Below are 144,179 nucleotides of genomic sequence, written 5' to 3'. Positions count from 1 at the left end.
TGATACAGATGTATCTGTCTGGGCTGGGAGCATCACGGCACCTGGCAGAGAGCACACACCTCTGGCAAGCAGGAAGCTCTGGTGTGCTGGCACAGTACAGGACTCTGAGGCAGGAGGGCCAGCCTGGGCTACAGACCCTGTCTTTAAAAGAAAAAAATCAGCTTGGTAACTTTTTATTGGGGAAATTATTTAAAATAAATAGTTTGGTGAATGCAAGCTTTGTTTATGGATTTTTAAAAATTGAAGTAATTATGGTGTACTGTGCTGTGGAATATTATTTTAACTGGGCAAAGATGTGTTACACTGTTTATACTGCAATTACTGTAAATGTGTAAAGGCTGCTTACGCTGCATTTGTGTGAGGATGGAAGGTTTGCATTTAATTACGTAAAGGTGTATTGCATTTGTTTCACCTTGCCTGCCTAAGGCACCCAACTGGCCTAATAAAATAAAAAGCTGAATGGCCAATAGCTAGATGGTAGAGGGATAGGCTGGGCTGGAGAGTAGAGAGAATACATAGGAGGAGAAATGTAGGCTTGGGAGAGGAACAAGAGAAGGGAAGGGAAGGGAAGGGAAGAAAAGGGATGGGAAGGGAGGGGAAGAAAAGGGAAGGGAAGGGAATGGAAGAGAAGAGAGAACGAGGAAGAAAGAGAGAGAGACTCCAGGTGCCAGGTAGGTAGGCCGCCGCCAGCCAGTCAGATATCAGAAGCAGTGAAAATAACATATACAGAAGGAAGAAAGGAAGAAGAGTTAAAAAAAAAGGCAAAAGGTAGATAAAGAGAAACAGGTTAATTTAAGTTAAAAGAGCTAGCCAGAAATGAGCCTAAGCGAGGCTGAGCATTCATAACTAATATTAAGCCTCCATGTCACAATTTGGGAGTTGATTGGTAGCCCAAAAGATAAAGCCTCGTACAGAATAGTGCATATAAGGAGATGATCAAGAATGACTGCCCTGAGGGGAATGTTTTTTATGGTTTCAATATTTAAAGTTAGGAAGGAAAACTGAATAAGCCTCGCCAGAAACACACTCCAGAGATGAAGCGCACTAACCACATAACTAGTTACAATGACCAGCTGGCCAGGGTCACCTCTGTTCCACTAGGGTGATGGGATGTTCATATTATGTGCAGAGGAAAAAGTTATGCTACAGCAGTAAGGGAACTTCAAAATCATTAAAGTCTCACTACTCAGCCAGGATGGAAGCCGACACCTGCAGAAAGTAAAGTCTAACTTTGAAGGCACCCATGGTTCTCAGAAGACCCTAAATGGGATCAGAAAGAGGGCTGACCTCGCTGTGCAAGCCTAAATACCGTAGTTCAGTATCTGGAACCCACACATAGGTACGAGGAGCTACTCCACAAAGTTGTCCTCGGCCTCCTACATAACCTTGGCATACATGTGCTCTGCACCCTCATGATATGGACAAATGCACATGTGCACACACACCAGGGAACATGGGAAAGGATAGGAGCTCTCCACTCCAGTGGGAATAGAAGTTCCCAGAAAAGGTCAATGAAAGTGAGGAGGATTCTAAAAGGTTGATGCTTGTGGAGAACTGGAATGTTGTACATCCACAGCCCAAGGCATTTGGTGCTCTCTAGAGTCCCCCTCATAGCCTCATGCTGCCCATCTCTGTGCTAAACTAACATGCTTTTGACTCCCACAAAGCCTTTGGGGTGTGTTATTAGTAGACCACTTGCTTCCAATGGGAAAGTCAAATCATTAGACTGAATCTGTAACAGCACAGTCTTCTCCACTAAGGCGACTGTTTCTATGGCTGTCTCTGCCACATAGTTGGTAAATGCCTCGGTTTATGTTTTTGTCCTGAGACATTTCTCTGTGTATCCCTGGCTGCCCTGGAACTTGATCTGTGAACCAGGCTGGCCTTGGACTCAGAGATCCACCTGCCTTTGCCTCCTGAGTGCTGGGATTAAAGGTGTGTTCCACCACTGTCCACCCGACTGATTGAATAGTTTCTTCTGCTTTTCTATAAAAAGTTCATATTGTTGACTGCACTTTGGAATGTGTCATTTGAGGGAACCCAGTGTGCTTTTGTGAGACATGGTCACTCATAGTTAGCTCAGAATAAAGTTTCTTTTACTCTCTTTGAGGTGAGAATCTGACTGAAGACTCTCAACTGGTGAGACAATATTCTTGTTTTGTTTACATGTATTTATTTGTGGTGTGTGTGCATGTATGCACACATGTGTAGGCATTCATGTGAAGGTTGGTGGACAAGCTGTAAAATCAGCTGTATGCAATGTGAGTCCAGGGGACTAAACACAGGCCTTTGGACTCTACACTGAAATACCTCATCAGCCCCTGTGATGGCTATTCTTAGTTGTCAACTTAACTACACCTGGAATTAAGTAAAACCAAAAAAAATGGAGGGCACGCCTGTGAGGGGTTTCTGCTAAATTTGGAGTGGGAAGATACACTTCTAATCCAGATCTTTTTTTAAAAAAATATTTTATTTATTTATTATGTATACAATATTCTGTCTGTGTATGCCTGGAGGCCAGAAGAGGGCACCAGACCTCATTACAGATGGTTGTGAGCCACCATGTGGTTGCTGGGAATTGAACTCAGGACCTTTGGAAGAGCAGGCAATGCTCTTAACCTCTGTGGGAAAATCCACCTGTAATCTGGGCCACATTCTCTGTTAGAGGCCTCTACAAGAACATGGAAGAAGGAAGCCTCTCTCTTTGCATGTTTGCTCTTGCCTCACTAGCGAGTCCATTCCTTCACTGGCATTTGAGTCTACTTCTCTAGGCAAAAGAGAGAGAGAGAAATTCATTCTATAAGTTCTGTTACTCTAGAGAATCCTAACTAAGACAACACCTCTATTCCTTTTTAACAAAATTTACTTATTCTATGTTTCTTTCAATCGTGTATCTCGATCCCATTCATTCCCCATCCCTTCGCAACTGCACTCCACTCCTGTACCCCAATAAAACAAAATTCAAGAGAAAGAAATGAAGAAAATAAAATGAGAAAAATAACAAAAAGGGAAGGAATTAAAAATCGTATCGTGGAAGCTGCAGCGTGACCCAACAAGTCAGGCTGTATACCCCTTTGTCCATACATCTCTACTTGCAAGTGTTTGTTGTAAAGAGTCATTGCTGGTTCAAGGTCCCTGATCTCCACTACACATTGGATGCTAGGCCCCCACTAGGACTCCTCCTGGACATCCCACTGGCACCCTGTATTGTGGAGATCCTGCAGCTTTGGGTCTGTGGGTCAGGTTCCTTCACATGCTCTGGTAAATCAAAGATGTGGTGGCTGTTGGGGCAGACCAAGTCATAACCCTAGGTCTGGGCCTGAGCATCTGGAGGGTTGATCTGCCAAGTGGAAAGTGGGGACAGCTCTCCATGGTCACAATTTCAGGGATGGCTCACCTACACCTATTGTGCTCTCCTGGCAAGGTCCACGGCCTGCTCTTTGAGTGTTGCGGCCGGTGGGGATCGGAGACGGTTCTCCTGCTCTTATGACCATAGGGTCATCTCTCCCACCTGCCTCTGGTGTTGATGGGCAGAGGCAAAAGACATCATTCCCCTGCCCATGCCACCTCAAGACAGATGAGAAGTGGGGACATCTCTGCCATGCTCACAACGTTGAAGCTGGCTCATCCACACCTCTGCTAACAGGGTTGGTTCTATTGTGGTCCCCTGATTAGGTACAGGACCTGCTCTCCAAAGTGTTGCTTGCATCTGTTGGGGGTCAGGGAAGGCTCTTCCACCTGCCCCAGGCATTGTTGTGGTGGGGAAGGGCAACCCTCTCCTGCCCATGCCATCTCATAACAGATGAGTAATGGGGACAGCTCTCCCTTGTTCACAACTTTGGGACTCTCTCACCCACACCTCCGTTGGCAGGCGTTTTAATTTTTTACCCACCAATGTGGTGATATTTTGTTTATACTTTAAACAAATAAAGCTTACCTGTAAATTATTGAACCTACTTTTTTTAATCCTATTTCTACATCATTTCCCAAATAACCTACATGGAGTCTTAATATTAGTTATAAAAACTCAGCTGATAGCTCAGACTTATTACTAACTGACTCTTACACTTTAAATTAGCCCATTTTTCTTATCCACCCTCTTGTATGTGGCTCATGGCTTGTTACCTCAGTCCTTACACATCCTGTTTCTTCTTCTTCTGCTGGTGGCTACACCTCTGAATCCACCCTTCTCCTTCCCATCATCCTTAGTTTGTCCCCACCTATACTTCCTGTCTGGCTACCGGCCTGTCAATTTTTTTTAAAGTACACAAAATATTCATTTTAATAAAGTTTGTTTTTAAAAAAAATAGCCATTTAATTATTACTACGACCCCACAAGACTCACATGAAAATAACACAAAGTAGAAAAGGAGAAAAGCCAAATGAGTATGCAGAAAAGTTGATTCCTGGCAGCTCGCTTACTTCTGGGCTTTCTTTCTGGTTCTTGAACGAGTCTGTATGGCCTCTTCCACCTGTGTATTCGAGCACTCCATGTCTTCCACACTACACACCGTGCTTTCTTCTACTTCTTTCTTCCGCTTTGAAGCTGGCTTTGTCTTCATACTTCCATTCTCCACAGCACTAAAATCCAGTTTACCGTCATCTTTACTTCCTATAGCTTTTAGTCCTTGTGAAAGAATGTCACGTAAATTTTGATAAAGAGGTTTTTCAGTGTAGTCCAGTAATTTCACAGTTTCCATGTACTTAGCAATTTCACCTGGCTTGTTCTTCTCAGGAAAGCACTTCTCCATCAAAGCTGTGACATTGTCCCTGTATCTAATTTTAGAATCTCTAACGTAGTTGGGATCTTTCAAGTTATCCTCCCAAGGAAGACAGCCACTGAGCCACTGGATCATGCAATAACCAAGTATTTCCAAATCGCCACGTCGTGATGGGGCCACGCCATTGTGCGCATCGATGCTGGTGAACTCCAGTGTGCCATCATGGCATCTTTTGGGGTCTTCTTTGTACTCTTTATGAACTCCATCTGGGCAGTACCGATAAGCAAGTCCATAGTCTACCAAGTACACCTGGTCAGGGTTCTTGTAGCTCAGAAGAAGGTTGGAGGCTTTGATGTCCCCGTGCACATACTCATGCTCGTGGATGTATTCCAGGATATCCAGAATTCTTAAGCTTAGCTGCAAAACAGTTTTCCGAGAAAACCTTTTGGCATTTGCTTCATATATTTTCTGAAGGTCACTCCCAAAGCGGTCCATTATCATAAACCTGTAACTCTTTCCATTTTTATCATGTAGACCAGATCCCCAATACTTAGGAACACCAAGGTACTTCAATTTATGTGTACGAATCCATTTCTGAATTTGCTCTGGTTTAGCAGCCCGCTGGTAAAACTTCAATTCAGTGAAAAGAGGTCCATTGTCACTGGGTTCCACTTTCACAACACAGGGTGCGTCACTGCCAACCGGTTTGGAAGAATTTGTGTCCGCAAGATATATGCAGCCAAAGCCACCCTGGCCAATGGGCAGTCCTAGTTTCCATTCTTTTTTAGACATGTCGGTTATGCTCTCCCCAGCAGCAAACTGCTCTGCAAGGCGCCTCTTTGCAGGACCCTGTCTTCCAGCCTGAGCTGCTTTTGCACGTGGCATTTTCTCCAGAGTTGCCAATCAGTCGTCCACAGCGTAGTACGAACTTCCCGCTGCCCGGCCTGTCAATTTTTTATTCAACCAATTCAAGTGACAAATCTTTACAGTGTACAAAATGATTGTTATTATTCCACAGCAACCTCTACCAACAGGGTTGGCTCTATTGTGTTGCCTGGGGAAGGTGCAGGGCCTGCTCTCTCACCTGCCTCTGGAATTGATGGGCAGTGTGTGTGGGGGCATCTTCCCCTTGCCCATACTGCCATAAAACGGATGAAAAATGAGGACAGCTGTCCCTTGGTCACATCTTCGGAGCTGGCTCACCCACACCTGCACTAACAGGGTAGGCCTCTATTGTGCTGCCCTGGAGAGGTCCTGGGCCTGCTCTCCTGAGTGCTGCAGCTGGTGGGGGTCAGGGACAGCTGTCCTGCTCTTATGACCACAGGACTTGGTTTCCCACCTGCCCCCAGGCATTAATGGGTGGGTGGGGGCATCTCTTCCCAGCCCATGCTGCCATGTGGCAAATTAGAGGCGGGACTAGGTCTCCTACTCCCATCCTCCGGATTGGCTCACTGTGCTCTCATCATCATGGCAATCTCCGCTGTACTGCCCAAAGTGCAGAGCTTGCTCTCCCATGGTTGCCAAGGGTGAAGGTGTGAGCCCTCACCACCTCAGCCCAGCACTCCCTTCCTCTCTAGTCTCTGTCCACAGGACCTGAGCCTGCCCCCCCCCGCCTCTGTCATAAGGCATCATACCACACATCTGCTCATTCTAATAACAACCTCTGGCTGGTGTTGCAAGGTGTAAGGTGGGCCCATGTCTTCTCTTCAGAGCCCAGGGTGGGCATCTCCAGGCCTGTGTGTGGGTCTTCCTGTCTCATGCCATGTCATGCAGAGCTGGGCCATGGGTCCTCATCACAAGGAGATCCTTATAGAGCCTGACTGCCTGGTGCCTATGGTGGGCAGACTCCTGGTTGCTGCATCTGGCTGCTTTTGGTCAACACCAGCTACAGAGTATGGGGTGGGGGCTTGGTTGGAGTTACACTGCTGGCCAGGTTTAGACTCCCATACCTGTTTGGCTGTGTTGCCACCCTCAGTGATTCAGGCCCGGGTAGAGCTAGCAGCTCCTGCTTGAGTGTGCCCTCCCAGAGCTGAGAGCCTGGGGAGGGCAGCCTCTGTGTTTGACGCCAATTCACCCCCCCATATTCTTTCTAATACAAACATTTCAAATAAGAAAAAAAACACAAGAGCAACAAAACAAGCTTTAGACCTTAACTGTGGGCCCTTTGAGCTTAACCTTTGTAGGGATAAGTCCCGCAAGGGGGCATGTTCGCCTCGGGCTAATGTTTGCCTATAAATTTGGCGAGCATGCTCCCAGCCGCTGCTTCTGCTTTCCTGGTCTCCGCGGGAATGATGGTTCTGTAAGTCTATTTCTCCATTAAAGCTGTGTGTGTGTATATATATATATATATATACATATATATATATGTATGTATATATATGCATACAGATTGTAAATATATATATATACAATATAAAATATATATATATATTTACAATCTGTCTGCATTCGTTTATGCCTTTACACTTTGGCGGCCAACGTTGGGCTATTTTGCCCCCGACTCAAGCGCGTTGCCCGCGAGCTAACACAGCATGCCCCTAGATGCTGTTTTTTAGTTCGTGACTCGGGCCCCAGTGCCAAGTCCAAGACACACTCGGCCACACAGGCCCATTCTGCCTGCACTTGGGAAGCAGAGGCAGGCGGATCTCTGTGAGTTCAAGGCCGGCCAGGCGGTGGTAGTGCACGCCTTTAATCCCAGCACTCTGGGAGGCAGAGACAGGCGGATCTCTGTGAGTTCGAGGCCAGCCTGGTCTACAAGAGCTAGTTCTAGGACAGGCTCCAAAAACACAGAGACCACCACTGGCAGGAACCGATCATTGCAGGTAAAAAATTTTTCTTCCTTTGCTTCTATGGCCTGCCTGCACCAAGCAGGGTAGGCGCTTTGTTTGCGAGCTGCTCCATCAGCACGGAGGCCTGAGCTCTCGGCGCCAGGAGAGACAGCGTTGGGGTGAGCTTCTGGCCCCGCCCGGCGCCAGCCTGGGACAGGGAGCTCAGAGGTTCCTTGGCCCCCTATCCTTCTTGGGCTCTCTGCAGGGCCTCTGCTCCCGGCATACCGCCTCTTTCTTCCTAGCCCACCCAGCTTCCAACCAGAACCCTCCCCACTTTGGCCCCACCGCCCTCTTTCGGCACATAACATCACCCAGCCCAGCCTGTCTGGGTACTGGGTCCGAATCCTCGGGGCACCCAAGCGGGTGGGACTTCCTTTGCTTCTATGACCTGCCTGCACCAAGCAGGGTAGGCGCTTTGTTTGCGAGCTGCCCCATCAGCACGGAGGCCTGATCTCTCGGCGCCAGGAGAGACAGCATTGGGGCGCCAGGAGAGCCAATGTTGGGGAGAGCCAACACTGGGGAGAGCCAGCGGTGGGTAGGCAAGGAGACCTGATCCAGTAAAAGAAGATCCATAAGGGAGCATTTGGAAGAAGACATGGGCAGACGCCAAGGCAAGAATTCGCCCAACAAGCTGAAAAGCAACATGAAGCCACCAGAAACCAGTGACCTCACAACGGGAGGACGTGAACACCTTAATCAAGAATAAGTAGAAAAGATTGACTTCATGAAAGTGATTGACGCCCTTAAACAGCATGTAAAAAAAGTGCTTATAGAAATAGATGAGAAATATAACAGAAAGTTTGAAGAATTGAATAAATCAGTGAATGATACCATAGAAAACCAAGGAAAAACAATCAAACAGATAATGGAAACAGTTCAAGACTTGAAAACTGAAATGGAGGCAAAGAAGAAAACACAAACAGAGGGCCGGCTGGACATGGAAAATTTAAGTAAACAAACAGAGTCTACAGAAAAAGCATAACCAACAGAATACAAGAGATAGAAGAAAGAATCTCAGATTCTGAAGATACCATAGAGAAAATAAACACACTGATCAAAGAAAACAGCAAGTCCAACAAACTTTCATCACAAAACATTCAGGAAATATGGGACACAATAAAAAGACCAAACCTAAGAATAATAGGAGTAGAAGAAGGAGAAGTGCAGCTCAATGGTCCAGAAAATATATTTAATAAAATTATAGAAGAAAACTTTCCCAACCTAAAGAAAGATATACCTATGAAGGATCAAGAAGCATACAGAACACCGAATAGGCTGGATCAATAAAAAACATCCCCTCGCCATATAATTATCAAAACACAAAGCATACAGAATAAGGAAAGAATATTAAGAGCTGCAAAGGAAAAAGGCCAAATTACTTATAAAGGTAAACCTATCAGACTTACACCTGACTTCTCCATGGAAACCATGAAAGCCAGAAGGTCCTGGATAGATGTACTGCAGAAACTGAGAGACCATGGATGCAAGCCCAGATTATTATACCCAGCCAAGCTTTCGTTCACTATAAATGGAGAAAATAAAATTTTCCAGGATAAAAACAAATTTAAACAATATGCAGCCACAAATCCAGCCTTACAGAAAGTAATTGAAGGAAAATCACTAACCAAGGAGTCCAACAATGACCACAATAACTCAGACATCTAGAGACCCTTCACCAACACAAATCAAAGAAGGGAAACACACAAACTCTACGACTAAAAAAAATGACCGGAGTTAACAACCACTGGTCATTAATATCACTTAATGTCAATGGACTCAACTCACCTTTAAAAAGGCACAGGCTAAGAGATTGGATAAAAAAACAGGATCCAACATTCTGCTGTTTACAAGAAACACACCTCAATCACAAAGACAGGCACCTACTCAGAGTAAAGGGCTGGGAAAAGGCTTATCAAGCAAATGGACCTAAGAAACAAGCAGGTGTGGCCATACTAATCTCTAACAAAGTTGACTTCAAACTTAAATCAATCAGAAGAGATGGAGAGGGGCATTTTATACTCATAACAGGAACAGTTCATCAGGATGAAGTCTCAATCCTGAACATCTATGCCCCTAATATAAAAGCACCCACGTACATAAAAGAAACATTGCTAAAACCCAAGGCAGCCATCAAACCGCACACACTAATAGTAGGAGACTTCAACAATCCTCTCTCACCAATGGACAGGTCAATCAGACAGAAACCTAACAGAGAAATAAGAGAATTAATGGAGGTAATGAATCAAATGGATTTAACAGACATCTATAGAACATTCCACCCAAATAGGAAAGAATATACCTTCTTCTCTGCAGCTCATAGAACTTTCTCAAAAATCGATCACATAGTCGGTAACAAAGCAAACATCCACAGTTACAAAAATATATTAGTAACCACCTGTGTCTTATCAGATCACCATGGATTAAAGTTAGAATTCAACAACAATGCTACCCCCAGAAAGCCTACAAATTCATGGAAACTGAACAGTCAACTACTGAACCATACCTGGATTAAGGAAGAAATAAAGAAAGAAATTAAAGTCTTCCTGGAATTCAATGAAAATAAAGAAACAACATACTCAAACTTATGGGACACTATGAAAGCAGTCCTAAGAGGAAAGTTCATAGCACTAAGTGCCCACTTAAAGAAAACAGAGAAAGCTCACATTGGAGACTAAACAGCCCACCTGAAAGCTCTAGAAAAAAAAGAAGCAGACTCACCTAGGAGGAGTAGAAGACTGGAAATAATCAAACTGAGGGCTGAAATCAACAAAATAGAAACACAGAAAACAATACAAAGGATCAAGGAAACAAAAAGCTGGTTCCTGGAGAAAAGCAACAAGATTGACAAACCTCTATCCAAACTAATCAAACGGCAGAGAGCGAATTTGCAAATTAATAAGATCAGAAATGAAAAGGGGGACATAACCACAGACACAGAGGAAATTCAGAGAATCATTAGAGCTTACTACAAAAGCCGATATGCCACAAGACTGGAAAATGTAAAGGAAATGGATACTTTTTTAGATAAATACCATATACCAAAGTTAAACCAGGACCAGGTGAACAATCTAAATAGACCTGTTAGTCGCGAAGAATTAGAAGAGTTTATCAAAAACCTCCCTACCAAAAAAAAGCCCAGGACCAGATGGTTTCAATGTGGAATTCTACCAGAACTTCCAAGAAGACCTAATACCTATACTCCTTAATGTATTTCACAATATAGAAACAGAAGAGGCATTGCCAATTTCCTTTTATGAAGCTACAGTTACTCTGATACCAAAACCGCACAAAGACTCAACCAAGAAAGAGAATTACAGACCAATCTCACTCATGAACATCGATGCAAAAATCCTCAACAAAATACTGGCAAACCGAATCCAAGAACACATCAGAAAAATTATCCATTATGATCAAGTAGGCTTCATCCCAGGGATGCAGGGCTGGTTCAACATACGAAAATCTATCAATGTAATCCATCATATAAATAAACTGAAAGAAAAAGACCATATGATCATTTCATTAGATGCTGAAAAAGCATTTGACAAAATTCAACATCCATTTATGATAAAAGTATTGGAGAGATTAGGGATACAAGGGTCAACCTAAATATAATAAAAGCTATATACAGCAAGCCGACAGCTAACATCAAATTGAATGGAGATAAACTCAAAACCATCCCACTAAACTCAGGAACACGACAAGGCTGTCCACTCTCGCCATACCTCTTCAATATAGTGCTTGAAGTTCTAGCAATAGCAATAAGACAACATAAGGGGATCAAGGGGATTCAAATTGGAAAGGAAGAAGTGAAACTTTCGTTATTTGCAGATGATATGATAGTGTACATAAGCGACCCCCAAAACTCCACCAAAGAACTTTTACAGCTGATAAACACCTTTAGTAATGTGGCAGGATACAAGATCAACTCCAAAAAATCAGTCGCCCTCTTATACACAAAGGATATGGAAGCAGAGAGGGAAATCAGAGAAGCTTCACCTTTCACGATAGCCACAAACAGCATAAAATATCTTGGGGTAAATCTAACCAAGGAAGTGAAAGATCTATTTGACAAGAACTTTAAGACATTGAAGAAAGAAATTGAGGAGTATACCAGAAAATGGAAGGACCTCCCTTGCTCTTGGATTGGGAGGATCAACATAGTAAAAATGGCAATTCTACCAAAGGCAATTTATAGATTTAATGCAATCCCCATCAAGGTCCCATAAAAATTCCTCACAGATCTTGAGAAGACAATAATCAACTTTATATGGAAAAACAAAAAACCCAGGATAGCCAAAACAATCCTATACAATAAAGGATTGTCTGGAGGCATTACCATCCCTGACTTCAAACTCTATTACAGAGCTACAGTGATGAAAACAGTGTGGTACTGGCATAAAAACAGAGATGTCAACCAATGGAATCGTATAGAAGACCCGAATTTTAACCCACAAACCTATGAACACGTCATTTTTGATAAAGGAGCCAAAAGTATACAATGGAAGAAAGAAAGCATCTTCAACAAATGGTGCTGGCATAACTTGATGTCAACCTGTAGAAGAATGAAAATAGACTGATATCTATCACCATGCACAAAACTCAAGTCCAAATGGATTAAAGACCTCACTATCAGTCAGAACACATTGAACCTAATTGAAGAGAAAGTGGGAAGTACCCTACAACAGATGGGCACAGGAGATCGCTTCCTATGTGTAACCCCAACAGCACAGACATTAAGGGCAACATTGAATAAATGGGACCTACTAAAACTGAGAAGCTTCTGTAAAGCATGGACACTGTCACCAAGACAAAAAGGCAACCTACTGACTGGGAGAAGATCTTCACCAACCCCACAACAGACAAAGGTCTGATCTCCAAAATATATAGAGAACTCAGGAAACTAGACTTTAAAATGCTAATTAACCCAATTGAAAAATGGGGCACTGAACTGAACAGAGAATTCTCAGCAGAGGAACTTCAAATGGCCAAAAGACACTTAAGGTCATGCTCAACCTCCTTAGCGATCAGGGAAATGCAAATCAAAACAACTTTGAGATATCATCTTACATCTGTCAGAATGGCTAAAATAAAAAACTCCAATGATAGCCTCTGCTGGAGAGGCTGTGGAGGAAGAGGAACCCTCATCCATTGCTGGTGGGAATGCAATCTTGTGCAACCACTCTGGAAATCAGTGTTTCGGTTTCTCAGGAAATTCGGGATCAACCTACCCCTGGACCCAGCAATACCACTCCTGGGAATATACCCAAGAGATGCCCTATCATATGACAAGAGCATTTGTTCAACCATGTTCATAGCAGTATTATTTGTAATAGCCAGAACCTGGAAACAACCTAGATGCCCCTCAATAGAAGAATGGATGAAGAAAGTATGGAATATCTACACATTAGAGTACTACGCTGCGGTAAAAAACAATGACTTCTCGAATTTTGCATGCAAATGGATGGAAATAGAAAACACTATCCTGAGTGAGGTAACCCAGACCAAACAAGATGAATATGGGATGTACTCACTCATAATTGGTTTCTAGCCATAAGTAGGGGTCACGGAGTCTACAATTGGTGATCATAAAGAAGCTAAGTAAGAAGGTGAACCAAAGGAAAAACATATAGTTACCCTCTTGGCTATGGGAAGTAGACAAAATTGCCGGGGAGAAAATTGGGATCTTGGGGGTGGGGCGGGATGGGGGTAAAGGGAGATGGGGAGAGAAAAGGGAGAAGGGGAGGATGGGGGAACTTGGGGAAAAAGGAGGATTGTGATAAAGGAAGGTTGGATAGGGGAGCACGGAAGCACAATTCTTAGTTAAGGGAGCCACCTTAGGGTTGGCAAGAGACTTGAACCTAGAGTGGCTCCCAGGAGCCCAAGCCGAGGTCCCCAGTTAGTTCCTTGGGCAGCTGAGGATAGGGAACCTGAAATGACCCTAGCCTATAGCAATACTGACAAATATCTTGCATATCATCATAAAACCTTCATCTGGTGATGGATGGAGATAGAGACAGAGACCCACACTGGAGCACTGGACTGAGCTCCCAAGGTCCCAATGAGGAGCAGAAGGAGGGAGAACATGAGCAACGAAGTCGGGACCACGAGGGGTGCACCCACCCACTGAGACAGTGGAGCTGATCTACTGGAAGCTCACCAAGGCCAGCTGGACTGTGACAGAAAAAGCATGGGTTAAAACTGGACTCTCTGAACATGGCGAACAATGAGGGCTGATGAGAAGACAAGGACAATGGCACGGGGTTTTGATCATACGCAATTTGCTGGCTTTGTGGGAGCCTAGCCAGTTTGGATGTTCACCTTCCTAGATACGGACAGAGGGGGGAGGACCTAGGACTTACCACAGGGCAGAGAACCCTGACTGCTCTTTGGACTGGAGAGGGAGGGAGAGAGGAGTGGGAGGAGGGGGAGAAGGGTGGGAGGAGGGGGAGAAGGGAAATGGGAGGCTGGGAGGAGGTGGAAACTTGTTTTGTTCCTTTCTTTTCTCAATGATAAAATAAATTAATTAATTAAAAAATTTTTCTTTTATAAATAAAATGTCTGAGCACGTTACTATTCAAGAATTTAACCGTTTTTTTAATTGTACCATGTGGGAGATTTTACAAGAGGTGTCTATTACCCCACATCTATATATCCTTCGGGAATTCGTAGTTTTCATTGGCACTAAATGGTTTGATAATAGAAATATAATAAAGTCTTTAAGAGACAAATCCAGGATTCTTAAGGCAGAGATTGAATGCTTAAAAACAATTCAGAATGAAAACAATCTTCTAAGAATCAGTTTGAAGTTCTCCAGTCTGATGTTAAGGAGAAATCCATTACTATGGAAGAGGGAACAGCTTTTGGATCATTAGCTTCAGTCCCTTTCTGTAGGAACTGAAACATTAGTGGCTGATATTAAGGAGAAATTCATTACTATGGAAGAGGGAACAACTGATTTGGTTCATAAGCTTCAGTCCCTTTCTGTAGGAACTGAAACATTAGTGGCTGATATTAAGGAGAATTTCATTACTATGGAAGAGGGAACAGCTGATTTGGATAGTAACCTTCAGTCCCTTTCTGTAAAAAATGAAACATTAACTGAGAGAATCAAAACTGCTGAATGTGACAGTCGGATTTTGTCTAAAGCTAATGACAGGTTGGCGGAAAGATTGTCAATACAAGAAGGCATGGTTTATGCCATAAAAATTATGTCCAAAGATGAGATGTTATCTCTAATGGACAAACTTCATACTTTAGAGGCTTAGGAACATAATTCTGGACAGGAGATTAAGACATTGCAGAAGGCAATGGTGAATAGAATTGAAAAGATTGAGGAATTTCTAAATTTTGATGAAGAAGAGCAAAGGGTAGAAAGGCAAATTTTAACTACATCTGTGGGTAAATCTCTCCGGGAAATTCCACAAAGCTCTACTTACAGCTCTACCTGCCTTTCCAGTAATAACAACAGAGAAGGTGATTGGTTCCAGAAACCCTAGGGTCATCAAGGAGGATACATGGGAGCCTGTCCATATGAATGACCTCAAGGAAATTAAACAGGCTGTCATGACTTTTGGGATGCAAGCCTCTTTTGTTAAAGAGATGCTAAGATCTTGGGCCATGACAAGCAGAGCAACCCCCTCGGACTGGCTCCAGCTGAGCTCTGCGGTACTTGAGAGTGGACCGCAATTGAAATGGCAATGCTTATTCAGGCAAGAGGCTAGACTTTTAGAACAGCAGGAAAAAGCGAAGGGAATTGACATTTCCCTAGATAAAATTCTAGGTGAAGGGCTCTTTTCTGACCCTCAGGAACAAGCTAATTTGGATGAAAACACACTCTCCATGTATACTACAGCAGCCTTAAGGGCTTGGGACAGGGTACAAGACCCAGGACAAAGAATGGAATCATTTGTCAGAGTTAAACAGGGTCAGAGAGAACCCTTTAGTGACTTTTTACAAAGATTAACTAAAGCTGTACAAATAGGGATATCTGACCCAGAAGCAAGACGTATAATGATTGAGTCTTTGGCTTATGAAAATGCAAATGTGGAATGTAAAAGGATTTTAGGGCCTTTAAAGCTCAGATCAGTGCCCTTGGAAGAATGGGTCTCGCATACACTCAATGTTGATACATTTGAGTATGGCACTGAAGCATGGGTAGAAGAAGCAATTTCCAATGGTAAAAGGAGACACCAGAATACCAAATGTTTTAATTGTGGCAAAATGAGTCATATGAAAAGGAATTGTAGACAACGGATTTTCAGAAATAATAATAATAATAATAATGCATCTTTCAGAAATAATAATAATAATGCATCTTCTAGAAATAACAGAAATGGGAGGACTCAGCTTTCAGGTTTATGTAGAAGATGTGGAAAAGGCAGACATTGGACGAATGAATGCAGGTCTACAAGAGATAGACAAGGCAACCTGATACAGTTGGGAAACGTGAGAGGGGGGGCCTCACAGGCCCCCATGGCAAACATGGTTCAGTCATTTCCAGTTTCTGCAGAGAACGTGCCTCATCAGGACAATTAGGAAGCCCCATGCCTACCGTTACAAGCAATAATGATCAGAAAGATAAGTTACATGTGTTTTGGCAAACTTCTATAAATGATCAAAGACCTAAACTGAGAGTGTGTGTAAATGGCATTTTTATTACTGGCCTGCTGGACACAGGTGTTGATGTAAGTATCATTACCCCAGAATCTTGGCATCCGTATTGGCCTCTTCAGAATGTAAATGTTCAGCTCCTGGGAATTGGAACCCTATCTCGAGTAAGGCAGAGTACGAGATGGGTTGAATGTATAGGGCCAGAGGGACAAATAGGAAAATTAAAGCCATATGTAGCCAATATTGCAATGAATTTATGGGGTCGTGACCTATTGCAACAACGGAATACCGAAATTAACATTCATGCTACTTCTAGAGCCTATATTTCTGAGAATAATATTAAAAGATATTACAAACGGAGAAAACCAGCCATTTGGGCTGTACAAGAACAAGCAATTGATGTCCCTTCAGAGATACCAACAGCCTTGCCTCTAAAATGGTTGACTGAGAAACCAATATGGACAAAGCAATGGCCTTTAGCTGAGGAAAAGTTACAGGCTTTAGAACAGCTGGTACAAGAACAATTAGATGCTGGACATATAGAAGAATCTACCAGCCCTTGGAATTCTCCTGTATTTGTGGTTAAGAAAAAATCAGGTAAATGGAGAATGGTGACAGATCTCAGGGCCATCAACAAGGTTATTCAACCTATGGGCCCTCTGCAATCTAGAATTCCTTTGCCCTCTTTATTACCAAAAGGATGGCCTCTTATAGTTATTGATTTAAAGGATTGTTTTTTTCACTATACCTTTGCAAAAAGAAGATAGAGAAAAATTTGCCTTCACAGTGCCTACTTATAACAATTCTCAACCTTCGAGGAGGTACCAGTGGTCCGTCCTCCCCCAGGGTATGTTAAATAGCCCCTCCCTGTGCCAATAATTTGTGAACCAACCATTGCAAATAATATGCAAGAAATTTCCCAAATCTATGGTATACTATTACATGGACGACATTTTGTTATCCGATTCAAACATGGATACCTTGAACAGACTGTTTGAAGAAATAAAGATACTTTTATCTAAATGGGGATTGCAAATAACTCCTGAAAAGATTCAGAAGGGAGATTATGTTAATTATTTAGGTTATAAAATAGGTTTGCAAAAAATTAAGGCACAAAAAGCACAAATTAGGAAAGATCACCTACAGACTCTTAATGACTTTCAAAGACTGTTAGGAGACATTTCCAGTCTACAACCAGCTATTGGAATAACACCTGATCTTATAATTCATTTGAACAAAACCTTGGATGGTGATAAAGATTTAAACAGTCCCAGAGAATTAACAGCTGAAGCAGAAAAGGAACTGACAATGATTGAGGAAAAATTACAACAGGCACATGTGGACAGGGTGAATCCAGAGCTCAATTGTATTCTCGTTATACTACCATCAAAAATTTCTCCTACAGGAATTTTAATGCAGAGAGATGATATTATTTTGGAATGGATCTTTTTACCACATAGACCAAGTAAGAAACTCAAAACTTATGTGGAAAAAGTCTCTGAGTTAATTATAAAAGGCAAGCTGAGACTTTGTCAACTAGCAGACATAGACCCAGCAGAAATTATAGTGCCTTTCACTGCTGATGAACTAAAGAAATTATGGGAAGATAATGAACCATGGCAAAGAGCTTGTGCTAATTTTATGGGAGACATTAATAACAACTATCCAAAAAGCAAGAGGCTTAACTTCATAAAGAGAACTTCTTGGATTCTTCCTCGAATCGTCTGTGATGCTCCAATAACTGGAGCCCATACATTCTATACGTATGCCAATAAATCAGGGAAGGCAGGTTACAAATCAGAAGACTTGGGTAAGGCGGAACAAAGTCCTTATAATTCTGTCCAGAAGGCAGAATTATATGCCATTCTTATGGTGCTAAGGGATTTTAAAGAACCAATTAATATAGTCACTAATTCACAATAAGCAGAAAGAGTTATTTTCCATATTGAAAGTGCTGAATTTATACCTGATGATACAGAACTAACCTCATTGTTTCTCCAGGTTCAAGATTTGATCAGGAACAGGCTTTTCCCTATGTACATAACACACATCCGATCCCATACGGGTCTGTGAGGTCCTCTAGCACAAGGTAATGCAGAAATTGATCAATTATTGATTAGTAGTGTGCTACAAGCCTCTGGATTTCATAAAAAACATCATGTTAATAGCAAAGGTTTGAAGAAAGAATTTTCAATTACATGGCAACAAGCTAAGGAGATTGTAAAGAAATGCCCTACTTGCTCTTTCTATAACCAAACGCCACTGCCTGCAGGGGCTAATCCAAAGGGCACCCAAAGGAATGAAATCTGGCAGATGGATGTGTTCCACTTTGCAGAATTTGGCAAATTAAAATATGTTCATCACACCATTGACACTTATTCAGGCTTTCAGTGGGCAACTGCTTTAAATTCAGAAAAAGCTGATTCAGTAATCACTCATTTATTAGAAGTCATGGCTATCATGGGTATACCTACACAAATAAAGACGGATAATGGTCCTGCTTATTTCTCTAGGAAAATGAAACAGTTTTTTGATTATTACAATATCAAGCATGTTACAGATATACCATACAATCCTACAGGTCAAGCAGTCATAGAAAGATCAAATCGAACTATAAAGGATGTGTTGAACAAACAGAAAGGGGTGGAAAACACCCCCAGAAATAGGTTACAGAATGCTTTGTTAACCTTGAATTTTCTCAACGCTAATGAGAAGGGAACAACGGCTGCAGAAAGACATTGGATAATGGAAAAGTCTACTGAACTAAATCAACCAGTTTATTTCAAGGATGTGCTGACCTCACAATGGAAGCCAGGAGATGTGCTGCGTTGGGGAAGGGGTTTTGCTCTTGTCTCCACAGGTGAGGAAAAATTGTGGATACCGTCAAAATTAATAAAGGTTCGGTTTGAAGAAGAGAAGCCACTTGGAAAAGTTAAATAACAATTCTTTCATAAGGATGGCGAGCATACTGATGGTAAGAAATACAGATAGGTTGGAGGCAGGGATCTTTTCTTATCTCCACAGGAAAATACTCATCTTCAAAGAAATTAAGGGACCCTGAATATTTAATTACTGATGGATGGACACATTTTGTAAGTATTAATTTATATATATATACATATATGTCTTATTAAACATTTCTTTATAAATATGTAGAGCTGGTTTTGAAGTTGGACTCTGGCTCAGTCCCTCTCCAATTCCAAGCCTGTTAGTAAGAGAAAAACCCAGAGTTTCTGGACTTTCTGTCTCATGTCAAGAGCCATGATATGGGACAGAAAGAAATATGAGTTTAGAAAACATCTTTGCTTTTCTTCATATCTATCATACTTTTCATTGAATATATCTATCATGCCTTTCATTGAATATATATATATATATATATATATATATATATGATCAATGTTTAAGTTTTTCACAATGAACAATGAGTTTTTCCTGAAGTGACATTTGAAGTTTCCAGGAAGAAGATGGGGCCCCACAACATCAACTCTACCTGGTTGATATGACGTCATGATGCTGATAGCGCTACTACAAGACCTGTTTTGGGTACCAGCTGCACAAGACGATCCCCACTTGGTTAGCTGAAATGGAGCACATCTTGTACAACATTCTGGCCAGACCTCCACAAAATACTCAGAGACTATTTGCAATTTTAAAAGACATTGATTTTACTATCACTGAATCCCCCAGAAAGAACGTCGCCCCCATGACAGCTGGAAGTAGTTCTAGAGGACGATGTCCCTTCTCCCAGTAAAGTTTGCCCCTGGGTTTAGGGACATCATTTAGGAGTTTGGAGGTTGGGGGAGGAATTTTATAAGCTCAGGGATCATTTTGAAAAAAAAAGGGAATGATGGGATAATAGATTTATAATTGTGAGTTACTGCTTTTAGACAAATATATTGGTATCGATTCTTGTATATTGATACAAAGCTAAATTATATTGACTATTGTATGCATGCATGTTTCTATCTCTGTTTAAAACATTTTTTATGTATTGACATATATTGTATTGATATATATATAGTATATATTTACCATATTGCAGTGTACATTTCTACCTCTGATTAAGATACTTATATAATGTTTGTGTATTGATATATATATATATATATATTTACCATATTGCAATGTATATTTGTACAGTGTTTATATTTGGAGGTCATTATCCTCATTTGTTACACAGTTGTTTATTGTCTTAGTCTTTAAGTTAGATAGATATTGAGAATTATATAGATAAATAGTCATCTAAGTTTGTCATTTATAATTAGACTAATCAGATTCTCTAGATATATAGAGATTATACTTAGTATAGATAGATAATCTTCAACCTCTTCAAAGAGCTGTAGAAAATGGCCTTTAATCTAACTCAGAGTTTCATGATAGTGAGACACAATTGCTCCTGGCAGCATTGCTCTATTCCCGAGAGAATGTTGAGCACCAAAGACACTCCACCTGGAGCTTTTCTATTTGGCAGAACTGGCCTTTGGGCAAAGAAATGCCCATGCTTCAACCACTGACAGAGATACAGAGCATGCATCAATGGATAAAACAGGACTGTCATATCCTGCCAAGACAGGGTAAGATAGTTTTGAAAAGTTCCTTGCCTTTAATAATGGTATGTCAGTTATGTTAGGCCTTAGCCAAAGTTGGTTGACTCAACATTGCATATGAGACTTTGGGTGATTGCCCAGGTAGTCAGTTGTCTCTGTCAATTGTTGCACATTTTGGATATATCTTGTTTGTTAAGTAATATTTATTCCCTTCTCAGATCTTTGATGGAGTTGAAGATTATATAATTGTAGTTACTCTCTACATTATTTAGATTCCTTGAGATAGAATGTTTAGCAAAACTTTTGTTCTCAATATTGTTTGTTATATTTATTATTTGTTATTATTGTATATAGTTGTATTTGGTTTAGTTCTGTCTTATTTAGACAAAAAGGGGAGATGTAGGGATAAGTCCCGCCCCTTAGGGAGCGTGTTCGCCTTGGGCTAATGTTTGCCTATAAATTTGTCGAGCGTGCTCCCAGCTGCTGCTTCTACTTTCCTGGTCTCCACGGGAACGGTAGTTCTGTAAGTCTATTTCTCCATTAAAGCTGTATATATATTTTTACAATCTGTCTGCATTTGTTTACGCCATTACAATTTTTCAGTACGATCAGTAATTATAGAAAACACAAGGACCTGATGATCAAGTCCCTGTTTTCCTTATTCCTTTGGGTCCAGAAGAAATCATTGTATATCTCCTGCTGTTGGATTTATTCCCATGTGTTGTATATAACCACATATAGGCGTATAGGAATTTTTCTTCAGAATGTGTAGATTTGCTATGACTCAACACTAGAATGAGAGCCCAGTGTCACAGAGAGCAATGGATCTCAAGAGACATTTTGTTAGTATTTATGCACACCCTGTCACAGCACCTCATGCCCTATGCCTGGCTGTACAGCAAATGGTACCCTGTCCCATTAAGAGATGCTCTGGCTACTTCTAGTCTCTCTAGTGCTCTCTCTTCCTCCCTCCTTCCCTCCCTCCCTCCTTTCCCCTTCTGTCTTTTTCTCTTTTTTCCCCACTGAGGCAAGCAGGTCTCAGCCTCTTTCCTTTCTCCCTCCTCACTCTCTCTCTCCCTTCCTCATGTCCTTTTCTCTTCTTTACACTCCCCTTCCATCTGCATGTCATATTTGTCTTTCCCTTATGATCTGTGGTTTGAACCTCACCCACGTGCTATGGGACTGGGAAAGATTTCCAAATGTCCTATTGGCACACTGGGAGTTCTTTAACAACATCAACCCTCAAGTACTGCAAATCAAAGCTCAATGAGTTGATACTTGATATCATTATGATGGTGAAAATACAAAAGATAAGTCAGTCATGGTGGCACAGCTCTGCAATCCCAGCACTTGGTAGAGGAAAGCGTGTGTGTGTGTGTGTGTGTGTGTGTGTGTGTGTGTGTGTGTGTGAGTCACATATATGAGGTTGAAGCTGGACAACAAAATCTGGTATTAAATTAAATAGTACATGTTGCATGCTGAGGTCACAGGTAGAGCACTTGTCTAGCATGCACAGATGCTGGGACACATGTGAAAGTGTAAAGATACTGGAGAACAGGAACCTGCTATGTTATTGCTGAAATTGTAGATGAAGATAGTGCAGCCACTAGCGCCTGATCATTTACAAAAGAAAGAAGGGTGAAACCCTAATTACCTACTGCTTGATGAGTGGGTAAACAAAGGGTGGTATGTTAATACAATGGTCTAGTTTCTAGCCATGAAAAGAGGTAGAGAGCTGATACATCCTATAACATGAATAAATATCACAAACATTAAGCTCAGTCGAAAGTAGCCAAAGGACTGGAGAATGGGACACTTCTTTATTAGATGATTTGATATCTATTAAATACCCATGATGAGACACTTGAAGCAAAAAGTTATATTGGTAACTGATAGGGGGTGGTGTCTGGGTGAACAAAGAGTAACCACTCACAAATAAAGGGTTTTTGTCTCGAACGATGAAAATATTTTTAAAATAAATAGGGTGATGGTTACATAATTTTAAGAACATACTAAAACAAACTACTAGGTTGTATACTTTTAAAGAGTGAACTTACTACATGATTATGTCTCAATATTTATAGATCACATTTCTTCCATGTCTATGTATGTTTTGTCTGCATGTATGTATGTCTGCATGCATGTATGTGTGCATGTCTGGTGCCTGCAAAGACACAAAAGGGTGCTAGATTCCCTAGAAATAAATTTACAGATGTCTGTGAGCTTCCTTCCATGTAGGTGTGGTTTTAGATTGAAGGGTTTGTGCTGAGAGCTATTGAGGACTGTCTTTCTCCTCCAGGAGAACACAGAGTACCTTCCAGTACCCTGAACTCTGGTTAGTAGGTGAATAATCTAGTTAGACAGCAGCTCAACTTCTCCATATTCAGTGACAGAAGTGTCACCTTTAGAAACAAGACCCTAACATCAGGTTTTGTGAGCAACCAAGAGCCTTGGCAATAGCTGTGCTGTTTGCTGGTTTCCATGGGTCTCTTTGGTTAATGACTCAACAGGCGGTAACCTGTTCCTGGCACTGGAGGTTTCATTTGGTGGCACAAATGTCTAGCGGAAGCCTTTTCTCCCCTGTTGTTTTTTGTCTCAATGTGGGTTCCTTTCACATATGTATAGGAAGCTTTTAGGGTACTCGGTTTCCATACAGTTTTTCGAAGAACCTTTAGTATTGGTTGTCCCTCTCTATTTTCCCTTCTTTACCTTTCTGTCCCATCCCCCTTTTATTAAACCATCCAATTCTAGTTTTCCTTTTAGCTTCCAAACACTATAGACTACTTCCTTTCCTTAAGAGATACTCTCCTCCCTCCTGGTCCCTTTGTAGGTTCCAAACCTCTGTGTATTATGATTGTAGTTGCCATATCAGAACCTTAAAAGGGAACATCCTTAAAAGAGAAAACATACAATATTTGTCTACATGTGCTGAGTACTGTATGCTTTTGTTGGTGGAGTCTGAAATGCGCATGCGCAGAATACACATGGTGCACTACTGCTGAGCACCATTGTGTGCTCACAGCGCATCACTATGCCCAGGAAACTCTGTTGCTAAGGAGGAAGCAGAGTTCAGCTCACACTGAACCAAGGATCTGCCCTAGCAGGACGCTTATTTGGTTCAGTGGGGAAACTTACCAGGATTTTGAATATTTCTTATTGGGTTTGGGAGGGTACGGGTGGCTAAAGGGGAAGGAAGGGTGGGTCGGGAGGGCCCGGAGGGCCCGGAGGGCCGGGAGGGCCTGCAGAGCCTTGAGGCTCAACATGCAGGACAACTTCAAATATGATGCCCTGAGTTTTAGAGCCCCTCAGCGGACTCACTGGTACACCCGCCTGTGGCCCGCATGCCTGGGTCATGGGCGCTTTGGTCGGAAACGGCCGCAATTTCAACTGTATCTAGTTGGGTACAACCCTGTGGGGCAGCTACAAAGGGCGGCCAGCGTGGGTGATGTGGCATTAGTTCAAAAATTCATCAATGGCAACGAACACCACGTAAACGAATTCGACAAGAGAGGAAGGTAATGGGGCCCAGGGATGGTGAGGGGCAGGAGGGGTGGAAAATGTTGGGGACAGTCAGGGTCTGCCAGGGAGAAACATACTTTCTAGATCTGCAGCCTGAGGGAGGGCAGAGGTCATACTGCTTAAGGCTCTTCTTTCATGGAGACCACTGGGCTTTGTGCCTGCTTTAGGCTCGTAGGCACCTGCTCACCTTGGAAGGGCAGCTTTGAGGCCTTCTTTAAGAAAGCAAAACAAAAATCTTCAATTAGTTTACAAATCCTTTTACATTGTCTCTTTTAGAGCACTTTATTGGGTGCTTTAAAGGGATTTAGCTAAGAAAACCACATACATTGTTTTATGTGTGCACTTAAAATTTTATAGGTTTGAGTGTTTTGCCTGCATGTATTTTCAACATAACACACACACATAAGAAGAGGGTGTTGGCTCTCCTGGAAGTGGAGTTATGGACAGTTGTGATCTGCTATATGGGTGATAGGAATCAAACCCAGGTCCTCTACAGAAAAACTAGAGCTTGTAAATGCCAAGCCATCTCTCCAGCCCTTAATGTATATGTTTTTAATGCTGTTATATGCAACACAGAAAATTGTATCATGAGATAAATTTTCACATAAGATGTCCACTGGAAGCCAAAAAAAGAAAAAAGAAAGAAAAGAAAACATATGTCAGTTTCATGCTCGCTGAGGAATCTCATAAGGAAATTTTCAACTTGAACTATAACTCTGTCTCCCTGCCCCTTATATACCTGTTGTGTGTGCTTTGATTTTGGTACATACGTGAAGGCTAGTGGTTGAAATTCTCTTCAAAAATTTCTTTTCACCACATTACAAAAATCATAAGTGTGTGGGGCTCATGTGCCCCAAACATGCCAAGTAAGTGTGTGAAGTTCAGGAGAGACAGTATTTGACAGTTGTGTTCTGCCATGTTGTGGGCTCTGGGAATTGAACTCAGGCCATTGGGTCTGTCAGTGGGTGCCCTCACCTGATGAACTACCCTGTGGTTTCTACATCTCAGCTTTTGATACAGATTCTCTCACCCAAATCCCCACTGTGTTTGACTGATTGTCTTGGAGTATACTGACTCACCTAGACTTGCAGGCAAGCAAGCTTTGGGGATCCTCCTGGATCCACATCTCTAGCACCAGATTCTCAAGGTGCTTGGGGTTCTGAAGTCGGTGTCTCAGGCTTGCAGGGTGAGTGCTTAGCAACTGAGTTTAAACAATCACTGCAGCCCTCTTTCCTAGTCCTTGTTTCTTATTTCTCACTAGATCATAGGCAGGAAATAATGACCCTCAACAGTAGATTCTCCAGAGCTCACATGCTTCTTGATCATGTCTGGAGTTGTGAGGTTATTTAGTCTATAGTTATTCAGTCTTCCAAATTAGAGTGTCATACAAATAATAGTAAATCATTGTTTCAAAGTATTATTTTGCTTAATAAATGTATCCATTCAGAACTCTGAATTCTCCAGCTATACTTATCCATTCTGCCAATCCATTTACTCCCCACGTGTAACTTAGATATCTACTGTACAGCATACACATCTACTAGCTCTCAAGATCCTCTCATTCTGAAAATATTCATGTTTCTCTGTCCAGTCAACTTTCCTTACATTCTATATATTTAAATATTGAATAAAATGAAAGATGCCCAATTGCATCCCTAGTATATTTTGGCCAGAAGCTTTTTGGAAATCAAAGCAAGGGAGCTATGAAGCCATGGATTATCTCCTTCTCGAGAGATTTGCTCAATTATGGTGCTAGATCATGGACACATTGAGAGGTTTCAGACAAAGGCATTTGCTACCTTCTGGTGTCTGTATTAACATGGATAGTCTGTCTATTGTCTGAGGACTATGCTGTGTTTCTGTTGGTAGCAAACATAGAAACATTACATCTGGGCACTGAGAAATGAAAACGTCAAAGTATTGATGACTGAGGATTTAGATTTTTGTTTGTTGTTATTTCTATTCTAAATCTGTTTACATTTCATAGTCTTAAGAGCTGAAATTTACATAGATACATGTGACCTTTAGAATTATCATGGGCCTGTGGATTGTGTCGTTTCATTTGATGTAAGGCACAATGGATAACATGATGACCTTTTATTTTGTATGGCAGAAAAGTAGAAAGCATTGCTGATTATAGTCATCAAATATCATGAATTATAAGTGGCAGATGTCAGTGATGCTAAAGTGTGAAATAAAGAGTAAGGTAGGTGCAGTGGAACTGCCTGCATTCCTACCTACTGGGAGGATTGCCAAGTTCAAGGCCAGCTTAGGAAATAGAGTTTTAAGATATTGTAAAGTTATTTGAATAAAAAATTTTGCATCTGCTGTAGTATAACATGAGTTGTGCGCTCATTGGGGCTTCTGTCCTACCCGGTCCCCCAGCCATTTAGTCCCAGAGAAAATAACACAGAGATCACCCACCGTAAGTTATAAAACTGAGAGGCCCATTAGCTCAGTCTTCTTATTAGCTCTTGTAGCTCATATTAACCCATTATTCCTATCTGTGCTAGCCACATGGCTCAGTACCTTTTACAAGGGGGCAGGTCACATGTTACTTGTTTGGTGGTCTGGGCTGGACTGGGGAAGAATAGGCTTCCTTCTTCCCAGAATACTCCTGTTCTCATCTTCCCCACCTCTGTTTCCTGTCTGGTTGACCGGCCTATACTTCCTGCCTGGCCAATCAGCATTTATTTAAAACATGATTGACAGGGGCTGGAGAGATGGCTCAGAGGTTAACAGCATTGCCTGCTCTTCCAAAGGTCCTGAGTTCAATTCCCAGCAACCACATGGTGGCTCACAGCCATCTGTGATGAGGTCTGGTGCACTCTTCTGGCCTTCACGCATACACACAGACAGAATATTGTATACATAATAAATCAGTAAATATTTGAAAAAAAATTTAAAATATGATAGAAAGAATACAGACAATTCTCCTGCACCACTATAGGTATAATTCTGTTATTTCTCTTCATTGAAATACTGTGTTTGTTACCATTAGGAAGACCAATCATAATTATATCCAGCAAACACTGAGGTGTCAGTGTCAGATGCTGGAAGCATTTGTATGTGCTCTTGAAGATGTGAGTTTTAAAACCACAGCAGCACTGTGTAAGACAGCTACAGTGTTGAATCCCCATTCTACAGATGGAGAGATTGAGTCATGGAGCTCATAGGAAGTGTAAGTGGTAACTAATAACCAACAGTGATTAGGGTAGGATTCAAATCCAAGCTTAGTTCATTCTAAGAGGTGTTCTCCTGTAATCCAGAGAGGCTGCTCTGAGGAAGGATGAAGCTTGTGATAGAGCACTTTCCTTGACTGGGACTATATGCACTATATATATAGTGCACTAAATGCACTATATGCCTAGCACAGCAAATGAACACCTAAGTAGAGAAATAAGTAAATAAGAAAATTTTAGTTTCTTCTTTTACATCAGAAGGAACTTCACTTTGCCATATAGTATTTACACTTGAATGTACCTTTACATAGTAATCTTTCATTTCCTAAAATGTCCTCTCAATTTGTAGGACTTCACTGCACTATGCATGTGCCCATAATCATCCCAACGTGGTAGCATGGTTACTATCCAACGACTGTACAGACATCAATATCCAGGACGACAAAGGCTGTACACCCTTAATTAAGGTAGCTATCGGGCAAGAGTTTTCGTATAAAATTGATTAGATATTATCCTTGTTTGGTTTTTATTACTGTGATGAAACACTGGCCAAAACCAGCTTGAGAAAAGAAATATTTATTCAGCCTACAATTCCACATCACAGTCAGGCATTAAAGGAAACCAGGGCAGAAGCTCAATCAAGACTAGAGGCAGGAAATGAAGCAGAGGTCATGGGGGGATGCTGCTTTCCCATGCCTTTTTCCAAGGCTTGCTCGGATTTCTTATACTACTCAGGACCACCTGCCTAGTCATGCCACCTCCCCTAGGAAGCTGTGCCCTCCCATATCAACCTCAATCAAAAAAATGCTCTACAGACTTCCCCGAGTCCAGTCTGGTAGAGGCGATCCTTCAAGTGAGGTTCCTTCTTTCCCAGTGTCTTCAGCCTGTGTCAAATTATCAAAACAAGCAAATGAACAAGCAACCTCCCCCACTGCAACAATGGCCAAACAGTGCTGGTGAAATGCTTTAATATCTAGGTGTGGTGGCATACCCCTGAAATTCTACCACTTGGAAAACTTTGGTGGGGAGGTCATGAATTTAGGCAAGCCTGGGGTACTTGAGAGGCCCTAGTCTCAAAAAAGAGATAATATGCATAACCTAAACAATTGGTCTGATCCAAGGGTAACTATTCAATGCAATTGTTGGAATGCTTATCCTGACTTTCTTGAATTCAGTATCTCTTTCTTTCTACAATATCCACAGGCGACCCAGATGGACAACGTGGAGTGTGTCTCCATGCTACTCACGCAGGGTGCAGATCCCCACATCATAGATTTCGGTGGGGATGCAGCTCTACACCATGCAGTTGTCCGAGGAAATATCACAATTGCTGCAAAACTGCTTAAATATAAGGCAAATATTGACGCGAAAACAAAGGTAAAAATCACTCAACTTCATTCGCAATGTACTTCCAGCAATGACACTCAGATCACTTTCCACATTCTGAAGCTCAAGCAGACTCACTAAATCTGTTCAGAGTCAAACATTTTTCCCAATCTGTTTTTTACAGTTTTGCAGGTAACTTAAAGGAACTCAGCACAGCACATTTTGTTTCAGACTTGGGCTTTACTTTAAAATTGAACAAGTAAAGTACTCGGGCCCACACGTACTTCACATACATACAAACAATAAAAAATAATGTTAAGGTAAATGTCTGTAGAAAACACCAGAAATCTGTTACAGTTAAGAAGCTACTGATGTGGTTTGTCTCCCAGAGATGAGGCTAGAGTGAAAAGGTCACATGCACACAGGCAAATGTGGAAATTGGACCATTGAAGAAAACATACTGAGAAGACATCTTTATTTAACTTTTTCAAATTTTCTATGTTCATAATGAAGGGGCCAAAATGTGACTCCTTCTTAGACAAGTAGTGACTCCATTTTAATTAATGACCTAAGCCTGAATCCAGGAAGTTCCCCAGCCAAGTTTAGCCAATTGGCTAAACAGTTCCAAACCTAGCCTTATAAGGCTGGGAGACCCAGAGTTGCAGGATCTGGCTACTACTGACCATATGTGACAGAAAAATCCAACAACGGATGAAACTGTTACTAGTCTTGTATAATCAATGCACACCTCATGTAACTACTCCCTGACTGCCCAATTATAAAAAAGATACTTAGAATTCCCCATTTCCCTTTTAAAAGGGCATGCATGTCTTTGTCCTAGGTCCTCATTAACATTTTATATGGGTGATGGACTGCATGCTGGCTATTTCTGAAGAATAAGCACTCTTTGTGTTTACATACCATTTGAGTCTGGGATCGTCCTCCAGTATTTTTTGGACCACTATAATAGGGAATGATGTGTGGTTTGTGAGATAATTTTTAGTTTAGGGAAAAACATAGTTTTGAAAGACAGATTGAGAAACTGCTCCAGAGATGCCACTTGAGTCCACTCATTCAACAGAGGCACACCAAATCTAACTCAATGTTTTAGGGTTGGGAAATGGAGGCACATCTCCATGGAGCTAAGAAGCTTGGAACCAGCGAGCATTTGTGGGAAGTTCTGGAGATGAGGGGTGTTCACGGGCAGTGTTGGACAGGGGAAGGTGTGTCAAAGGGAAGGGAGCCCGTGTGTATGAATCTGCAGCAAGGGCTGAAGGAAAATCTATCCTTTTGTGACTTTTTGTTTACAAAATCAGTGATACTTTTTCAGTTGAGAAGCATGTAATTTCTAAAATGAATTTTTTTTTTTACAGTATGGGATGACCCCATATAAACTCGCGCTATACGAAAGGCAACACCAAATGGCCGAGTTTTTAATAAAAAACGGGGCAGAGGCACATTCGGTGATGAAGCCAAATAGGTACAGTTTCTTCTTTTTACAATCTTAGGGCTGTTCTTGAGGGTGACATTGCTTAAATAATGAACACTAAAGTAGTAGAGGGAATATGGCTTCAACTCAGAAGCACATACTGAGAAAGCCTAGCTCATAGAGAATGTGAACAGGAAAAGAGACTCTTCCAACATAAACAAAGGAACAGTGTGTACGAGGGCTCAACTTCCCATTTAAAAACAAGTTTGTCATTTCTAATCTGATTTGATTGGCAAATTTCTACTAGTTAAAGAAACTTCACATTAATGTTGTTTACATTGAAAAGTGTCAACTTTATTGTCAACACTGAAATTTATAATTTTAATGGTTTTCATTCTGTGTGTGTTTGTACTTTACATATTTTTTTGCATATTTCTCTGTGCAGACATGAAGGAAAGAGGAGGATATTGGTGTCTTGTATCACTCTCTAACTTATCCACTTGACATAAGATCTCTGATTGACCCTGAAGCTGGTCTGCAGCCAATAAGCCCAAATGCTAGCCTGTCTCTTCCACACACAGGACTGGGGTGACATGTGCATGTATGTGTCTATGCCCAGTTTTTTATGTGGATGCTGAGGATTTAAACTCGGGTTGTTGTGTATGGGCAGCAAACATCTTATTGACTGAGCCATCTCCAAAACCACTGGCTTTTTAAATTTTTATTTTTAAATAAAACTATGACTGAGTCTTCACTGAATGTTACATAGATTGCAATAAGTTGAAACTACAAAAGCAACAAAAAACTTTAAGACAGGGATCAATGTTGAATTACAAAAATGCAAAAATGTTACTTAGTATGCAGGTAAGAAATCTTTCAACAGAGTTTCTCTAAGGACCAAACCCACTCACCACTACATGTTTGTATTCTAAAGGATCTCTGAAAATCCTGATGTGCCTGAATCTAGAACAGAGGACAAAGGCAGTACCTCTGCTATTAAGGTAAAATTCTCCTTTGTGAAATTCGTTGTCTTATGAATTTTGTTAAAATGCTGCAGCAGTCCACCTATCACAGTTTTATATGGAGATTTGGTCAGAGAAAAGCGTTTGGTATTTGTGAACCATCCTTTCTATAAATTCCAGTGAGCAGTAAGTCCTTGCAGGTAGCAGTGGCCCAAGAGGACAATGAGCTGGAAACACAGGAAGGTGCCTGATGTTTGACCAAGGATGGTTTGCAGAAATAAATACACATTAGACTGATTTTTAAAACGACCGAGGTAATGCACCTGAATACATTTTAACGGGTCCAGTTATTGCAGTGGTCCAGGCATCACCCAGGTGCCTTTTCCTTCAGCATAATTGCAGGTAGGTTTTCTCTTCCCTTTGATATTCCTATTTCAGGATCACAGATAAGAGCATCTCCTCTGTTTATCTCTTTGTTTCTGTGTTTACACTAGCAAGAAATTGTGGAAATTTAGCTATTTGTAATGTGTTCAACCAAGGTTTCATTATGAAGAGATTACAGCGTGTTTTCTATTTGATTCCACTAGGAGGATAACGAAATCTCTTCCTCCAGTCACACAGTAAGTATTTTCCCCAATTAGCCAGCAGTTGTGGATGTTAAGATTCAATCACCATATAGTAACACTTTGATTTCTGGATATTTGTTCTGTATTTGACACTAATATACACTCTGATTCTTTGTATCATGTTCACACATTTACAATATTGTAGGGTTGTAATTAGACATTTACCTATTCATATTAAAGTGACCTCATCACCATGCACTGCTGGAGGTTCGGAAACCCTCCCTAAAGTAAGGGTTTGTGTGAATCAGAAGTTGAATATTAATGACTTTTGAATGTGACTCAGTGGACCAATGGGTTTCTCTAAAGCAGTTTCACAGATACTATCATATAGAGAACACTAGTAAGCGAGAGTTTATTTACAAATGGAAAATAACATGCATTTTGCAGCCCAAACATAGAAGAGAAACTCTGATGAAAGGGGCCTATTAAAATTACATGAGATTCAGAAATTTTAAAATATAGTGAGTTCAGTTCAGTCTCAGTCACAAGGAAAAACCCAGTTTCTCAGTTCATGATTTTCTCAATCTAGTTAGCAGAAATATTTTTTTGCTTCTTGATGATATCATAGTAATTTGTAAATAGGTAAGCATATTAGCAGAGTAATAGTTTCTACTTTCCATCTTTCAATACTCTGTCCTGGTAAGGAATAAAGTAGTTTTGAAATTGTGCACCCCAAATCAAAAGAGTTCATTTCCTAATCAAACCAGGAGAGTCGATCCTCTGTCTTTTCATTGCAGAACATCCAGAAACAATTTCTATATTTTAACAAGATCACCACAATAAAGAAGAGGGAACAAGCAGTTCTGAGAAAATCAGTGATGAACCAAAGTTCTCTAGGAGAGGCAATGCCTGAATACTCTAGAAAAAAAACATGAATGTTTGTAATTCCCAATAACTTGAAAAGTAACATAATTGCTTATGAGGGGAGTGATGCCTTTGTGTATCTATGTCTGCATAGTTGCAAATAGTGTCAGAAATGAGGAACCTAGCCTCAAATATATCCTTCACCTCCTTCATACCCTCACTCCTGGGAATACCCATGCTAGCTAGTCACCTTCTTAGGCAGTAGATCTCAATCTTTCTAATGCTGTGACCATTTAATACAGTTTCTCATGTTGGGGTGACCCTAACTGTAAAATGATTTTTGCTGCTAATTCATAACTTCATAACTAATTTTACATGCAGTCATGTACACACATATGCACACACACATGCATGCACACAGGCACATACACACACACACACACACCACCACCACCACCACCAAGCAAGAGAAAGAGAGAGACAGAGAAAGAAGGGATAGCACATGTTTCAATGTTTGAATACTTTGTTAGCATTTAGGAGACTGGTTAACCTTTGGGATATGGTCTAGCTAGCAGAATGTTGTCTGTGGTGGGTCGTAATGGTCATCCCTATTTTTGGAACTAGTTCTGGGTTGTATGCTTCCCTGTATACCAGCATGTGAGAAGCAATAGACCATTGCCACAGACAAAGCCTCCCTGTTTGCTTTCCCTACTTCAACTGCTGGAGGGAAAGTCATTCAGTTATAGCAGGGAAGGCAAACAGGAGTTTCCTGTAGCCATTAGTCTTCCTTCCTACATTCCCTCCTTCCTTCCTTCCTTTCTTAAATAATCTCTGTCAGACATTTTGTCACAGCAAGTATAAAAGAAATAACCTTCATTAGTGTTTTTATTTATTTTATTCATTTTTTCTTTTATTATTTTAAGACAATCTTTTATTTTACATACCAATCCAAGATTCATCTCCTTCCCTTCCTCTTACTTGCCCTATCCTCTCCCACCCTCTCCCCATCCATTTTGCAGAGAGAATGAGGTCTCCCATGTGGAGTCAACAAAGTCTGTCATATCCTTTGAGGCAGGACCAAGGCCATCCTCCCTGTATCTAGACTGAGCAAAGTATCCCTCCATAGGGAATGGGCTCCAAAAAAGCCAGTTCACATACTAGGGATAAATAAAACCTGGTCCCACTTCCTGTGGCCCAACAAAGCTGTCCAAGCCATATAACTGTCATCCATATTCAGCGGGCCTAGTTTGGTCGTATTCAGGTTACCCAGTTGTCAGTCAAGAGCCAGTGAGCTCCCACTTTCTTGGGACAGCTATTTCTGTGGGTTTCTCTACATTAAACCACATACCTGGTAACAAAGCAAATCTCAACAGATAAAAAAAAATGAAATAACCACATCTTATCAGATCACCTTTGGGTTAAAGTTGGAATTCAACAACACTAACTACAAAAATCCCACAAACTCATGGAAACTGAACAATTCTCAATAGAAATAAAGGAAGACTTCTTAGAATTTAGTGAAAATGAATGCACAACACACCCAATTCTTTGAGATACTTTGAAAGCAGTACTAACAGAAAAATTCTTAGCAATAAGTACCTACATAAAGAATCTGAAAAAATCTCACACTACAGTCCAACAGCACTCTAGAAAACTGTAGAATAAAAACAGCAAACTCACCCAGGAGGAGGAGATAGCAGGGAATAATCAAATTGAGGACTGAAATCAATAAAGTAGAAACAAAGAAAACAATACAAAGAGTTAGTGGGACAAAGAGCTGCTTTTTTGTAGAATATCAACAATATAGACAAACCCTTATCTAAAGAACCCAAAAGAAAAGTAGAGAATATCCAAATTAACAAAATCAGAAATGAGAAGGGGGCCATAATATCAGACACTGAGGAAATCCAGAGAATCATCAGATCATACTTGAAACCTGTACTCCACAAAACTGGAAAATGTAAAAGAAATGGTCAATTTTCTTTTGTGTTTCTTTATTGATTTTTATTGAGCTCTACATTTTCCTCTGCTGCCCTCCCTGCCTCTCCCCTTCCCCTTCAACTCTCCCCCAAGGGCCCCATGCTCCCAATTTAGTCAGGAGAGCTTGTCTCTTTCTACTTCCCATGAAGATTAGATCTATACAAGTCTCTCTTAGTGTCCTCATTGTTGTCTAAGTTCTCTGGGATCGTGGTTTGTAGGCTGGCTTTCTTTGCTTTATGTTTAAAAACCACCTATGAGTGAATACATGTGATAATTGTCTTTCTGTGTCTGGGTTACCTCACTCAAAATAATGTTTTCTAGCTCCATCAATTTTCATGCAAAATTCAAGATAAGATATAAGGCAAGTAAAAGAGCTAGTTCTGTCTGTAGACCTTACTTACACCACTTACCAATCTCCAATACAAATGGTTAAGAGCTAGCTCATTACCTTGGAGCATCTCAGTTCAACATTAGGAGAGACGGGCAGATTCGACATAACTCTTACACCTAATGAAACCATTGGTAACTGTAATTTTAATATTTTCAAAACCAAACTCAAATGTTCTGTCTTTTAGGCCTAATCCAATTTGGCTTCTAAATTATTATTAGCTATTATGTATGATCAAATTGAGTAATAGATCAAAGGAGGTCTTAGCAGGGAGATAGATCTCAAGAGATTTTAATGAGCAGACATTCACATGCCAGACATCTTCCAAGATTTCAGTAAAAATTCATTAGCATACAAAGTAACATGATTAACACAAATAGAATTATTAGACTAATGCAGAGGTTTTTGGCGGATACAGAAAGTCAATGGTAATGTGATGAGTGTGGCAACCATGGAGAGTTTCCCGAGCATAAAGAAAACAACATCTTGGATAAGCAAAGGATTAGACTACAAAACAAAATACCACTAACATATTAAGACATTAGCATATTCTTGAGGCAACTAAAGCAAAACATCAGTGGTTTCTATCCTTCACAAATGCGAATGAAATAAAAGCAGACATCACTTTTCTGACGTTAGAATTGCATAAAACTATATTAACACATGAGTTCTTCAGAATCCATTATCTGGTAATTGCAGTATAATGAGTATAAAATCACCAAACTTAGCGAGATAATGTCGGTACCCCATACTAACAGAATATTAAGTAGGAGACTTCATGAAGAGGTCAGCCAGACATGCTGAGAAAGGACACAGGTCCCAAAGGCACAAAGATGATGCTATGCCTAGGAAAAAGAAAACCTAACATCTCAATGAGTTTATTCCATACTCATTGTGAACTGCTAAAAACCAAACTCTATTTCTATCTTCAACTCTCTCCCCTCTCAAACAGAGTAATCGTTGCATTGAAAAGCTAGAACACACACACATACGTACAGAAACACATACACACATGCCAGGAGACAGAGCACTAACTTTGTAACTCTATGACGTGAGTTCCATCTCAGAACACAACAAGCATCAAGTGTCTGACATACATAATGCCAAAACGCTGATATCTAGGTTAGAGGCCAAGAGTAGAACAGCCATGAAACCTACAAACCATCCAGAATGAAAAACGAAGAGCAGCGGAAGCACTGTAAGATCATCTCACAACAGAAAATGGAGAGAGCCATTCCTAAAGGTTCTACACAGCCCTTCTCAAACAAAAACAAACATACACATGTACACACACACACAAACATGAATAAACATGAACCAGAGCAGTTCCAGTCTTAAGATTCTCAAACTCTCGGCTTTGAATCAAACAGAAAGGAAGCAGAGGTCATAGCAGTGGAAATAGTGATAAAATTTCCGTGAGCAAAGAAATATTTGGGGACTATAAATCAAGACCCTGGCATGAACAGATAAGTTCTTCTAAAGTGGATAAAAATCAGTGACATTTTTAATGAAAACTAAGATCTCAAAATTTCCTTAAAGGTTGAAGAGACCAAGCCGGAAGGATTTCTTCCTGCAAATTATGACAATGGCGTTGTGCCTCAGCCTACCTCCGACACTGAATTACCTTCATTTCAAGGTACAAGTCACAGAGGTGACAGTCTTCACGATTCTGAGAAAATTGCACTTCACGACACCACAATGGATCACACACGTTCTTTAGGACTTACACTGGGCATGCAAGGGGGAGACCGCATTCTGACCCTAAGCTTGCTCTTGGTAGCCACACTGGTGACACCATGGACCCTCTGCAACATTAGTTTTGACAGTTATTAAACATTTGGAATGTATTTGAAAACAATCACAACTATGAACTTTGTTGCAATTAGAGGCCCTCTAGGTTCTCCACAATGATACTGAGTATGCTCACAAGGGGTTCCCATTGTCAAGTCTTCAAACAAGCAACTTGAAAGGGAAAAAAAACCCCAGCAAACTACCATTTAATTGTTTTAATGTTTCTTCACAAATGGTGAAAATACTAGAGTACAGACAGTAATATTCATGATGTTGTGGCCAACATCATAAATATGGGATTATGAATGTAAAACATGTTCTGGGTTCAGAGAATAAATCTGGTCATCCATGCAGCTCTGCAAGTATCTCTAGTAGGGCCGGGCTCTAAGTTCCTGACTGTTTTCGTCTTTATCGTTTTATGCAGATCCTTCAGGGCCTTCAGGACCACCTCTTTCTCATTCCATCTGTTCCATCAATGGTCCAGGAGGAGCCCGAGGACCACGTCGTATTCCTCCACCAAAGCCACCTCGGTCCAAGCTACGGATATCTCTGAAGCCACCTCTGCCTCCTCGGGACATTTCTGCAGGAACAACAGGGTCCATAAGTCTGCCTCAACCTCACTGCATGCCACCAGGGCAGCCTCACCAGGTGAAAACAGAGAGCAACCTTGTGAAGGTTATTCTCTGTCCACCTCCCACCCCCCACGCACACACACACACATATAAAGCTGAGCAGGTCCCCTTTTAAGATCCTCAAACTCTCGGCTTTGAATGAAACAAAAAGGAAGCAGAGGTTAACCGATAGCAGTGGATATAGTGATAAAATTTCCCTGAGCAAAGAAATATTTGGGGACTATAAATCAAGACCCTGGCATGAACAGATAAGTTCTTCTAAAGTGGATAAAAATCAGTGACATTTTTAATGAAAACTAAGATCTCAAAATTTCCTTAAAGGTTGAAGAGACCAAGCCGGAAGGATTTTTTCCTGCAAATTATGACAATGGCGTTGTGCCTCAGCCTACCTCCGACACTGAATTACCTTCATTTCAAGGTACAAGTCACAGAGGTGACAGTCTTCACGATTCTGAGAAAATTGCACTTCACGACACCACAATGGATCACACACGTTCTTTAGGACTTACACTGGGCATGCAAGGGGGAGACCACATGCTGACACTAAGCTTGCTCTTGGTAGCCACACTGGTGACACCATGGACCCTCTGCAACATTAGTTTTGACAGTTATTAAACATTTGGAATGTATTTGAAAACAATCACAACTATGAACTTTGTTGCAATTAGAGGCCCTCTAGGTTCTCCACAATGATACTGAGTATGCTCACAAGAGGTTCCCATTGTCAAGTCTTCAAACAAGCAACTTGAAAGGGAAAAAAAACCACCAAAGTACCATTTAATTGTTTTAATGTTTCTTCACAAATGGTGAAAATACTAGAGTACAGACAGTAATATTCATGATGTTGTGGCCAACATCATAAATATGGGATTATGAATGTAAAACATGTTCTGGGTTCAGAGAATAAATCTGGTCATCCATGCAGCTCTGCAAGTATCTCTAGTAGGGCCGGGCTCTAAGTTCCTGACTGTTTTCGTCTTTATCGTTTTATGCAGATCCTTTAGGGCCTCCAGGACCACCTCTTTCTCATTCCATCTGTTCCATCAATGGTCCTGGAGGAGCCCGAGGACCACGTCGTATTCCTCCACCAAAGCCACCTCGATCCAAGCTAAGGATATCTCTGAAGCCACCTCTGCCTCCTCGGGACATTTCTGCAGGAACAACAGGGTCCATAAGTCTGCCTCAACCTCACTGCATGCCACCAGGGCAGCCTCACCAGGTGAAAACAGAAAGCCACCTTTTGAAGGTTATTCTCTGTCCACCACCACCCCCCCCACACACACACATATAAAGCTGAGCAGGTCCCCTTTTAAGATTCTCAAACTCTTGGCTTTGAATGAAACAAAAAGGAAGCAGAGGTTAACCGATAGCAGTGGATATAGTGATAAAATTACCCTGAGCAAAGAAATATTTGGGGACTATAAATCAAGACCCTGGCATGAACAGATAAGTTCTTCTAAAGTGAATAAAAATCAGTGACATTTTTAATGAAAACTAAGATCTCAAAATTTCCTTAAAGGTTGAAGAGACCAAGCCGGAAGGATTTCTTCCTGCAAATTATGACAATGGCGTTGTGCCTCAGCCTACCGCCGACACTGAATTACCTTCATTTCAAGGTACAAGTCACAGAGGTGACAGTCTTCACGATTCTGAGAAAATTGCACTTCATGACACCACAATGGATCACACACGTTCTTTAGGACTTACACTGGGCATGCAAGGGGGAGACCGCATTCTGACCCTAAGCTTGCTCTTGGTAGCCACACTGGTGACACCATGGACCCTCTGCAACATTAGTTTTGACAGTTATTAAACATTTGGAATGTATTTGAAAACAATCACAACTATGAACTTTGTTGCAATTAGAGGCCCTCTAGGTTCTCCACAATGATACTGAGTATGCTCACAAGGGGTTCCCATTGTCAAGTCTTCAAACAAGCAACTTGAAAGGAAAAAAATAAACTCAGCAAACTACCATTTAATTGTTTTAATGTTTCTTCACAAATGGTGAAAATACTAGAGTACAGACAGTAATCCTCATGAGGTTGTGGCCAACATCATAAATATGGAATTATGAATGTAAAACATTTTCTGGGTTCAGAGAATAAATCTGGTCATCCATGCAGCTCTGCAGGTATCTCTAGTAGGGCCGGTCTCTAAGATCCTGACTGTTTTCGTCTTTATCCTTTTACGCATATCCTTCAGGGCCTCCAGGACCACCTCTTTCTCATTCCATCTGTTCCATCAATGGTCCTGGAGGAGCCCCAGGACCACGTCGTATTCCTCCACCAAAGCCACCTCGGTCCAAACTACGGATATCTCAGAAGCCACCTCTGCCTCCACCTCTGCCTCCGAGGGACATTTCTGCAGGACCAGCAGGGTCCACAAGTCTGCCTCAACATCGCTGCATGCCACCAGGGCAGCCTCACCAGGTGAAAACAGAGAGCCACCTTGTGAAGGTTATTCTCTGTCCACCTCCCACCCCCCACGCACACACACACACACATATAAAGCTGAGCAGTTCCCCTTTTAAGATTCTCAAACTCTCGGCTTTGAATCAAACAGAAAGGAAGCACAGGTTAACCGATAGCAGTGGATATAGTGATAAAATTTCCCTGGGCAAAGAAATATTTGGGGACTATAAATCAAGACCCTGGCATGAACAGATAAGTTCTTCTAAAGTGGATAAAAATCAGTGACATTTTAAATGAAAACTAAGATCTCAAAATTTCCTTAAAGGTTGAAGAGACCAAGCCGGAAGGATTTCTTCCTGCAAATTATGACAATGGCGTTGTGCCTCAGCCTACCTCCGACACTGAATTACCTTCATTTCAAGGTACAAGTCACAGAGGTGACAGTCTTCACGATTCTGAGAAAATTGCACTTCATGACACCACAATGGATCACACACGTTCTTTAGGACTTACCCTGGGCATGCAAGGGGGAGACCACATGCTGACACTAAGCTTGCTCTTGGTAGCCACACTGGTGACACCATGGACCCTCTGCAACATTAGTTTTGACAGTTATTAAACATTTGGAATGTATTTGAAAACAATCACAACTATGAACTTTGTTGCAATTAGAGGCCCTCTAGGTTCTCCACAATGATACTGAGTATGCTCACAAGGGGTTCCCATTGTCAAGTCTTCAAACAAGCAACTTGAAAGGGAAAAAAAACCACCAAAGTACCATTTAATTGTTTTAATGTTTCTTCACAAATGGTGAAAATACTAGAGTACAGACAGTAATATTCATGATGTTGTGGCCAACATCATAAATATGGGATTATGAATGTAAAACATGTTCTGGGTTCAGAGAATAAATCTGGTCATCCATGCAGCTCTGCAAGTATCTCTAGTAGGGCCAGGCTCTAAGTTCCTGACTGTTTTCGTCTTTATCGTTTTACGCAGATCCTTCAGGGCCTCCAGGACCACCTCTTTCTCATTCCATCTGTTCCATCAATGGTCCTGGAGGAGCCCCAGGACCACGTCGTATTCTTCCACCAAAGCCACCTCGATCCAAGCTAAGGATATCTCTGAAGCCACCTCTGCCTCCTCGGGACATTTCTGCAGGAACAACAGGGTCCATAAGTCTGCCTCAACCTCACTGCATGCCACCAGGGCAGCCTCACCAGGTGAAAACAGAGAGCCACCTTGTGAAGGTTATTCTCTGTCCACCACCACCCCCCCCACACACACACATATAAAGCTGAGCAGGTCCCCTTTTAAGATTCTCAAACTCTTGGCTTTGAATGAAACAAAAAGGAAGCAGAGGTTAACCGATAGCAGTGGATATAGTGATAAAATTACCCTGAGCAAAGAAATATTTGGGGACTATAAATCAAGACCCTGGCATGAACAGATAAGTTCTTCTAAAGTGAATAAAAATCAGTGACATTTTTAATGAAAACTAAGATCTCAAAATTTCCTTAAAGGTTGAAGAGACCAAGCCGGAAGGATTTCTTCCTGCAAATTATGACAATGGCGTTGTGCCTCAGCCTACCGCCGACACTGAATTACCTTCATTTCAAGGTACAAGTCACAGAGGTGACAGTCTTCACGATTCTGAGAAAATTGCACTTCATGACACCACAATGGATCACACACGTTCTTTAGGACTTACACTGGGCATGCAAGGGGGAGACCGCATTCTGACCCTAAGCTTGCTCTTGGTAGCCACACTGGTGACACCATGGACCCTCTGCAACATTAGTTTTGACAGTTATTAAACATTTGGAATGTATTTGAAAACAATCACAACTATGAACTTTGTTGCAATTAGAGGCCCTCTAGGTTCTCCACAATGATACTGAGTATGCTCACAAGGGGTTCCCATTGTCAAGTCTTCAAACAAGCAACTTGAAAGGAAAAAAATAAACTCAGCAAACTACCATTTAATTGTTTTAATGTTTCTTCACAAATGGTGAAAATACTAGAGTACAGACAGTAATCCTCATGAGGTTGTGGCCAACATCATAAATATGGAATTATGAATGTAAAACATTTTCTGGGTTCAGAGAATAAATCTGGTCATCCATGCAGCTCTGCAGGTATCTCTAGTAGGGCCGGTCTCTAAGATCCTGACTGTTTTCGTCTTTATCCTTTTACGCATATCCTTCAGGGCCTCCAGGACCACCTCTTTCTCATTCCATCTGTTCCATCAATGGTCCTGGAGGAGCCCCAGGACCACGTCGTATTCCTCCACCAAAGCCACCTCGGTCCAAACTACGGATATCTCAGAAGCCACCTCTGCCTCCACCTCTGCCTCCGTGGGACATTTCTGCAGGACCAGCAGGGTCCACAAGTCTGCCTCAACATCGCTGCATGCCACCAGGGCAGCCTCACCAGGTGAAAACAGAGAGCCACCTTGTGAAGGTTATTCTCTGTCCACCTCCCACCCCCCACGCACACACACACACACATATAAAGCTGAGCAGTTCCCCTTTTAAGATTCTCAAACTCTCGGCTTTGAATCAAACAGAAAGGAAGCACAGGTTAACCGATAGCAGTGGATATAGTGATAAAATTTCCCTGAGCAAAGAAATATTTGGGGACTATAAATCAAGACCCTGGCATGAACAGATAAGTTCTTCTAAAGTGGATAAAAATCAGTGACATTTTAAATGAAAACTAAGATCTCAAAATTTCCTTAAAGGTTGAAGAGACCAAGCCGGAAGGATTTCTTCCTGCAAATTATGACAATGGCGTTGTGCCTCAGCCTACCTCCGACACGGAATTACCTTCATTTCAAGGTACAAGTCACAGAGGTGACAGTCTTCACGATTCTGAGAAAATTGCACTTCATGACACCACAATGGATCACACACGTTCTTTAGGACTTACCCTGGGCATGCAAGGGGGAGACCACATGCTGACACTAAGCTTGCTCTTGGTAGCCACACTGGTGACACCATGGACCCTCTGCAACATTAGTTTTGACAGTTATTAAACATTTGGAATGTATTTGAAAACAATCACAACTATGAACTTTGTTGCAATTAGAGGCCCTCTAGGTTCTCCACAATGATACTGAGTATGCTCACAAGGGGTTCCCATTGTCAAGTCTTCAAACAAGCAACTTGAAAGGGAAAAAAAACCACCAAAGTACCATTTAATTGTTTTAATGTTTCTTCACAAATGGTGAAAATACTAGAGTACAGACAGTAATATTCATGATGTTGTGGCCAACATCATAAATATGGGATTATGAATGTAAAACAGGTTCTGGGTTCAGAGAATAAATCTGGTCATCCATGCAGCTCTGCAAGTATCTCTAGTAGGGCCAGGCTCTAAGTTCCTGACTGTTTTCGTCTTTATCGTTTTACGCAGATCCTTCAGGGCCTCCAGGACCACCTCTTTCTCATTCCATCTGTTCCATCAATGGTCCTGGAGGAGCCCCAGGACCACGTCGTATTCCTCCACCAAAGCCACCTCGATCCAAGCTAAGGATATCTCTGAAGCCACCTCTGCCTCCTCGGGACATTTCTGCAGGAACAACAGGGTCCATAAGTCTGCCTCAACCTCACTGCATGCCACCAGGGCAGCCTCACCAGGTGAAAACAGAGAGCCACCTTGTGAAGATTATTCTCTGTCCACCACCACCCCCCCACACACACACATATAAAGCTGAGCAGGTCCCCTTTTAAGATTCTCAAACTCTTGGCTTTGAATGAAACAAAAAGGAAGCAGAGGTTAACCGATAGCAGTGGATATAGTGATAAAATTACCCTGAGCAAAGAAATATTTGGGGACTATAAATCAAGACCCTGGCATGAACAGATAAGTTCTTCTAAAGTGAATAAAAATCAGTGACATTTTTAATGAAAACTAAGATCTCAAAATTTCCTTAAAGGTTGAAGAGACCAAGCCGGAAGGATTTCTTCCTGCAAATTATGACAATGGCGTTGTGCCTCAGCCTACCGCCGACACTGAATTACCTTCATTTCAAGGTACAAGTCACAGAGGTGACAGTCTTCACGATTCTGAGAAAATTGCACTTCATGACACCACAATGGATCACACACGTTCTTTAGGACTTACACTGGGCATGCAAGGGGGAGACCGCATTCTGACCCTAAGCTTGCTCTTGGTAGCCACACTGGTGACACCATGGACCCTCTGCAACATTAGTTTTGACAGTTATTAAACATTTGGAATGTATTTGAAAACAATCACAACTATGAACTTTGTTGCAATTAGAGGCCCTCTAGGTTCTCCACAATGATACTGAGTATGCTCACAAGGGGTTCCCATTGTCAAGTCTTCAAACAAGCAACTTGAAAGGAAAAAAATAAACTCAGCAAACTACCATTTAATTGTTTTAATGTTTCTTCACAAATGGTGAAAATACTAGAGTACAGACAGTAATCCTCATGAGGTTGTGGCCAACATCATAAATATGGAATTATGAATGTAAAACATTTTCTGGGTTCAGAGAATAAATCTGGTCATCCATGCAGCTCTGCAGGTATCTCTAGTAGGGCCGGTCTCTAAGATCCTGACTGTTTTCGTCTTTATCCTTTTACGCATATCCTTCAGGGCCTCCAGGACCACCTCTTTCTCATTCCATCTGTTCCATCAATGGTCCTGGAGGAGCCCCAGGACCACGTCGTATTCCTCCACCAAAGCCACCTCGGTCCAAACTACGGATATCTCAGAAGCCACCTCTGCCTCCACCTCTGCCTCCGTGGGACATTTCTGCAGGACCAGCAGGGTCCACAAGTCTGCCTCAACATCGCTGCATGCCACCAGGGCAGCCTCACCAGGTGAAAACAGAGAGCCACCTTGTGAAGGTTATTCTCTGTCCACCTCCCACCCCCCACGCACACACACACACACATATAAAGCTGAGCAGTTCCCCTTTTAAGATTCTCAAACTCTCGGCTTTGAATCAAACAGAAAGGAAGCACAGGTTAACCGATAGCAGTGGATATAGTGATAAAATTTCCCTGAGCAAAGAAATATTTGGGGACTATAAATCAAGACCCTGGCATGAACAGATAAGTTCTTCTAAAGTGGATAAAAATCAGTGACATTTTAAATGAAAACTAAGATCTCAAAATTTCCTTAAAGGTTGAAGAGACCAAGCCGGAAGGATTTCTTCCTGCAAATTATGACAATGGCGTTGTGCCTCAGCCTACCTCCGACACTGAATTACCTTCATTTCAAGGTACAAGTCACAGAGGTGACAGTCTTCACGATTCTGAGAAAATTGCACTTCATGACACCACAATGGATCACACACGTTCTTTAGGACTTACCCTGGGCATGCAAGGGGGAGACCACATGCTGACACTAAGCTTGCTCTTGGTAGCCACACTGGTGACACCATGGACCCTCTGCAACATTAGTTTTGACAGTTATTAAACATTTGGAATGTATTTGAAAACAATCACAACTATGAACTTTGTTGCAATTAGAGGCCCTCTAGGTTCTCCATAATGATACTGAGTATGCTCACAAGGGGTTCCCATTGTCAAGTCTTCAAACAAGCAACTTGAAAGGGAAAAAAAACCACCAAAGTACCATTTAATTGTTTTAATGTTTCTTCACAAATGGTGAAAATACTAGAGTACAGACAGTAATATTCATGATGTTGTGGCCAACATCATAAATATGGGATTATGAATGTAAAACAGGTTCTGGGTTCAGAGAATAAATCTGGTCATCCATGCAGCTCTGCAAGTATCTCTAGTAGGGCCAGGCTCTAAGTTCCTGACTGTTTTCGTCTTTATCGTTTTACGCAGATCCTTCAGGGCCTCCAGGACCACCTCTTTCTCATTCCATCTGTTCCATCAATGGTCCTGGAGGAGCCCCAGGACCACGTCGTATTCCTCCACCAAAGCCACCTCGATCCAAGCTAAGGATATCTCTGAAGCCACCTCTGCCTCCTCGGGACATTTCTGCAGGAACAACAGGGTCCATAAGTCTGCCTCAACCTCACTGCATGCCACCAGGGCAGCCTCACCAGGTGAAAACAGAGAGCCACCTTGTGAAGATTATTCTCTGTCCACCACCACCCCCCCACACACACACATATAAAGCTGAGCAGGTCCCCTTTTAAGATTCTCAAACTCTTGGCTTTGAATGAAACAAAAAGGAAGCAGAGGTTAACCGATAGCAGTGGATATAGTGATAAAATTACCCTGAGCAAAGAAATATTTGGGGACTATAAATCAAGACCCTGGCATGAACAGATAAGTTCTTCTAAAGTGAATAAAAATCAGTGACATTTTTAATGAAAACTAAGATCTCAAAATTTCCTTAAAGGTTGAAGAGACCAAGCCGGAAGGATTTCTTCCTGCAAATTATGACAATGGCGTTGTGCCTCAGCCTACCGCCGACACTGAATTACCTTCATTTCAAGGTACAAGTCACAGAGGTGACAGTCTTCACGATTCTGAGAAAATTGCACTTCATGACACCACAATGGATCACACACGTTCTTTAGGACTTACACTGGGCATGCAAGGGGGAGACCGCATTCTGACCCTAAGCTTGCTCTTGGTAGCCACACTGGTGACACCATGGACCCTCTGCAACATTAGTTTTGACAGTTATTAAACATTTGGAATGTATTTGAAAACAATCACAACTATGAACTTTGTTGCAATTAGAGGCCCTCTAGGTTCTCCACAATGATACTGAGTATGCTCACAAGGGGTTCCCATTGTCAAGTCTTCAAACAAGCAACTTGAAAGGAAAAAAATAAACTCAGCAAACTACCATTTAATTGTTTTAATGTTTCTTCACAAATGGTGAAAATACTAGAGTACAGACAGTAATCCTCATGAGGTTGTGGCCAACATCATAAATATGGAATTATGAATGTAAAACATTTTCTGGGTTCAGAGAATAAATCTGGTCATCCATGCAGCTCTGCAGGTATCTCTAGTAGGGCCGGTCTCTAAGATCCTGACTGTTTTCGTCTTTATCCTTTTACGCATATCCTTCAGGGCCTCCAGGACCACCTCTTTCTCATTCCATCTGTTCCATCAATGGTCCTGGAGGAGCCCCAGGACCACGTCGTATTCCTCCACCAAAGCCACCTCGGTCCAAACTACGGATATCTCAGAAGCCACCTCTGCCTCCACCTCTGCCTCCGTGGGACATTTCTGCAGGACCAGCAGGGTCCACAAGTCTGCCTCAACATCGCTGCATGCCACCAGGGCAGCCTCACCAGGTGAAAACAGAGAGCCACCTTGTGAAGGTTATTCTCTGTCCACCTCCCACCCCCCACGCACACACACACACACATATAAAGCTGAGCAGTTCCCCTTTTAAGATTCTCAAACTCTCGGCTTTGAATCAAACAGAAAGGAAGCACAGGTTAACCGATAGCAGTGGATATAGTGATAAAATTTCCCTGAGCAAAGAAATATTTGGGGACTATAAATCAAGACCCTGGCATGAACAGATAAGTTCTTCTAAAGTGGATAAAAATCAGTGACATTTTAAATGAAAACTAAGATCTCAAAATTTCCTTAAAGGTTGAAGAGACCAAGCCGGAAGGATTTCTTCCTGCAAATTATGACAATGGCGTTGTGCCTCAGCCTACCTCCGACACTGAATTACCTTCATTTCAAGGTACAAGTCACAGAGGTGACAGTCTTCACGATTCTGAGAAAATTGCACTTCATGACACCACAATGGATCACACACGTTCTTTAGGACTTACCCTGGGCATGCAAGGGGGAGACCACATGCTGACACTAAGCTTGCTCTTGGTAGCCACACTGGTGACACCATGGACCCTCTGCAACATTAGTTTTGACAGTTATTAAACATTTGGAATGTATTTGAAAACAATCACAACTATGAACTTTGTTGCAATTAGAGGCCCTCTAGGTTCTCCATAATGATACTGAGTATGCTCACAAGGGGTTCCCATTGTCAAGTCTTCAAACAAGCAACTTGAAAGGGAAAAAAAACCACCAAAGTACCATTTAATTGTTTTAATGTTTCTTCACAAATGGTGAAAATACTAGAGTACAGACAGTAATATTCATGATGTTGTGGCCAACATCATAAATATGGGATTATGAATGTAAAACAGGTTCTGGGTTCAGAGAATAAATCTGGTCATCCATGCAGCTCTGCAAGTATCTCTAGTAGGGCCAGGCTCTAAGTTCCTGACTGTTTTCGTCTTTATCGTTTTACGCAGATCCTTCAGGGCCTCCAGGACCACCTCTTTCTCATTCCATCTGTTCCATCAATGGTCCTGGAGGAGCCCCAGGACCACGTCGTATTCCTCCACCAAAGCCACCTCGATCCAAGCTAAGGATATCTCTGAAGCCACCTCTGCCTCCTCGGGACATTTCTGCAGGAACAACAGGGTCCATAAGTCTGCCTCAACCTCACTGCATGCCACCAGGGCAGCCTCACCAGGTGAAAACAGAGAGCCACCTTGTGAAGGTTATTCTCTGTCCACCACCACCCCCCCACACACACACATATAAAGCTGAGCAGGTCCCCTTTTAAGATTCTCAAACTCTCGGCTTTGAATGAAACAAAAAGGAAGCAGAGGTTAACCGATAGCAGTGGATATAGTGATAAAATTACCCTGAGCAAAGAAATATTTGGGGACTATAAATCAAGACCCTGGCATGAACAGATAAGTTCTTCTAAAGTGAATAAAAATCAGTGACATTTTTAATGAAAACTAAGATCTCAAAATTTCCTTAAAGGTTGAAGAGACCAAGCCGGAAGGATTTCTTCCTGCAAATTATGACAATGGCGTTGTGCCTCAGCCTACCGCCGACACTGAATTACCTTCATTTCAAGGTACAAGTCACAGAGGTGACAGTCTTCACGATTCTGAGAAAATTGCACTTCACGACACCACAATGGATCACACACGTTCTTTAGGACTTACACTGGGCATGCAAGGGGGAGACCGCATTCTGACCCTAAGCTTGCTCTTGGTAGCCACACTGGTGACACCATGGACCCTCTGCAACATTAGTTTTGACAGTTATTAAACATTTGGAATGTATTTGAAAACAATCACAACTATGAACTTTGTTGCAATTAGAGGCCCTCTAGGTTCTCCACAATGATACTGAGTATGCTCACAAGGGGTTCCCATTGTCAAGTCTTCAAACAAGCAACTTGAAAGGAAAAAAATAAACTCAGCAAACTACCATTTAATTGTTTTAATGTTTCTTCACAAATGGTGAAAATACTAGAGTACAGACAGTAATCCTCATGAGGTTGTGGCCAACATCATAAATATGGAATTATGAATGTAAAACATTTTCTGGGTTCAGAGAATAAATCTGGTCATCCATGCAGCTCTGCAGGTATCTCTAGTAGGGCCGGGCTCTAAGTTCCTGACTGTTTTCGTCTTTATCGTTTTACGCAGATCCTTCAGGGCCTCCAGGACCACCTCTTTCTCATTCCATCTGTTCCATCAATGGTCCTGGAGGAGCCCCAGGACCACGTCGTATTCCTCCACCAAAGCCACCTCGATCCAAGCTAAGGATATCTCTGAAGCCACCTCTGCCTCCTCGGGACATTTCTGCAGGAACAACAGGGTCCATAAGTCTGCCTCAACCTCACTGCATGCCACCAGGGCAGCCTCACCAGGTGAAAACAGAGAGCCACCTTGTGAAAGTTATTCTCTGTCCACCACCACCCCCCCACACACACACATATAAAGCTGAGCAGTTCCCCTTTTAAGATTCTCAAACTCTCGACTTTGAATCAAACAGAAAGGAAGCACAGGTTAACCGATAGCAGTGGATATAGTGATAAAATTTCCCTGAGCAAAGAAATATTTGGGGACTATAAATCAAGACCCTGGCATGAACAGATAAGTTCTTCTAAAGTGGATAAAAATCAGTGACATTTTAAATGAAAACTAAGATCTCAAAATTTCCTTAAAGGTTGAAGAGACCAAGCCGGAAGGATTTCTTCCTGCAAATTATGACAATGGCGTTGTGCCTCAGCCTACCTCCGACACTGAATTACCTTCATTTCAAGGTACAAGTCACAGAGGTGACAGTCTTCACGATTCTGAGAAAATTGCACTTCATGACACCACAATGGATCACACACGTTCTTTAGGACTTACACTGGGCATGCAAGGGGGAGACCACATGCTGACACTAAGCTTGCTCTTGGTAGCCACACTGGTGACACCATGGACCCTCTGCAACATTAGTTTTGACAGTTATTAAACATTTGGAATGTATTTGAAAACAATCACAACTATGAACTTTGTTGCAATTAGAGGCCCTCTAGGTTCTCCACAATGATACTGAGTATGCTCACAAGGGGTTCCCATTGTCAAGTCTTCAAACAAGCAACTTGAAAGGAAAAAAATAAACTCAGCAAACTACCATTTAATTGTTTTAATGTTTCTTCACAAATGGTGAAAATACTAGAGTACAGACAGTAATCCTCATGAGGTTGTGGCCAACATCATAAATATGGAATTATGAATGTAAAACATTTTCTGGGTTCAGAGAATAAATCTGGTCATCCATGCAGCTCTGCAGGTATCTCTAGTAGGGCCGGGCTCTAAGTTCCTGACTGTTTTCGTCTTTATCGTTTTACGCAGATCCTTCAGGGCCTCCAGGACCACCTCTTTCTCATTCCATCTGTTCCATCAATGGTCCTGGAGGAGCCCCAGGACCACGTCGTATTCCTCCACCAAAGCCACCTCGATCCAAGCTAAGGATATCTCTGAAGCCACCTCTGCCTCCTCGGGACATTTCTGCAGGAACAACAGGGTCCATAAGTCTGCCTCAACCTCACTGCATGCCACCAGGGCAGCCTCACCAGGTGAAAACAGAGAGCCACCTTGTGAAGGTTATTCTCTGTCCACCACCACCCCCCCCACACACACATATAAAGCTGAGCAGTTCCCCTTTTAAGATTCTCAAACTCTCGACTTTGAATCAAACAGAAAGGAAGCACAGGTTAACCGATAGCAGTGGATATAGTGATAAAATTTCCCTGAGCAAAGAAATATTTGGGGACTATAAATCAAGACCCTGGCATGAACAGATAAGTTCTTCTAAAGTGGATAAAAATCAGTGACATTTTAAATGAAAACTAAGATCTCAAAATTTCCTTAAAGGTTGAAGAGACCAAGCCGGAAGGATTTCTTCCTGCAAATTATGACAATGGCGTTGTGCCTCAGCCTACCTCCGACACTGAATTACCTTCATTTCAAGGTACAAGTCACAGAGGTGACAGTCTTCACGATTCTGAGAAAATTGCACTTCATGACACCACAATGGATCACACACGTTCTTTAGGACTTACACTGGGCATGCAAGGGGGAGACCACATGCTGACACTAAGCTTGCTCTTGGTAGCCACACTGGTGACACCATGGACCCTCTGCTACATTAGTTTTGACAGTTATTAAACATTTGGAATGTATTTGAAAACAATCACAACTATGAACTTTGTTGCAATTAGAGGCCCTCTAGGTTCTCCACAATGATACTGAGTATGCTCACAAGGGGTTCCCATTGTCAAGTCTTCAAACAAGCAACTTGAAAGGGAAAAAAAACCACCAAAGTACCATTTAATTGTTTTAATGTTCCTTCACAAATGGTGAAAATACTAGAGTACAGACAGTAATATTCATGATGTTGTGGCCAACATCATAAATATGGGATTATGAATATAAAACAGGTTCTGGGTTCAGAGAATAAATCTGGTCATCCATGCAGCTCTGCAAGTATCTCTAGTAGGGCCGGGCTCTAAGTTCCTGACTGTTTTCGTCTTTATCGTTTTACGCAGATCCTTCAGGGCCTCCAGGACCACCTCTTTCTCATTCCATCTGTTCCATCAATGGTCCTGGAGGAGCCCCAGGACCACGTCGTATTCCTCCACCAAAGCCACCTCGATCCAAGCTAAGGATATCTCTGAAGCCACCTCTGCCTCCTCGGGACATTTCTGCAGGAACAACAGGGTCCATAAGTCTGCCTCAACCTCACTGCATGCCACCAGGGCAGCCTCACCAGGTGAAAACAGAGAGCCACCTTGTGAAGGTTATTCTCTGTCCACCACCACCCCCCCCACACACACACATATAAAGCTGAGCAGTTCCCCTTTTAAGATTCTCAAACTCTCGGCTTTGAATCAAACAGAAAGGAAGCAGAGGTTAACCGATAGCAGTGGATATAGTGATAAAATTTCCCTGAGCAAAGAAATATTTGGGGATTATAAATCAAGACCCTGGCATGAACAGATAAGTTCTTCTAAAGTGGATAAAAATCAGTGACATTTTTAATGAAAACTAAGATCTCAAAATTTCCTTAAAGGTTGAAGAGACCAAGCCGGAAGGATTTCTTCCTGCAAATTATGACAATGGCGTTGTGCCTCAGCCTACCGCCGACCCTGAATTACCTTCATTTCAAGGTACAAGTCACAGAGGTGACAGTCTTCACGATTCTGAGAAAATTGCACTTCACGACACCACAATGGATCACACACGTTCTTTAGGACTTACACTGGGCATGCAAGGGGGAGACCGCATTCTGACCCTAAGCTTGCTCTTGGTAGCCACACTGGTGACACCATGGACCCTCTGCAACATTAGTTTTGACAGTTATTAAACATTTGGAATGTATTTGAAAACAATCACAACTATGAACTTTGTTGCAATTAGAGGCCCTCTAGGTTCTCCACAATGATACTGAGTATGCTCACAAGGGGTTCCCATTGTCAAGTCTTCAAACAAGCAACTTGAAAGGGAAAAAAAAACCACCAAAGTACCATTTAATTGTTTTAATGTTCCTTCACAAATGGTGAAAATACTAGAGTACAGACAGTAATATTCATGATGTTGTGGCCAACATCATAAATATGGGATTATGAATGTAAAACAGGTTCTGGGTTCAGAGAATAAATCTGGTCATCCATGCAGCTCTGCAGGTATCTCTAGTAGGGCCGGTCTCTAAGTTCCTGACTGTTTTCGTCTTTATCCTTTTACGCAGATCCTTCAGGGCCTCCAGGACCACCTCTTTCTCATTCCATCTGTTCCATCAATGGTCCTGGAGGAGCCCCAGGACCACGTCGTATTCCTCCACCAAAGCCACCTCGATCCAAGCTAAGGATATCTCTGAAGCCACCTCTGCCTCCTCGGGACATTTCTGCAGGAACAACAGGGTCCATAAGTCTGCCTCAACCTCACTGCATGCCACCAGGGCAGCCTCACCAGGTGAAAACAGAGAGCCACCTTGTGAAGGTTATTCTCTGTCCACCACCACCCCCCCCACACACACATATAAAGCTGAGCAGTTCCCCTTTTAAGATTCTCAAACTCTCGGCTTTGAATCAAACAGAAAGGAAGCAGAGGTTAACCGATAGCAGTGGATATAGTGATAAAATTTCCCTGAGCAAAGAAATATTTGGGGATTATAAATCAAGACCCTGGCATGAACAGATAAGTTCTTCTAAAGTGGATAAAAATCAGTGACATTTTTAATGAAAACTAAGATCTCAAAATTTCCTTAAAGGTTGAAGAGACCAAGCCGGAAGGATTTCTTCCTGCAAATTATGACAATGGCGTTGTGCCTCAGCCTACCGCCGACCCTGAATTACCTTCATTTCAAGGTACAAGTCACAGAGGTGACAGTCTTCACGATTCTGAGAAAATTGCACTTCACGACACCACAATGGATCACACACGTTCTTTAGGACTTACACTGGGCATGCAAGGGGGAGACCGCATTCTGACCCTAAGCTTGCTCTTGGTAGCCACACTGGTGACACCATGGACCCTCTGCAACATTAGTTTTGACAGTTATTAAACATTTGGAATGTATTTGAAAACAATCACAACTATGAACTTTGTTGCAATTAGAGGCCCTCTAGGTTCTCCACAATGATACTGAGTATGCTCACAAGGGGTTCCCATTGTCAAGTCTTCAAACAAGCAACTTGAAAGGGAAAAAAAACCACCAAAGTACCATTTAATTGTTTTAATGTTCCTTCACAAATGGTGAAAATACTAGAGTACAGACAGTAATATTCATGATGTTGTGGCCAACATCATAAATATGGGATTATGAATGTAAAACAGGTTCTGGGTTCAGAGAATAAATCTGGTCATCCATGCAGCTCTGCAGGTATCTCTAGTAGGGCCGGTCTCTAAGTTCCTGACTGTTTTCGTCTTTATCCTTTTACGCAGATCCTTCAGGGCCTCCAGGACCACCTCTTTCTCATTCCATCTGTTCCATCAATGGTCCTGGAGGAGCCCCAGGACCACGTCGTATTCCTCCACCAAAGCCACCTCGGTCCAAACTACGGATATCTCAGAAGCCAACTCTGCCTCCACCTCTGCCTCTTCGGGACATTTCTGCAGGACCAACAGGGTCCATAAGTCTGCCTCAACCTCGCTGTATGCCACCAGGACAGCCTCACCAGCTGATAATAGAGATTCACCTTGTGAAGGTTTTTCTCTTCCCTCCCCATACTCCTCCCCCCACACACACACATAAAGCTGAGTAGGTCCCTTTTTAATATTCTCAATATCTGGCATGGAATAAAACAGAAAGGAACCAAAGGTTACACAATATTAGTGGATATAGTGATAAAATTTCCTGAGCCAACAAATATTTGAGGCCTATACATCAAGACCCTGGTGTTAACAGATAAGTTCTTCTAAATTGAATAAAAATCAGTGACATTTTTAATGAAAACTAAGATCTCAAAATTTCCTTAAAGGTTGAAGAAACCAAGCCTGAAGGATTTCTTCCTGCAAATTATGACGATGGCATTGAGCCCCAGCCTATCGCTGACACTGAATTACCTTCATTTCCAGGTACAAGTCACAGAGGTGATACTCTTCAGGAATCTGAGAAAATTACACTTCACGACACCACAATGGATCACACATGTTCTTTAGGACTTACCCTGGGCATGCAAGGGGGAGACCACATGCTGACGATGAGCTTGCTTATGTAGGCACACTGGTGACACCATGGACCCTCTGCAACATTAATTTTTGACAGTCAATAAACATTTGGAACGTTTTTGAAAACAATCACAACCATGAACCTTGTTACAATTTGAGGCTCCCTTGGTAGTCCACAACGATACTGAGTATGCTCACAAGGAGTTCCCATTGCTAAGTCTAAAACAACCATTTTAAAAGAAAATAAAAAACTCTGCTGCCGGGCGGTGGTGTCGCACGCCTTTAATCCCAGCACTCGGGAGGCAGAGGCAGGCGGATCTCTGTGAGTTCGAGACCAGCCTGGTCTACAAGAGCTAGTTCCAGGACAGGCTCCAAAGCCACAGAGAAACCCTGTCTCGAAAAACCAAAAAAAAAAAAAAAAAAAAAAAAAAAACCTCTGCTCAATAGGATTTAACTTGTTTTAATGTTACTTCAGAAATGGTGAAAATACTAAAGTACAGAGAGTAATAATAATGATGTTGTGGTCAACATTATATATATGGAATTATAAATTTAAAATATTTTCTGGTGTAAAATAAATTAATCTGGTCATCCATGCAGCTCTTCAGGTCTAAGTACGGCCGGTCTCTAAGTTCCTGACTGTGCTCACCTTATTCCATTCACGCAGGCCTTCCAGGACCTCCAGGTCCACCACTTCTTTCTATCATGGGTTCCATCAATGGTCCAGGAAGATCCTCAGGACCATGTCGTATTCCTCAACCAAGTCCACCTCCGTCCAAGCTATGGCCACCTCAGAAGCCACGTTTCTCTCCACCTCTGCCACCTCAGAACATTTCTCCAGGACCACCACGATCCATAAGGACACCTTTTCATCCCTGCATGGCACCACTGCCGCCTCGGCCACGATCACATCCCGGAGGATGGAATGGTAGCGGGTGGAATCCCTCAGGTTTTGGTCCTTACACTGGTTGCATTCTGTTCCCAGGTCAAGTTCTGGGTTCCACAGCCCGCCATGGGACACTGCCAATCTTCGGCTCAGTGCTGGACATTTCCTCCTCCACAAGGGGGTCCCTCAGGAGCCCCAGGGTTTTCGTGTTGGGAAGCCCCCTCCTCTCCTCCAATGCCTCCCATGGGACCCATGGTTCCTTTGGGACCTCTTGGGCTATTATGACCTCCACAGAGTGGTGGTGGCATCCCTCTGCCCTCATGAGGTGGCATGCCACTCCACTTGCTAATTTTGGAGGCTTCTTTCGGGCAAGAGAAGCTTTAAGTTTGCTTTCTTGAATATCTTTTCCATCAAACCATTCCACAGCAGCCTTGGCAGGTGGCAGATCTTCATAGGCCACTGTGGCGTCACCTTTAGGCGTTCCTGTTTCCTTATCCAAATAGATGTGGATCATGAGTTCTCCAGTTCTCTTGTTCATCTTGACAACCCCACACTGCTTACTGAAGTCTGCCAGATCATCCAGAGTCACACTGTCATTTAAACCTTGCACATAAATTGCACTGTTGTCAGAATCCTCATCAGGATCTATATGAAGGCCTAGATCAGGACCTGGTCCTTCATCCATGGGTCCACCGGGCTTATTGATGCCACCTCGCTCTCTAGAGCCCATTCCACTGCGTCCTCCTCCATGCCCACCTCTGCTCATGCCTCCATGATTAAATCCCCTTCTTCTCCTCTCCCGGTTATCAGGGCCACTCATGCTCTGGTTCTCTCCTGGTTGGAAAATCCTCCAGACTCCTGCCCCCGACACCATGTGGTGTGGTCCTGTTGGAATGAACTCTGCTCCCCGTAGCTGCTGCTCTGTTGGCTATATTGACTTGGAGCCTGGCTGTAGGATCCAGTCTGAGGGGGGTAACTAGTGGGAGGCTGCTGCCCATAGCTGCTTTGTTGACCATAGCTACTCTGCTGCCCATAGTTGCTAGGTTGCCCATAGATGCTCTGCTGAGATTAACTGCTCTGATCGTTAACTAGTTGGCTGTGAAGAGAAAGATAGGATGTGTAGGATACGATGTGTAGGAGGATAGGGTGGAGGTGCAGGGACTGGCTGCATGGGGTAGCTCCCAGGTGCTTGGGGATATCTGTAATTACTCTGTCCATACCCTAAGCTGGGCTGGTTATAACCCCCTGTGCTAGATTGAGGTTGACTAGTCTCAGTGGGCTCTTTACATCCTGTGGTCTTGCAGGTGCAGCGGCTGCTGGCTGCTGGCCATAGGCTGGGTAGGCAGGCTGGGTGCCATATGCAGACTGAGCTGCACAAGAGGCTTGGGTTGTGGTGACTGGAGCAGTGGTGGTGTCATGAGCACCAGTGCCACATCCTTGAACAGTCTGGCTGTATGCCTGGGGGCAGTTGGAGTGGTATCACCAGTGGGAGGCTGTCCATAAGAAGTCACATATGCAGTCTGCCTGTAGGTGGCAGTGCTCTGAGCTGATATCAGTAGGCTGTCCATAGGTTCCATAGCTTTGTTTCCCATAGGCCTGGGTGGTCTGTGCATCCTTGAGTTGGCTGGGCTGTGTAAGCACTGTAGCCCTGCTGGGCTGCAGCGTGGCATTAGGTACTGTAATCTGTGGACGCCATTTTCTCTCCTTCCTCCTCGTTCTCTCCCCCTTGACAACATTCTGACCCTGTTCTTGAAACTTGCTTAGAAGAGAACACAAGCGTGATAGCTTCACTACTGATCAGGTATCTGCTCTTGTTCATGTGCCAGGTGACGCTTTCGACCCTCAAAGTGCTAATGAGTATTTCAGCGCTACCAATCCAGCTGAACACACCCACTATGCAAATCACTCCAAGGTTCTGCCACTTTGGGAAGCAACAATGGCACTGCTGACGTTAACCACCGGAATATGGTTTCTGAGATTTGTATCAACAGTCATGATGTGGGCATTCAACCTAATTTAACATGTGACATGCATTAAAATGAGTTTAAGAAGGTAAGTCCGACCACAGCAGTGGTTTAAAATAGATGATGATTTATGCACTAGAAATCCAATTCTCTTTGGCACCAATACATATCATAACTAAATTTTGTACTATATATAGGACTCTTTAGCCATTACCTAAAACTAGAAAAAAATGCTTATCTTTTCCAATCATATTGAAAATACATCTAACATGAAACTTGTGTTGTCTGAATGGCTAAGCAGAGAAATGTAACTGTTAGATATTAGTTTCTATTTTTCTCTGTCCATAAACTGTGACTTATGTGGATAGCATCATTTTGGAAATAAACGCCCCCAAAGAAGCAACATGTGAGAATAAAACCAATGAAATAAGGCTCCACATTGTCACCACTTCTCAAATACAATGACATTCCTTGTGACATGACACTACATAAGATTCTACCGGTGATGCCTCTGTTACTGCTCATCCTGATGCTGCCACCAATGATGTTCTTGATACTACTGATAATTCTTGCTTTTCTTTTTAGTTGCTGCTGAAGCCTATGAGGAGCTACCAATAACAATGACAATTTCAGGAATATTTAAAAAAATTTCTAAAGTTTAATGTTCAATATTTCTTGACACCGTATATACTGATTTCAGTATAGTTTTTTCATTAAAATACATTTTAAAAATATTTTAAACTGTTTCTTGGTATTGTACAAACTGTTGACATGATGTCTTGGTGACATGTTTTAGGAGAAAGCTTCTATAATACCTATCAGAGATAGAAAAGATAGTGGCATATCAAATCAGACAGACCACAAACAGATGTTGGCTGAACACCTGACTATGAAAGAAGAAAAAGGAGAGGCAGAGGGAGAGAGACAGAGGAGGAGACACAGAAAGAGGGAGAGGAACATAGAGACAGGGGGAGACAGAGAGATAGGTTTAGAAAGAGAATGAGAAGCTGGGGTAGGGATTCTTCTGAACTAGAGGAAGGTTAGGGGAGGGCAGGAGGGTAGAAGATCTAGAACACTAGCATGGACTTTGAACTGTACAGCAGGTACTTGTGCTACTGAAGGAGCCTGGAGGCCGGTCTGTACCTTATGATGGTAATAGAAACCACAGGCAGCCAATATTCCCTACATCCAGTGATAAGAGAAATGACACCTTTGGGTAGAGGAACTAGCTTCACAAGTTTTTAAGGGATGTTGGCTTTTATCTATCCTCCAAAAATTCTCCAAAGTCCAGGTTGAGCCCGTTTCTGGGTATCTGAGACTGCCATTACAGTTTTGGGAACTGGAGTTCAATAATAGGTGTCAATGAATTTTAGTGGATTTACTCTATTGGCCTTAAAATCCAAAGAGTTAAAGTGTGGCTGCTTACGTGAATTTCCTTTTCCTGTAATCTTATGGCATCCCATCCCCTAGCACACATTAAGTGAGAAAAGTCCCTCACTGAGGGTGGGGCCTTAAGAACCCCTTCCTGTGTGTGATGATCATTGTGTCCTTGACACCATTTCACAGAAACCATCTACAACCTCTGCCTCTCTCTTCCAGAATAGTAGTTCAGATGTCTTGCTGAGGTCTGAGAACTGCACAGTTATGCATTCTCTAAACTTCGGCCAGGTGTGAGTCTATGCATTCACCAGAGCCCATTGTATAAAGAAACGTCTCTCATTAGGGATCACAGTTGCTCGATGCTCACCTTACTAGACCTGGATGAAGGTGGGTGGGCCTTGGACTTCCCACAGGGCAGGGAACCCTGATTGTTCTTTGGGCTGAGGAGGGAGGGGGAGTTGATTGGAGGAGGGGGACGGGAATGGGAGGCGGTGGCGGGGAAGAGACAGAAATCTTTAATAAATAAATAAATTTATTTATTTATTAATTAACATAAAAAATTGCTCGAATGTATAGGTGTCAGCAAGAGTACATAGAAGGCAGCTTGATTCTATGTAAGTTTAACAAAACAAGTGGATTCAACACATCAGTGATTAACTCAGGGTCACCAATACTTCATCAGTGTGGCATTAAGGAAAGAAATAAAAGCACTTCCACTGGGATTCATTTCCAGATTTGAATTTTCTACATGTTCCCTGTCTTCCCTTCTTTCTGTTGCATGACTCTAAATCTGTGCCTCTCTGAAGAAGTCTGCCTGTCCCTGTGCTTGTTCTCTTGTCTGAGTCTATGTCTGTCCCTACATCTGTCCTTGTGTGTAAATGTGTGTGTCTGCCCCTTTTGTTGCTCACTCTTTTATTGAATTTCCCCATAAGAATCACCTGGGGAAGGAGTGGGATACTTTACAGAATCATTTGTGGAGTCTTAAAAAAGATGAAGGTAATAACTGCAACTGATCCTAACTCACCCAGACACCAAAAAACATTACAAACACCATGTTTGCCCAGTAATGCTGCTGTGTTCAATTGTTTTGATATTCATTTAAGAGTGTTTTCAACCTCTATGTTTGCTGTTTTATACAAATGATACACATTTGTTCTGGATCAGGGGGCACAGAAGAAAATAAGATTACTTAAGTTTAGTTTAGTTTGTAAAAGGTGGCTATGCAGGAAGACCAAGCAAAGTAGTGGTCATTGTTACATTGTTCTCTTAAAAGTGGGTTAACAATCAGTTTGAGGACACAGTAAGATAGCAGCCTTATATCTTAAATGATCTCAAAGCATGTTATGAACTCTGGCTGTGATGTCCAGCAAAGGTTCCAGTCTCTAGAATGAGAGAGATTTCCATATTACATCACCATGGCCTTAGTCATTGGGCTCTGAACCAGGTTTACAGAACCAGCCAAGAGTTCCCTACTGCGTGGTAGACCTAAAATCAAATCACAATGTTTATTGTTCCTATAAGAGTCAACACACTATCACACGGAGAATATCTTGCCAGGCAAGTTGTCACATGCAGGGTCTACAGATTGGTAGAATCATCGCCAACTTTCCTCATCCAGTAGCTTGCATAGAAGCTTCTAGCACTGTGGAAGCTATCTAGCACAGATGCAACATGACCTTTAAATGTCCTATATCCCAAGTGTATAGTGTGTTCAGAATCATCCACGAATCTAATTCTCGTGTGTAAATGAGGACATTGGTAGGAGCCTGTAATGTTTGACAGGCGCCCCCTTACTTCACAGCTCAGAGGGAACTATCTCACAGTATTGGAACCTTTGTTTAGTCAACTTAATCTTTGGGAGAAACGTTACCCATGCATGCAGGGCTCCTTCATTCAGTTGTTTTACTTAGGCTTCCAAGAATGCAACTCCATTCGTTAGGCTTGGTGGCAAACCACGGTACATGTAGAGGTCAAGAGCATCACTTTCTGGATCATACTCTTACCTCTACCATGTGGATTCCCAACATCAAACTCAACAGCATATGGCTGGCATCAAACACCTTCACATGCTAAACTATTTAACCAGCCTCTCAAATGATTTTAAAGGACTTCAAATGTAGTATTTTTCCAAAAGGATTTCTTCCTCCATGCTTAATTTTGGTTAACCCTTTCCCCACCATCACATTCTCCCATCGCTGATGAAAACTTTCCACTTGCAAGGTTTCTTTACCCTTCCACAGTGCACTTCCTCTGCCATCCCACTTCCCTCCAGGCCTGTTCTCCTCTATGATCCATTTCATGCTTTGAGTTTTACAGACACTCGAAATTAAAAACATTTATCTGAAAATTCAAAGCTTGGAACCACATGTAAGATAAATAATTCAATTAAAAATGGGGTACAGAACCACACAGAATTCTCAGAAGAATCTCAAATGGCTGTAAGACATTTAAGGAAAGGTTCAACATCCTTAGCCATCAGAGAAATGCAAATCAAAACAACTCTGAGATACCATCTTACACCTGTAAGAATGGCTAAGATCAAATACAATAATGATAGATTATGCTGGAGAGGATGTGGAGTTAGGGGAACACTCCTCCATTGATGGTGGGAATGCAAACTTGTACAACCACTTTGGAAATCAGTATGGTGGCTTATCAGAAAATTGGGAATCAACATATCTCAAGACCCAACAAGACCACTCTTGGGCATATACCCAAAGAATACTCAACCATACTATAAGGACACTCCAGCGTGTATCTGTGAACATTCATGCCCCTACAGACATCCTTGTGACCACATAACCGGCTAGCAGTTACAGCTCACTGTCACTTCTCAGTAGCATCAGACTCCAAGAGACTAGCATACTGTGTATTGCTAGCCTAGGAAAAGATGAAGTTCAAAGTGCAGTTTCCCTGGGATGCTTGTCACTTTTTCAATCCTGTAAAGTCAAAAAATCACCAGCCAGGGTACTGAATTTTAGGGCTTCAAAAAAAAACCCTTAATGCTAGGTTATTGAAAACTGGATTGTGGTAATACAATTGAACACAAACAGAATACATTAAAAGATATTCTGTAAAAGCATTATGTGTATAGTTAGCCATGACCAAAAATAAATCCTGAAACAGAGTTTGAAAAACAAAGGTCACACTATTAAAAAAAAAACATAGTACATACAATTTTGGAAAATCTTTGTTAAACTGAACCATCAGAACTTCTGCCTGATTTTCAATATCTATATATCTACATCAAACAAGACTTTGAATATGAGAAATGAGTTAGTCTTCTAACTCCTTCTAATGAAGTCCACCTTCATCACGCTCGTTTTGAGAGTCTATTAGAGATGGGTCCAGATGGTCTAATCAAGCACAGGTTGCTGGCAGGAGATGAAGTTCTGCCTCCTGTAGAAATCAGCCTGCCTATTCTGACAGTAACACTCTAATACCTCCCTCTCAAGGCTAATTTCCAGTCTCTCAGACAAATGTCTTGATGATGTTTGATTTTTCTTGACTCAAGGTTTAGATAAAGCTATTGTAAAAACTCACAAGGCAGGACTCTAAGGTCTTTATTTTATCAATGCTCTAAAAATACATCCAGGTATTAAGAAGGAAAAGTAGTGTATGTATGAATAGACTATTATTGGCTATTACTGATTCATAGAAACAAACCTGCCTTCTTATTCTAGAGCTGAGTGAAGTCTGACTGTTCTATTTAGCATTACACAACTGAAATGCGCCCCTGTCTCTACAGACGGTGCTGTAGGAATGCTCCTTTTAGGTCTCCTTATTAATATTCTGAGTGCAGTACAATATTTCTGAAAAGGACATAATTTTTATAGTGAGTATGCCTTTGACTTTAGGTATGTTCTTGTCTTGGCAGACTGAAAATGGGGTATATTTTGCCAAAAAGAATAAAGAAAGAATCTCAAAAAACAATACGACTGAAATCTGTGTTCTTCAAAAACTTTCCCCTGAGTTTACATGTTAAAATGCAAGAATATCAACACCTCACAAATATATCTGAATTAAAAAATAAGAACAACATAGGAAAATTTCCTTTTATAAACATAGAGGATGTTGGTGCATAAATAGAATAACACTGTTAAGTGATTCAAAAGCACAGTCACATCATATCTTCTTCCTGGGAAGTTTATGGCTTCCATCCCTAGTTTCAAGCACAGGTGAACACGAATCTTAACTGGGAAGAGGTCACATCCAACACCATAGCAGCATCACAGCTCAGTAGCAGAACAAAGCAGAAAATGATTAGGTCAGAAAACACCACAAAACAAAGTACACTGGAGACAACTGAGTAAGGCAGGATGAGCAAAGTTCTCAGGATTGGGGAGGAGGGACTGAGCAGTCCAGTTGTAAACAGTCCCATCTTTTGTGACTATACAGCACTGACAATTGAGCTGTCAGGAGCCTCGCTGGTTTCTACATCATCAACAGCTGCAGGTTCTGGAATTTCATTCATCCTCAAAACCTCTTCATAGAGCAAATAGCTCCGCAGACTTCGGGGAAGAGGCAACTGATGGATGAAACTGTTAGAACGAAGCTGCTCTGCTTTTAGACTGGCCCAAATTTCCAAACGGCAGAGATGGGTCAGGCATGGGACACAGGCTGGAGAAACAAACGAACAAAATATTAACTGATAGTGAAATGAAGAAAAGATTAAGGACCTAAGCTTGGACTTCAGATCACATATAAAAGCCAGAGACGGGAGTACCAATGTGGTTTGCTCGGTAACAATCTACCTCCAGTTTCAGTGAGAAACACTGTATCAAAATTGTAAGTCAGAGAGTGATAGACTAACATCCTTCTCTGGTTTCCACATATGCATACAATCACGAATACACACACACACGCACACACACACGCACACACACACACGCACACACACACTAGTAATACACTAAAGTAAGCAACAAACCCATCTCCATATAACAAGAGAAATAGTTTGTGGCTTAGTCTTGTTTTCAAAGAAGACTTATGGATATGAATAATCACATTCAATTTTCAATTATTTTCCTCACCTGGTTGCCCTTGCTTCAATTGGTCACTCAAAGTCAGTATCCAATCTATAGAAGGTAAATGTTTAAATTCTAAAGAACTGATGATACAAGCTGGCATTTAAGAAAACTCACAACAGAAAACTGCTACTTCTCTCTTAGTCTGTTTCATTGCCAAGAGTCTTGTAACCTAACATATCAAGTAAATGGATGTGCAGTCTGAACATTATCTCTTTGCATCTGTGACATAAAATGAAGTTTCAAGGGCTGGCAAGAAGGATCAAAGGTTAAGAGTGCTAGCTGCTCTTCCAAAGGACCCAGGCTCAATTTGTGACAACAACACAGTAGCTCACACCTATTTCAAATTCCAGTTTCAGGGGATCCAACATCCTCTTCTGGCTTCCATGGGAACCAGGCATGCATGTAGTATACATACTTGCATTAAAAACATCCACACTTAGTAAAATAATGTTTTTAAGAATGAACTTTTAAAATTGGCACGGAAAGAGAACATTCATTGAGTGTCCTCTATGCCACATGCCTATGCATTTCAGAGATACTCTAGGTTTGTATCACTTTCTCTGGTCTAAACATGCAGATACATACACAATATCTATCTATCTATCTATCTATCTATCTATCTATCTATCTATCTATCTATCTATCTATCTATCTATCTGGGTTTCCTAAGCAATCACTGATCTGCTCCAGTCTCTGATATAAATTACCATGCTATCATAAGACAGGAAAACAGAATCTTAAAAAGAAGATTCAGCAAAATTTCAAAGATCACAAAGTTGTTTAACTGGCAGAGCCACGGTTAAAATTTAGATCCATCTGACCCCAAAGACTCTAAGTGTGGTTTAAAGTTGTAGGATACACGATCACACTGTGAATCCCAAGTTTGCATTTGAGTGAACTTAATAAAATCAACTTTGGGTCAGGAGACAGAGTCAGCAACTATTTGACAGAAAGTAGACAGAGAGACAGAAGGGAACCAGAAAAAAGAAGAGATACACAGGAAGTAGGAGGGAGGAACTTTAAATGTGACAGCCCTTTTTGGAGCAACAGAAAAGAGACTTTCTCATTTTGAGATGCTGGTGAAGAGGGAAGGTCGTCTAGTTTCTGCTCAACTTCTCTGAGCTAGCAGGTTTTCAACCTAGCCTCCACTGTGTGGTAAACAGAACAATAAGGATTTAGTTAAATAGTACATCTGGAGGCTGGAGAAATGGCTCAGGGCTTAAGAGCACTGACTGCTCTTCCAGAGGTTCTGAGTTCAGTTCCCAGCACCACACACATCTATAATGATATCTGATGCCCTCTTCTGGCGTGTAGGCAAAGAGGTAGATAGAACATTGTATACATAATAAAAAATAAATCTTTAAATAACTGTATTTGGTGACAGTGGTGAGAGACAGATCTAGCAGGACATGGTTGCCTGAGAAGTGGGCCAGTGACTGCCACAGTTACCGCCTGAAGACAGTAGTATTCAGGTATAGCCTCTGTGCCAGTGGGAAAACAATATTTTGGCACTCCAATGTGTGACATGATCACATAAATGGAGAATTCACACTAGTCGGCCATTACTCGTGGGAACTCTGGAAAGTGGACTTAGACTTGGAAACTGCAGGAGGTGCTTGAGCCCACCACCAAACAGAGAACTCAGCAGATTTGGTGAGACATTGGACGTCTTGAGCCCACCACCAAACAGAGAAGTCAGCAGATTTGGTGAGACATTGGGACGTCTTGAGGGAGAGAGTTGAGTAATATTTGTTTTTAAATATTTATTTATTTATTTATTATGTATACAATACTCTGTTGGCGTGTATGCCTGAAGGCCAGAAGTGGGAACCAGACCTCATTACAGATGGTTGTGAGCCACCATGTGGTTGTTGGGAATTGAACTCAGGACCTTCGGAAGAGCAGGCAATGCTCTTAACCGCTGAGCCATCTCTCCAGCCCCATTTTTTTTTAAAAATATTTATTTATTTACTTATTTATTTATTATGTATAAAATATTCTGTCTGTATGCCTGCAGGTCAGAAGAGGGCGCCAGACCTCATTACAGATGGTTGTGAGCCACCATGTGGTTGCTGGGAATTGAACTCAGGACCTTTGGAAGAGTTTTTTTTTTTAAAAAATCATTTCCATGTTAAGGATGAAAAATATCACAAAGCAGGGTACTAGGACCCTAAATAATGCTACCATGGATGGTTTGAAAATAAAAATAGTAAATGAGGGGATAAAAGACTTAGCTGGGATTGACATAATGCCGATTATAATCATCATCAGTTTGGTAATTCATCTCATCCTTAATAGCCACAGTGGTTTCTTTTGGCAAATATAAAATGTGTGGTCTGATAATTGTGCCAAATTTGAGAAATTGACAGATAAGATAAAAATTTTAGAAAGACTTGTATATAAAGATAAGAAATTTTGACTGATAAGATGTAAGCCTTAGGCCAGGTGGTGGAGGCACACCTTTAGTTCCAGCACTTAGGAGGCAGAAGCAAGTGGATCTCAGTGAGTTCAAGGCCTGTCAGGACTGCTACTCAGAGTCTCAAAACAAAACAACAGCAACAACAACAAAAAAAAAAAAAAAACACAGACAAACCTTATACTGACCTACTAATGAAAATAAGAGAAATACTCAGACACAGGAATGTAGACAAGAACCCACCATGCCACTGCATCATGAACTGAAGTGCAGTGTCCCAAAATTATTAGAAAACCTGCCGTAGTTACTATACAACAACCAGGAGACAACACACACCCTAAGGTCATCAGAAAGTTAATGGAATCCTATAGACATATTCTATTTGAGGAGATTTGAAGAAGCGGTCGTTTCATATGGTAAGCGTTCATCCTATGTAAAGCAGACGTTAAATTCATAAGCAATGCAGAACAGAAATATCCCACAAGACTGGAAAGAATTGGTCACAGAAATATTGAAAGCCGGTCTCAGACACAATGGATAACATGGTGGCAAGAGCAAGCTAGAGTCATAGAACAATGAAATAGGGCTAGAGGCATTGATGATTCCCAAGACCAGCTTCTAGGTGAGCACCAATATGCCGAGTTGCAACAGTTGAATTTGATGCATACAACTTGCTGCAATTTGTTGCAGATAGTTTGATTTGGATGAACACACACTGGCCCTTAACAGCTTGAGTGCTTGGGACAAGGTTTAAGAATCAGGAAAAAAAAGACTTTTCTATCACTTGGTGCCTTTGGGTTTTCACTGCTGTGAAGAGACACCATGACCATGGCAACTCTTATAAAGAAAACATTTAATTAAGGGGATGGCTTACACTTTCTGAAGTTAAACCTATTATCACCATGGCAGAGAACACAGCGGCGTAGAGGGAGATGTGGTGCTAGAGCTGAGACTACTAGATCTTGCAGGTAAAAAGAAATCAACTGAGATACTGGGTGGTACTCAGAGCACAGAAAACCTCAAAGCACAGCAAACCCCCACAGTGACACAGTTCCTCCAATAGCTCATACCCACTCCAACAAAGTCACACCTCTTAAGACTGACAATCCCTATGAGATGATGAAAGCCAATTACAATCAACCTGCAGACTTGGCAACTAGCCAAGGAAAGTATAAGAACATGTACCCTGTTCCAACAGTTAGAATTGGGCAGGGTTTTGTTTTTGTCCTTCCAGGATAAAAGTATCCAACTAGGGAATCTATAGGTTTCTGGACAAATGAGATATCTGAGGAGGAGGAATCATCAAGAGAAAATATCCCAAGAAAAAGAGTAAATCAGGGTAGAATTTCATCAATCTTCCCAAACATGGTCTTTTCTTAATCCCAATTCAATTAAAAATCAAAGCTGGTTTTGCAGTTGGAGCATGGCTTTCTTCTTCTCTAAACCTAAGCATGCTTGTTAAAGGAAAACTGAAAATCTCTGTTTCATGTTTAAAGAGTTGCCTAGTACGGGATAGAAGAAAATCAAAATTAAGGGACTATTATATTGTCATAAATCCTTGGTTTCATTTTGACTCTTTGAAACTTTTCCTAAGATATAAATACTATCTCAAAATCTATAAGATTTTCATGTATATATAAACTTTGCAGGATATTAGTAGTCATGTAGGCTACTAATTAATTCTCAACATAAGCTTCATCCAGCTACTTGTATGTGTTTCAGGGTTTGAGTCTGAAGCAGGTAATTAGGCACTGAGCTTGTGTACCCCTGATGTACTTGATAGATTCTGGTTGTCTAACATTTCAGAGATCTGTTGTATACAGCATATAAAATGTTTTAAGTTTTCTGCAGTAAACCATGACCATTCGTAACAAGAACCTTCAAGTGCTCCAAAAAAAAATGAAGGGGTCCTTCAATGATGACTGTGGTAATGCCATTAAGCTAACAAACACTACCCAAAGATCAGTTTTGATGTGCAAACCTTTAGGACAACTTCAGAGCAACTAGTTAAGATGGTCCAGGCTCACAGACTCCTCCAGGCAGAACTTCTGTTAAGCCCCACACTTTCTCACAGAGACTAGACAACAAATGATACAGCTAGCTCTCCCAGGACTTGGCCATTATCACAATTTTCTCAGGGGCCTTTAAAGATGCTGCTGCCCCAGATAATAAGAAGTAATTTGAAGAAAATGACAACCACATTACCAAGAAGTGGTGTGGATAGTTTTTGGTCATTTGGTGGGTTTTGGATGTTTGTTGTCATTTAGGGGAATTGATTGTAAGCTGTTATTAGTCATGGTTAGGGAAGAAGTAAAAAAAAGTAAGATTAAGGGATTTACTTTTTTTCATTTGTCTATCCTTTCTCTCCTACCTTGTAGTAATAGGGCGGCGGGGCTACGTCCCCAAACACCCCAGCCGCCTGCCCTGCCCGGCTAGCTTATGCCCCGAAATAATTACACGGAAACTGTATTCATTTAAGCACTGCTCTGGCCCATTTCTATCTAGCCTCTTCTAGGCTAACTCTCGCTCCTGGACTAGCCCATTTCTTATCATCTGTGTAGCACCGGTCTTACCGGGAAGATTCTAGCCTAAGTCCATCCTGGGTCGGAGCTTCAGAGCTTCATCGCGTGTGTCTGCCCAGGAGCCGGGAGCATGGCGGACGTCTGCTCCCAAGAGGAGACCTGTGGAGTCTGAGCTCACTTCCTCTTCCTCCCGGCATTCTGTTCTGTTTACTCCACCCACCTAAGGGTGGGCCTATCCAATGGGCCTAGCAGTTTCTTTATTGCTTAGCCAATGAAATCAACAGATTGATATATGACACTCTCACATCACTACCTAATGTTGTAAAGGGGGGATGGGGAACAAAAAGGGGGAATATAAGAATGATAGAATAAAATGGTAGAGTATTGAATCTACTTTTAAACTGAAAACCAACTACTAGTCTCAAATATTTTACAATGGTATGGATTTTTTATATTAATACAAATTTGAGGTTTTGTTTTAACATACTGGATATGTGTTTCTAATCGTGAACCTATGCGACTCATTTTAAAATGTAATGTAAATTCTAGTTCTTAAAAGCTACTACTATAAACTCTTTAGGATAACTAAGAAATAATGGTTAGTGGATAGTCATCTATAACAATCAAATTTATAGCCACCTTAGTTATGTTTTTAAGTAGTGTATGTATGTACAGTTATGGAAAATATAGTCGAAGTGCATGAAATATTAGAATTGGTATAAAATTCTAGATAAGAATCATAAGGGTTCTGAATTAAAGTTCAAATGCTTTTGCTCACGTACAAACATTTAACACTTTACACATAAATCATGATCAATAACAATGGTGTTAAATTCACTAGTTCCCTAACACTGCTGAAAATTTAATGAAAAGAAAATACCTAAAGTCAGTATCTGACTGGCATTAATTACCTCACTAATATATTTCACACTCAAAAATACTACAAGGAGTAAGTTCAAACAAAATATTATGGCATCTCAAATACATGATTTTATTTTCCATATTTAAGTGTAACTTTTCTACTCAGACAGTATGTTGCATATTATGCATATCACTGAATAACATGGAATATCAGACAAGTAAATAAAAGAGTATACCTGTTGTGGGTGTGTGCATGTGGAAGTTATCTGTGATAGTTTGAATGTTACTGGCCCAAATAAACTCATGGGGGGTGGCACTATTAGGAGGTGTTGGAGGAAGTTTGTCATTGTGAGGACAGCCTCTGAGGTCTCCTATGCTCAAGTTAAGCCTAATTCAGTTTACTTCTTGTTGCCTGTGGATCAAGATGTAGGGCTCTCAGCTCTTTCTCCAATTTCATGTTTGCCTATACACATTCATATCCTGCCATGACAATAATCGACCAAACCTCTGAACTGAAAGCCTATCCAATCAAATGTTCTGTTTTATAAGACTTGCTGGAGTTATGGTGTCTCTTCACAGAAGTAGAAGCCCTAACTAAGACACCATCATTTGGATCTAGCTAACAGTATTTATGTTGCTGCAATGTGGTGTCAGGTAGGCAAGTCATTCAAGACTCTCCTAACAAACGTAGATTAGTCTGCTTTATTTTAAACACAAGAGGTTGAGCTTCCACATGCAAATGTGCATAAGCATGATTAGATGTGCTTTTAAGACAGGGATCTAATGGCATAATCTGCTAAGACTGCTGTCCCTTCAGGAAACTTTAAAAGTCAGTGAAATTGCCTATTACCTGACAGTCACAATATGAGTTGTTATGCTTTGCAATAGTCTCTCCACCATGAAGATTGAAACCTCTGGACCTGTGAGCCAAAATAAATAATTCCCAGCTTTAATCTGTTACCTAGATATTTTTGTGAAAGATATAGTATGGTAATTGATATAGGCAGGAAACAAACTTTGAAGAATGACTGGTATAAAAGTGGCAATGAGTGAAATAAACGGAGCTGTCATCCAGTAGTAAAGTGCAGAGTCACTGCTGATTGTGGGACGATTCGTTCCCATTGCTAAGTGTAGCACCTCACCTCCCTACAGTACACCGAAAGGCTTTTAATATGCTTCAAGGTAGAAAGAATCACTACATTTTGTAACCTCCAAAGTACCTCAAAAATCTCAGACACCAGTGAGTCTAGAGACCGCAAATGTTTCGATTGCACAATGAATCAGTAAAAATTATGTCAATGTAGTATCTCAGAGAGTTCACATTATTTTATCTATATGTAATAGTGAATTGTTGAACAAAAACAATTTGTACAATTAGATAAATATATAAGACTGAAAGTAAGCTAAAAAGGACTTTCTTTAAATAAATTAATTAAAAAAAATTATCATTGTAAGGCCAGGCATTACGGTACATGCTTTTAATCCCAACACCTGGGAGGCAGAGTCAGGAGGCTCTCTGTGAGTACAACGCCAGTCTAGTCTATAGTTCCAGGGCTGCCAGGCTAAATAACAGAGAAAGCCTGTCTCAAATGTCTTCATTGTATATATTATTGTACACAGTGTGATGCTCCACAGGAAATTCTCCATAGAGTAGATAACGTAGTTGAGGATATCGTCCTCCAAGTGCTCTGCTCTGCCTTCACTGCTCCAGTCAGTCCTCAGGGTCATCTATGGAGCTTTTCTTCTACATTCATGTATACACAAACATTTTATATATCTGTATAAAATCTAGGTACCACAACTTTATGGGGGCACACTTAAATTTGTTTAATAGTATTACCTCCAGGTGAATCACGTTTTTCAGCAAATGATATCTTTATTCTTGTTATGGCCGAATGAAATTCCACTGCATGCATGTACCTCATTTCTTATATCCAGTCCTTTGTTGTTGAACATAAGGGCGGTTCCTATAACCTAATTATTGCAAATAGTGCTGCAACTGACATACAAGTTTCTCTATGGTAAGATGACTTGAAGCCATTCAGGTCATACAAACAGCATACTTGGGATATGTATGTAGTGAATATAGTACCAGTTTTTTGAGGACCCTCCATAATGATACACATATTGGCAAAAACAACTGACATTCCCACCAGCAGTATATACAACCTACATTTGTCCACGTTTCCCATCATTTGCTGTTATGATGACATCATACTAACAGGTGTGATGGTGTTGGAAATCTCCGCTCCAGTCTCACTTCCCATTCCAAACCCCACCCTAAAGACAGGGTTTCTCTGTAGCTTTGGAGCCTGTCCTGGAGCTAGCTCTTGTAGACCAGGCTGGCCTCAAACTCACAGAGATCTGCCTGGCTCTGCTGGAATTAAAGGTGTGCACCACCACCGCCTGGCTCCCCCACCCTTCTTAGAAAGCCCACCACTGGCAGCTCCCCGGCGCCCCTCGAGGCTGCTTAAAGACCATGCCTATAGGGTATTTAAGATTTTCATTTGGGAGCAGCAGTGTGATTTCTTCTTAGCCCTGAGATCACCCAGGGGTGCTTTGCTCATTAAACCTGGATTTTAATTTGGCCTGATCTGACCCATTGCATCAGCAGAGAAACCCACTGCCGGGATTCAAAAATACCTATCGTCTGGTGCTGGGCCTGGATACCATAACCACGTGGATGTGGGAAGCCACTCTCCCTCTTACAATGCTCCCTCCCAAACTGATCAGCTTTTGGCCCAATAAACTGCCCATTCCAAATCACTGTTTAGAGTTCCAAGACCCCTCCCAATCTTCAGGGTACCCTGCCAAGATGTGGCTGTGCAGGGGCAACCCTAACCCACTTCTGAAGCAAGGCTTGTCTTTGTTCTGTGGGACCTTTGGTTAGGAGATGTTCTATGCAAAGACACCTCACCTCCCCTCGCCACTTGACCTCAAGCCATCTAGGAGAATGTCCTGCCATGATCTTTGGTCTCTGGCATAGCCTTTGAAGTGGGCAGCACCAAGTCTAAATCTATTTCCCCAACTGCTGCAAAATTTATCCAAAGTTACTCAGTATTTGGGATCTGTACTTCCTCCCTACCCATACCCCACTCTGCTCTGCCTGCTCTCTCACCGGGTGTCTTGTTCTTCCATGTGCTACAATGTGGAACAAGTCAGCTGCATTCTCCCCATGGTTCTTGTCTTCCCCTGCTCCTGCTACCACCACTGACACCGCGGCATGACAGACTATGGCTGCTCCTCTGTCCCATCCGGCTTTCCACTCTGTACATAGGAGGCATACATTCGTTTGCCTTGGGGAAGGGGACAGCATGCCACATTGGTCTTCTGATGCCTCCCATCGTTGCTATGCTTAGCAAGCTGGAGCCGGTGTAGTGTGGGGAATGCAATGGGTGTTGTCATCCTTCCCTCCAACTGGGAGCATCCTCCCTGCCTACTGCTTTAATTCTTATGGTTTCTTATACTGCGAGTTCTGATCTTATGATGGAGGAAGGTCATTGGTTAATTATAATAAAGAAACTGCTTGGCCCTCATAGGTTAGAACATAGGTGGGTGGAGTAAACAGAACAGAATGCTGGAAGGAAGAGGAAGTGAGGTAAGACTCCTCAGACAGACACCATGCAGCTCATCGCCAGGGCAGACGCGATGAAGCAAGCCCCCAGGTCAGACATGCTGAATCTTTCCCGGTAAGCGCACCTAGTGGTGCTACACAGAATATTAGAAATGGGTTAGATCAATATGTAAGAGCTAGCCAGTAAGAGGCTGGAACTAATGGGCCAAGCAGTGTTTAAAAGAACACAGTTTGTGTGTTGTTATTTCGGGTAAAGCTAGCCGGTGGCAGGAGCTGGGTGGCGGAATGCAGCCTGCAGCTCCCTTTAACAATCTTAGGATTATTAAGTTGATCATCTGACATGGCTTCCCATGGAAAGTTATGTCTGTCTTTCAGTTAAAACATTCTGTCTACTTTGTATGGATAGACAGCACTCTGTGCCTATGTATTTTCTTGTGTATAAATACATGTGGCCACTGAATGCTTGTTTCTGACTGGTTTTAAATGCCTGGGTTTACATGTTCTATGTGTCTTGGTAACAGCTCAGCTGTTGCTATTATAACCAGCTGCCTGGGTTCAAAATTTGCCTCTGGGTTTTTCTGGCCCTGAATCTGATGTGATGACAGAGAAAGTTATTCTGTAAGTGAAATGAAAACTTGTGATTGCAAACTGGAGTTGTTCTGGGAAATAACACATGTTCGGCCACCATTTTAACTATGTACAGCACATCGGCAGTCACCACTTTGACTAAGGCTGAAACAGAGGGAGGTCACATGACTATATCACCTCTTAAATAAAATTGACCATATGGAGTGGTCCACCAAGGAGACATTAGATCTCTAATATGATTAAAAAAACAAGGTTTATGAAAGACAGATTTCTAAACAATGCTGGTTTACTGAGGAATCAAAGTTGCACCTCCATGCATTCAAACACTAAACAGCGTTAAAACTTGTATTTTGCCTTCCACAGATTATGTAATACAATCTATGTCCCAGGACCACAGCTGAACACCAGAGACTGAGATATTCCTATTTTATGATGTAGCAATATGATGACCTAAACAGTCTGACAATAGGTTTTTTCCTCCTTATCTAAGGTCTATTCGGGGTGACAAAGACCAATTTAAAAACAACATCTAACTTTCTTTTTCCAACATTGGTAAACTGTAGCTAATCTGGTAAATCACGAAGACATACAAGTTAACCTAGGTGTAACTTCCGAGGTTGAGTTCTAGCACTGCAGTTTTGACTGCTACTGCATAGAAGCTTTCTCAGCATTACTGTATCATCTTCAGTCACATATGGCAAAACTCTGCCGAGATGCTAACTCATCCCCCTCTGAAGAGATTAGCATTGGAGAGGGCAGGGAAGCCTGCAGGCAGGTTCAACTCTGTTCATCCTCTCATGCTCCTCAGCCTCCCTCCTTCTTCCTCCACTCGCTCAACCTCTTTTCTTCAGTAAATTTCCTCTGTTTATCTTCTAGGTATAGACTTAAAGGTATGTTTCACTGGGATGAAAGCAAGCACTAGGAAAAATATCCATGCCTCTTAACCCAAAGCCACAGACTTTTTCTATGACACCAAGTTGTAAATCTGTTCCAGTTGTCTTACAGACATCTGCAGGTTCCTGGCCAAAGAATCCTGCTATCAAGGAATCTAGCCTGGTGGATCAATCTCTAGACAGGCCCACTCCTCCTGCCAGACTTATGCCAAGGCCAACCCACAGGGGAGCCTACATATAATGCCAGTCCCTGCACCTGCTCTGAAGACACCAATGAGATGCCTACTAGTAGGATGACTTCGCCCACATGTCCACTCACAATAAGCTCCATTATCTCTTAACTCTTAGTGATACCTTTATAGGAGGGATGGAGGCAACCCCCACCTCCAGGGAAACAGCTCTGTGATGGCTCAGGTACTACTGAAGCACATTATCCCCCAATTTGATGTGCCATCTCCCCAAACTCCTGAGACATTAGTGCTAGTACCACCTCTCCAGGTTGATACAGGAACCCATCCAGGATAAATGGTCTGGCCAACCGGAACAGGACCCTCCAATTTTTCAAAATGTCCCAATGAGCGGTATACCTGCTCTTTTGCATCTGGCTCATAACCCTTGCCTCCTCTGTACAATCAGAGCACATCTGTTTCATTCTCTCTGACAGGCATCACTCTTCCTATGGCTAGTCCTGTCCACAGGGCCGATGTTAATAATCTATTTTTTCTCCTAGCAACCTCCCTTATTCACTTCCTCAAGAAATAGACCCCTGAGGTCTCCAGGATGGCAGTTGACTAAATGCTTCTTCACCCACCTTCCACCAAGCATGAGTCCACTGACTTTGGACTCCCCTCCCCATACTGTTCTATGCTAGCAGGAAATAGATAGACTTGAAACGGTACCCAAAGGTTGAGATGTTGGAACTCTCCACTCTGTTCTCACTAAGCCTGCCATAGGCATCTCCTCTACTGGAGCTACTCAAAGACCTTGCTTACAGGGTATTTAAGGCCCCCTCCTTGGAAGCAGCAGTGTGATTTCTCTCCTACTTCCACGACCCCCCAAGAAACACCCAAAAGTTGCTTTGCTCATTAAACCTAGACTTTTAATTTGACCTGATCTGACGTATTGTATCGGCAGAGAAACTCATTACCAGAGATTTAAAAATACTTACCAATGGGGTTTCAACGCAGTTTTAGTTCACACTTCTCTAATGGCTGGAGAGGTGAATATTTTCACAGGTTTACTGGCCATTTCAACCTTTGTGAACTGTTTGTTCATTGGCCCATTTGCTAACTGGGTTAATCTCTTGCTTATTTTTTGTTGCTGTTTTTATTGGGGGGTGTTTTAGTATATTCTAAAAATAATCCTGTGTTTGATGTAAAGATCAGCGATTTCTCTCCCATTCTGAAGTGAAGAAACCTTCACTCGAAATTTTCTTTACACGCATATTTAATTTCATGAAGGTGACCTGTGAACTGTTAGCATTATTTTCTGATAAACTGGAGTACTAGCCAGAAAGTCCCTACCTCTTGTCTGTATCTTGAAGTATTTCCCCTACTTTTTCTTGTAACAGTTTCACAGAGTTTCGCGTCTTCAAATTTTTTTGAAGGTCTTTGTTTTATTTACAGTTGATTTTTGTCAGGGTAAGAAATAGGAATCTCAAATCATTCTGCTACAGTTGGGTACAAGATCCATTTGTTAAAAGGCTGTCTTTTTCCAATATGTTGTTGGCATCTTTGGCAAAAACAAGATGGTTGAAGCTGTGCGGGTTTATATCTGGTTGCTTTAGCCTGTTCCTGAGGTGGTCTGAATAAGAATATCCTTCACAGGCTCATATATTTGAATGCTTCATCATTAGGCAGTGGAACTACTTGAAGGATTAGGAGGATTGCTTTGTTTTCAGCCCACTACACCCCTCCATACAGAAGGGATTTACTCACTATGAGACTATGTTTCAAAATCTCCCCCACTGCTTCCAAAGCTCAAAGACAAGCAGAATAGCAAAATTCCTTTTTCAAGGCACTAAAGCCCCCTCACCCCAATCCTCCATAAATGCTATTCACTGGACCATCTATCTGAGACACCCAGCTGACCTTCAACTCCACCATCAATTTCCCCTTATTTGAGCCTGGTGATACTGTCCGGGTCAAGCAGGTAGCCAAGGGACACCAAAAGACACTTGGAAAGGACCTATATAGTGATACTCTCCGCTCCTATATGTGTGAAGGTAGCATTGCACCATGGATACACAGCCAGGTTTAGGAAGTGGAAGCCACAGCTATTATCACCAAATGGACTGTATCCTGGACTATGAGTCCATTAAAATTAAGGCTTCATCGGGGCCCTGGTCCCTTACACCTCATGCCCCTCTAGTTCCTAAGTCTTGTGTTTTTCACTATGGGTATCATTGCAGGGTCACAGTCTAACCCCCATCATCCTCAGATGTGAATCTGAGAACGAAGGAAGTTAGGTACAGGGAAAATGTCTTAGAGTTCTGTTACTGTTAAGAGACGCCATTACTACAGCAACCTTCACAAAAAAAAAAAAAACATTTACTTGGGGCCTTGCTTACTGTTTCAGAGATGCAGTCCATTTTCATCAAGCAGGGAGCATAGTGACATGCATACAGGCATGGTGCTAGAGTGTATCAGAGTTTCACATCCAGATTTATATGCAGTAGGCAGAGAGAGACAGTGGGTCTGTCTTGGGCTTCTGAAAAAAACCCAAAGCCCAAGCCCAGTGGCATGCTTCCAACAAGGCCACACCTAATCCAACAATACTGCACCTCCTAATCCCTGTCAAACAGCACCACTCCCTCATGACCAAGCATTCAAATCTGTGAGTCTATGGGGGCAATTCTTATTCAAACCACCACAGGAGATGATTGTTAATAAGGCTATCAACCAGCAACCCATATTCTATCTTGACCTTTGCTCACTAATGACCACTTTCTTATACTTGTCAGATGGTTAAGATGAATGAACAAAACAAATGACAGCTCATGCTGCCAAGGATGTGGAATAAGGGGAGTGCAAACATGTATAGCCACTGTGGAAATCAGCAGCAGCACCTTAAGATCTACCTATTCCACTCTTGAGAACAGACTCAAAGGATGTTTCCTCCTACCGTTGAAATACTTGCCCAACCATCATCAGTGCTGTTTGTCTTAGTTAGGGTTTTCTATTGCTCTGAAGAAACACCATGACCATAGCAAGTCTTATAAAGAAAATATTTAACGAGGGTGGATTGCTTCCAGTTTCATAGAATCAGTCCATTATCGTCATGATGGCAGGCATGGTGGTGTGTAGGCAGACATGGTGCTGGAGCTGAGAGTGCTAATCTTTCTGCTTGTTGGAGAAACAAATCTAAAATGGAAGGGAGTGAGTTGTCCTGAACTATTCAGTTCATTAATTCACTGCCCCAAGGCAGTGCACGCTATTCCACTGGCTCACTGGCTCCACCAGACCACCCACCCATGCTGTGGTGACCCCCATGCAGAGGCCATGACCCGAGTAAACCTCAAAAAAAAGAAGGAAAGGAGACAGAGACAATCAGTATTAGGCTCCAATTACTTAGTCTCCATGCCTGACTACCTTACTGTCAGCATTTGTATGGACATTGCCTCATATTCTGAGCAAGCTAATGATCAGATCCTACATCCTCGACTGCATGGCCAACTAAACTACTGGTCCTTAGGACAAACTATGATCCCCTAGAACAGTATGAGTCAATGATTTGTCTCATGTCCATAGAACCAGTAGGAAATGTGACAGATCAAGACAGTTCCTCCATCATCTGCTCTTGCTGAGGTCATTTTAGGCTCACCTAGAATTTGATCTCCTTCATGGAGAATCCATGGAAAATTACCCAGCTCTATCCTAGCAACCCAAGGTCAAGATGGCTTAGGTAATTTAGCTTCTGTTAATCTGCTTGCCTGTGCAAACCTTCCCCTGCTTCTACTGAACAAGGTAAGATAGAAGAATGTTGTTTTTGCCTTTAAAAGCTCCTTGCATACTCTGGTTTCTCTTTAGATCGTATAAATCTTTCGCCTTTTACTAAAAGCTCCTTGCTCTAAATGCTCAGGGATATGCTTAGGTCTGGAATACCTGAGTGTAGTCCAAGCCAGCTGGAATAAAGACTTTCAATTGGCTATAAACTACATCCCTATGGTCATCGCAGGTGGGATTCCCATAACACTACCTGAGAGCTGGGATTTGAGACATACACCACACCACGTCCAGCTCAAGCACTCTATATGTTCTTTATTTTTTTTTGACACAGATTTTCTCTGTGTAGCCCTGGCTGCGCTGGAACTCACACAGTAGACTAGGCTGTCCTCAAACTCAGAGATCCACCTGTCTCTTCCTTCTGAGTGCTGGGACTAATGATGTATGACAGCACCACATAGAATATATGAAATTTCTGAAGGTAATTAACAAGCTTTTCAATTCATAAAATTAACAATGGTTGCCTTCATCACATTATAAAGTAACTAAAGATCTCTTATATAGGTATTAACCTGTCTGTTGTTTTTAAAACTGCATCACTATGTGGAAACAGGCTGGCCTCACAATATAGCTCAAGCTAGCCTTGAACTAGTGGTCATCTTGTCTCAGCTTTCTGAATGCAGAGATTAAAGGTATGAGGCACTATACCCGGCCTTGGAATCTAATATATTACCACCCAGATAACAATAATAGCTCAATGATTGTGACAATCAAAACTTGTTTTCAAATAGGGGCCACAATCCAGACACACCGTTGAAACACCGCTACGGTGAATGAGATGAATAGGAAACAACTGCCAGGCTCTGAGTCACTCTCTCTGGGAAAAATAGTTCTCCAAGCTCTTAGACCTACTGAAACCTAGGAAACAGGAAGACCACAAGGACTTGTAAGTAAAATGACACGTTCACGGTGAGACTCTCTGATCCAGACACACCCGCCGTGTGGCGAGGCCTTCAGAAGTAACCTGAACAGAGTTTCAGATGCACAGTCATAGTTTCCTGTTTGGCATATGCACTTCTCTTTTGATTTTTCTCTGTTCCCAACTCCACTGTCCCACAAGAACAGATATTTATTTTTGGACAAGGCAAATACAAAATTAGTAAAAGCATATGCAAATACCAACATTGTGGATTCCATGCAGGAGAACATTCCCACATCATCATTAAAGAAATTCTAAACTGGAAGGCTTGGAGACTCCAAACAGAAAACTATGCATCAACAGAAATATTCTCACAGTCTCAGTACACCTAGATTCAGGAGCATATTTTCCTCTGGCGGCTTTAGATTAAAAAAAGTTTACTGAAATGGAATTTTCCAAGTAACTAGAAGACATTTCTAGATATATATATATATATATATAGGTTCATTTGTCAAAGACCTATTCAAACTCCATTTTTGGAGATTCATTTTATGCAAAAATAGACATGAAACAGTTCTCATAACTTAAAACATATAACCATACAACATATGGTCTGACTCGGCTTCTTTCTCCCAGCATTCTGTTTGGTCTACTCTGCCTACCTAATTTTCTGTCCTATTAAAGGCCAAGGCGGTTTTTTTATTAACCAATAGACATATGACCCTCCTCCATCACCACCCTGGGCTATATAGAAAGATCCTCTCTAAAAAAGCAACAACAAAACAATCAGTTCCCAGAATTTCAACCCGGCTCACAGTGATGTGAGATTCCCCTTATAAACTGTGAATACCACTGGCTAATAGAGAAACTGCTTTGAACCTGTTGCAGGGCAGATCACAAGTAGGCAGGAAAAACTAGGTTGAATGCTGGGAGAAAGAAGGTGGAGTCAGTGAGAAGCCACATGGCCCCACTGGAGACAGACACCAGAACTTCACCACAGCCTTGTGGCGATACACAGATTAATGGAAATGGGTTAAATTAAGATATAAAAGTTAGCTAATAAGAAGCTAGAGCTACTGGGTAAAGCAGTAATTTAACTAATATAGTTTCTGTGTGGTTATTTCATGGCTGGGCTTCTGGGCAGCCAGGAAACAAACAAGCGGCCTCCAACTACATCACAAGGTATACCAAAAGCTGATATACTATCAGTAGAGATAGTGTAAATAAAATGTTGGTATTTCCCTTCAGAGATGTTAGCATATTATAAACAGAACCCAAATTTTTAAAGAAAATTAAGTTCAGCATTCTTTTGAATGTAAACTAAATGTTTTGCTTATATAACTATATGAAAACAAAAGGATATTACTGAGTAAGAACTGTCAACTCACGGCTCTCTATAAGATCAGTAGGTTAAACTTATGAACAGACACAATTCTTAAGAGAAAATTACTGTCCTTTCCCCACCCTTTCTATGTGTAGAGAAATGCAAATTCTGCCTAATTTACTATATGTTCTATAACAAATCCACAAAAAATTTCAATGTAGCAAGAAAACCAAGAGAAGGAAAAGTAGTGTATTTAAACCTATACTTTCTTACCCATATGTTGCTGAAGAGCAGAGATCATCTTTTCAACAGGTGGTGGAAGTCTCTTCCAATTAGAAAATTCCAAAGTAAAAATAAGGACATCATCGCTGACTGAGTTAACCCTGTATGAACAACATGTTAACAGGCCATCAACAGCAAAATATTAACATATTTAGGGCTAGTACTAAAAGCAAATATCACATTCCTTTTATACAAGAACTCGATGATGGGACTCCTAGGAGAGAGGCTGGAGCAAACAAGCTCCACTAGGAGAAGAAGGAAAGAGCAAATCCAGTCCTGGGACACTGCCAGACCAGAATTGAGCCAATGAGCTGACCCAGAGTCTGCGATCTCCACCAGAACCGGAGTGGGACTGAACCAGTTACCTAAGACAGAAAAAACAAGCTACACCAAGAAGCAGAAGCCAGGAGCAGACACAGTCCCGGGACATGGGGGGATCAGGACATAGCCAGCGACCAGATCCAGACTCAACAATCTCCACCACAACAGGCCCAACTCCACGCCAGGGACTTCTGCAGGAGGATATTCAGACCAAGATGCACAGAAACAGATCAAAGCCTGCAGCCTAAGCCAAAGTAGGCCTGAAACAGCAAACTCCAAGGGAGCAGAGCCAAGCACAGGAGCACTGAGCTACCTCCAGGAACAGGAGTAACCAACAGGGAAACTAGAACTGTGACACTGACTGTACCACAAGGAACAATCATCTGAGCTTGGGATTCACTGGCACCTAGAAGATTATTCAACAGAATCTCAAACAGCCCAACCACACCTATTAGAGGAAAAGATGAGTAGAAAAGAAGATCACATGCTACACCACAAAGAAGCAACGCAATACCAGTAAATGGACTTAACAGACATCTACAGAATATTCCATCCAAATAGAAAAGAATATACCTTCTTCTCAGCACCTCATGGAACGTTCTCAAAAATTGACCACATACTTGGTAACAAAACAAACCTCCAAAATACAAAAAAAAAATGGAATATCCCAACGTACCTTATCAGATCACCATGGTTTAAAACTAGAAGTCAACAGCAATACTAATTCCAGAAAACCCACAAGCACACGGAAAGTAAACAATGCTCACCTGAATCATCAATGGGTCAAGGAAGAAATAAAGGGGGAAATTAAAGACCTCCTAAAATTCAATGAAAAATGACCACACAACATACCCAAATTTATAGGACACAATGAAAGCAGTGTTAAGAAGCAAGTTCATAGCACTAAATGCCTATATAAAGAAGCTGAAAAAAAATCCCACACTACTGAATTAACAAAACATTTGAAAACTTTAGAACAAAAAGAAGCAAACTCACATAAAAAAAAACTAGATGGCAGGAAATAAAGTGAGAGTTGAAATCAACAAAAGAGAAACAAAGAAAACAATACAAAGAATCAATGAGACAAAGAGCTGGTTCTTCAAGAAAATCAACAAAATAGACAAACCTTTATCGAAACTAAGCAAAAAGCAGAGAGAGAATATCCAAATTAACAAAATCAGAAAGGAAAAGGGGAACATAACGGGGAACATAACAACAGACATGGAGGAAATACAGAGGATCATCAGGTCATATTTTGAAAACCTGTACTCCACAAAATTGGAAAACTTAAAGAAAATGGACAACTTTCTGGATAAATATCACTTATCAAAATTAAATCAAGACCATATAAGCAAATTAAACAGACCTATAACTCCTGAAGAAATAGAAACAGCCATCAAAAGTCTCCCAACCAAAAAAAGACTAGGACACGGTGGTTTCAGCTCAGAATTCTACAAGACTTTCAAGGAAGAACTAAGACCAATACTCCTCAAATTATTCCACACAATAGAAATAAAGGGAACACTGCCAAACTCTTTTTATGAGGCTACAGTTACCCTGATACCCAAATTACAGAAAGAGAATACTAAGAAAGAAAATTACAGACCAATCTCACTCATAAATATTGATGCAAAAATACTAAATGAAATAACGGCAAATCGAACCCAAGAACACATCAGAACCATCATCCACCATGACCAAGTTGACTTCATCCCACAGATGCAGGAATGGTTCAACATATAAAAATCTGTCAACCTAATCCACCACATAAACAAGCTAAAAAATAAAAACCACATGATCATCTCATTAGATGTCGAAAAAGCATTTGACAAAATACAACATTTTTTCGTGATAAATGTCTTGGAGAGAGCAAGGATACAAGAAACATACCTAAACATAATTGAGGTAATATACAGCAAGCCAACAGCCAACATCAAACTCAGCGGAGAGGACTCAAAGCAGTCCAACTGAAATCGGGAACAAGACAAGGTAGTCCACTCTGCATATCTATGCATAGAGTAATTAAAGTTCTATCTAGAGCAATAAGACAGCAAAAAGACATTAAGGGGAAACAAATTGGAAAAGAATAAGTCAAACTCTCACTAAAAAGAAGGAATGACAAGGAGAAATGGAAAGGGCACCAAATTACACAGCCTGGCAGACAGAACCTATACATGCCTGCCGACTTCCCATCTAAAAGAGAGAATACACGCGCTGTTTTTCAGTGCAAACAGCGGCATTTCGGACACACTGGCTGTCAGATCAACTCCAAACCTAGGTGTGAGGAGACATTGGCTGAACGTGAATGTTCGGTCTGGCCCTAGCATTTCTAAATCTACTTTTAACCAGATGCCAGTGGAGTCTTACTGTTAGGAAAACTGAGCCGCACTTCAGTGAAGTCTTTCTGGGTGAAGTTTACTGCTCTCCCATGGAGGAAACACGGCTCACTAGTGGCCGCCTCCCAGACAGGAAAAAGAGGCGCTTTTCTCATCATGCAGGTTCCTCATACAGCACTGACCCCAGTGAGAGGCAGACAGGACAGCTGACAGCAAACTGAACTGCAGGTATCGGGGCTCAGAGGCCACAATTCCTGCTCTTCCAACTGTCTTCTGGACAGTTGTCCGCACATGCCTAAGTACGCATGCGCAGAGCTCCTGGGGATGGCTGGGCTCTGCACGGTCCTGGGCACTCACTGTACAACCTCAGAGTGTGAGAAATCGGCCTAGTCATGAAGGGTGGACCCTCGAGAGCCAAGCTGGGGCTGATGAGGGTGGTGAGGGAGAGGGTGAGGGTGGTGAGGGTTAAGGTGACAGGGGTGAGGGAGGGGGTGACAGGGATCCCATTCCAGGGTTGGAGTGGGATGTTTGCATTTGGGAGGACTGGCTGCCAGCTCAGTGGGTTGGGTGCAGCCATGGGTCAGGTGAATTCCCAGTCCTCTATGCATGGCACAGGCTGTGAAGTGACAGGGAAGCTAATACTACTGATAGGCTGTTTGGCTTTTCTTTCTTTCGCTCATGATCTAAGTGACATTTTGACGATCATTTTCTTTCGTCACTACTAATAAAGGTTAAAACTTACAGTGTTTTAGACTATCAGATACCCGTCTACAAGTGCATGCATACTCCTCTATGGTGGTATCTAGAAATCCTCAGGTGTACTTCAGGAAGAATTTGAAAGTTCCATTTGTTTGTGTAGAATAATGCAAAGACATAGCAACAGAGCACAGGACACTAAAACTCCAGTATTGCAGGGCCCTTGAAAGGGTATCACCAGATGCACCATGGTGTCAAATGGGGTGGTTTGTTGTTTTTGTTGTTGTTGTTGTGGTGGTGGTGGTGGTGGTGGTGTGTGTGTGTGTGTGTGCTCTGAGGAGTGAATGAGTTCCAGCCCTAGAGTCATGGAGATCACTGTGAGCAGGCCCATGAGTCTCAAGGAACTGTCAGTGACTTGGTAATTAGGTTTTCTTAAGAATGGCAGTACAAATAAATAAATAAATGAAAAAAAAAGAATTGCAGTTCAAAGAGTTGCACTAAAATAGCAATAATAGATAAAGTCTATTCACATCTCTTCTTCATTTCATTGCTAAAAGAATCATCTAAGCAGGGTGTTTCAAATAATTATTCTACTCTTTGAATCTATCATTTGTTCTGACTATGTACACACATGTGCTCATTGGCCAACAGTGCTGGCTTCTCTTGCAGAGGTCGCAACCCATCAAGTGTCTCACGACCATCTCTACCTACAGCGCCACGGAATCAGACACCTTCTTCCCCTCTGAGGGTATGTGTACTCAGATGACATAATCTCACACTACAAATATATACTCATAAAGAAAATAATAAATACTTGAAAGAGATTATATATATATATATATACACAATATATGTTTGGAGATTATTCTAGATAGAGACACCTTTTCCTCAATGTATTCACTGACAAAAATGTCAATTTAAGAGGCTCAACAAACAAACTATTTTATGCTTGTGGGTATGACTTGCAGATGATCTTTCAATTATTGTGTATAATTAATATAATAACAGCATAAATGATAGAGCTTAATTTACTGAACACTAACTAAGAATAGTAACTTTACTATGATGTATATTTAAATTTAAGTACACGTTATAAAGAAGTTCATATTGGAACTGGATCTTAATCAGTGTGCAAAGCAGTTGCTATGCAATGTTAGGCCCTGAGTGCAGATTAACGGAACAAACACAAAAGAGAATGCAGTGACAGGATTCTGTATTCCCAGTACCCTTAGAAGGAGGTGGTGGTGGGTATGTGCTGTAGGAAGTCTTACAGATGGTGGTGACCTGCCCACTAGATTTCCCTAGATTTCTTCCGTGTCTGATTTATGTCCTCTTTTTGATTTCTGATTTTTTAATTTGTATATTCTTTCTGAAGTTTGGCTGGTTTGGAATGACATTTTTCAATTTTGTGATTTTTCTCAAAATTTCAATTTCTCAAAGAATCAACTCTTTGTCTCATTGATTCTTGTACTGTTTTCTTTATTATTATTATTTTTATTAATTAAATTATTTATTGATGGAGGAAGGTCATTGGTTAAATAAAAAGAAACTGCTTGGCTCTCATTGGTTAGGAGATAGGTGGGAGGAGTAAACAGAACAAAACGCTGGGAGGAAGAGGAAGTGAGCTCAGACTCCACAGCTCTGCTCTCAGGAGCAGACGCCTCAGAGAAAGACGCCATGCTCCCGGCTCCTGGGCAGACGCACGCATGAAGCTCCGACCCAGGATGGACTTAGGCTAGAATCTTCCCGGTAAGAACCGTGCTACAGTTTATTAGAAATGGGTTGATCGGGATATCAGAATTAGCCAGTAAGGGCTAGAGCTAATGTGCCAAGCAGTGATTAAAAGAATACAGTGTCTGTGTAATTATTTCGGGGCAAAAGCTAGCCGAGCAGGCGGCTGGGGTGTTGGGGACGCAGCCCCGCTGCCGCTCTTAATACTACAATTTATTAAAGATTTTTGCCTCCTCCCAGCCACCACCTACCATTTCCCTCCGTCTCCCCCAATCAAGTCCCCCTCCCTCATTAGCCCAAAAAGCAGTGACGGTTCCCTGCCCTGTGGGAAGTCCAAGGACCTTCCACCTCCTTCCAGGTCTAGTAAGGTGAGCATCCAAATGGCCTAGGTTCCCACAAAGCCAGTCTTGTACTGTTTTCTTTCTATTTTGTTAATCTCATCTCTCAATTTCATTATTTCCTGTCATCTAGTCCTCCTGGGTGAGTTTTCTTCTCTTTGTTCTAGAGCTTACAGGTGGTCTGTTAACTTTCTTTTTTTAAAAAAAAATATTTATTTATTTACTTATTATGTATACAGTGTTCTGTCTGTGTGTATGTCTGCAGGCCAGAAGAGGGCACCAGACCTCATTATAGATGGTTGTGAGCCACCATGTGGTTGCTGGGAATTGAACTTAGGACCTTTGGAAGAGCAGGCAATGCTCTTAACCACTGAGCCATCTCTCCAGCTGGGTCTGTTAACTTTCTAATCTGGGATTTTTCCAGCTTTTTTATATAGGCATTTAGTGGTATGAACTTTCCTCTTAACACTGCTTTCATTGTGTCCCATAACTTTGGGTACGTTGTGTGGTCATTTTCATTGAACCTTACAAAGTTTTAATTTCTTTCTTTGTTTTTTCCTTGACCCATTTGTGATTCAGATAAGTATTACTCAATTTTCATATGTTTGTGGGTTAGGAAATTAGTGTGGGTGGTGAATGCTAACTTCTATTCATGGTTATCCCATAAGATACATGGGGTTATTCAATTATTTTTGGAATCTGTTGAAGTTTTCTTTTTTTATTGAGTATATGGTCAATTTTGAGAAAATTCCATGGGGTGTAGAGAAGAAAAGAAGGTATGCTCTTATATCTTTGGATGGAATATCCTATGGATGTGTGTTAAGTCCATTTGAGTCATAACATCTGTTTAGTCCCTTATTTCTCTGTTAAGTTTCTGTCTGTCAGACCTATCCAGTGGTGAGAGTGAAGTGTTGTGGCCACCCACTATTAGTATGTGTGGCATAATATGTGATGGAAGCCTTAGAAGTGTTTCTTGTACATATGAAGGTGCCCTTGTATTTGGCACATACATGTTCAGTATTGAGATTTCCTCTTGATGGATTTTTCCTGTGACTAATATTAAATGTCCTTCTTTTTCTCTTTTGATTGATTTTAGTTTGAAGTCTATTGTGTTAGATATTTGGATAGCTACGCCAGCTTGTTTCTTAGGTACATTTTATTGGAAAATTTTCTCAACCCTTTATTCTGAGGCGATGTCTGTCTTTGAGGTTGAGATGTGCTTCTTGTATGCAGCAGAAGAATAAATTATGTTTTTGTATCCAATCTGTTAGTCTGTGTCTTTTTATAAGTGACTTGATACCATTTCTATTAAGGGATATTAATGACAAGTGATTGCTAGTTCCTGTTATTTGACTTTTTGTTGGTGGTGACATTATTGTCTTTGCTTTTCTTTTATTTGGGATTTACTACTGTGAGATCATCTATTTTCTGTGACTTTGTGAATGTAGCTGACTTCCTTGGGTTGAAATTTTACTTCTAGTACTTTCCATTGGTATAGATTTGTAGCTACACATTATTTAAATCTGTTCCTGTCTTTTCTCCATCTATGGTAAGTGAAAGTAAACTGTGTATACTAGCTGGCATCCATGGCCTACTAATGTCTTCATAGGGCTCAACCAGGACCTTCTGGCTTACATTGTTTCCATTGAAAAGTCAGGTGTATTCTAGCAGGTCTGCATTTATATGTTACTAGACCTATTACCTGTGCAGCTGTTAGTATTCTTTCTTAATTCTGCATGTATATTGTTTTGATTATTATGTAGCTAAAGGATTTTTTGTTGTTCAGCCCCCTTCCCCACATGAAAACCCATCATTTATGAAAATCTATATACTTCAACATCTTTATCACAATTTTAAGGACTCTCTTTAATAGCTCCCTGTCTGGACTGTTTTTATTTTGATTTGTTTGTTTGGGGGGGGGGGAAGTGGGTATTACACAACCTGCAATGTCTCTCATTCTCAATCATGGTTCTGCAAAAGAAGCTTCCTTGCCCCAAACAACTGGCAGCAGCAAGGATCATGAAATTTCACATGGACTTCCATATTTATGTATTTGGGACGTGAGCACTCTATTAGTTTTGGAGTTAGGGAAAATCATTTTTTCAGTCTAAAAGCAGCTGTTTTCTCCTGTTGCCACATGTTCTCTGCTTTCCAGGAGATTTTCAGTTTTGTGAGGCCCATTTATTAATTGTTGACCTTAGTGTAGTCTCCTGTTTCAATATATTCAAGGCTGTTCCCTAGCTCCTCTTCTGTCAGCTTCATTACAAATGGTTTTATGTGAGGCTTTTGAACCACTTGGACTGGAGTTTTCTTCAGGTTGATGAATATGGCGCGCTCTACTTTCTTCTCCACATTGAAATCCAGTTAGAGTGCCACCGTTTCCCATTGTAGATTTCAGTTTCCCATTGGATATTTCTTGCTTCTTTATAAAATATCAGGTATTCATATATATGCAGATTTGCATCTGGGTCTTTGATTCAAATCCCTTGATTAACATGTTTATTTTTGACAATATCATTAGGGTTTTGTTACTATAGCTATGGGATATAATTTCTAGTACCTTGTGCACTATTCATAGAATGCCTGCATTTTCTCTCCATTGTGTCACTATTACCTGAAGAGAAAACATTTTATGTTGATGTGTAGTTACTCTTACAAATAAGTTATGTGTAATTATTGGTCCATGCTTGATGTGTGTCATGACTTCTGGAGCAGCAACCTAGGAAAGAAGAGAAGCTGCCTATGGAGAGACGCTTATGCCTATCAATTTAATTTGAGTTACTGTGCACATATGCTATTCATGTACATTATCAATGTTAGGCCATAGAAAACTCTATATGTAGCACCACCTGAACGAATCAGAAAAAGAATAGCCCCTAGAGGTATAAGCACAACCTAAACCAACTGGAAGAAGAAATTGAGTAGCTAGTCTTCCAACTAAAATGCCCCAATCCCTAAGCCCTGAGCCCTAAGCTACACTCCCTGTCTGTCTCTCCCTGTGGGTCTCAGTGAAGAGCATCTGGGCAAGGATCTTCCAACTGCACTTGTCCAGGCCATGACCCAGGTAGACCTGGAGCTGGTAACACAAAGCATCAATTATCTGCTTGGTCATCTCTGGGATGTCCTGGAACAGCACAATGCTTATGTCAGAGGGCTCTTTGGGAAAGACCATCAGACATGGCTCGAGCTGTGAGTTTACCAAGAACAGCTGCTGGTACACAGACAGCAGAACCTGGAAGGAGAAGAAGCTGGCCCAGGTGCACTCTTCAGGCAGAAACTCCAGCTCTGCAGTGGAAGGAAGGCGGCTGTGGCTCCCAGTCTGTGAGCAGCAGTGGCACCTAGTCCTCCCACACAATTTCAGAGACCTAGGTCTTCTTGGAGACCGCCAGCAGGCACTCACCACTGGCTAGGAAGAAACCAGGGGCTCCGGAGGGGGAGGCGTGGCAGCTGGGATACCTTGCCTCAATGAAGCAGTCTTACCTTGCCCTGCACAGGGCCATGGAGGGGATTCTCTGCTCGTTTGCTGGCCTGACACAGGAGAAAAGAGGATTCCCGAGTGGCTGCATGCACTGAACACAGAGCCATCCTCAGCCCAGTCCCGGCTCTTCTATGGCCTAAGTCTTGGAAGCGCCAATGCAGAGGCAGGGGCTTCCATCTGGCTCAGGAGACCCCATCTGTTCCCGTGAACTGCTCCTCGGCATCTGGACCATCCAGCTCTGGCAGTGGATGTCAAAATTGCCTTCAGTCTTGTTCCAGGCCACAGTGAACATGAACTCGAGCTACTAGTTCTCCTTGAATACATGGGGCCACACTGCCACCCAGTCAGACATGAGCACCTCCTCCAACTCCAACAACATGGTAACTCGAGTGGCCGGCTTCTCCTGTTCTCTCTCTACCTCAATGCATCCGACCATATCTTCTCACCAGAAAGGGTAAGGCCTCCATGAGGAGTCAACAAAGCCTGCACATCCATATTGAATTGCATAACAGTTATACAAGTTTTATCACCCACAAGCAATGGACAAATGTTCCCCATGCTCTGATGTGGGAGTGATTTTTTTTGACATGTTGCTTTCATTGGTTACTTAGTAAAGAAACTGCCTAGGCCCATTTGATAGGCCAACCTTTAGGTAGGTGGAGTAAACAGAACAATATAGTAGGAAAAAGAAGCTGAGTCAGGTCGGTCGCCATGATTCTCCCACTCCAGACGAAGGTTAAGATCTTCCCTGGTAAGCCACCTCGTGGGCTACACAGATTATGAGAAATGTAAGAGCTAGCCAATAAGAGGCTGGAACTAATGGGCTAAACAGTGTTTAAAAGAATAGAGTGTCCATGTAATTATTTTGGGTAAAGCTAGCCGTGCGGGCGGTAGGGTGCCTGGGATGCAGCCCTGCCGCCCATTTTACTACAATGCTCTACACCCTGACCAGCATGAGCTGTCACTTGTGCTATTGATCTTAGTCATTCTGACAGATGTTCAATCGACTCTCAAACTGGTTTTGACTTTAAATTTCCTTAGTTGCTAAAATGTTGAACATTTCTTTGGGGTTTTCTCTGTCATTTGAGATTTCTCTATGGAGAATTATGTTTATATCTGTAACCCAGTTTAAGTGGATTAATTGATTTGTTGATGTCTAATTTCTTGAGTTCTTTTTGCCTCAATACAAAAAAATGGTTAATTATTTGGGAATTTCATACAATGTACACTGAAGATACTATTTTTCCATTCCTCCCAGGCTTACCTTTCTACCCTTTTTCCCTTTCAAAAATAAAAAGAAAAAAGAAAAAAAATACATGTATTTGATTTTGTGTCTCCCATATACTCAGTATGGTCAAACTCACAGTGTCCAATCTTTAAAGATTGCTAAGTTTATTCCCAGACCCTGCCCCATAGGAAAACCCATCATTTGTGAAGATCTATATACTTCAGCAAATTTATCAAATTTTCAAAGATTTTTCTCTGTATCTCTCTGTCTGGACTGGTTTTATATTGATTTGTTTGCTTGTGGGGAGAGGTTGTCACAGAGCCTTCAATGTCTTTCATTCCTATTAAAGAATATTCCTCACCCCTAAAATCTGGCAGCAGCAGGAATCACAGATTTCCACATGGACTTCCAGTGTTTAGATATTTGTGATGTGAGTCCTCTATTAGATGTGGAGTTAGGGAGAATCCCTTTCTAGTCTGTCAGCTGCTGTTTTATCCTATTGCCAGTGTTCTCTGCTTTTCAGGAGCATTTTGGTTTTGTGAGGTCCCATTTATTAATTGTTGATCTTAGTGCCTGCACTATCAGTGTTTTGTTTAAGAAGTAGTCTTTTATGTCAATGCATTCCAGGCTACTCCCTAGTTTCTCTTCTGCCTAGTTCAGTAAAAATGGATTTAGGTGAGGCTTTTGAATCACTTGGTCTGGAGTTTGTTCAGGATGACAAATATGGTGCTATCTCCTTTCTTCTGCACACAGAATCCAGTTAGACTGGCACCATTTGTTACAGATATTTCTCATGTGCATTGCATATTTCTGGCTTCTTTATAAAATATCAGGTGTTCATAGGTATGTGGATTTGTGTCTGGGGCTTTCATTCAAATTTGTTAATTAACATGTATATTTTTGACATTATCATGAGGATTTCATTACTATAGCTGTATAAAATAACTTCTAATACCATCTGCACTATTCATATAATGCCTATATTTTCTCTACATTTTGTCACTGTTTTTACATGAAGGGAAAAATTGGTTATCTAGATGTGTAGTTACACTTTCAAATAAGTTATATGTAATTATTGGTCCATGCCTAGTGTATGTCATGACTTCTGGAGAAGCAACCTAGGAAAGGAGAGAAAGCTACCTATTGGGAGATTCTTTAGCTTTTCAATTTCATTTTATTTACTTGTGCACATGGCATATATGTATATATATATATCTGTATGTATATATATATACATATATATATACACACACATATAAATATACACAGCAACACACACTATTCATGTACATTATCCCTGTAAGGCCATAAAAAACTGTATACATAACACCACCTGAATGAATCAAAAGAAGAATAGCCACTTGAGATGCAAGCACCAACTGAACCAAAGGAAGAAGGGGTGAGTGATTAGTCTCCAAGCAAAAATGCCCCAATCCCTATGCCTAAGCCCTAAGACACTCTCCCTGCCTTTCTATCCCTGTGGGTCTTGCTGAAGAGCACCTGGGAAATGATCTTCCAATTACACTTGTACAGGCCCTGGCTCAGCTAGATCTGGAGCTGGTAACAGAGCATTGATCTACTGCTTAGTCTTCTCAGGGATACCCCCAAATAGAACTGTGCACATGCCAGAGGGCTCTTCATGGAAGACCCACAGACTGGGCTCCAGCTGTGAGTTTACCAATCAGAGCTTCTGGTGCACAGACAGCAGAACCTGGAAGGACAATAAGTCAGCCCAAAAGCACTGTTCAGCCAGATACTTCAGCTATTCTGTGGAAGAAAGGTGGCTGCTGCTTCTAGTCTGTGAGCAGTGGTGGTGCCTCTTCCTCCCTCGCGATTCCAGGAACCTTGGTCTTCTGGGAGACTGCCCTGCAGTCACTCACCACAGGCACCAAAAACACCAGTGACACCAGGGGGGCTGGCATGGCAGCCATGACCACATCTTGGGATTTCTTGCCTTTGGTAAGCAGGTAGCCTTGCATTGGAAGGAGCTAAGGAGGGGCCTCTCTGGTCCTTTGGGTGCAGAACCCTGAAGAGGAGATGATTCCCCTTAGGTTGTTTGTGCTGAGCATAGAGCCATCCTCAGTCCAGTCTGGGCTCTTCTGCCTCCAGGGCTTGGGAGTGCCAAGGCAGAGGCAGTGGCTTTCCTCTGGCTTAGGGGTCCCCATTTTTCACTGGAACAAGAAACACACCTCAACCTCAAAGACAGACACGACATCAGAGTAAAGGGTTGGCAAAAGATTTTCCAATCAAATGGATCTAAGAAACATGTGGGTGAGGTATCCTAACATCTAACAAAATTGATCTCAAACAAAATCAATCAAAAGAGATAGAGAAGGACACTTTATACACAGAGCAGGAACAATTCATCAAGATGTAGTCTCAATCCTGAACATCTATGCCCTTCATTCAAGAGCAACCACATATGTAAATGAAACTTTACTAAAACTTAAAATTGCACATCAAATCCCATACACTAATAATAGGAGATTTAAACACTCCTCTCACTACAGTGGACAGGTCAAACAGACAGAAACTTCACAGAGAAATAAGAGAACTAACGGATGTAATGAATCAAATGAAATTAACAGACATTTATAGAACATGGCACCCAAACAAAAGAGAATATTTCTTCTCAGCACCTCATGGAACCTGCTCTAAAATTGATCACATCCTTGGTAACAAAGCAAACATCCACAGATATAAAAAAGTGGTGTAATCCACTCTGTATTCTCAGATCACAATGGAGTAAAGCTAGAATTCAACAGCAATACTATTTCCATAAAGGTTATAAACTCATGGAAACTGAAGAGTCTACTACTGATTATCCTAGGTCAAGGAAAAAAATAAAGAAATTAAAACCTTCCTTGAATCCAGTGAAAATGAAAGCACAACATATCCAAACCTAGGGGACACTATGAAAGAAAGCAGTGCTAAAAGAAAAATTCATAGTTCTAAGTGTCCACATAGAGAAAATGGAGAGAGCTCACATCAGTGACCTAACAGTACGCCTGAAAGCAGTATAAAAAAACAGAAGCAGGCTCACCTAATAGGAGTATAAGACAGGAAATAATCAAATTGAGGGATGTAATCAATAACACAGAAAACCATACAAAGAATCAGTGAAACACGAGCTAGTTCTTTGTGAAAATCAACAAGATTGACAAACCATTATTCAAACTAATCAAAAGGCAAAGAGAGAACAGTCATATTAACAAAATAACGAATAAATAGGGGAATATAACAGTGGACACTGAGCAAATTCAGAGAATCATTGGGTCCTACTACAAAAATCTGTACTCCACAAAATTGGAAAATGTGAAAGAAATAGACAATTTGTTAGATAGATACCATCTACCAAAGTTAAATCAAGATCAGGTGAGCAATTTAAATAGAACTATAAGCTGCAAGGAGATAGAAGCCATCATCAAAAACTTCCAAACCAAAAGAAGCAAAGGGCCAGATGGTTTTAGTGCAGAAATATACCAGAACTTTAAAGGAGAGCCAATACCTGTACTCCTCAAAGCGTTCCATATAATAGAAACAAAAGGCTCATTGCCAAACTCTTTTTATTAAGCTACAGTTAACCTGATGCCAAAACTGCACAAAGACTCAACCAAGAAAGAGAATTACAGATCAGTCTCATTCATGAACATCAGTGCAAAAATTCTCAACAAAATACTGGCAAACCAAATCCATGACACATAAAAAATCATTCATTATGATCAAGTAGGCTTCACCCCAGTGATAAAGGGCTGGTTCAACATATGAAAAACATATCCACGTAATCCATCATATATAAACTGAAAGAAAAAATTCATGTGATCATTTCATTAGATGTGGAATAAGCATTTGACAAAACTCAGCACCCCTTCTTGATAAAGGTCTTGGAGAGATTAGGGATACAGGACCATATCTAAATATAATAAAAGCAATATACAGTAAGCCAACAGCTAACACCAAATTAAATGGAGAGAAATTCAAAGCAATTCCACTAAAATCAGGAAGAAGACAAGGCTGTCTGCTCTCTCCATATCTCTTCAACATACTTCTTGAAGTTTAGGCAATAAGACAACATAAGGAGATCAAGGGGATTCAAATTGGGAAAGAAGATGTTAAACTTTCATTATTTGCAGATGATATAGTAGTGAATATAAGTGACTCCAAAAACTCTACCAGAGAACTCCTACAGCTGATAAATACCTTCCGTGAAGTGGCAGGAAACAAGATCAACTAAAAAATTCAGTAGCCCTCCTATACACAAAGGATAAAGAAGCTGAAGGGAAATCAGAGAAACATCACCTTTCACAATAGCCACAAATCACATAAAATATCTTGAGGTAACACTAAGAAAGGACATTTGTTAGACTATTTGACAAGAACTTAGTGTCTTTGAAGAAAGAAATTGATGAAGACACCAGAAAATGGAAAGATCTCCCATGCTCTTGGATAGTAAGGATCAACATAGTAAAAACGGCAATTTTACCAAAGGCAATCTATAGATTCAATGCAATCCCCATCAAAATCCCAACACAATTCTTCACAGACCTTGAAAGAACAATACTCAACTACATATGGAAAAACAAGAAACCCTTTGGATGTATATCTTGGTCAACCTAGAACGTAGTAGAGAGGGCCTTGGACTTTCCACAGGGATGGGTGCCTTGTCCTCTCTTAGGATTGGAGGGCGATGGGTAGGAATGTGTGAGGAGGCAGTGGGAGGAGGGGAGGGTAGTGGGAATTTGAATTGGTATTTTAAGTAATAATAATAAAATTCATGACCTCATCTCTAATTATTATTGCTACTTATGTAGGTACATATAAATGAAATATGTAATATATCTTATACATGCATATGCTATATAGATTTAGATATAGATATATATACTATTGTCCTACTGTGTCCAATAATTATTGCCTTGTGAAGAGGTGTTTAGGTCTGAACACTGGGATTAGATTTCAGGTGGCTCAACTAATTTTATCATCTCCCTTTCTCTGTCTTCTCTCCAAAATGCCCCATATGCCCATATATCTCTTATTGAACCCCTTCAACTCTATGCTCTCTTTTCATATTAATTATATATAGATATGCATCATATATATGTATTATGTTATATGTACATATTTTGTTATATATGTACATTATTACATATTCCTAAGTATATAAATGCTATGAATACTATCATTAACTTTGAAATTAGCAAAGCAGTGGAATTCCAAGAGAATTTTTACACATTCTTAATTTTGCTTTACCTGCCACGTTCTTTAGCCAATATACCCATGGTAAGATGAAACTTCTAAAAATACTATGACCTTTAGCTAAATGACATCAAGAAATCAGTCTCAAATCAACCACCAAACTTCTTCCCTACTGCCTAGATTTCATAATGATAAAAGGTACTCTCAAACTGATTTGTGAAGAAAAGACATTAATGGTCTTACCCAACTTTAGGCCTAGTACCTAAAATACTTAACGTTACAGGTAAGATACATCTGGTGATACAATATTTGAAAGCCTATTATGGAGTACTTAAGCACTTTCTAATTAGATTGAATACTTGCTCCTCAGAATGGAGTTTCATGTTCGTTTTATGTTTGATTCAAGGCAATACTTGGTAATGCTATCTTACAAATGATCATTCCATCATGTTGCCTTCATATTTTATATGTGCATACCGATAGAGCTATGTTGTTGTCAACCTTAATCACAAAGCTTATTTTGCAGTGAACAGAACTCAGTGAAGACGTTCTCAACATATTAAGCATAAAAGACTGAATTCTCAATCCTAAACAGTACAATTATCTTAAACCCACCACTATCAACAAGTTTCCAATAACAGCAAGAAGGAGAAAGCAGAGCGAATGTTACAGGGAAGAGTATTACAGGGTGCTCTCTTGTGTACATGACACAGCATAAAAATCATGACCTTAGAGCAGCTGTGGTTGTCTTCACAGACCTACACAAGATGAAGAAAGCCAAAATCCTAGTGTAGATGGGCAGATGATTTCTAGATACCACTCAGTTCTGAGGAGATACTGGTAGTTGTTGGAGGATAAAGAATCATTCATTTTGTGTGTGTGGCTTTTGGCATGTTTTCCATGATCCATGAAATGGCCCCAAACCCATTCACATATGGACATGATTAGTTGTTATTATAAAAACCAAAAATGTGTAAGTTAGGAGGAATACACACAAAACAGATAGGAGGTCATCTTGGTAGGATAAATGGGATTGGATACGGTCATGTTTAATTGTATACATGTATGCAATTCTGAGAATTAACAAAAAATTAATATTAAATTTAAATAAATAATGCAGGCAGATGTGTTTGGTACTTGATCCTCTTTCCTGATGAAATCATGATTGATATATTCACTTGCTTTCTGTTGCTGTGATAAAACACTATAAAACCAATCCAGAGAGAAAAGACATTTATTTCATCTTACAGTTTGTAATCATTATCAAGAGAATCTAAGACACCAAGTATAGACAGGAACCTGGAGGCAGGAACTAAAGCAGTGACCCTTGAGAAATGCTGCTTAGTGGCTTGTTCCTCATGGTTTTCTCAACTTGTTTCTTTATACAGCCCAGGACCATCAGCTCAGTGGGAGCTTTTACAACAGTGGGCTAGACCTACATGAATCATACATTAACAAAAAAAATACCTGTTAAGTTGTTCAGATGTCCTGTTCATGTCTTCTCCCCATCTGTGAGATGTAGTCTGGACATCTAGTGTCCCAATCAAATCTGGCCTCTACTCTCTGTTTCAAAATTGTTTTAAAGCTTCTGCCTAAACATCCTCTATATTTCCCCCAACACGCAGGCTCCTTTAACACAACATTCAGTCTGTTCACACAGGCGTACATTTCTTTGCATCATGGGAAGCACATCCTGTACATCAGCCAGGCTCCATATGTCTACCTGATTTCTTTACCCAAGTCATCTCCAACCTGTAGGGCTAGTCGGCCCACACAACCTCTCTTCTACCTTAACCAGCTCAGTCTAGATTAGACTTAGAACTATTAAAGGAAGCTACATACTTAGACATCGTCATTAAATACCAACAATATCTAAAACTAGACCAGTATCTTCTTTCTAAAGCCAACCAATCCTATAGAAAAGGTTGCCAACGAAAATTATCTAGGTGAACCTCATAACCCAGAACTTAAAAGAACAATCATAAATGATATCAGAGACTTCAAATAATATAAGAAGGCACAAAGAAATAGAAAAAAATGATTTTTTTCTTTAATGTCATCATTTATTCTTTTCCTTTTTAGGACAATTCTCTAGAGAATATGCACATTGAAAAACAACAAATCATAACATAGTAAATAACTTCATGTTTAGATAGTAATGCTTAAAATTGCCATTCCTTGTTATGTCTCAAATTCAGAACCTCATGACTGATATGCGCAACCCAAGCATAATCTATTGGTTTTAAAACTATGCCCAAGTTTGCACTGATAATTCTCTTCTAGGATATTTCATTGCCTCCAGCTTTTGAAGACTCATTTTTCTTCATCCAAAAGCCACTTATTTGGGACAAAGATACAGAAATTCATAGAACAAGGAAATTAAGGAGAAAGAACATAAGGGAATAAATGCCTGGGTGATATCAAAGAAAAATACAAAAGTAAGTTTGATGAAAATGACAAAAACAATCTAGGGCTTAAGAACAGAATTTGAAGAGGAGATAGAAATGTTGAATTTGACTCGGGCTATATAAAGATGAAACTGAAAATGATATCATACATGTATATTATAAAGATGAAATTGAAAAACTCAATAGCTCAAAAAGAAAACTATAAGGCAAGTCTTTCAAAATGAATGAATATAAAAAAAGAGAGATTATCAGGACTTAATGTGAAGTAAAGGATCTGGATCAAATGAGCAAACATGAGGAAATATTTAAAAATAAAAGAATAGACAGAAAATTTGAAACACCCTGAGTAAAATAACTTAACCTTGAAATTATGTGCATAAAGAAGAGAGACTAATCCCAAGTCTAAAGCATAGACCAGATCGTCAGCAAAAACATAGAAAAGAACTTCTCCAAATAAAGCAAACACACATTATGGTTACAGAATCACAAAGAACACATAAACAATAAGGCCAGAAAAGAAAATAACCAGAGTATATGATAGTTAGAGCACCAAGTACACAGAACAAATAAAGTGTACCAAAAACTACAGGAGAAAAAACTGAAGTTACAGTAAAGGAAAATCCTTCAGAATTAATGCTGATTTCTCAATGAAAACTTTCCAAGTCAGAAGAAAACCAAACAATACATTTGAAGTCTATAAAGGCTACTATGATGGTCAACCTAGAGTAATATACCCAGAAAAATTTTTCTGTCATGACTAAAGGAGAAAGGAAGTCTTTTAACACTACAAAGATCCAACAAACCAAACCAACAGAAAGCACAGAATGCAATATTCAAGTTGAAGAACAATTGAGCACAGCCAAAAGGCTGTGGAAAAAATAAAAAATAAAGCCATAATGGTTAAAAGATGGTGTGCCACTGAGAACACACACAACAACCGACAACAGGATGGCCGCAATTAATAAACACATTTCAATAATTACTTTAAATACCAATGACCTCGATTCACTAATCATAAGATACAGGATGACAGTATGGATAAAGAAATAAAATTGGCAGACTTGGCGCAGAAGTGAACTTATATTTTTTGATGGTCCAAGCTTGAAACAGTGACACCCACACTGAGAGCACGCAAATGAATAAGATCCAAAATGAAAAGGGGGACATAACCAAAGACACAGAGGAAATTCAGAGAATCATTAGATCTTACTACAAAAGACTGTATGCAACAAAACTGGAAAATGCAAAAGAAATAGACATTTTTTTAGATAAGTACCATATACCAAAGTTAAACCCAGACTAGGTGAACAATCTAAATAGACCTGTTAGTCATGAAGAATTAGAAGCTTGAAGTTCTAGTAATAGCAAAAAACTCTCTTCCAAAAAAAGCCCAGGCCCAGATGGTTTCAATGCAGAATTCTACCAGAACTTCCAAGAAGAGCTAATACCTATACTCCTTAAGGTATTTCCCAATATAGAAACAGAAGAGTCATTGCCAAATTTCTTTTATGAAGCTACAATTACCCTGATACCAAAACCTCACAAAGACTTAACCAAGAAAGAGAATTACAGGCCAATCTCACTTATGAACATCGACGCAAAAAATCTCAATAAAATACTGGCAAACCGAATCCAAGAACACATTAGAAAAATTGTCCATTATGCTCAAGTAGGCTTCTTCCCAGAGATTCAGGGCTGGTTCAACATATGCAAATTTATCCATGTAATCCATCATATAAATAAACTGAAAGAAAAAAATCATATGATCATTTCAATAGATGCGGAAATAGCATTCGAAAAATTCAACACCCCTTTATGATAAAGGTCTTGGAGAGATTAGGGATACAAGGGTCATACCTAAATATAATAAAAGCTATTTACAGCAAGCTGACAGCTAACATTAAATTAAATGGATAAAAACTCAAAGCCATCCCACTAAAATCAGGAACACGACAAGGCTGTCCATTCTCTCCATACCTCTTCAATATAGTGCTTGAAGTTCTAGCAATAGCAATAAGACAACATAAGGGGATCAAGGGGATTCGTATTGGAAAGGAAAAAGTTAAGCATTCGTTATTTGCAGATGATATCATAGTAAGCGACCCCAAAAACTCTACCAAAGAACTCCTACAGCTGATAAACACCTTTAGTAATGTGGCAGGATACAAGATCAACTCCAAAAAATCAGTGGCCTTCCCATACACTAAGGATAAGGAAGCAGAGAGGGAAATCAGAGAAGCATCACCTTTCACGATAGCCACAATTAGCATAAAATATCTTGGGGTAACTCTGACCAAAGAAGTGAAAGGTCTACTTGAAAAGAACTTTAAGTCTTTGAAGAAAGAAATTGAAAAGGACACCAGAAAATGGAAGGATCTCCCTTGCTCTTGGATTGGGAGGATCAACATAGTAAAAATGGCAATTCTACCAAAAGCAATCTATAGATACAATGCCATCCCCATCAAAATCCCATCGAAATTCTTCACAGATCTGGAGAAGACAATAATCAACTTTATATGGAAAAACAAAAAACCCAGGATAGCCAAAACAATCCTATACAATAAAGGATTGTCTGGAGGAATTACCATCCCTGACTTCAAACTCTATTACAGAGATACAGTATTGAAAACAGCTTGGTATTGGTATAAAAACAGAGAAGTCGATCAATAGAATCGAATAGAAGACCTGGACTTTAACCCACAAACCTAGGAACACCTGATTTTCGATAAAGGAGCTAAAAGTATACAATGGAAAAAAGAGTGCATCTTCAACAAATTGTGCTGGCAAAACTGGATGTCAATCTGTAGAAGAATGAAAATAGATCCATATCTATCACCATGCACAAAACTCAAGTCCAAATGGATTAAAGACCTGAATTTCAGTCTGAAAACACTGAACCTGATAGAAGAGAAAGTGGGAAGTACTCTACAACACATGGGCACAGGAGACCACTTCCTACGTATAACCCAAGCATCACAGACATTAATGTCTTCTTTGAATAAATGGGACCTCCTGAGAATGAGAAGCTTCTTTAAAGTAAAGGACACTGTTATTAAGACAAAAAGGCAACCCACTGACGGGGAGAAGATCTTCACGAACCCCGCAACTGACAAAAGTCTGATCTCCAAAATATATAAAGAACTCAAGAAACTAGACTGTAAAAGGCTAATCAACCCAATTAAAAAATGGGGCACTGAGCTGAACAGAGAATTCTCAACAGAAGAACTTCAAATGGCCAAAAGACACTTAAGGTCATGCTCAACTTCCTTAGCGATAAGGGAAATGCAAATCAAGACAACTTTAAGATACCATCTTACACCTGTCAGAATGGCTAAAAATCAAAACCACCAACGATAGCCTTTGCTGGAGAGGATGTGGAGAAAGGGGTACACTCATCCATTGCTGGTGAGAATGCAAACTTGTGCAACCACTTTGGAAAGCAGTGTGGCGGTTTCTCAGGAAATTCAGAATCAACCTACACCTGGACCCAGCAATACCACTCTTGGGAATATACCCAAGACATGGCCTATCATACAACAAAAGTATATGCTCAACTATGTTCATAGCAGCATTGGTTGTAATAGCCAGAACCTAGAAAAAACCTAGATGCCCCTCAATCGAAGAATGGATGAAGAAAGAATGGAATATATACATATTAGAGTACTACTCAGCAGTAAAAAACAAGGACTTCTTGAATTTTGCATGCAAATTGATGGAAGTAGAAAACACTATCCTGAGTGAGGTAACCCAGACCGAAAAAGAGGAACATGGGATGTACTCACTCATAATTGGTTTCTAGCCATAAATAAAGGACATTGAGCCTATAATTCGTGATCCTAGAGAAGCTAAATAAGAAGGTGAACCCAAAGAAAAACATATAGTCACCCTCCTGGATATTAGCCTTCTTCAGGTGATGGAAGGAGACAGAGACAGAGTCCCACATTGGAGCACCGGACTGATACCCCAAGGTCCAAATCAAGAGCAGAAGGAGAGAGAACACGAACAAAGAACTCAGGACCGCGAGGGGTGCACCCACATACTGAGAGAATACGGATGTTCTATTGGGAACTCACCAAGGCCAGCTAGACTGTGTCTGAAAAAGCATGGGATAAAACCGGACTCGCTGAACATAGGCAAAAATGAGGACTACTGAGAACTCCAGAACAATGGCACTGGGTTTTGATCCTACTGCACGTACTATCTGTGTGGAAGCCTAGGCTGTTTGGATGTTCGCCTTACTATACCTGGAAGGAGGTTGGAGGTCCTTGGACTCCCCACAGGGCAGGGAACCCTGACTGCTCTTTGGTCTGATGAGAGAGGGGGAGTTGATGGGGGAGGGGGAGGGAAATCGGAGGCGGTGACAGGTAGGAGACAGAAATCTTTAATAAATAAATAATAATAAAAAGATTAAACAAAAAAGAAATAAAATCCATCTACTTCTTATATACAGGAAACCCATCTTAGCTTTGAAGATAGAAACTTAATTAGAACAAATGGATGTACAAAATTAGCCACTCAATTGGTTCCAGGAATGAAAATAGCAATTTTATACTAGTATCTAACAATACAGACTACAAACTATAATTAATCAATAGGCAAAATGAGAGACTCTCCATTCTAATCAGGGAACAATTAAACAAGAAGACATTATATACTAGACATATATGCACCAAATTCTGCGGCATCCAGTTTCATTTAAGAAGTGTACTTGTGGATTTAAAGACACTGTTTCAAATCTGTAGTGATGGGAATTATATGGAATCTGTAGATTGTGTATTAAAGAGTGGTTATTTTCTGGTAAAGCCATATGGAATTCAGTGTGGGTGTTCCTTAGAAAGCTAGAAATAAAAATATCATTTGATTCAGCTGTTGTACGCTAGTGCACGTGTCCAAAGGACCCTCTACTGCAGAGATGCTTGCACATCCATGGTCAGTGCTGCTCTATTCACAATATCTCAGAAATAGAAACAGTTTATGTACCCATCAAGTGATGAATAGATCTGATAAATGTGTTATATTTAAACGATGGAAGAGTTCGCAACTGTAAGGAAAAATGAAATTAGTTGTAAATTTCCATTAGCTGGAACTATCCAATCGGAGCCAGGTAATCCAAACCTAGAAAGACAAATGTCACATGACCTCTCTAATATGGATATGTTAGCCTTGAAGTTGGTATTCAGTATGTACTCAATTTGGAATAGCCATGGAGGTCATGAACCTGGCAAGGGATCAAAAAGGGTAGAGAATTCAAGTGAGATGGAGTCCTGGCTGTTTGAAGGAGGAATGGGGGGATAATGGAGCAGGAAGGACTGGATCGGGTTGTGAATGAGAGAGCAAGGTAAAAGAGTGATTATATGGAGGCCTAATTAACACCAAGAACCTTAAGAAATTCTCCCCAGGCCCTCAGCCCCGAAGCAGGCTGAGTTGGGAAAGACTGGCAAGAGCTTGGGGGAGTGGAAGGGTAGAGATGGAGGAAGGGAGGGTATAGGAGCAGGGAAGAAGATATCTACATTAAGGGAGCCATTTTAGGGTTGGCAAGAGACTTGCTCTAGGGGGAATCCCAGGTGTCCACGAGGACGTCCCCAGCTAGGTCCTTGGGCAGCAGAGGAGAGGGTACCTGAACTGGCCTTGCCCCACTATCACACTGATGATTATCTTGAATATCACCATAGAATCTCCGTCCGGCGATAGATGGAGATAGAGACAGAGACCCTCATCAGAGCGCTGGGCTGAGATCCCAAGGTCCAGTTGAAGAGCAGAAGGAGGGAGAAGATGAGCAAGGAAGTCAGGACCGTGAGAGTTTGGTCCACCCATTGAATCAGCTTGCCTGATGGAATAGGAGCTCACCAAATCCAGCTGGACCTGGACTGAATGATCCCGTGATCAAACATAACTCTCTAAATGTGGCTGCCGTTGGGGGCGGACTGAAAGCCATTGATATTGGCACTGGGACCTGTTTCTACTGCATGTACTGGCTTTTGGGACCCTAGTCTATTTGGATGCATACCTTCCTAGGCCTGTATGTAGTGGGCAGGACCTTGGACTTCCCATAGGATGGGGTTCCTGGCCCTCTCTCAAGCAGGGAGGGGGAGGGAGGAGGAAAAGTAGGGGAGTAGAAGGGGAGTGGGAGGAGGGGAGGAAGTGTAAATTTTTGAATGGAAAAATAAAAAAAAGAAGAAGGAAATAAAGGAAATTTAATCTGGCCCTGGCGACCTTGGTGCTCCTCAGCCCAGGCACTGGAGCAGCCTCCTCCCCCAAAAAAGGTGTTTGCGCACCGGGCAGGGCCCAGGATCCACTTTGCCATGGAACCATAGCCTGCCACTCCTGATGCCTCCACCGCCATCCACAGCACACTGCCTAGATGCCAAGCTGCATCCCTGGCTCTGGCGATGGTCCCGGGATCCCTGCTGCAGCTGCCTATGCAGCCCAGGGAGCTCAGAGCTTGAGGAGGACAGGCTGCTGCTGAGGGAATGCCTGGCCTCACTCAGCCCCTAAGATCCCAGCCAGGGGAGTCAGTGCTCAGGGCTGCAAGCAGTGGCTGGCAGCGCAGGGACAGGCAGGGCAGGGACCTAGCTGGCTCCGGAGGAGACTGCTCCACCCTGCTGACCAGCCTCCCGGATGGCAGAGCTGGAAGAGGAAGAGCTGGAGGGGGCTGAAGAAGAGGACCTTGCTGCTGCTGCTGTCTCTGCCAGTGGCCACCGCCTCCCAGACCCAGGAGATTCTGCTGCCCCCCCCCGGGGTCTGTGCTGTTGCCAGACTTGGGGTTCAATGCTCTGGAGGCACCGGCAGCGGTGTCAAGGGTGCTGTATGGAGGGAATGATGCCGAGGGCAGAATGGCAGCAGTGCTGTCCCATGACTACTGTCTGGGCGGTGCCAGGGCCAGTGCAGCCACTCTGAATGGGGAGCAAGCAGCCCTGCTGAGGAGGAAGAGACTCAACACCACTGAGTGCATCCTGGTGCCCATTTCTGAGCATGTCGCCTAGATTGTTGGACACCAGGGTTGTAAAATTAAAGCACTGAGAGCGAAGACAGTGTAACAAAAATAAAAATCTTCTCTGTATTCACTAGCATTTTTTATTTTTTATTTTTTTTATTTCCATTTGAAGAGATAAATTTTGTACAAAGTTTATAACTAGCTGTTTTTATTTTGATTTTTCATTATAAAAAAGTTGCCTTGGTGGCATATTATGATGTAATGGTATTTGCTTGTAGGACAGTTAATTGTCAGTATCTCTAGCTGCCATCTTGTAGATATGGACGTATGTTACCAAGCATGTGTTTTGCATTTTGTTTCATCAGACACTGCAACTAATAAGCCAAGGAATCAGCATATATTAAGTGTGTGTACTGTTTCTACAAACCATAAACTAAGCATGATAAATTATCATCATAGTTTAGTATTTGCTAATCTTACCTCACTCTTTTTTATGTGTATGTACGGAAGTTATAGGGATTATAAATTCAATTTGGGTTACGTTTCAAACCATATATTTTATGATAAAGGGCCTTTAACATAAGATGGCCAATGCACTGATATTATATATTTGCTGTAAAAGATTATAAGGACTTCATTGTTCTGATCTTAAAAGTTACTTAATAAAGACTTGTTTCCATTAACTTGAAAAAGAAAGAAATTTAATGGATGGAACTAGAAAACATCATATTGAGTTAGGTAAGCCAGACCCAGAAAGACAAATATTATATGTACTCACTCATAAGTGGCTTTTAGGCATAAAGCAAAGAAAAACCAGCCTACAATTCAAAATCCTAGAGAACCTAGACAACAATGAGGACCCTAAGAGAGACTTACATGTATCCAACCTACGTGAAAAGTAGAAAAAGACAAGATCTCCTGAGTAAATTTGGAGCATGGCAACCATGGGAGAAAGTAGAAGGGGAGGGGAGGAAGAGGTAGGGGAGTGGAGAAAAATATAGCTCAATAAAAACAGAAACAAAAAAATAGAATACTCTCTTGTGAAATTCTAAAATAAATTTAAATAAGAAAATAAAGCATATGAAAAATCTAAAAGAAATTCACCTGCAAACCTGATCCTGCAGAAGCTTCCTAAAATATGTATACAAAGACTTTAAATGAAGTTACCCTGTAATGGGAGCAGATGAATTCCCCAAAGTAGACACCACTGGCAATTATGTAAAACATTACAGGAATTAGTTACATATTATGGGAGTTGTGGGTCATTATGGCTCGGATTCCTGAACATTATATGTGTTGTCAATGCTCTTGGTTACTCTCCAGAAACGATGGGGAAACCCTATTGCTGATGACATCAAAAACTTGAGTCATGGAATACCAAGAAGTAAAGTTGTTGCTGACCTGGAAGCTTCACCCCTACTGGCTAGCTGGTTGCATTGTGCCGGAAGGTGCTGTTCATGCTTCCAGAGGAATAAAAGAATTAAACAGTGCTACCAAGTTTCAAATCTTGTGATCTATTTCATGCCCAGCTTAGCATTAATTAGTTATTGTTATACTAACATATTAGTTTATCTCTCATTCCCTAGAGTAATGTCTCTGTGCTTCATATAGCTCTACACACAAAGATCCATAACGGTCCAACGTGCTGGTAATAAAGATTTGAGTGTGTTTAGCTATCTCTATATGGGCATCTACATTGTAGCCCCTCCTTCCAAAGCTCAGGAATCCTGACAGGAAAGAACATGGAAAAATTTTAATGGCCAGAGTTAGTGAATGTCTAATGAAACAGTGTTTTTTAGGACATACTTGTACAGTATCACATGTGAACTCACAGTAATTGTAATAGTTTGAACAGCATAGGCACAAAATCAAATCAGACAAAAATCCCAACATGGAAGGAGATGGTTAGTTATGAAATCCCACATCTATCTGAAGAGGAACTGGCAATGATGGGTGCCAAGAAAGGTAAAATCTGCCTGGTCACGGAGGCCCACACCTTTAATACAAACACTTCAAAGACAGAGGATAGCCTTGGCTAAAAAGCCAATTTCAAGACAACCAAGGCTGTTACCCAAGGAATCATGCCATGAAAAACCAAATAAAAAGAAAGAGAATGTCAATTTTCAGTTTTCTTCAGGGATGTGACCCATGAAAAACTATCCATACCCATGACATAACACTACAACATTCACACACACTGCCAAAACTGAATGGAATCAGCTAGAAGAATAAAACACACACACGGAAGAAAATAATGGGGGTAGATGGGGAATTGACTAGAGCAGAGAGAATGAGATATGGACTTCATGAAAATACATTATATGTATGTACAAACCTTTCAAGCAATAATAAAAATATTCTAAAATAAAATAAATTAATATTGTAAAAATCATGCTCTACTTCTTCGTACTTACCGATCCATAACTCACAATTCACATGAGGAGATCAAACTGTGTTCAACAGATGAATGGTAAAATTTAATTCTTATAAAAATACCATCCACTGTTTTGTGCCCTAGAGGAAAGTTTTCTGTGTCAACATGAATGAATAGAGATGATTAACCTTAGTGAAACAATCACGTCACAGAAGGACAAATAATTTGAAGGAACCAAACTCAAAGAAACAGACAAAAGATATGTTCATTAATAGAATTTAGGAGTGTAGAGATAAAAGAGAATTTGTTGTTGAAGGATCTGAAAACATAAAGGAGACATCTACATCAGGCTAGTCAGTACTCTTTAAAGTTTCTCACTGTGCTGCCTGTAACAGAAATCCTCCCCTCCCAAGTCGGTACTAAAAAGAACTTTTGATAAGTGCTACTGTTTGAGTAACTTTTTCTACTTTGGGGGGAATTTAGAAAACTTTAACCAAGTTTACTACAGTCAATCAAATTATTTGCACAAAATACATATGGATTGCTATGTCAGGAAGCAAGCAAAAGGAGAAAAAAGGAATAAAATGGTCTGCTTAGCTGAACTCAGGCCATGGTGTTTGGAGTGGTGTCCCATGGCCTTGTCTTACGAATAAAATAAAACTGTTTCATGACTTTCATCCTTGGGTGTTTCATCATTTGTTCATTTTCTGTACTCACAGATGCACAGTATTAGCAGAATAAATAATATTTTGTACCTATGAATGTTACTTCAATAGTACGTTCAATATAATAAATATCAGACATGCATTACTTAGTGGGAATTAGAAATTTTCAAGAACTCTCACCACAAAATGATAGATATTTGGTAACTATCATGGTTTAGTTGTTACTCACAGTGTTTATAATCAATAAAACCAATTTGACTCTTTAAACTTATCACTTGAAGTAAATTAGGGAGTTTTTAGAGATGGCTCAGAGATTAAGAAGACCCATGTTTAATTCCCACAACACAGATGATGAACTACAATCATCCTAAATTCCTTTTCCTGGGAATATAACGTCCTCCTGTGGCATCCAGTTACTGAATAAATTGGTGCACAGATATGTATGTATACAAAACATCCACACACCTATAATAAACCAATATGTAAATTTAAAAATTTATAAAATTACAGTGGAAGGAATATTTCAGAAGATCAAAGCACTTGCTGCTCTTACACAAGACTAGGATTTTGTCTCCGACATCCACATGGTGACCACTATTCTCCATAACTCCAGTTCCAGGAGGCCCAACACACTCTTATGGACACTGTGAGGATGAAGCAGATAAACAAGCAGGCAAGGCCCTCATGGTCACATATAAAAGTCTTTTAAAAGGAACAAGACAAAATAGAAACATAATGAATATCTATAACTACATGGATAAATGTAGATTAGAACCAAAAAGAAAGTGGTGATGTAGATATCTGTAAATATATAGGTTGGCATTCATGTAGATATAGCGATTGATACAGATAAGAAGCAACAGATATTGTTATCTCATGTGACCTACCAATGCTATGCAGTATCAAAGATTCTTATCTTTCAATTACACACTTTAAAGTGGATACAAAGATGTTCATAATAATATGTGAATTTAAATGCAAGTTTGTTATCAATTTATTTCTATAATAATTGTTTTAGTACTTTGCTACCTTTTTTTGTATATTGATTCTCAGAAGAGTTTGAGAGACTCTTCAATCATGTTTTCTGTGAACATATCCTAAGACGTAAAACTTTTCTGAGTGCTCCTTTGACTTCTCTGTTTCTCAGACTGTCGCTAGTTGGGTTTAACATGGGGGTAAGGACCCCATATAGCATAGAGATGAGTCTGTCTCTAGCAGGACAATGTTGACTGGAGGACGGGTGGATAGAGGTAAATGTTGTTGTGCCATAGACCAGAAGACGACAAGAAGATGAGAAGCACAGGTGGAGAAAGCTTTGTGCTTCCCTTCCACTGACTGGATCTTTAGGATGGTGGACATAATGTATATGTAGGAGATCAAAGTGATCAGAAAAGAACCAACACCAAAAATACCTCTAACATTAAAGCAAGCATTTCTGACATGTAGGTGGATGAATAGTACAGGGCCACCACAGGTGGGACATCACAATAGTACTGGTTTACTCGATTGGACTTGCAGAAAGACAGACTAAAGGTAGACTTTGTGTGGAGAAAGGAGTTAAGAAACACAGCTACCCAGGTCTCTAACAACAGGTGCACACAGCGAACCTTGGTTATGATGTGGGAATAACACAGAGGGAAACATATGGCCACATACCAGTCATAAGTCTTCACAGCCAGCAAGAAAATTTCAGTCCCCGCTAGGGCCACCAAGAAATAGAGCAGCAAACAACCCAACAAAGGAAATGCTGTGATCTTCAGTCAAGAGATTTTTGAGCATCTAGGGGACAGTGGCTGATGGACAGAATATGTCGAGCAGGGACAGATTTGCCAACAGGTAAAACATGGGAGTTTGTAGCTTTCTCTCAGTCACTGTGGCCATGAAGATGACCCTGTTTCCCAGCAAAGTTATTTGATAGATGGTGATAAAGGCCATGATAACACACCTCCGGGAGGTCAGAGAGCTCTATGAGGATGACCTAAGTCACTGTGTTAAGATTGTAGGCGTCCACCAGTTGGTGGTGGCGCACGACTTTAATCCCAGCACTCAGAAGGCAGAGGCAGGTGGATCTCTGGTAGTTCGAGGCCAGCCTAGTATACAAGAGCTAGTTCCAGGCCAGGCACCAAAGCTACAGAGAAACCCTGCCTCGAAAAACCAAATATATATATTTGAAATATATATAAATATATATAAAAATATATAAATGAAAGAAAGATTGTAGACGTCCATATTATATGTCCACAGCGATGTTTCTAAGGGAAATAAAAGCAAAGAATGAGTATTTGAGTGATTAATTAATAATCCTGGTGCTGAGAAAGTTGGATAACAGCAGAATGTGGTAGAAGGTGAATTGTCTTACCTCCATTGTATTTACTATTATCGGATTATGGTAGATAATATTTTATGTGTGTTTTTGATTTGTTTTTCAAGTATTTCATTGAGTGTTTTATATCTATGTTCAACTGGGAAATTGGTCTGTAATTCTTTTATTTGAGGAGTCTTTATGTGGTTTACTATCACAGTAACTGTGGCCTCATAAAATGAATTTGTCAGTGTTCCTTCTGTTTCTATGTTATGGAATAATTTGAGGAGTGTTGGCATTTACATTAACTAGTCTTTGAAAGTCTGGTACAGTTCTTTGCTAAAGCCATCTAATCCTGGACTTTTTTGGGTGTAGGGGTTGGAAAATTCTTCTAATTCAGTAGGAGTTATGGGTACATTTAAATAGTTTATCTCATCTTTATTTAACTTTGTAAGTGGTACCTATCAAAAAATTATTCATTTCTTTTACCTTTTTCAAATTTGGTGTAATAAAATATATTCTTTTTGTAAAGCATGTCTTCGGGTTCTCTGGATTGCCTTCGTGGCTGTTGTTATGTGGATCTTCCTACATACTACTTTAGTCTAAATTAAGTTATAATTACTCCATTGCACAAATGCCTACATTAAATTTTCTATTATATATGTATCACAGTATACAAATATATATATATATATATAATAATTAGTAGATAATACTTTATTACTAGGAATAACCAAATTTACAGGTAGTCACATCAACAATGAGTCAGATATGTGAGAATAACTCATATATTCTATTTGGAAAAAATAAATATAGAAATGCTTCTATTACTATAACACCACATGTTAAAAGATATGAACAATAGCATTTGTATTAATTCAAGCATAATAAAGATGTTCAGGAAACTGGGAGAAGTTAGTAAAAAATCAACTATTTTGTTCGATTTGTGGTTCTTATAAAGATTTCTCTATAACATCACACATTACTCATTGCAAAAAGTGGTTAGAAAATAATATGAAATATTATATCTTATAATCCTACTTCTATTTATTTTTCTGGTGAAAACAGTGACTACTTCTTCAGTAAGTTAAAAATGCACAGAAAAATATTATAAATAATACATAGTGATTTATATCCCTACATTTAGTAAACTAAGATCAAAGAATTATGATTTTGAGGTCATCACAAAGCACATATCAAGGCCCTGTTTCACTCCTTTTCATTCCTCAAGCAGCAACAACTTCATAGCATATTTCAGAGTAAATAAACTTCTATTACCAGTCAATTCCAATCCTGAAATATAACAGAGAAAACTACTACAGAAATTACAAAATATGTGTATGTCATTACAAAGATGAAAAAGGGTGTTTCTGTGTGAATAACAATGACAATGATAGAAACAAAATGAATCATATCAATTAGTAGGTTATTCCAATTTTGAAACAGAATGGTATGCTCAAATATCATCCTATGTGTAAATCGTTCAAATGTAGAAGTGGCGAAGGCAAAATAAGGCTCTTTTTTTGCAATAGTAGCATCTTCAAGCACAAATGTTTACTTATATACTAACTTACTTTTTCTCTCAGAAATTTGGCTCTTTAAAGATGAATTATAAGAAATATACTTTAGAACATTCTGATTCATAAATCTATCTTATTATTCATATTATATAATAAATATACACACAACAAAACATGGTAACACATGTTTCTTAATTTTGTGCATTAGTGTTTCAATGTATTCTATGAAATGAATGGTCCTTGCTATACAGAACACAGCTCTTCCCTTCATGTCAAGGCTTCATGTATTTATCAACCTCTTCATTCTAATGTAAAGATAATCTAGTTTTAACAATTGTCATGTAATTAAAAATAAAAGATTTTTATCAAGAACAGTTCTCAGAAACAAGTTCGAGAATCTTATGCAGGGACAAATTTCTAGACCAGGGATTTAGGAAAGCCTTGTTAAATTCAATCTTTTTATATATATTTTATGGTTATGTGATATAATTGGGAATTGTAAACATACAATGGGAATTAATAAAATGACTGTATGGAAAGGATTACATTTCTACTGAAAACTACCTAGAATTCAGACTTTCTTACCACTTCTGATATGCCTCTATTCATATAATAGATCTAAAAATTATTGCATAAGAAGATTTTCTCTTTGGAGAATAATCAAGTTTCTTTCACATAGAAAAATATAATGAGATATAGTTTAGTAAAAGTAGACCATATGTAGCATAAATTATAGCAACTTTAAGACTGCATTTTATAGCACATCTATCAATAACCATAAAATACTGTATATAAATTAAATCAAAATATATTACCAGTACTTATTTTCAGCAAGAGAAAGTAAATGATCCAGCAACAAATTACATCAGTAGACAAAAAAGAAATCAGCACTTGTTCTTAGGATTCACACAAAGTGTTAGCAGAATAACAAGAACTCTAGAGATAATAACCATATTACTACAACTTAGTAATAGGGTCACAGAGATAATCAAATTGGTGTAAGTTTTAACATAATTTAACATTACATAAGTGCCATTTTTGTTCCTTGTAATAGTTCATGGAAATTTCACACCTGAGAAAACTTGGCCAATGCTAATTATGTGGTGTAAGACTTTCTTTGTCTTTTTCAACAGTTTCTTCTGCAGATAACAATGACTTTTCCTGATATAAAAGGTTGGACTTGCCTCATAGGGACACAATGTTATGTAGTAATCACGTGGCCAAAGAAAAGTATGAAAGTATGGTGATAGTAAGAGAATTTTTGTCACAGCAAAAATCCTTCAATGAACTTATCATACCATTTTTGTTAATAATATTTCCATTGTAGAAAAGAAAGTTAGAACATTTACTCATTAGCACACAATATAAGTCATTAAGTCTGTGTGTCATCACATGAGGAACATTAAAGAGCAGAGAACTTCTGTAACATAGACACAAGCTCATTTGAATATGCAACATATAACTGGACTCCCGGTGGCTCATGGATATTATCCAGCTATATAATATAGAGACAAAATGGTATATGAGAGAGAGAAAAGTCTGCTGGTTTTTAAACCAGGTTCATTAAATACATACATCTAAATTCTATAAGTTTTCTACTTTTCTATGAAATTTCAAATAAAGAAGAATAATTACAAGCACAAACATTATGATCAGGATGGATACTGTTTTTTCTCTATTGTGTGTTTTTGACCTCTTTGTAAAAAAAAGTGAGATAGTTGTAGAAGCATGGGCTTACATTTGAATCCTCAACTTTTTCATTATATATATAAATATATATACATATATCCAACTTAATTGTACTTCTACTAGATAGATAACTTTGTTTTACATATAGGCATGAGGTATTTAATGATTCTGATATTCTATTCTAGTAATCACTTGAATATTTACATTATTAAAATGTGGTTGTGAATAGAAAACATTGGGAGTACAACTTCTATCCAAGTACTCAAAAATCAGACACACCAAATGTAGTCCAGTCAAATTCTGACATCCAAGAAGACTGGAATACAAATATGATCATCTCAAGGTAATTTGTAAAGTTATGAAAAGCAAAACAAACCATATTTTCAAGACACTATAAAAAATATTTCCTAATGTACATGAACAGTAGACCACTTATGTGATGGGAATCACATTCTGTACATTGTAGGTGAAAAACAGGTGTCACCAAATAAAAGCACAATAGAAGAGGACTGACAACGTACTGTAATTCCTGGTAAGATGATTTCATTTCTCTGGCCTGCCTAGATGCCTGCATGGATATATATGTACAAGACTAAAAACAGAAAAACTGACATCACAGATGTATTATAGATAAAATACATCTTTTTCAATTGAATTTTTCATTGATTTTATATCCCAAGTGTGATTCACCCCATTCCTCTTCTCCAGTTCCCTCCCCCAGGTCCTCTTCACCCTCTTCTTGCGTCTTCTTTAATGGAGGGAGTGGTGGATAAGGATCGATAGCACAACATAGTTCTGTCCCAGGACCTGCCCCTGCCTCCACTGACCACAAGCAGAGAGGACCAAGGCCCAAGTTCCAAGTTCCCTAGGAACCATCTACCCAGGAGCATCTTCCATGCTGGCCAGCTTGCCATTTTCTCCTCTTCTCTGCGCGGTGCAGGACTTCATGGGAGGCTTCTGCAATGGGGGACTGGGTGGCCCTGCTGGAGAAAGGGGTGAGGCTTTCGTGTGAGTGGGCATGGGGCAGAACTGGAAGCCTAGGTGTTGGCATTTCATTTCCCAAAAAAGAACCAAGGAGCCTCCTGACTTCTGGCGCATGTGCATGCCTGTGCGAATATGCACACAAGTGCACCTGCACACAGTCTCTCAAACACTGTCCCAGACTTTTGGATTTCTTGATTCTTGATGAGCACTGTTCGGGGGGGGGGAGGGTTGTGGAGGAACTGCAATACAGGAGGAGGAAGAGAAAGAGGAGGAGAAGGAAAACGATGAGGGAGAGGAGCAGGAAGAAAAGTAATAGAAGAGAGAGGAGGAGCAAGTGACGGAGTAAGAGTTTGAGGAGGAGGAAGAAGAGGACAAGCAGGGGGAGCCTATAGTTCCCCAATGATGAGAGGCTAGTGCCTAGGGACAAAGGGATCCATCCAGGAACCACAGTAGAGAACCTGCAGGACAGTGGAGGCAGTGGCAGGTCCTGGGACAGAACTATGTTGTGCCATCATCCAACGTCCTTGCCTGCACCTAATTGGGCACCTCCCCTGGGAACTTGTGGTAGACGCTGCCAGAAAACAAAGCTGCCAAAATGCAGCCCCGGCAGGACCTCGAACTCCTCATCTCACCCCATCCCACCACACAGCCCCGATCCCTACTCCCAACCCGGGTGCCCACCTTCCTACCCCAAGCCCCATGCCGCCTTCACTGGGGACAAAACTTGTTGCAGGATGGAGGAGGGCTCTCACCTGCCCAAAGGCAAAAGCTGCCTACCAAGCCACAGGCCTCAGGTGGGGGTAGGGGTAGAGTTGGGTTTTAAAGCCAGTCCATGCCCTGGAAGTTACCTGAGGCCCTGTCAAATCTGACACCAGTGGATTCCCCACCAAGGGAGCCAGATGTATGCGCAAACTGGACCACAGGCCCAGGGCAAGGGGGGAGCTGGTTTGTGGGCCAGCAAACCTACCAGGGGCTTGGTTGGAGCAGGGTGAAGGTGCCAGGTGAGGAACAGAAGACAAGGGACCAAAGGGAGAGAATGTCCATTGGTAATGATGGCAACTTTTGGCCCTGTATCCTGGGTCCCGGCCCGGGCATAGTGCTGAGGAGAGCCTTGCTGGCAGGTGGGCAGGTGGGTTGCCTAGAGCAGCCTGGTGCGCTTTAGACAGGACAGGGGTGGAGTGTTGGCTGGGCTTGGCTGGACTAGGTGGCCAAAAGGGGTATTGGAGGTCATGAGGTCAGGTGTGGGGGCAAGGAAAGCAGCAAGCTCTAGGGTTCCTGCAGCGTGTGCTGCCTCTTTCTATGGCCATATCACCCTGAATGTACCCTATCTTGTCTGATCTAGGAAGTCAAGCAGAGTCGGGCCTGGTTAGTACTAGGATGGGGGACCACCTGGGAATACTGGGAGCTGTAGGCTTTTCTTTTGGCCATTTTTTTCCTTTTGGTCTTTTGTGGGCCCAGGGCCAGCCTGGGCCAGACAAGGCCACCTCCATTTGCACCCTGGAAAGAGGGCCCACCCACCTCTGACAAAGTTCAAAATCTAACCAGGCATGCAGCAAACCTACAGAGGAAACACCCCAGTGGGGAATCCCAGGGCCAAGGAAGGAAGCTAAGAATCACAAGGTAGAGGCTGTATTGAGTGACACGCAGCCCAGGCCAGCCTCTAAACTGACCACAATCATGGGACACACAGCATAGCACTTGGCTCCCCAGCTCCATAGTTCCACAGGCAGGTGGGTAAGATTGGACTCTTGCTCCCCTTGCACTGGGGACAGACAGACTTGGAATGGAATGTAACCCGAGTTTTAGAATAATTACATTACTAGTACATGACAATGAATGTTCTCAAAACATGCACAGAGTGTTATTAAGTTGCAGACTGTGTGTTGACTGGTTCTGAGATGACCAGTGGTGTTAGAGTGCCGGTCATGTGACAGAGCTGTTGCCTAGCTGCTGTGGAGCAGGGTAGCCTAAGTGAGTGTGGATGCAGAGCTAGGGGGTATAAGCCCTGACATAAGCTTGCAGGCTCCTCTTACACACTGCTAAGGCCATTTGGGGGACAGTTATGTCATCTCCAGCAATCTGATTGGAAGCATCTGATTGGAAGGCTCTATCCTGCCAGGAGCAGGCAGGCTGTGAAGCTTTGGAGCAGAATGCAAGGAGGCCACTGTCCAGGCCTCACTGGGGAATGGCAAAGGGGCAAAATGAAAGCTGAGCTGGGATACATGCCAACGGCAAGGGACAAGGCGAGCAGGAGCGGCCAGCTAGGGTTGGACTCCTAGTTCTGTGCCCACACTCACCTAGGGTACCCTGCCTGAAGCACTGCAGCTTGGAGAAAGCTCCGACACATGACCCACACTCTGACACCACTGGCTGTCTCAGAACTAGTTAACAAATGATTATTTAAGAATATTCACAATCTGTGCATGTTTTGAGAACATCCTTTGCCATTTCCTAGCACTGTAATTATATACTCTAGATTATGAGTTACTTGCCATGCAATTATTCTATTATCTTGACGTGCCTGTCAAGCTATCTCTAAATATTTGCACTGATGCTAGTGCTGTCATTTGCTACTTGTCCTGGAACAAAACTTGACTTTTGCAATAGATAAGAGTATTTCAGAGAGTCATAATCATTGGCATAGTCCTTAAGAACAAGTAACCTTGGCTGTGTCATACATAGGTATTCTTGTCACTAACAGGAAGGCTGAGACTATCACAGAAAATAGGGTGCAGAGAAAACTAGAGTCATCAAAGGAGTGGAGTGTAGCAGTTCCTCTGAATAGAAACATTGTCTCATTGAAGGAGCTCCTGAGACTTAGTAAGGAAACAACCTTACTAGTCCTGGGGAGCTGAGTCAAGAGTCACAAGGGCCCTGCCCAAGCTTCTGGAAGTTGTAAACAACTTCTGATGGGAACATTGTCTGAGCAGCTAAGCTTCCTGGAGGAGATTCTCCAGCCTGGGGAGCTTCCTGTATGTCTAGCAGAGAACTCCAAGGCTACAACATTCATGAATCATCATTCATGCTGGGGTGGACTTTCTGGTGACATGGCAATATTTAAATCATCCCAGCTCCTGTAAGCAACCCTGACAAACTCCTTGGTTCTTCAAGTTGAACTTTTATGTAACCATCATTTTATGTATTATTGGTCCTGGTATTGACACAAAGATATGTGTTTCCTGACTCACCAGGTGGTGTGATCTAGCTGCCCTCTCTCCCCCTGACCAACAGCTAAACTTCCTTGTCCTCTGTAATCAACAAGGATGTTTGTGTTCTTTCTGACAAGTGGTTTTTCACATAAGCATTCCCAGTACACAGATGCCCTAATCTTGATGTCTGGCTGCTTAGCATGTCTCCGGCAAGCTGCCTAAAGGTATAAAAGGCTCTAGTTTGGGGTAAAATAAAGGTTGCTGTTCTTCTCCCTGCATTGAAGTCTCTGTATCCGAATCCGGGCATCCCATGCCAGTTTCGGCATCCAAGCCGCACTGGCGTAGCACCCAGGAACACACTCACCCACCATATGCCATACATCTTTTTTCCTCACTTTAAGAGATTAGTTTTCCCCATAAGTTTTCAGTCTAAAGTAAATGAGGAGGAAAGACAAGGCCAGAATTTTAAAACAGCAGTCTACACTTAGTTTTGTTTTAACTTAATGCGATTTAGTTAATCCCAGTCGTTTATGTACCAAAAGTAAGTTGAAAACTCTCAAAAAAAAAGTTCATAGTTTATTTTAGTGCTCCATAGACTCATTTACTATGGGGACCAAAAGTTATCACCTTTGTTGGTGGAAAGAATGAAATCAATTAATAATTATTTATTTATGATCACCCAGGTAGAGACAAAACACTTTATTCTACAGTCTTTACTAATTGAAAATCTTGATTTTGTAAAGTTCATTTCAAAGATCTTAGATACTATTGATGATCTCATTAGATAGGTAAATCAATTTCATTATTTATTTATAGCTCATAGCCTAGAATAACTGCATGACAAGTAAGTCATAGTCTATAATATATAACTACATTGCTAGGGAATGGCAAATAATGTTTTCAACACATGCACAGATTGTCAAGATTATTAAGTAATTGGCTATGTTTTAATTGGTTCTGAGAAGGCCAGTGGTGTCAGAGTGTGGTAGAGCTTTTGCCAAGCTTCAGTGAAGCAGGCAAGTACCCTAGGTGAATGTGGGCACAGAGAAAGTAGGCAAACCCTAGTTGGGCCTCGAGTTCAGGATCACCTGGGTAGGAATGGGGGGAAAGAGAAAGAGAACCAAGCGCGTATAAAGAATGACAGAGTCAGTCTGAGATGCGTCTAGGTTCCGTTTATTGCAGGCAGGGGTTTATTCTTATAGAGTGGTTTTGATTGGGAGGGGTAGGGTTAGAGGGGAGCGGAAACTATCGCGCCCTAGGCCAGGGAGGAAGCAATATATCTCTAGAAACATCTACGTGGTTAGGCCATGTCTTGGCACCTTGTGTCTTGGCACCTTGTGGTCAGATCATTCTGAGAACTGTATCACAGCTGTCTGCTCATAAAGCTGTTTTGGCAGCAAGCTGTTTTTGCAGAGAGGATGAGGAAAATTGGCCAGTACTTTAGGTCAGGGGGCTTCTTGGTCCCCAACACTAGTACAGTAGAATTTCCTAGAACCTATGAGGGTGACCCTAGTGAGGACTCCTAGTGAAGGAGGATATGGAACCTGAACAGGCCATCTGTAACCAGGCAAGGTTCCCAGTGGTGGACCTGGGACACCAACCTACCCACAAAACTTATGACCGACAACCTGTCCTGCCCACAAGATGCACTGGGGCAATGCTGGCTCAGAACGTGAGGGAGTGGTCAACAAATGACTGGTATAACTTGAGGCACAAGCCATGAGAGGGAGACTATGTGGACACTACCCAGATGGCCAGGATCAGGAAGCTGGATTACCCAGAGACCTAGGGTATAACCAAACACAACTGACAAAAAAAAAGTCAATGAAATGATTTCTAATGATATTCTGCTATACTCATGGATTAGTGCCTAAACCAATCATCATCAGAGAGGCTTCCTCCGGCAGCAGATGGGAACAGATACTGAGACCCACAAACAAGCATTTGGCAAGGGAATCCTCCAAAAATGGGAGTGGGGGTGGGGGTTTATAGGAGCCAGAGAGTTCAAAGATACCAGGAGAAAACAGCCCACAGAATCAACCAAGCAGGGCTCAGGGGGGCTCACAGAGACTGCAGCAACAATCATGGAGCCTGCACGGACCTGCACATAGGCCCTCGCACACATACTGTGGTTGTTTAGCTCAGGTGTCTCTGATTCTTTTGCCTGCTACTTCATCCAGCTTTGATATGAGGGTTTATGCCTACTTTTATTGTACATTGTTATGCCAAGTTGGGCTGATAACACTGGGAGGCTTGCTCTTTTCTGAAAAAAAAATGGAGGAACAGTGGACCAGAAGGAGAAGGGATGTAGGGGAGGGGAGAGGAGGAAGCAATCAGGATGTATTGTATGAGAGAAGAAAAAAAAATCAACAACCCCATAGTAACAGGCTCCCCATGACATGTAAAAATATTTGAACAAATTCAAACAATCGCCTTAAAAAGAAATAAAAAACAGATGAATGAAATAAATAGGAAGTCAACACAGGATACAACGGAATTCAACAAAAAAATAGATATACAGAAGAAATAACAAATTGCAATGAAAAACTCAACTAAAAACCTAAGGCCAAATAACAGAATTGATCATATAAAGGACTAATATCCTACACAGGACACTGTTGTGAAATATTATTTTAAGATGTGTCACATTTGTTTATCCTGTGGAATATTTATAAAATGATACAAAGCTGTGCTGCTTTGCCTGTCTAAAACACCTGATTCGTCTAAGAGCTGAATGAACTGTAACTGGCAGGAGAAAGGCTAGGTTGGGCTGGCTGGCAGAAAGAAGAGGAGGAGAAATCTGGGAAGAGAGGATCAAGGAACAGGAAATGAAGGTGAGAGGGCATCAGGGGTCAGCCACCCAGCTACACAGAAAGCCATACAGTAATAAGTAAAGAAAGACACATAGAATAGAGAAAGGCAAAAGCCCAGAGACAAAAAGTAGTCAGGATAATTTAAGAAAAGTTGGCAAGAAACATGCTAAGGCCAGGCATTAATAAAATTCCATGTATTTATTTTGGAGTTGGGTGGTGGGACCCCCTGAGAGCAAATAGTAAAAAAAGAATAAATACAGGACATCTAACAGGACTTGAGAATAAGGTAAAGAAATGAGACTATTTCTTAAAGTCAATAACATTTTTTTTAAAATACAGCAACAGACCATACAAGATTTGTAGGATATTATGAAAAAGCGAAGTTTAAAAAGTGTGAACATAAGAGAATAAGTCTATGTTAAAGCCATAGCAAGTATTTTAAGAAAAAAAATCATAGAAGAAAAATTTCTAGATATAAGTAAAGAGATGCCAATCCAGGCACAAGAGGCCTACAGAACACCAAACAGAACCAGAAAGAACAGCCCTTCACCAAGGCAAACTATGCCATGCTTAAAACAAGAAATACACAGAACCAAGGCAAGCCTGTCAGATTAACAACTGACTTTTCAAAGGAAACTTAAAATCCAGAAGAGCTGAAGCAATGTACTTCAAGTCCTGAAATTTCAAAGATGCCAAATCTGATTACTATTGCCAGAAGAACTACCTGTCACAAAGGAAGAAAGAAACTTCCCATGAAAAAAAGCAGGGTACAGTAATTGATAAGAAAGAACTAAGCCAGCTCTCTACAAAGATTAATGGAGGGAATGCATCAAACATAAGAGACTGATTAAATCTAAGAAGTGACACAGAAAGAATAACAGTAATAAGACAGTTGTTGAGCAAGTAAGGACTAAGAAAAACAACAAAATGAAAAGAATTAATACAAACCTTTCAAAAACTGAATAGCAAGAGATTCAACTTCCCCATCAAAACACACAAACTTGAATTATTGGAGCAGTACACAGGATCCTTTGTCTTGCCTCCAAGCAAACTATCTTGCCACCAAAACTAGACAATACCTTTGAAAGAAAGATGGACAAAGGTGTTCAAACTAAATGAAACCAGAAAATAAGCAGGAGTCACTATTTGATATATGATAAAATAGACCAACACAAATTAGAAGTGATGAAAGTAAGAAAAACAATCTATCAAGAGGACATTATTATTCTAAACAATCATACAAAACACAGGTGTACCTGGTGTTGGAGGTCCTTTTATTTATGTGTTGCTTTCATTGGTTAATGAATAAAGAAACTGCCTTAGTCTTTTGATAGGGCAGAACTTAGGTAGGCAGGGAAAACAGAACTGAATGCTGGGAAGAAGAAAGCAGAGTCAGGGAGAAGCCATGGATCCTCTGCCTGAGATGGACGCCAGTTAGAATCTTTCCCAGTAAGCCACTGCCATGTGGCGCTATACAGATGAATAGAAATGGGTTAAATTAAGATGGTGCACACCTTTAATTCCAGCACTTGGGAGGCAGAGGCAGGCGGATCTTAGTGAGTTTGAGGCCAGCCTGGTCTACAAGAACTAGTTCCAGGACAGGCTCCAAAGCTACAGAGAAACCCTGTCTCGACAAAAAAAAATAAATAAATAATCAAAGAATTAGCCAACAAAGCTGGGCAGTGGTGGCACACACCTTTAATCCCAGCACTTGGGAGGCAGAGGCAGGCGGATCTTAGTGAGTTCGAGGCCAGCCTGGTCTACAAGAGCTAGTTCCAGAACAGGCACCAAATGCTGTCATGAAAATCCAAAAAAAAAAAAGAAAGAAAGAAAGAAAGAAAAAAAATTAGTCAATAAGAAACTAGAGATAATGGGCCAAGCAGTGTTTTAATGAATACAATTTCTGTGTGGTTATTTCAGAGCTAAGCTAGCAGGGTGGCCAGGAAGCACAAGTGGGCCCTCTTTTTACAATATGTACCCAATTTCATAAAACAAAGATGGATTTAAAAATCAAACATTAGCCACGTGGTGGTGGCACACACCTTTAATCCAAGCACTTGGGAGGCAGAGGCAGGAAGATCTCTGTGAGTTCAAGGCCAGCCTGGTCTACAAGAGCTAGTTCCAGGATAGGCTCCAAAGCTACAGAGAAACCTTGTCTCGAAAAACAAAAACAAAAAAAAAATCACACATTAAGTCCAAAACAGTTATCAAGACAGGTCTTCAAGCTAAAAATGAACAGAGAAAAAAATGGAGCTAAATGACACTATATATCAAACAGAACTAACATATATATAGAACATTCAACTCAATACTGCAGACCAGACATCCTTCTCAGTAATCCATGAGGTTCTAAAACTAGCCACATACCAGGACACAAAGCTGTCTCAACATACAGGAAAATAAAAGTAATTCTATGCAGTCTATCTTACCAAGGCTATAGAGCTAAAAATCAACAGTGTGTGTGTCACACACAAAAGGTCCAGAGAATTCACAGCTCTAAATTCCCAGATCACAAAATCAGAAAAGTCTTCAGAAAAGTCTCAAATAAACAACTTAAAGGTGTGTATTCTTAAAAAACAAGAACAAACTAAACTCAAAACTAGGAGATAGAATAAACTAAGTAAGATCAGGGTAGAAATAAATAAATTAGAAATTATTGATAAATCCTTAGACAAATAAACCATGAGAGAAAAGACCCAAATTAACAAGATTAGGGGCAAATAGAGAGACACTATATCTGTTGCCAATGAAATCCAGTCTCATGAACATACTTTAAAAACTTATAGTCCATCAAGTTGGAAAATCTAAAAGAAATTGATGGGTTTCTAAATGCACATGACCGACTAAGTTAATCAAGAAAAGATTTAAAAAAATATTAAACAGATCTACCACAAACTAGACTGAAGCAGCAATAAAAGACCTACTGACTAAAACAGTCCTGGGACCAGATGGATTCACCACAGAATTTTACCACACCTGTAAAGAACTAACACTAATGCTTCCTGAATTATTACATTTACTAGAAATAGAAGAAATGCTTCCAAATTCTCTTAACGAAGCCAGTATTAGACTAATAGCAAAACCAGATAAAGACACAACCAAAATTATAAGCGATCTCCCTGACAAATGCAGATGCAAAATTCCTTATCACTTACAAAGAAGATTCAAGAACATATCAAACAGGCATGGTGGAAACATGCCTTTAATCCTAGTACTCAGGAATCAGAGGCAGGCGAATTTCCATGAATTCCACACAGTGAAATCCTGTCTCAAAAAATATGCAAAAAGATTATCAACCATGATGAAGTCATTTCATTCCACAAATGCAAGTATTGCTCAACAACTGTAATCAATAAACATAATCCACCACATAAATGACCCATGAACAGAATCACATGATTATCTCAGTAGATGCAAAAGTGCCTCTTTGGCCTCCGCCAAAAATGATTCTAACACCCTTTCATAATAAAAGTACCAGAGAGACTACAAATGCAGGGAAAACATCTCAACATAACAATGGTGCATGCAAGTTCATAGTCAACAAACATCATGCTACATGAAGAAAAACTCAAAAGCATTCCATTAAAACCATCAACAAAACAAAGATGTCCACTCTGTCCACTACTTTTCAACATTATGCCCTAAATCTTATTGAGAGCAATAACTCAGAACAAGTATATAGTATATATAAGGGGCACAAATGGACAAGAAGTCAAAATATAGATAGGATTCTATACATAAAAGATCCCGAAGCAAACTCCTACAGTTGTTACTCACTTTCAGCAAAGTGGCATGATACAATATTTTTTTTCATATAAGCAATGTTTTATTTAAAACATTATATTACATTCAAGGTATTAGATATACATGCTTTAAAAGTCATATTAAAAAAACTTTTTCTCAGAAATTCAACAAAAGCTTATTTCATATATATTGCCCTATGTCTGTATTATTGTAGAATTATCATTAAAACTTTCCCCACAATACTGTATTAATTACACTCTACGGTTCATTTTATTGGCAATGGTTTCCAGGAGAGGAAAACTGCATACATGTACCACATGTTGTAGATAAATGGACAAGAGAAAGCTGGTACTCATTTTGAAGTTCAGGATAAACTCCCCACAGTCTCAGCAGTAAGGATCATTATTGGAAGGTTCTCACATTCTTTAGTTAGACAACTTTTCATAATGGAGGTAGAGAAGCTGTGACATTTGAATAAAGTTTTACATTTTGAGAAAGTAATAAAAATAAATTAAAGGTTACATTTCTGGAGTTGTGATTGATAACAAGCACCCAGATTAACTGCATTTTATAGGTTAGGTAAACAGTTTAAATTAAAAAGTGGCCTATGCAAATATTCAGTCTTTAAAAGAATGGAAAGTTAATCACTTTTCTTTCCAACTCCAGGAAACCTGGTGGGATTTGTCCCTGTAGGGATTCAAGAATTAGAAGGCTGTATTTCAGAGCTATCATAAGAAACAGGTTTGAGGATATGTTTTCTTGGAGGCATGCTGCTGTTTTGAAGACGAAAGTGTTCCCTTGGATTTTGCAGCGTATTTAAAATATAGTTTATTACAATCAAATGCTGGTCCCCGAGGATGAGTTTGTGAAATACTCCCTTCTGCCTACAGATCCTTTGCAATTAACAGGTCTTCCCCAGAATCACCTGGTTACTCAATTAAGAGCGGAACTTTTCTTTCTTGGCACACGCTTCAGTTGCTTTTGCTTATATGGCTATTTAACTAAACTTGCATTGACAAAAAAACATTCCATTGTTTAAAGAGAGGTGACCACAGTGGGTTAAATGAGCATTCCTATACAAATTATATGTCAGAAATATGTGAAAAACATTAGTTTTTCAAATAGTATCTCATAGTACTCAGGCCTCCAAAATGTTGTTTAGCCCTCAAATTCTTGCAGAATTTACATCTTAAATATTAATACTGATTTTTCAAATGCTTAACAAATTTTCTTCCTAGCTTTTCTTTATAAATTTAATTAAAATATTGGGCTATTCTATGCAGCTAGATTTCTTAATGCATTAATCTCTCTCCAAAACTCATTCCTAACAAGTGAATAAACAGCTGAGATTTATACAGATACTAAAATAACATTAGCTAATTTGTGAAAATAAAAATATTCCAAATTAATAATGAATTTTTTATGTATTTAAGGTTTTCAGAATGATTTTTATATACTTACACACAGTAAAAGTATTGTGATCAAATAAATTAATATGGTTATCATCTAAAAGAAGTGCCTTCCTTTTGTGAGAGAAAGAATTAAATGGATCATTTTCTTACTAAATTTCCAGAATACAAAGTATTACCTTAATTTTAATCTTCATCTTAAACAAAAAAAAATTCAAGATGTCATTATTTTTTTCTGCTGTGTAGTACTCCATTGTGTAAATGTACCACATTTTCCTTGTCCGTTCTTTGGTTGAGGGGCATTTAGGATGTTTCCAGGTCCTGGCTATGACAAACAAAGCTCCCTGAACATAGTTGGGCACATGTCCTTGTGGCACAACTGAGCATCCTTTGGGCATATACCTAAAAGTGTATGCTGGGTCTTGAGGAAGGTTCCTTCCTAATTTTCTGAAAAATCACCACACTGACAACTAAAGGAATTGTACCAGCTTGCACTCCCACCAGCAATGCAGAAGTGTTCCCTATTCCCCACAACCTCTTCAGCAGTGTTTTTGATCTTGTTAGTTTTATTTATTTATTTATTTATTAAGGATTTCTGCCTCCTCCCCGCAACCGCCTCTGGTAAGCACACCTAGGGGTGCTACACAGATTAATAGAAATGGGCTAAATTAATATGTGAGAATTAGCCTAGAAGAGGCTAGATAGAAATGGGCCACACAGAGATTAAATGAATACAGTTTGTGTGTTGTTATTTCGGGCATAAACTAGCCGAGCAGGCGGCTGGGGTGTTGGGGACGCAGCCCTGCCACTCCTATTACTACAGAAGATTCTAGCCAATGTCCATCCTGGGTCAGAGCTTCATAGCTTGCGTCTTCCCGGGAGCGGGGAGCATGTCTCTCTGAGGCATCTGTTCCCGAGAGGAGAGCCGTGGAGTCTGAGCTGACCTCCTCTTTCTCCCAGCGTTCTGTTCTGTTTACTCCTCCCACCTATCTTCTAACCAATGAGGACCAAGCAGTTTCTTTTTATTTAACCAATGACCTTCCTCCATCATTTTCAGGTCTAAGTCATGGTATAATAACTGTTCCCTGACTTGGTACATAATTTTATCCTATGCTTTTCTGACTCTTGGTCTCTCATTTAACCTGAAAGCTCCCTGAGAGAAGCACAGGATCTCATAACATTTTATTTCTAAGGGCATAATTCCAGACACAAACACTGCTGATTAAATAAAAATAATCACTGACTACACAACAACTGTTTTAATAGTTGCTTTCTAATATCAACTCTTTTAATTTGTCATTCTCCAATCTACTTGGCAGCCTGAAACAGTCACTCCCCACTCAAACTTTTATCTCACACAAAGTAAATACTGATGACAGTTATTCTACTGAATAACAAGATTCCTAAATCAAGGTATGGGGTATGCAAAGCAAAATATTGAATATTGCTAAGACAGGCTAAACCTGTGACTGGCTCATGCTTACAACAAGAGAACAATGAATAAAGACAAACAGCCCAAAGGCAAATGAGAATTTAAATAGAAAATTCGCTAAGTCTTTGAAGTAAAATGACCAATTAGAACTAGTTCCTTATAAAAATGATACTTTATCCCAGAAGTCAGATTGCACATAATTGCAAACAAAGACAACAGAAGCATGGTCAGAAAGTCATGGTTACAACTGCAGAAATCTGGAGGAAATCTTTTTCTATGTTCGCAACAAAACAAAATATTAGATATGCCTATGTGTAAACACACACACTTTATTTGCAACCATAAGCATCCAGTAAATACCACAGCTCTCTAGCTACCTTCAAGCTTTCATATAAATTTGCATTATATACTTGAGGCCTTTTATGCATTTCATAACCTTGATCATTTGTATTCATACACTGACAATGTTTAGAACTAGAAAATATTTTACTGATACCTAGAAGTAATATAAACCACTAAACTGAATTCCAAATTTACACTCTACTTAGATCTACTGAGCTCTTTGACTTTATTCTCACTTAGGGAAACAAAAGGCCAATAGGAAGTTCCATCAATATCATCTACAAAACCCAAGTAAATAATAAATCACCATTTATTTTTGAGATATTCCAATTCTGTTTCCACAGTAGGCAGTCAAGCTAAAGATGATGTACTTGCTTTTTCCTGCCAGCTGCCATCACAAAGATGTTTTATTATGAATATGGGTTATTTAAATCTAACAATATAATTTCAATGTCACTACTGAAAACGTATAGATACTAAAATAACTGTACATACTTAATAATAATTCCATATATATTATAATTCCATGCCTTGATCATGACAAGGACATACCCAAACCTCAAAGTTTTAAAAGTCATACCCAACATTTACACATGACATCTCAAAATTCTTTTGCTCTTCTAAGAACTTCCATGTTTTTATACCTTAACTTTTGGTTTGACCAAAATATTTTAAGAACTTCATGTTAAAAACAATTGTTAGGTGTTAAGGTTTTTTTTTCTATTAAGCTTCTGAGAAAAACTGCTTTAAATAATCAAGATAATTCTAAATCTACAAAAGGGAGTTGTTTTTTTTTAACATGGGATCTCACTATGTAGTCCAAGCTAGTTTCAAACTCGTAATCCTCCTGCCCCAGCATCCTGAGAGTTCAGAGTACTAATCCCCAACATTTTATGTATTAATGATATGAGAGAAAATTATTTTAGAAACTAGAGGTGAAATAAAAATGACAAGTTAAGCTAGAAAAAGCAAAACAGTAGGGAAAGAACACCTAAAATTAATCCTTATATTCAACGGGGCTCTTTAAGAAAAGGGATTTAAAAAAATAAATTTGTTTCATTAAAACTGTTTTGTACGAACAAATCTGTTAAGTACACACATGAAATCTAAGGAAATTTATATGATTATCCATACTTGAAAAGTGTCCAACAGAAAGTAGAGTTACTTGAATAAGGCTGAACCCTACTAGTTTTAGTTTTCTATCTATCCTGTATCTAACCGAATGCTCTTTTTATTATGAAAATAGAGCCGAGAGGTTCCTACCTGATTAGAGTAAGTGGACATTCCATCACTGTTCTAAAATCATAAACTCTCTGGCCTTCAAAATAGGATAGTCATTAAGCACTCTAGGCGTGAGTAGACAGAGCAATAAACTTTCAATTATAAGGCTCAGGTTTCTGATGTGATGCATGCCTAATTTTGAGTCACACTGACATATGTTAGGGTCATGGAAAGCAAACCTTTTCACCACAAGGATGTGATTCTTTATGTGATAAATACTGCTCTTGGGTAAAATAGTCCACAAGAAAAGAGCCTCAAATCATAAACCCATGAAAAATATTTTACTTTTAAAGAATGAATTTATGGAGAATCACACGCACAAAAATATCAATTTCAGTAACTCCAGGAAAAGAAATACCTAGTTGTGTACTAAATATTTTATAGTAACAATAATGTAGAAACTGATTGCTGTCTATCTTGTGAAAACCATGTTAGAAGGATATGATAAGGAAAAACACAGATTACTACATACTACTAAAAGAAGTCAATAGATCAAAGTTTAAAAATGATACATGAACACATAAAGGTAGGTAGATATATGGGTACTCTTATTCTATATAACTTCTCTGTAAACAGTACTTTTCTATTGTTTGCCAGAGAGAAAGTACTTTGTGTGCAAACATATACACATGTATGTATATCTGTGTCTGTGTGTGTGTCTAGAAACAGAAAAAAAATACTACTTATAAAAAGGCTGTAACTTCTTTTGCCGGAGATCTGCAGTGAGATGAGAGGAGGGGTATAACAGAGGAGTACTGGTTTTCACTATAAGCCTTTAACTATGTAAACACCTTTTTTAAAATACTGAAAAGCAACCAAAAAACCTTCCTGCTTTATGAACCTTATCCATTTTATTTACTCCTAGGGGCAAATATTAGTAATTCTGTCTGATAGTTATGTAGCTGAAGTACACACTTATGAAGCCATACTATCCCTTTTACAGAACCTAAGAATTCTAATCAACAACTAATCTATAAAGAATATACCTTAGGCCGGGCAGTGGTGGCGCATGCCTCTAATCCCAGCACTTGGGAGGCAGAGGCAGGCGGATCTCTGGGAGTTCGAGGCCAGCCTGGTCTACAAGAGCTAGTTCCAGGACAGGCACCAAAGCTACAGAGAAACCCTGTCTCAAAAAACCAAAAAAATTTTTTTCCATATCCACCTGCCTCTCGAGTGCTGGGATTACAGGCCTGCGCCACCACCGCCCTGACTCAAGATCAATGGCAATGGGTTTTTGATCCTACTGCACGTACTGGCTTTGGGGAAGCCTAGGCAGTTTGGATGCTCACCTTACTAGACCTGGATAGAGGTGGGCGGTCCTTGGACTTCCCACAGGTCAGGGAAACCTGATTGCTCTTCGAGCAGATGAGGGAGGGGGACTTGATCAGGGGAGGGGGAGGGAAATGGGAGGCAGTGGCGGGGAGGAGGCAGAAATCCTTAATAAATAAATAAATTAAAAAAAACAAAAAAAAGAATATACCTTAAATAGACATAAATACCCCATTCCTTTGTATATTTTGTTATTTAAATATATATGTATACTTATATATACGTATAAAAATCTCAGTAAAATATTCTTTAAAATACTCAAGAATTTTCTAAAAGAAAACTATATAGTATATTAAGTATTCTAAATAGCCTATCTTTCATTTCAATATTTCCAATGCTAAAAAAATTAATAATCAAAAATTCTTATATTATTTTTGGAAAAGACTTTTAAAAAAGATTAGTCTCTAAATGCTACACATTTAACATGTACAAGATGAACAATTTCTTTCCAATCAAACACAGCTATTTGCGAACAGCCTAATCACAGACCACCCATCTCTTTTCACGAGAAAAACAATGTTCTAGTGGCAAACAGCCTAGCAATATAGCTCCAAAATGGTCTTGTAAGAGGTTAAACCAATCTGTCAGTAAAACAGAGCCTCAAACAAGTGATCATAGGTAAATGACTCACTTAAAACATGCTGTGCCAATTCCAATTAAAGAATATGCAGGTAAGTATGTTACCTACCACTGCCCACACACATTTTATAATTAAGAAAAATGTAAAGGAAAGATCAGCACATTTACAGTGTGAGTAGTCTAAACTTTTCAGTGGTACAAACCAGGATTACACCTTTATCTCTTCGTTGACTATATCTATGAAAAACAGAAACCTGATAGTTTTAATGTTTAATGGTATTATGCTCTTCTCTCCAGACTCCAGGCCTGTTGTGTCTCCTCTCAGGCCATCTGTTCTGTGCTGGTACTTAAACGTTGGTGCTTAACCACCAATGCTTCAGTATGTTGCTAAATTTGTGTCCATTTTTGTTGTGTACATTTTTGTGATCACGCCCCTGTAACTTAAAAATACCTGTATACAATTTGTTTTTATTTTTGTGATAATTTTACATTTTGTAAATATGGACATTTGTATTTAATTATGAAACATTTGAAATAACTGATTCATATATCTAAATTAAAACACACATAAACCAAAATTTTGCTTTATGAAAACAATAGATAAATATCACTACCATTAAGAATTATTTAAATACTAAATAGCTTATCCTTGAGTATGATCAGGAAGAAAAGTTACTTTAAAAAAAAAGTCCTTTGGTTTAATTTTCCCTCTAACCTTCTCATAAACTCACTCACTGTGCATGGCAACAATATAACCAAACATTAACAACGTGAGTGTGTGAGTGTGTGTGTGTGTGTGTGTGTGTGTGTGTGTGTGTGTGTGTGTTTACAGTAACTCTTGGAAAGATACATAATATAACTATCACAGAGATTACAGGCGCATTTTCAGATATATCAAGTTATTTCTTCAAAAGATAAAAAAAAAATCTTGGTTTCTCTCATTGGCCCAGAAAGGTCTATCAAGTGCAGCCTCACAGTCCCTCATTTAACACACAGAAGCAGTGATTTTGAAAACTTCACAGAGATACAGCAATCATCGAAGTCCAATGCCATACAGGTCTTACCTTTGGGTGTTGCATAACTGTATAAAATACCAGGAGAGCTATGCTATCTTTCTTTCTTTCCTGATTTCAGGAAATCAACTATGTGCATCTGTATTCAGTGTGTTTACACACTGTTTTGCTTAAAGTATAAAAAGAAAAAAATTATTTTCACACAAACATACAACCAGAAGAATGATGTAGTCATATATTATAGCCTTTTCAAATTGTATTGATATTACTATTTGATGCTCTCAAAATCCAGTAAGAGGTACTGCTATCTTAACACTTATTTGCAATGTGGATTATGAAACTTATCTTTTCCTAATTTGAAATTAAAACCTATTGGTCCAGTACCACGCACTGGGAGGGAGGTAGAGAAAGAATGAGGGAAGGGAAAGAAAGAAAGGAGAAAGGGAAGGGAAGAGTAGTGAGGAAAGGAGAAAGAGGAGGGAAGGGTGTAAGAAAGGAGGGAAAGAAAAAAATGCACTGGTCTACCTACAATACAATACAAGGACGTATGTGGTTTTCTTGGCTAATAGACAGGTAATTTTAAATATACTGCTTTATAGCTGGGCATAGTGATGCAGAGCTATAAACCCAGAGCTGGGAAAGACTGAGGCAGAAAAATCAGGAATTTAAGAAAACCTTGTGTATAAGTTTGTGGCAAGTCTAGGCTATGTTGAGAGACTGTGTCAAAACAAAATGTGATTCACTGAATTATGCATACATTTCAAATGTTGAGATATTTTATTAGAACTATAAAATTCAAATACTTGTTCTTGAAGAGGACTCAGTTCAGTTCCCAGCACCCACATGGTACCTCACAAAAACCTGTAACTCCGGTTTCAGGAAATTCACTTTCTTCTGTTCTCGGGCACCAGACACACGTAACACATACACACAGGCAGGCAAAACACTCATACATGTAAAATAAAAAAGTAAACATGCTAAGTCTTTAAATATTGAGATGTCAATCGTTTCTGTAACTCAGATATCATTTTAGCAATAAATACAATTAGTTGTTTTCCTTTAAAAAAAGTTGTTTAAGTTATTTAAGAGTATGTGTCTGTCCCAAATAATCATCATCAGTTGTTCTTTCAAGCAAAAATAAGTGTCCAAAAACCCTGGACTTGCTTGGCTTGCAATTCAAAATTTCATCTAAGTATTTCTAGTGATAACAATACTTTGTTAAGCAACACAAGTATTTTTGGCATAGTTTCCATTAAAAAGACATATTAAATATCAAATAGGGGTTCAGTGCTTAGGAGCACTGGCTGCTCTAGCAGAGGACTGGAAACACCCTCCTGGCTCCTCACACTGCTTGCAACCCTAGTTCCAGGGAATCAGACACCCTCTTCTGACTTTTCAGCAACAGGCAAGAGACACTTGTAGGCAAACCACATTAAAATAAAAATAAATATTTTAAAATATGTATATTAACTAGACAAGCTTGACCAGGCACAGTGGCTTACACCTGTAATCTCAGCACATTAAGAGACTAAAAGGATTAAGGCTAGCCTGGGCTACACACTGAGTTCAAGTCCAGCCTAGGCTGCAAAACAAGAACCCGCCTCAAACAAAATAAAAGACAAGCTGTACTCTAGGCAGTAACTTTTACTACTTCATCATTTTTATGTGAAAACAAATTTTTAACTACAAGCACCGTGTGAAGAATCTATTAACTACCAGTACAAGGTAGTAGAAGTTTTGATCATATCAAGGTGGCAACAATTTACCCACTATTTACTTATTTATTTACAGATCAGGTCTCTTTACTTAGCTCAAGTGCCCCAAACACATATACCTACCCAACCTTTATTTCATAATCAGTACTTTTGTAACACTTTGATGGCAACTGCATCTCTGCCTTCCCTCTTCCCACAATTCTCTTAGTCTGGTACAAATGGCATTTTAATAGTATAAAAATAATTCTGATCTCACAGACAACCTCCAGAGCCTCTAGAGTGTTTGAGAACCACAGTATTGGGCAAATCAACTCATGTTCTTAGACTGTTGTGAGTCACCACACAATCAGCACAAGGCGATAAGGTTATGGCAACCATCTGTGAAGCTTTAACCCACCGCCCTTGAACCCTAAGACAAAGTCAGAGAGGCCTGCCTTCATTAGTAACCTGGGCCATATTTGCTCAAGATCTAGTCTTTGGGCAACAAATCTAAAAGTGGGCTTTTTCAATCTACCAGTAAAACAGACTTCAAATGGATTAATACTAAGCATTTCATTATATGCCACCAAGTTAAGACAAGATAAAAAGATATTTATTTAAGTCCTGGTAAAGACAGACAAAAAACAATAAATACAATAAAAATAGTAAAGCAGAAAGCAGAAAGGTCCAGACAAACACGAGCAAGACTGCAAAAGTTATGATCTACTGAAACTCAGGTTAGAAGAAAGGTACAGAAACAAACTTGCAGCAGAGTCTACAAGAAAAACAACCTGTTTAGTACACTTCGACTCTAGTAAAATGAGACACTAGTTTGTAAGTTGTAGAAGATTTAGAATATATCCAAATGAACTGAGGACAACCAATATTGTTGAACATAGTATTTAAAAGAAAAAACGTAGGCTGGAAAATGCCTCAAGAGTTTAAAGAGCAGGTCACAACTTATTGTCAGTAACTACAGTTCCAAATAATGCAAGTCACAATTCTGGCCTCTGAGGGAATTCACACAAGGCATAGACACAAACCCAAGCACTTTTTTAAAAAACAAAACAAAAAAAAAGAATGTGCTGACTATGGTAGCATCTGACAGTAAGCAAATACTGAGGACAGGCAGGAAGATCATGAGTTGGAGGCCAGCCTGGATTATATCTTTTAAAAAGCCTGGAAGAGAGGGTAGGATTGTCCTCATTGGGACAAATTCCTATGAGTGGATTGCTAGTTCATATGGTAAGACAAAGTTTAGTTTTGTAAGAAACTGAAAAAAAAATGTTTCTTAAGTCCAGTTTCTTAAAAATGTAGGTTACAATCCCATAGGGAAGTCACATAACTAAATATATGGTCAAAAAAAATCTGGCAACAATGAAAGGTTTCTGAATATACAGCATCCAAAACTTCCAAAATAAAATGTGTAACGAAACCAAGACATCTCTGGCAGCACTTACCTGCTGGGCCATGAAACTGCACTTCAGCCTTGACTCTACACTGCATACATACACTGCACAGTGCATGTCATCACACCATGCCATGACAATGATCACATTGCTAAAACATCTTGGTTCAGATTCAAGATTATTGTGTGCCATAAATGTCAGCGTTTTGAATGGATATACCCTGTTTTCTGCTCTTAAAGAACCAATGAAGGTTTAATTATGGGAAACAAATACTATTAATATTTTCCTGTGATCATTCTTTAGAATGTATCCAATTTGTGTATTTTTATATGGTACTATGTTAAAGTATTTGATTTTTAAAATTGCTGAGTCAAGTTTCATTTTTTTAAAAAAGCTGCTCAATGACAATAAATTTTGGCTTGGGATTAAAAATCAGAATCTCTAATGGCCCTATTAAAATAAAGATCATCTCTGAAAAATGCTAAAGATGCTTTACATCCTACAGTATCAAGTATTCAGCCAAGACTTTACTCTTTATGTAAAAGTAAACATATCTTTATACTTAGCATGTGAATTTGCTTTTGTTTTTAATAAATGATAGTTATATGAATATCAAAGAATTGCTTTAAAATAAACGATTTATTTGTGATTTGTATATTTATGCTTGACTTGTATACCTGTTCTATACAGCTATACAGCTAAGCTTATGGAAAAATTTCTCAAGTGCAAAGAGGTCATCAGTGGAAAAGTTTGAGCTCTGCTCTAGTCTACCAGCCGCCCTTTGATGCCATCTGCTTTTCTTCCTCAATGCTCACACACTACTACTAAAGAATTCAATTACTGGAAAACTAACTGCAGAAAGACAAAAAAAGAGGAGGGGAGGGAAGAGGATGACGGAGTACAGCAGGGAAGAAAATATTAACAAAGTACAATTATTTTGACTTACCATTCATAAATGTTATAATGAAACTGTACTGGGTGGTTTTGAGTGTCAATATGACACAAGCTAGAGTCATCGGAGGAAGGAGCCTCAAATGAGGAAATGCCTCCTCGAGATCCTGCTGTAAGGCATCTCCTCATTATGTGACCAATGGGGGAAGGCCCAGCCCATGGTGGGTGGTGTCATCCTTTGGCTGATTGATGGTCCTGCGTTCTCTAAGAAGGTGTGCTGAGCAAGCCATGGGAAGCAATTTTTACCAAATCAACTAAACCAAGCTAGTGTGATATATGATGTGGTCAAAACAATGTAGGAGGTCTTTCATCTCCTAAGTACTCATGAGTCTTTGATTTGTGTTTGTGTGTGTGACTGTGCTGACGAATGCTTTTGGTTTACACACTCTCAGTTGTGTATAGAGGAGGTCTGAGAGTGGTAATAGAAACCACGGCATTACAGTGACCATTTATTGATCAGTGTGTACAATCTCATGCTCAATAACTTTATGAAATCTAAAGAGGCTGGACTGGGTGGTTTTGAGTGTCAATGTGACACAAGCTAGAGTCATCAGAGGAAGGAGTCTCAGCTGAGGAAATGCCTTCTTGAGATCCAGCTGTAAGGCATTTCTCATTTAGTGATCAATAGGGGAAGGCCCAGCCCATGGTGGGTGGTGCCATCCCTGGGCAGCTGGTCCTGAATTCTATGAGAAAGCAGGCTGAGTAAGCAATGAGGAGCAAGCCAGTAAGCAGCACCCCTCCATGACCTCTGCATCAACTCCTGCCTCCAGGATTCTTTCCTGTTTGAGTTCCTGTGCTGAATCCCTTCAGTGATGAAGTGTTCCTCCCCAACTTGCTTTTTGGTCATGGTGTTTTGTTGCAGCAACAAAAACCCTAACAAAGACAAAAAGTCATGATGTATGCTAACCAAAAATAAAATATATTCCAAAAAGAATTCACTCACTTTAGAATTTGTAATATATTTTCTTTTATCCTGTACTTCCAAATATAAATAAATTTTATTTTACAGATGTTTTTGCCAGTTCCTGAGCAGCTAAAGATTATTGCTTAACCAACCATGTTGACTGGCTCTTCTTACATGAATATGTGATTTCCGAACTTTCAATGGGCCTGCCCTAACTATACTTGTATTCATCTTTAACTCCCTTTGTGACCTCTCACCAATAGTTTTGCCAATTTCTCCATCTCCCTCAAGTCTATTAATTTTACCACTTTTATTTACATCTTCACGCTTTTTGTTTACTGTATATGTTTAAAATGTCTTTCCTTCTATTCTTCTACTGTTTATGACTCCTGTTTAGTTATATCCTCCTTAAAATGTCTCCCACCCACCCAGGGCTGGGACTCAAGCTCAGGGACTTTACACACTAGGTAACCACATTCCTGGACCTACAAAAGTTCTTCCATGTAAAACACCACTTCCTTCTTTAGGCCAACACTGTATTAAGATTCTACTTCTACCACTTAGCATGAAAGACTTTATTGGTAGAGAAATGAGCATATCCCATGACCTCGCAGACAGCACTCAGAAACTACCCACTTAATGAAATTACCTTTGAATGAACCATCCCTTCATTCATCTCACCCAGTACTATATCTAGATACTGGCAAAACATTTCTGTTCTGACTTCCACTCTTGGCCTCACTGGGCCACACACTTACTTCCACTAAATAAGAAGTGCATATAAACAAGATGATACATACCAACTCCTCTCTTGCAGACGACACTTTTAACTTTCCCCCAAGTCTGTGCTTAGGATGGAATGCACTACAGGTGAATGCAAAGGAGCAGCAATTTGGAAAAGTGATTCTAAGAGCCTGAATTGGACACACTAGGTATGCCTTTGCATGAAACCTCTGTGGTAACAGAGGAGCCTGGAATGATGAAAGGAGTCTGTGCTCAATCATACTCTACTGTGAATGGTCAATTTATAAATTCTAAATTTTACTAGTTATAAATATAAACCCTTTAAAGATATTACGATACACAAACACACACACATAATCATGGTAAAATGCTAAAATACATTTAACCATTTACTAGATTGTCTTATAGTCTCTTAGTATTTATACCTATTATAAATGCATGTCTTCCCTAGGTCTCACAAATATTAGGGGCAGATCTCTTTCATTAATCTATTTTATAAATTATTAAAATATCATTATATGGATGAAGAAAGCATAGAAGTAAAATCAGAAATGAGAAAGATTATTTTCGAGTATCAACAACTGGTTAACTATTTTATTAAAATAACAAGTCTACACCTTAAATCTTAAAACTATAATTTCTGTATTTATATCACACCAATATGAAAACAAATTGTTACTGATGAATTAAATGTCCTTATAAAATCTCAAATATTAATTTTAAATTTGAAACTATTACTCAGTTAGTATCAAAGTGTTTCATAGAACCTAAAGGAAAGTCAACACATATCTTTCTAAAAAAACAGTTAAGAAAGTCTTAAGTTCCATTTATCCTGTAAGGATGTTTCTCATACTTAACATTGCAAAGATAATTCTCGGTGAAACACTTAAATGTATGTGCACATGTAACTAATCACCCTATTCTTCTCCAGTTCTCATAATCTCAAGTTTAGGATTAGTTACACAGAGAACCATCGACCACTACATACTGTTCTTGAAGACATCAGTCTAGAGCAGGGCAATGAACAAACTCTCAACATGATGGACATTACCCTGAAAGTTACTGAAAACCAAACTGCAAGCAATGCTGACGACAGTATGTGCAAAACCACAGCCTGTCATTCAGACCACTTTCCCTCATGGGAGATACAACACAAGAGGAGGGTTTCTACTTTATTGATATCAGGTCTTATGTCTTGTAAGCGTCATGGAAAAAAAAAAACTATTTCAGTCAGTTAAAGTAGGAAAATGCCCTGAAGCATAGATAGTAGCTGGCTTATCATTCCAGAGTTCTGCAGAGCTTTTCCCTCCTGTTAAAGATGGCTAATGCTGTGACATTCTTTGATTCTAGGAGCTACTCAATGAAATCCAAGATTTAGCTCTAAATATAATGAATTACACATCACTGAACAAAGGACAAAGTTCTATGACAAAGTAATTAATAGAAAACGTCACAACGCAGTCGCCTCATTTTCAGAGTCTGGGTCCACACTGGTAACACCAGCATCACTGACATAATAAACATTCTTATTCTTAGCAAATACTTTGAATGAAAACATTTCCAAAGTAAGTCTCCCCTAATAAAAATCTATATTCTGAGCCAGGCGGTGGTGGTGCATGCCTTTGATCCCAGCACTCGGGAAGCAGAGACAAGCAGATCTCTGTGAGTTCGAGGTAAGTCTGTTTTACAAAGCGAGTTCCAGGACAGGCTCCAAAGCTACAGAGAAACACTGTTTTGGAAAACAAAACAAAACAAAAAAATCAAAATCCAAACAAATAAACAAAAACATCTATATTCCATATGAAAGCTGTAAGAGCAAAAATGTCATTAAAGTATATAAGCTGATTTCTACTTCCTGAGACAATTGGGCACCAGGGGGAAGACAAAACATAGAAGTATTTTTCAAGATACTGGACAACAAAAACCATGATCCTTGATAGATGGGTACCAAGCCTGAACCCAACAACAGTCGCATCTTACTGCCTAGAAGATCTCTAGTCCGTGAACAGGGAGGAGGGAACCTAAGTAGTACATTAGCTGAGTAGAGGGAATGAAGTCTGGAGATAATGCAGTTAAATACTCATGAAGAATATCACAGAGAAGAGAGCTAAACAAGAAAAAGATTGCAGAGGATATCCCTACAGACTTCTGAGCTGTCAGTACCTCTAAGTGTGAAGAAACTATGCAAAGTCACTGAAAGAACCAAAAAATTATTTCAGGTAACAACACAGCTACTGTTCCCACCAATTACTGTACTTGTAAGAGTTTTGGCTCAGTAGTACAAAAAGGTACTGCTTAACAAACTTACTGCCACTATGGATGTGTTCACTTTTGCTTCTAGTACTTGGGAGGCAGAGGCAGGCAGATCTCTGTAAGACCAGTCTGGTCTATTCAGTAAGTTCTAGGAAAGTCAGGGCTACATAAAAAGACCCTGTCCCAAAATAATCAATTAATTAATTAAATGCAAATTCTGAAAAGATAAAACTGTTTCTGAGTAACGTAAATACATCCCAGAATAAAGCTCAAAATATCGATATTTTGTGGAATAATAAAATATCCAATATCCAACAAGATCATCAAATAAAAATCACCAGGATACAAAAGCAAAGAAACATAATTCATACTGAGGAGAAAACTCAATCAAAACCAACTAAATGAAATGACACAATTAGTATATATGGGCAATAAGACAATTATAACTATATCCCATGTTTAAGAATCTAAAGAGATAAAACAGAAAAACCTGGACATGGAAGGTATAATGGCAAGTTTTCTACAGAGCAAACTATGTCTAAAATGAAATACATGCTGGGTAGGAGTAAACATAATAGAAAATATTCACAGATACCACAACAGACTAGTCAAAATCAAAGAAAAAACAACAAAAGCACATCCATGAACCTCTCAATAAGCTTTAAACACATCTAGGAACTTAATATACATGTAACTGGGCTTCCAAAAGGAGGAAAGACAAGTAAGTTCAGGTACACGTACACACACACACACACACACACACACTATATTTAAAGAAACAATGCCTTCATTTTTTTCCAAATTTGATAAAAATGAAACCCACAGATCCAAGCTCAATAAACTTCAAGTATAAGGAACACAATGAAAAATAGACCATTTCATTTACAAAGGATTCTTGCTCACAAGTTCTATAACTAAATGTAATCTAGAAATGTTTTTAATTAAGGTTCATCTTTAGGTTAACTATCCTTTCATGACACAGAGTTTCAAATGGCACTTTAATAGAGTTCATTAAGTCATGCAGCCAACTGAATAAACTATGCAGCACATTTTCTAACCATAGTTCATAAAAATAATGTATTGTGGTGAGACATGCGTTTAATCCCAGAAACTGTAAGGCAGAGGCAGGTGGCTCTCCAAGAGTTCCAGACCAGCCTGATCTACATAGCCAGGGAAAAATAAGACTCTGTACCTAAAAATAAATAAACAAAATAGTAATAAGGTATTTTGTTGCTCTACTGCTTAAACATACTGTATTGACCCAATTTTAATAAACTATTCTTTTAAGAAAGCAAAGAATAGTACTTTTCCTTTTATTTCCCTTATATAGGACATTCAGAACAGAATTAGGACACTAAAAATCACTTAGAGAAACTGAGAGGTGGAACTGAAATCACAGAAGTAGACCTGAGGTTTAGAAAGCAGCTAGTCCCCTCCCAAGGCGCTAGGGAGAACATGGCAGCTATTCTTTTGGAACATCACTATTTTCAAAATATGTATTTTTTAAATGAGTGTGAACTCAAAGTGAAAGCAGCTATCATGTTTTTAACTCTTCACCCAAGTACTAAGTTTAAAAAATAAAACAAAAATGTTAAACCTTTCTCATACAACTGACCACCTGCCCAGGGATGGCACTGCCAGCAGTGGGGTGGGCCATCCCACCTCCAGCAACCAAGAAAATGCCCCAGAGACTCGCCTACATGCGAAAATGACAGAGTAGTTTAAAATCTCAGCTGAGGTCCCCCTTTTCCTGATGACCCTTGTGTCAAGATGACAAAAAACTAACCAGCATAAATCTAGAAAGAAAAATAATTTCCAGGAAAATACAGAACTGACATGTGCAAAATTAATAGAATATGAATTTAAATAACAAGTTTTTATACTGCATCAATTTTCACATATATAAGACAGAAATATCTTCAAATCAAAAGTTGCAAGATTACTGTTGTAATGAGACTCTATTAAGAAAGAAGTGTCCAAACCCAACTGTAATACCAGCAATGATAACCACTGAAGTACTTACAGTGCACCTGTGCTACAATACCATAGCGATAAAATGGAGTCACTTTGACCTCTCTGATCTAGGTACTAACATGCTTCCAACACTCCATTTCTATCTCAAAAGCCACATTTCTTCTTAGCAGAAACTCAACATGTCAAACAAAAGACTTAATTAACCCAGCTCTCATGACTTCAGTTATTTACATAAACCTCAAAATACCTTTAAATAATTCCCCAAATACTAATTTAATAACTCATCAATAGCACGGTAAGTCATCTGATCAAACTTAGATATTTAAATTGCTGGCTACAGAAGTCTTCTTGACCAATCAGCAATGTTAACTGAATTTTTCACCGCTGAAATGTTACTTCACCAGTTTCAATTTTTGAATCATTTATTCTTAGATTTAAAAGGTTAATAAGAACACACCTTTGCACATAACTTCACAGTTAAGTCTTTTTCTTTCGTAGACAAGATTTCTCTGTCTCCGTCATTTTACCAAATTACCAAAGATATCACAATGTGGTTTGAATTTCAGCACTTCAGACAATACAGACAGGACTGGCAGAGTGAAAGATTCAGTTTCTCAATTTCAGGAGGTATAACTACTTGGTTAATAAGCAGGAAGGGCACTCCTTCCAAGATCCAATTAAACCACCTGATTTTTTTTCTGGCCAAAGAACCAAATTAAGGGTTTATGACGTGAAATCTAAGTTCAAAGTATGTTATTTTTCACAGAAAAAAAGTTAGCGAGAGAAGAAGAAAACACTTACATTTGGAGCATGACCTGGTTCAAGAATACCCCATCCACCAAAGCCACGTATTCATCCAGGTTGGTCCCATTTCCTGCAGCCAGAGGTCCAAACGTTTTAACCTAGAACACAAGGATTATCACGGCGTTAACGCCCACCTCCATCTCTGCAGCCGCAAATAACACAGCAAAATACACAATAAAGGACATCCTACTTACCCAAGTGACCAAGGGGCTGGTCATGAACTGCTCCAGAAGGGGAGTAAAGATTGCGTTCTCCATTTTACAGATTATATATTCGGGAGGGGAGGAAAAAGGGAAGTACCACAAAAACGCCTAGGGAATTGGTAGAAGTAAGACGAAATTAATGAAAGTCCATTTCGGCAAGGCAGGAAAATCCCATCGAAGACGGGGAAGGACTCTCGCTCCTCAAAACCCCCCAGGGGAAACGAGCCCAAATCCCGCGTGGAGCCGCAGCCGGCGCTGGCAATGTCTGCACCCGGAGAGGAGGGGCAGAAGAAAGGCATCTGGAGGAGGAGGACGCGAAGAGCGGCCGGGGCACGAGACAAAAAGCCCGTCGAGGTGGCCCCGCTCCCGGAGGGAGTCGTTCAGCGCAGCGGCCGCCGATGAATCGCGAGCGCCGCGGAGGCTGCGGGGCGGCCGGGCTGGCCCTTGGAGAGCGGCGCTGGGCGTTTCAGCGGCCGGCGGGCACGGGCGCCGGGAGCGTCCGCCCGCAGCGTGTCCTCGCCTTCTCAGGCGCGGCTCCCCCCTCGCCGGGCGCTCACCATCCCTCCGCGGGCTCGCGCTCGCCTCAGCCCTTTTGCCCTGCCCGGGACCGAAGGTTCCGCTGCGTGTCCCTGACCGTCC

General features: G+C 40.4%; 1 protein-coding gene and 4 pseudogenes across 1 annotated transcript; 1 reads left to right on the top strand and 4 right to left on the bottom strand.

The window, feature by feature from the left end:
* Positions 1 to 4,265: 4,265 nt before the first annotated feature.
* Positions 4,266 to 5,654, bottom strand: LOC142832785 (serine/threonine-protein kinase VRK1 pseudogene; annotated as a pseudogene).
* A 49,988-nt stretch (positions 5,655 to 55,642) lies between these two features.
* LOC142832783 (RNA-binding protein EWS pseudogene) lies at positions 55,643 to 57,312 on the bottom strand (annotated as a pseudogene).
* A 3,660-nt stretch (positions 57,313 to 60,972) lies between these two features.
* On the bottom strand, positions 60,973 to 143,733 carry LOC142832196 (ankyrin repeat and SOCS box protein 3-like). Its single transcript, XM_075942465.1, has 4 exons — positions 143,532 to 143,733; positions 143,335 to 143,435; positions 81,305 to 81,414; positions 60,973 to 63,580 (listed from the first exon to the last, which is right to left on the bottom strand). Exons 1-4 carry the CDS (start codon positions 143,592 to 143,594, stop codon positions 63,351 to 63,353), a joined length of 504 nt encoding a protein of 167 aa, XP_075798580.1. The 5' UTR covers positions 143,595 to 143,733; the 3' UTR covers positions 60,973 to 63,350.
* Positions 110,094 to 111,855, bottom strand: LOC142832937 (olfactory receptor 5V1-like; annotated as a pseudogene).
* Positions 116,809 to 116,927, top strand: LOC142833230 (5S ribosomal RNA; annotated as a pseudogene).
* Positions 143,734 to 144,179: the final 446 nt, after the last annotated feature.

This window comes from Microtus pennsylvanicus, chromosome 12, assembly GCF_037038515.1.
Source record: "Microtus pennsylvanicus isolate mMicPen1 chromosome 12, mMicPen1.hap1, whole genome shotgun sequence".
Classification (NCBI taxonomy): domain Eukaryota; kingdom Metazoa; phylum Chordata; class Mammalia; order Rodentia; family Cricetidae; genus Microtus; species Microtus pennsylvanicus.
This window is presented reverse-complemented; position numbering and strand designations above follow the sequence as displayed.

What these genes read in the sequence shown, in the direction of transcription:
- LOC142832196 (XM_075942465.1), bottom strand. Translation starts at nt 143,594, where the DNA reads ATGGAGAACGCAATCTTTACTCCCCTTCTGGAGCAGTTCATGACCAGC. An exon ending in CCAGCCCCTTGGTCACTTGG is followed by an intron (nt 143,436 to 143,531) that starts GTAAGTAGGATG and finishes CTTGTGTTCTAG; the next exon opens with GTTAAAACGTTTGGACCTCT. An exon ending in TGCTCTTCAGCAACATATGG is followed by an intron (nt 63,581 to 81,304) that starts GTAAGAAAGTAT and finishes TTGTTTCTCCAG; the next exon opens with CCTGTGTCCCATGCCTGACC.